Here is a 144,179-nt window from a genome sequence, read left to right on the forward strand (position 1 = left end):
TAGAATTGCATAACTACACACACAGACGTTTTATTAATGGTGGTTTTGTTGTCATTAGCATTTGTAAGTTTAAAAATTGGTTGGTGAAAGGTAGTATAGTCATTCATCAGTGGTCAGGGGGATGGGAAGAAGAGGTGTGGTAAAGGAAGAAGAAAGTCTTGGTAATAAGTTGTGAATCGTGTCAAATGAATCGTATCAAGTGCTTCTTTTTGATAGTTTCATAAGTGTGGGAGAAAGGAACTTTGACCATCTGCTGCCTGAGAGCAGCAGCCTGGACTAAAACCCAGTCCTCACAGGCTGAGAAGGTTGTGAGAAGCAGACGATAGAAGTCAGCACTTACAGATGTACATTTTTCTTTGGGGATTAAAGGGCAGAACCGAGATAATGATTTTAGGGAGTATCGGGGCTGTCTGTTGTGGACCACTCTTGTGCTTGGGGCTAGCATGCTTCTTCTTGGCTTTTGTCATGGTGTGAATAGGTCTGAGAATGTCTGAAGATGAAGACAGGAGTTTCCAGTAATGCAGATCTATGGCTAAGGACAAGAATGTTGGAATCAAACGTTTTAGTCTGTTTTCTGTTGCTATTATAAAATACCTGAGGTGGTGATTCATTAATAGAAGACTATTATCTTCTAATTATCTAATTATCTGGTGGCCATCATAACATGGTAGAGGGTGCCATATATTGAGCAATGCAGTAGTACCAGCTCAGGTCTCTCTCTTCCTGTATAGCTGCTAATACCATCCTAGGAGAGCACTCCCATCTCATCAACTCCTAATTACCTCCTGAAAGTCCTGCCTTCAGCATGTGAATCTGAGATTGTTTCCAACACATATGAAGTCACCACAGGAAGAGGGAATCTTACAGACCCTGTATGGAGCATTGGAAGCAGGCCTCTCTCCTCGATGGTGGGCGAAGAGGAGGATGGCAGACCTAGATAGTGTGAGCAAAGAAGGTGAGAGATTCAGGGCACACACTAGTGATGGGTTGTACTTTCTTTATAATGTGGAGGAACAGGCAACTACTCTGTATGGAAGACAAGAAGATGCTTAGAATTTTATTTAAAGCAATGGTAGGTTTAAAAAGGGGGGCCAAAGATTCATATGGGGATCAATAAGAAAATGATATGCAATCCTACCAAATAGTCTCTTGCCAAGAAAATTGATTATGTCATATTCATGTACAAAATGATTGACTTGTGACTTTTGTATACATGTGTAGCACATATGTACAGGTATGTCATGTACTATGGTTGATTGTAGTCACCCTCCCTCATTTCTAGTCTGATAAACTTCCTTGTTGTGACTCGCACGGAACCTTTCCAGTAAACGTTGATAATAAAAAGTAGAAGTAATCAGAAGGGATTCGACGCGTGTCAGAACTGCGCATGTGAGTGACAGCCCAGTCCTCCTAACACAGAGGAGCAGGTACGGAGCGAAGTGAAGGGAGAGCTGAGGGCTTGTTTAACTACCCGCACAGCTGTGCACCTTGAGCCTTTTCTTTCCTGAAACCTTAGATTCCTGGTGGAGAATAGGAATTGAGCTTCCTACTTTATAAAATTATTAAGAACATTAAATGAGATAATCTGTGAGAAAGAGCCCAATATATGCCGGGGTGCTTTCGTGTTTTTAGGGGAGAAATGTGAGTCAGGGTCTTGCTACACAGCCCAGGCTGGCCTCAAACTGATGATTCACCTGCTTCTGCCTCCCAAGTGTAGGATTACAGGTGTGTGACTCCATAGCAGTTAGGGTGCTTGATTTTGATAAAAAAATAAAACAAATACCCCACAGACTATGAATTGTTGTGGATCCTGCCATTTGAATGAAAGTCATTGTTGATTTGACTTTGTAATCTGTCTCTTCAAAACTAGATAACTCTTGTGCTCCAGATGCATGGATTCCAGTAATTTCTACCAGGTGGGGGTCATAATGTGTATGCAATATAGCCTGGTGTTTAAAACAAGTGTTTTAAAAGGAAGTAAACAGTACAGCACAGTATCCTGAATGGGAAGCCACCAAAGACATTGGCACTCACATACTGTGGGGCTAATGAAGCCTCGTTCCTACACTCGACGGTGTCCACACTTCACCAGTGGGACCTTCCTGGGGACTGTCGTTTGAAGATTTGAGAGTCTACCTGCTTCTTGCTTACTGTGCAGTTTTGGAACAGACACTTTGTCTTCTGGTACCTTGAAGGGAAATGAGACCGTAGCCTGCATTTCACAGAAGGTTCTAGAACAGACTGGAGAAAGTGTGCCATGTCCTGAGCGATGCTTGGAGTCAGCCCTTTATGGAACATTAAACGTGTCACTCATGTGAGTGACAGGTGGCAAGGGCTGTGGCCAGATAACAAGGCAGAAGATGATGGGCCCCGGGAAGCCTCCTTTAGCAAGACTTCAGTAGACGTTTGAAGACACTGATTAACGATACCTCCTGTCCCCCGTGAGCCAAAGAGCAGGAGCACAGGTGTGCTGAGAGATGGAAACCCAGAGGGAGGGAGACTCAGGGCACATCCATCAGGGAATGGCAGGAGAGCAGGCTTGAACAATCCTCAGTGTCCCAGGGTCACTCCCAGATGTCTCCCCAAAGGCTCAAAATCACTTTTCCAGGCTGAAGCTGGAAATCATGAAACCTCCATGGTCCAAAGACACGCTTATTGTCTCACGGCTGTTGGAATCACTGCTCATGTTTATTGGAAAAGCAGAACATAACGCATCTTGGCCTCCACATTTCTCTGAGTCGTGGCTCTGCCACCTCTAAGCCTGCCATTCTCTTGGGAGGTAACAAAACCACTCTAATGAAATGTTCCCAGGGAGAATTAACGAGAAGGCACATCTATGTAGCAAATTATGAATAGCACTGCTAAAGGGACTGTGGAGGAAAATTGGTCCCCAAATAGAAGTTCCCATCATCCCCAGTGCAGCCAAGGGCATAATACTCATACAATACAAGGTACTTCTCAGAGAGGTGCCTGGACTTCCTAAAAGCAGAAAGGTAGCAGTGTGACAGTAACAGCCATTTTATCAGCCTCATGTGTCTGGAGTGGACTTTGGGAGGTTGACATTGTAGAGCCAAAGGATTCTTTCTCGAGGGGACAACATGGAAGGGCATTTGGTCTAAAGGGCGGGCAACAGGGGAGATGAAGTACAGTCGCACAGCTGACTTCTGAATGCTACAGCTGAGGCGTGATCAACCTTGGCAGTGGTAAGGACAGTGAGAGCGCTCTATTGAACTGCCTTGAAGTTTTCTTTCCAAAGAAAACTTTTTGTTAAAGAATTGATTAAACGAAAGTACACTGTTATGCAAATATTTCTATCAGGCTATGCACAGATTTTTTTGTGGGGAACCTGGGCAGAGAGCATGTGTGTGTTTCTGGGATAGGGGCTTGGGGTATGTGTAGAAGCTTGGGTTGGAATACCTGGACAAAGCCCTTTCTGAATCCCACCAGGCAGGGAGATGTATTTGCAGAGCAGGCCATCTCAGTGTGTTGGGGTCATTGACCTTGAACTCGAAGATGTGGCAGGCTGAGCAAACAGAGTTAAGACTCCACAGAGTCTGAGCTAAACTCCAATTTGGGAACAAGGGCTGAAAACATCTTGAAATGTCTGTCAAAAGAGATCTGGGTCCGAAGTACAGAGGGGCTGAGAATGCAGTCCAGCGGTAGAGACTTGCCAAGCAAGCAGGAGATGCTAGTGCGACTCTCAGCATCATGAAACATGGTGTGTCCACCAAAACAATTACTCTCTAGATTAAAACAGCCTGTGAGTATCATGTCAGCCCTGGGGAGCTGGGGTTGGAAACCTGATATAATTTATCTTTACCAATTACCAGCTGCTCAGCTCCCTGCTCAGTTCCCTTACCTGTGATGAACTCATTAAGCCTTAACATGCTTTGGCTGTGAGGGAAATACTGACTTGACTACGGGTGCCCTGCACACTCGCATGTAGGCGCCCTGCTTCTAAAACCATGGGCAAACGCAGCGGAACATTCCAGAATGTTCTCTAGAACAGCGGCTCTCCAGAATGCCTGCTTGTGCCAGTTCTGGTTGCTGAGACTCACGCTGACTCTCTTCTGAAATTAAAAACAGAGTCCCGTCATATCTTCGTGTATGTTCTTTTCTAGAATGATCTCTCCACAATGAAGAGATTCCCTAGAGGCTGAAGGCCAGACCCGGGATGGGCCAGAACCTGGGGATCCCACTGCCTCTGAGCTGTAAGGTATTTGGGTGGCACCAGGACAGAAAAAGGGCATGCCACACGTAGGGTCTGAAGCCGAGTGGCCAGTAAGAGCAGCACCCGATGGGAAATAAACTAAGACTTGCCGTTTTACCCTGTTAGATGCTACCAAATGTCTAACGGGTATCTCCTATAAAGTTTGAAGTAAGTGCATGTTACAGAACCGGCCTTTATTCTCTCCTCCGCTGGTTCGGGCAAGGCAGGCCGGCATCCGCCTGCACCTGCTACCCGTGCAGGTAGGGGGCGCGCGCGGGCTCCCGGCCCAGGGCATTGATGTGCTGTTGAACACCTGCGTCCACCAGCTTCTCATTGAGTTTTTGGTTCACCAGCTCCAGGTGGCGGCTGTTCTTCCGCGCCTGCCTCAGAGACCTCTTGACCTTCTTCACCCGCTCACGGAGCTGCCTGTTGCGCTTCTCCAGGGTGGCCACCTTCTGCTGCAGCTTCTTGACGTGGTCCTCCTCCTCAAACAGGGCCTTCTGCACCGAGGAGCACATGAGCTGGGGGCAGAAACACCGCAGAGGGAGAAGCAGGTGAGTCTCAGAAGCTACAACACAGGCAGTGGCCTTCACCATGACCTTCTCCCTTCACCCGCGAGTCCCACCTGACCTCAGATACAAAGAGAAGCCTCACTTGGCTCTTCCTTGTAAGATTTTGCATTTAAAATATATTCTAAATATTTGTCACTGGCGGCAGGAAGGAATGAACTTCCTGTAGTGAAGATAAAAGCAGTTTAAAGCCACGGCAGGTTATTATTTTCTACAGACTGGCAGATGGTAGGGAAAAGTAAAGATTAGACCTAGGGCCTCAGGCATATGGGCAAGTGTTCTGCCTTCAAGCTGCATCCTCACCCGCCCCCCCCACCCGCCTCCCTTTTCACATATTAGACTGAGTCAGGATTTGGGGTAACAAGACTCTACTGGACAATGTGCAGGCCCTGGTGAAGAGCAGTTGGACTCTCTCAAAATAAAAACTGTGTATCCTTTGGCCTAGCAATTCTGAGACTTCATGTCACAGCAATGCACTCACATGTGCAAACTGATAGGTATACGAACATATTCTAGCATTGCTTGTATTTATTTCCTTTTGGGGGTGTTGAGAATTAAACTCAATTGCCTCAGAACATGCTAAATGTGTGCTTGGCCACTGAGCTATAGCCCGTCATTTGCTGTTTAAAAAGAGCTGGGCAGAGTAACGCAAGCCTGTGATCCCCGCATTTGGGAGGCTGAAACAGGAGGGTTATCATCAGTCTGAGGCAAGACTGGGCCTATACAAGAGACTTTGTCTCCAAAATGTATTTTTTAAAATGTAGAATCAAATAAAAGCTTTTTTAAGGGTTGAAGACATCTTTAAATGTTTATCAAAAGAGATCTGATTCAAAAGTATAGTAGGGTTCAGAGTACAACTTAATGATACTTGACTAGCAAGGTAAGATACTCAGTCTGATTCCCAGTGTTATGAAAGAGAACAAAAAGGTAAGTCATTATATGATGGAAAAGCTTTGTATCTTCTGTCTTTAAGGGAATAATGTGGCTCCATAGGAACATTGTTGAGGCAAGGTCTAAGCCATGGTGTTAATATAGAAAGCACAGTGCAGAATGATGTGGACATTGTGATAATGAGAGCCATAGGATCTGGTCTCCATGTGTACCTATGCTTACATACGTGTGTGCTCTCTCTGGGGTGACAATGGCTATGTTCTGGGAGCAGAGGGGACAGGAGATGGAGCTTTCTCTTTCTGCGTACTTCTTGAGTCTTGTGCTCTAAGCAGGATTCCACTCTTACAAGGAAACAAGAGGTCTTCTCGCCACCCTGAGCTGTCTGCTCCCCCTGTTCTCCATTATCAAGAGCTGTGCTAGCAAGCAAAGGTTTGAACATTGCTGTCCTCTGCTTAGAAACAGCCTCCCGTATCTGTGTCTGTGGGTTCCCCCATCAGATTCAAGCAACCATGTATCAAAAATTGAAAAAAAAAATCCAGAAAGTTCCCAGAATAAAAATTTGCATTTGCCGCATGCTAAGCACTCCCCTGGATCCACACGGATGGGGATAAGCTTCCCCAGTTGTAGCCTGACACCGTCTCTCAGACCCTTAGTCTGTCTCTGACAGCTGTCATGTGAGACGTGTTCCCCTTGCTCCATTTGTGTGCTTCGTAAGGAGACTTCTGTAGGTGCTGCTGGGCTGGAGCACGTACAGACTGTTTATCTGCAGTCATTCTGAAACCAATGGAGTACAGCAACTACCTATACCTGTTGTGTTCGGTATTCTACACACTCCAGATGTGGTCATATGCAAATACTGTGGCCACATGCAGACTACTGTGTCACTTTCCATTATACATAAGGAATTTGAGCATCCGTAGATTTGGGGATCTGAGGAAGGATCTCAGGACCAGTGTCCTTTACATGCTGAGGGGGGACTGTGTTCATCTAGCACCAGTCACCTGTACTGCAGTTCATCAGTACAGTTAAATGCAGTCTTATGGCCAGCTGCCCTAGTTTCTAACCTTGCCTTTTCTGCCTCTAAATGCTCTCACATCAGGCAGGCAAGCGTCTTGAACTCAGTGTAGTGGACTCTGCATTGCACCAGCCACCCTGGCTTTGGGACTGGAAGGCCTATGCCCAGCTTCTTGGAGGGTTACAAGTGGACAGTCCTCAGCTGAGTTTTCTGGAACCTGCCCTGGTTTACCTCCCCTTGGCTGAGACATTTGTAGTTAATGACTAGGCATGACCCAGGATTAGGAAATCCAGGGACCTTCATCCTATCTTGGAACATCTCCGGAGGGACATCTTAGCTTCATAGTGTCCCATGAGCAAGACTAGAGCCCCAGTGAAGTTGGAATTACAGTCAATTTCACCTTTTGCCTGTCCCTCCGTCCCCTCTGGCCCTCATGTGCCTAGGTATGCCTCTAATGCCAGGAGCATTCTCTGAAAATTCTCTCATCTGCTCATCTCCTCTCAGAGTCCCCCTCTCAGGAAGCCTGACTGGCTACATACAGTTTCCTCATATGTAATGTAAGATTGACCACAGGGTGGGAAAACATAATGAGTTCTGTCCAGACAGTTCTTAGACTCATACTTAATACATAGTAAAAGCTCATCGACAGCCAGTAGTGCATGGTCAGAGCCACCCCGTGTACATCTCCAGTCTCGCTCAGTTTATGCACCACAGGCTTGATCACAAAGTATGCTGGCTCCTGGCTCTTCCTCCAGCATGTTTCTCTCCTCCTCATCTCAGAGTCTGTGCCATTCTCTCACAGCTCTCTCTGGACTTTTTTTTTTAAAGACAGGTATCGAAAGCTGGCTTCAAATGTACAATGTAGCCCAGGCTAGCCTTGCATTCCTTACCTGCTGCCTCAGTGCCTGGGATTCTGAGCATGTGTCACCATGTCCAGCTGTCTGGCAGCCTCACCAGCCTTCTGTGGGTCCACTTTCGTGTTGCTAGCTATACCACACTCTCCTGTGGTTATTTATACATGGGGCGATGGGTTTGAGTGCCCTTGGCAGATCACAAATTCTTCAAGACCTAACCCAACATTGGCCTTTGGCATTCTTGTTGCCTGGCAATTTTGAACATATAAAAAAAAAAAAAAGAAATTGAACCAATGTCCAAAAATTACTTGTCATAGTTTGGGGCTCCTGGAATGTCACTGTTTGTTGGAGACCACATATGCCACACTGCCCTCTTCTGGCCAAAATGAGACAGACAGACAGACAGACACACACACACACAGACACACACACACACATACACACACACACACACACACACACACACATACACAAGACAAAGTGGGTAGAGGAACTCATTATTTCTATCATATATGTGTGAGTAAGTAAGATGTATGTATTTTAAAATTCCATGTGTTCAAGTAGCTAGAATAAGCACTTTCGATCCACTCTCCATAAATCACAGTCTATGAGTTATGTTAGATTCTTCAAGAACAGAATAAAAGAAGATAAGCAACATATACCAAAACAAGAGACCCAAGTCTTTCCATTTAAATGGAATCCATTGGTATTTGCTTGACTATCACATCAAAAGGAGTTGTAGGAAAGGGGGTATGAACAATCACCATGGACAAAGCTTTTCCCAGGTCACCAACATTCCTGGTAGGCATCCCTCTGACCAAAGAGCAACGAACTCCCTATTCAAACTCCCTATTCTGGAGAATTCAGGGCAAGAGATACAGCTCTAGCAAAAATACCATAGCCTGCCACAAATGCCTTGACAATGACCTGAAGAAACCGAGATGAGACCAAGAGGCACCAAGATGTGTCTGGGGGCGTGGTGTATTGTGAAGATAGAAACGGTAAATTCCAAAGCAAGGTTAAATGGGCTCCTTAGTGAGTGCATCACTGTGGTCCTCACAGCTTCTCCTTCCCCTGATAGGAGCAAAGAAAGACATCAAGGGACTCGCAGAACTTGTCCGGTGTCACCGGTCACAAAGCCATAATCCAAGACTACTATCACACAGGTCTCTCCTCTTCGGCAAAGATGCCATGTGCATCAGGACAGTACCATGAAACAATGAAGCTACTGCCCATAAAACCTAAAGTGGGCCTTCTGGATTCCGGCTATCAACCCCCCCCACACACACACACACATACACACACACACACACAAAAAAAAAGTGGTGCTTTCTTTCCCCCATTAAGAAGTGAGAACTCCTATGCTTTTCAAACACATGTTTCTTTAAGAAACTTCTGTTTGGGAAATGCTTTCCAAATGAAATCAATCTCTTAAAATCTGCTGGAAAAAAAAAAAAGCCAAGCCATGCCATTTGCTCATTTAGCTTTGAGGTATTTTTCAGTAATCTGAGCTGCAGAGGGGAAAGGCTGGCTGGGCTGCAGCAGGTACTGCACATTCTCTTGGAAGAACTAGAAAGAAGGCTCTTAGGAGGAGCCCCGAAGCCACAGATTCCCCGGATCATCCTTGCAGAACTCCTGCACCTCCCCCAGGCTAACCTGGAGAAATGACTCTTTGGATGATGCCTAAGCACCTCCGTTTGCCTGCAGCAGAGTTTTATCTGGAAGTTTCCATGTACCAGAGAGGATGCCTGCTTCGGGCAAATGAGAAAACTGCCATGAGATAGAGACTGCTTTCTTATGTTTATAAGTCAGGCTGAGGTACCCATGCTTCCTTATCTTTTAAGATGTCATTTTCTAAAGCTAAAGAAGCAACGAGCTGATTGTAGATCAAGTTTTTTAAAGATAAGCAAGGGACCAAGCCTGGGCAGATGGCTTAGTTGGCACCTCTCAAGCATGAGGACCTGAGTTCAGCTCCTTAGACCCCAAGTAAAAACCTAGGGGCAAGCACACCTATAACCTTGTCACTGGAGAGCCAGAGAAAAGATCATCCCTGAGTCTTGCTAGCCAGCTAGCCCAGTCTAATTGGCAAGCCCCAGGTCCCAAAAAAGGCATCAGCAGGTAAAGGTACCTGCCACCATAAGCCTGGCAACCTGAGTTCAATCTCCAGGACCCACACTGTAGAAGCAGAGAATTGATCCTGCATGTTGTCCTCTGAGCACTACATGTGCACACGGGTGTGCACACTGTGCACATACACACATTATACAAATGTAAGAAATACAGAAAATACAGTAAGACGGAGAATAACTGAGAAAGGCACCTAATGTTGATCTCTGACCTCCACACACATGTACACATTTGTGTACATGCCTCCCTCACAAAACATGTATACATATATACTCACACACACAGAGGAATAAAAATGTGGAACATTTCAATTATGTGTAATTGCATATAGAGCTAGCTACTGTTGACATTTTACTGTATGTATTCCTAGGGTCAGGTTTATGGGTCTAGGTAAGCACATACAGATTTTAAACAAAATTGAAATCATGCTGTTATTAGACTGTCTATTGTAATTTTTCCCCTGGAATTTTATCAGGAGTATTTTGCAGAGATTGGTCTGGATACTTTTTTCATTGAGCACCTCAACAGAAACCCACGTAGGGAGCATCACAAGGTCCCCAGGAACGAGTCAGGGACCCTTTCTCCTTCTAACCACAGGCTGAGCAGAGGGTGATGCGATTGCTGCTGTTACATCCTTGAGGCCATGTGACCTTAATGTGGCCATTTGGGTCACCAGCCACCATTGACAGGGCAAACACAGGAGGCTCCTTGTCTGTACCTTGGTCGGGTATCTTCCTGTCTGATTGCCTCTCCCCCAGGAAACTCAGGTTCTGCGAGAAGGTTTCATAGCCAAGATCTTGAGAGGTTAAGGAAATATAGTCATGTTACAGTCTAGAAGCACCCATCATTTCCAAAGTTGTTCACCTTAATTACATTCTTTCTTCTTCCCTCTACTTCCCTCTCTCCCCCAGCTCCCCCCCCCTTTCTTCTGTCTTTCCCTCCCTCACCTCTTTCTTTTTTTCTCTCCGGACAAAACCACTTGCCATTCTGTGCCTGGGTAGAGCCAGGGGTAGAACGTTTTCTAAGTTACTTGGCAGCGCACCGGTAAGCTTTATGTCTAGCTAAACAAAAATAGCATATTTAAAAATCACTACTTCATGCTAGTGGGCATAACAAATGTGCCCCGAGAGTTCTTTTCTTCACAGCTGCTTTCAATTTAAATAACCACCTACAAGGACAAGACAACATGTACTTTCTGAAGTATAAAAAAACAAGAGCGCTGTCCAAAAGTAACAAGACAAATAGCTTGCCTTTTTAACACCTCATTCATATTCTTGGGACTCAAAATGAAAAGGAAGCGGGGGAGGAAAAAACAAAATGGAGAGTAGTGGTAATCCAACTATGGCCTATCACAAAATCTGGCCCCACATCAATAAAGTTTTATTAGCACACAGCTACAATTGTATGTTTGCATATTAACAGTGGCATTTGTTGTGTTACAATGACAAAGTTGAGTGGTTGCCACAAAGACCTTATAGTCCACAGGCTTAAGATGTTTACTATCTGACTCTTCATAAGGCAGGTTGCAGGGGACATCTGAAACCTGACCTCAGGAGTGACTCAAGACAAATGGAGGTGAAAATGTGATAGTTAACCACTGGATGGGGTTGGAGGGAAGGTGGTCTACAGCCAAGGCACGAGGGAAGGACAAAGAATAGATGAACATCTGACTCAGAGCCTGCCAAAGACCCTGTATGCCCACACCTCACCTCACAATCATTTTCATCCTGCTCTGGAATACTGATGCAAGGTATCAGCAGTCTTTGTCAAAAAGGCCATTTCATTCCATCCCAACGGATTGTGGCCAATTTTCAAAGTCCAGATGGAAAAGTAAACTTTATACGACTTTAAACTGTAGAAGGTCTAGAAACAGTAGACAGTAAAGGCCAGGATTGCTTCGCCATGTGTGATCCAGGGGCTCAGCTGCCTCAGCCCAAATGCCCACAGTTCTCTTTGGCCCTTTGGAAATTCAGTTGGAAATTTAGCCTTGCTGCAGGGTCATTCAACTCCCTTTAGAAAGAGAGAGAGAGATGTGTGTGGAGGCAGGCAGGAAAGTGACATTAATACAGAGTGGTCCCCAAGCTGGGTGAGCCCACAGCTACTGGGGAAACACCCAAACCTCAGAAGCGGGGGCAGTTCTTACGAGGACTCTCTGGAGGGAGAACCTGAGATGCCAATGGAAGCATTTGACTTGGCAATGAGTCCTTTGCTCTTTTTCTGGTCGCCCCCTCCCCGTTTTACTTGGCTGGATTATTTTGTACATCCTCGTGTCAGATCCTATAGAAGTGGAGCATGTTGGAAATGAGAAAAGTGTTTTGGTGGAAGATGCTGGATTGCACAAGACTCAGTGTACTAGTTAGCTTCAGCAGGCAACTTGACATATACAGGGTCTTCTGAAGGAGCCTTCCATTGAGGAACTGGCCAGATCATATTGGCTTCTGGCCATGTCTGTGAAGGGTCATCTTGACTGATGATTGATGTGGAAGGGTCCAGTCCACCGTGTGAGGCACCATCCCTAGGCATCTCTAGGGCTTGCTCTGTATAAGGAAGCTAGCTGAGCGTGAGTGAGCAAGTGAACAAGTGAGTTAGTAAACAGCATCCCTCCATGGTTCCTGCTTGACTTCCTGCCTCGATTTCCCTCAATGGTGGACTGTAATCTGGAAGTATGAGCTGAAATAAACCCTTTCCTCCATTATGTTGCTTTTGGGCACAGTGTTTATCACAGCAACAGAAATCAAGCCATTCAGGATCATGCTGGGGAAGATAGGGCCTATGGCCAGCCCTGCCATGAGCTGGGCAGCAGGGGTGCCTGGGAATGAAGAGGATGGGGACAGACCCTTAAATGGCCAGGGCTTGAACGCAGAATTGCTAAGAAGAGGAGGGGCTGGGCTGCCATGGGTGAATTCTCTGTCAGAAGAAGCACAGGTCTACTAGCTATGGCAGTTGCAGGGATGTTACAGCAGTGTCTTTGCTCATAGAAATCCACTCTGAAGTGTTTCCCAAAACGGGGTCCGCAGAATCCTCATGGGGAGGCTGCATGGTCAAATACAGTCCAGGCATGACACATGCCACGCCTTCCTCTCTGATACAATAGTTATGCACTATCTGTAGCTTTGTTTTATGACAAGGGTAAGCAACCTTCTACGTGTTCCCCAGAGAGATGAGCATATTTTCTCTTGGCTGTGATACATAGAGGACTGGGAAGTCCTGGGTTGTGGAATGCTGCTTCTTACCCCAGTTGCTTTTCTAGACCCAGAAGGGGAAGGAAGTGCTGAAATCACAGTTCTTGGGAAAGAAGGCCAATGGGCTCTTGGTGCTGACCCCTTTCCACTGTGAGTGCAGAGAAGGCTGAACTGAGAAGGGGAGGGGCGTGTTTTACATTGTTAATGGCTTTCCAAGAATTCACTCCAAAAATTGAGCATCACAGTAGAAGGGACATGAATTTAGTTGCAGGAAGCCATCTAGATGATGGCCTTAGGCATTTGTGGTCTTCTCAGTGACAGTTTGAGAAAGACACCTTCCAACGCTTGTTGCCTCCTGAAGTATCATAACCCACCAGTAGCCAGTCATGACAGCTAATGCTCCTTTCCGTGGCAGCTACAGAGGGTGCTCTGTGCTACAGACTGGCTGATTTGGTGCACCCTTGAGAGGGATAGTGTCATCCGTGGCCCTGGAATCTCAGGTTTGTAAAGACCTGACGGTTGATCTGGTGTGTGTGTGTGCGCGCGTGTGTGCATGTGTGCTCGCACTATGCGACCTAGCATTGCATGGGTGAATGGATGTGATGTAGCTTCTTTAAGACCACCAGATGACCTTGCGGCTATTGAGGTAAGAGGGTCTTGGTTCATTCCTGCCCTGAACTTTGGTGTACTGACCCTGCATGAATACACAACACTGAACCACCAGTGGACTCTTTAAGCACCACATCTTGGACCGCTGTTGATGTCCAAAATAATGCTCATGCTCTGATCTCAGTGCAGGAAACGCTCATGGCAGACCTCCCTGATGCCAGAGTGTAGCAACAAGGCTATGGAGGGAGTCAGGCCAGCTACAGACCAAGTGTCTGTGGCACCAGCTCCACTGAGGAGGAGGTCCCTGGGGCAGAACCACTTCTCCTGTTCTGTCCCACTGGTGCCATTGATTGACATCAATGATCTGACACTGGTAGCTAGCTTTCAGTCTCCAGCTCTTCCACGGAGCGAGGCAGCAGGCTCTGCTTTTCCTCCTGTGGCTCCTGTATTTGCCTGGCATCCTCCTGGCTGGCTGGAAACCCCAAGAGCTCCTGCCACCCTCCCTACTGGGGAATGTGATGGGAATGTATGAGCTAAGAGCCCGCTTGTGTTTACTTCTCAGAGAACAGTGACTTTGTCCACATGGCCACATCCAGGGCCAGACTCAGCTGAGACTGTTTATCTGGGAGAATTTATCAACTCAGATGCAAGTTTTTATGCTCCTGAATTAAGACAGGTGGCCCTGGAGCTGAAAGGGGCAAAGAGCTATGTCTGCTTAGGTTGGAAAGGGCAGGGGGTGGAATTTGTAAGACTTAGCTTCAAATGTCGCTTGGATGCTTGCTGACTTCCTTAGCATTCTTCCTTTTCCTCTTTCCTCTTCTCCCCTCCCCTTCTGTTTTCCCTTCCCTTCCCTTCTCCCCTCCTTCCCCCTCCCTTTCCTCCTACCTCTCTCTAGCATATGCATGCATTTTGAGGGGTGCGTATTTCCCCATATGTGGGCATATCGACGTCAAAGGTCAGTATTGCTCTCCACCTTACACTGGAGACAGGCTCTCTCACTGGACTGAAGCTCAGTGATTCAGCTGGACTGGCTGCCAGCAAATCTCAGAGATCCTCCTGTCTTCAGCTCCCTAGTGCTAGGTGTCTTCATGCCTGCTCAACAGTTTACATATGGAGTTAGTACTCAGCCTTCCCTGCCTTTCTTAAATCTGAGACTGTTTGGGGGGGGGGGGGGGGGGGAGCAGAGCTGCGTCTGGAGGCCTCAAGGTCACTACATGTTGATGTGGCGATTGTAACACACTGCCAGATTCAGTCAATAATTTTATATCCCAGAATGAAGTCGCAGTTGATAATTTATTTAGTAAAAATGTGATTGGAAAAGTTACAAATAACAGATGACTGAGCGAGAGTGATAAATACTGCTGCCAATTCAAGGGTTGTCTTTCCTGGCATGTGTTAGAGTCAGTCTTGGTAAATTGGAAAGCTTTAATAACGGGGCAAATTTTCCATGTGGAAAGCATTAGATAAAAGGATTTTATACCCGGTGCACAGCTTTGGACAGATCCTATGATGTGTAAAAAGGGGATATTGTCTGTCAGAGAAAAGTTAAAATGTAAGTAAGTTTTAAAATGCCTTAGTTCACCTTCCTTTACATAAAAATTCCAAGTTATTCCGTGTCCGTCTTTAAGTTGCTGTTGTATCTTCCTTACTGGATAAAAAGATCAATTATCAAAGTATTGGAGACTACTAGAAAACAGGGGGAATAACTAACCTCACCATTCAAAGACACCTTTCATTTCTCTTTTAGTGTGATTTTTTTTAAAAACCTGGTTATAAATCAATTAGTATTTATTTTTTTTTAAATGGTGCAGGGATATATCTCAGTCATAAATAACTTGCCCAGCATATGAAAAACCCTGGGTATGATCCCCAGCACTGCCAAAAAAAAACTTTTATTACCAAACAAAACCATAAATATTTATGAATATTTGAAATATGTATATATTATAGAATGGCTATTGAGTTAATTAATATGCACGATCTCACTTAATTTTAGTAATGATACCATAAAACTTTGCAGCAATTTTTTCTTTAAAGATTTCTTCCGGTTGTTTTCAATTATGTGTATATATGTGGGTATGTGACCATGAGTGCAGATGCCCACGGAAGCATCAGACTGACTTGGAGCTAGAGTTATGGGTGGTTGTGAGCCACCCAATGTGGGTTCTGGGAAACAAACTCAGATCCTCTGGAAGAGCAGTAGAAGGTCTCACTTTTAACTTCTGATTCCAGTCCCACTTGTAGCAATTTTCAAATATTTAATAAACATTTATAACTTATATAACACATATGGTATATTGTGATTAGGCATATTATATAATGTTCAATAGAATCACTGAACATATTCTTCCTATATAGCTGAAATTTTGTATCCTCTGAGCAAAGATCCCACCTTCGGCCCCTGGCACACACCATCCTAGTCTCATCCATGAGATCGCTCTTTTTTATTTTATTTGCCACAGGGTCTCTCCACATAGCCCTGGCTGTCCTGGGACTTACCATGTAGATCAGACTCACCTTGAACTCACAGAGATTCACCCACCTCTGCCTCCCTTCCACGTGCTGGAATTAAAGGCATATGCCACCACATCCAGTAAGATTATTCTTTTTAGATTTTCCTTATAAGTAGGGTCACATGCCTGTTTTATTTCACTTTACATACTGTCCTTGGGCACTTAGCTTGATTTCATAGCTTGGTGATTATAACTAATGGATCGGTGAACAGATCCTCACGGATACATTTATTCCACATCTTTCACACTCATACCCACCTCATTTCAGATATTTTTCTTTCTTTCCTATTTATTATTTTTTAACCTTGACACAGGTTTTCTACAACCTCTATTAATTTATAGCTAATTCTCACTAAGGATACAAGGGCAGTTCTTAATCTTCATTATTAACTTGACTGAGTTTAAAATTCTCTAGGAGACACACTTGTGACTTTGTCTGTAAGGGCACGTCCAGAGCCAGAGGGTATTAACTGACGAAGGAAGATTCCCTTGCTTCCCCTCTCCTGCTACCCGCTAACTGGAATTAGCACCAGCCCATGGGATGGAGGCTCAGCCTAAAACAAAGGAGCAAGCCAGGTGAGTGATAGCATCCCTAGTTCTGATTCCTGATCCATCCAGATGTGAGCAAGTGGACTTTCACTCCTGCTCTCCCTAACCACCATGACTTATGCACCATGGTGTACTGTACCCCCAAACTATCAGCCAAAATAAACTTTCCCTCCCTTAACTTGCTTCCTGTTGGGTATTTGGTCATAATAATGAGAAAGTGACTAATAAACTTATCTTTCACCTTCTTTCAAATTATAGACATTCTAGGAGGTACAAGGTAATACAATCATGGTGGCTTTAATTGGCATTTCTCTGATGACTAGTGATGAGGAGGATTTTTTTTTTTTTTTTTTTTTTTTTTTTGAGAATGAGAGAGGTGCCTCAGCTTTTACCAATCTTTCCCTCATTCCCTTGGGATAGAATTTCCATTCCTGTAGAAACGATTACTTGAATTTTGCTAAAGCTTGCCTTGAATCTGCAGGTCATCTCAGGTTGTGGAAACATTTTAATGGTGTCCTTTCTTTTACTATATGAACCTGGGATATCTCTATTTGCCTGCACCATCTTTAATTTCTTTTATCAGTGCTGTAAGTAGTTTTCATAGTAGAGATCTTTACCTCTTTGGTAAATTTATTCCTCAGAATTTTATTATTTCTTGTAGCTTTTGTAAATGGGGTTATTTTTTCAATTTATTTTCAGGTAAGTTGTTGGTGTATAGAGACACTACTGATTTATATAGAGTGACTTCAGGCCCTCCAGCTTCACTGAATTTACCTATTAGTTCAAATGGACTTTTTTTTTTTTTTTTTTTTGGTGTCTCCAGGGCTTTGTATATCTGAATGTCATCGCAAACACAGACAATTTAACGATCTCCTTTCCAGTGACTTTTATTTCTTCTTTTGCCTGACTGTTGTAGCTGTGACTTCAGTTCTATGCTGAATAGAAGTGGTGAGAATTATTTTTGTTCAACTTTATTGGTCTCGAAGGAAAAGCTTTGACCATTTCACCAATGAGTATTTGATGTTAGCTGTGGGTATGTTACACACACACACACACACACACACACACACACACACACACACGTTTGTATGTAATGTATTGTAGCATGCAAAATAGTAGGTTTCCTTAGATTATTTTCAAACACAGTTGTTTTGGCTGACTCTTCCCACCCCCACATAAATACATATGTAAAAATTAGAAGCTATGATACCCATATACAAGAGAGAAACATGCCATGTTTGTCTTTCTGAGCCTATGTTAACTCACTGAATGTTTTCTAGTTCCATCCATTTTTTCTGCAAATTGCATAGTTTCATTTTTCTTTATAATTAAATAAAATTTCATTGTATCTATATACAACATTTTCATTCTCCATTTGTTGATGGACATCTAGGCTGATTCCATTTCTTTGCTATAGTATGTGACCTTTTTTGTGTTGGGGTATGTTCTTTCTTTGCCTGATTTGTTGAAAATTTTCATCATGAAAAGATATCGATCTTGTCAAATTCCTTTCTTACCTACTGAGATGACCACATGAGTTTTGCCTTTCACTGTTTTAATGTGCTACATCTTGTTTATGGATTTTTATATAATACCTGGTGTGCTGGACATAGCTGGGACCCAAGTCCATCGAGGTGGATCCTCTAACCATGGAGACTGTCATAGAGCCTGAGTCTTCAGGGATAGACTTGGAGCTTGAATCCACAGGAATCAACCAGTGGGGCCTGCCAGAACGTCTGGTACTTGAATCTATGAAGTGGGCTTGGACTGTGGGTATACTGCATCCACATCCATAAAGATTGGCTTGGCACCTACAGCCTAAGGCCTTAAGGGAAGGCCTAGTGGTGGGACATTCTAGTGTGAGTCACTTCCTGACCGCTGTAGCAGAACACCTGACAGAACCGCCAGGGGAGGAAGGCTTTATTTGGCTCACAGTTTCGAGAACACAGTCCATCGTGGCAGGACTATCTTGTGACAGGAGTGACAGGGGGTTGGGGGTGGCCGGTGTAGCACCAGAGCAGCCAGGAGATGAGTCCGGCCTTTAACTCTTGAGATGTGTTGCACAGCCTCCTGAAACACCACCAGCAGCTGGGGACCAAGCATTCAAACACACACCTGTGGGAGACATTTCACATTCGAATCAGCACAACTTGGATGAGCCGAGGTACGGTGGACGTGGCAGTAGGCACCCCTTCCCAGTGTTTTCAAGTGTCACACTGCACTAGGGCAGGCCTGACGCCTGGGGCTGTGTGGGCTGAACCTCAGGTCTGATGTGAAACTTGAGGGAGGGTCCCAAGGACTGGCAAACTTGGAGGCTGAATTTGCAGGTGATAGCTACTGGTAACACAACAGTGGGCCTGGGCCTGGCAATAAGACATTTCCCTGCCGCCTTGAATTGCCTCCTTCTTTAGGATTTTCATGTTCCTACTAAGGCCTGATTGGACCTACTTTGTCCTGTGTAGCTATGGGGTCATCCTGCCAACACCATGTGGCTTTTATTAGTTATATAATATAACATGTGATAGGAATTTCCGAAAGTTTTTTGGCAAAAAAACTTTAAATACAGAAGGATTCTATAAAGATCTTAAAATATAATATGAAACTTATATGGTTCCACACATATTTTGAATGATATGGTTCCACACATATTTTGAATGTATGAAAAAACCCACAGACTAATATTTGACTAGTACAAACTTCTGCTCGGGAATTTAATTCACAGTATATGCAACCTCCACTCAGTCCCCCGATCATAATGTTTTCCTAAATATACTTTTGATTCAGTCTTCCTCTTAACACCAGTTAGGGACTAAAGGCATGGCATTTTATGTTCCATTGTGGATTTAATCTATTGATGTTGTAGTTTTACTCTTCTCATTATCTTTATAGAAAATATGCACAGATGTTTATAAAAAGTGATAGTCAAGGATGAGCCCTGCAAAAGGGAAAACTTTAATGTAAAAACTTGAATTCTCATCATAGATAAATCATATGCACCAGGCTGCATAATACCTTGTTCAGTTTGAAAGATGAAGGAGAAAATGGCTCCATGTGTCTTACCAAGTGGAAAAAAAAAAAGCCCTTATCAACCTTCAGAATCATTCATGCGATATGCCGTTCATAAAAGTAAAATACATATGTAACTATATTGGGGTGAGTGGGTGTGGATGTCCAGAGAGATGTAGTAAGTTCTTTCCTTTCAACATGGCTCTCTCAGTGGAGGGGACCCGGACCGCAGGAGAAACTCTTGGTCTCGGAGCTAACAACGCTGTGATTTCACTTGTAAAGTTTACATCTTAATATTCATGGTATGTTCACACCGGCATCACTCGTGTAAGTAGAAATGAGTGTTACTTTCCGAGTTGCGGTCTTGTGAGGGGTGCTGTCTCTTGCATTACACTTCTGTTGCATTCACCCACATGCCTTAGTGCCTCTGGGTTCCTTAAGCGCGTGCACAGGAAAGACTCGCCGCTCCTGCATTGTGCCAGTGCACACGCATGAGACAGCGTTCAGCCCAGAGGGACAGGCACTGTGACTAAGACCCCACCCAGCAGGGATAACGAACTTTGCAGTTTGCCATTTGTTGTTAGAAAAGCCATGCTCAAGTAAGAGAGGAGGCTGGACCAGAAATGGACAGTGACTGAGTGCCTGGTCATGAGTGAGGTCCAGGTTTCCTAACCACAAGTCACAAGTTCTAGCCAGCAGGTTAGGATGGGTCCAGAACAGTATGTCTTATCAAGTGATAAAGGATCATTCTGCTAAGCAAGCTGAGACTTCGGGACATCAAATGCACACAGTTCAAAGCCAGCTGGAGAAGTAGGAGGATGTATTAATAGTTATTGAGAACTGGCAAGATGAATTGGTGCTTAAGAGAGCATCCTGCTCTTGTGAAGGATCCAGGTTCAATTCCTAGCAGCACATTGGGCAGCTCACAACTACTTGTAACTCCAGATCCAGGGGTTCTGACCACCTCTTCTAGATCCCTTAGCCACTTACACACACACACACACACACACACACACACACACACACACACACACACACAATCTTTAAAAACAAACAAGCAAACAAAGTTACTGGCCTGGGACAGGAAGCTACCCAGACTTGGGGTTTTCTCTTCACAACCTTCTAATGCCAGAGATGTAATTTAATGAACATAAACTATGCCCCGGGCACTGTGCAAAGAGTTTGGGTAATATTTTTTTATTAAATTTTGACATCAAACCACACCACAGTTTGGGCTATGTTTCCTCCTTTTATGGGTTAGACAGATACAGCTCTGAGAGCTTCTGGCACTTACAGAGTGGGGTCCTGGGATGCGAGAGGGGCCTTGAACTCAGACCATCTGTCGTAGAAAGGCTGTGTCCTCACACTTGTAAACTCCACAGTAGGCTGACTATCTGCGAATACTCAGGATAATAAATACAATTTCATTTATAGACCAGGGACGGGGGAAGGGGCAGCCGTGGTGACCTCAGCACTCTCTGGCTCTCAGCAGTGCACACAAACATTCTCCTTGGGAACCAACTCCCCTTCCAACTGCTCTCAAGAAAAACACTCGGAAACTACACATTGTGATCTTGGCCGGGGACGTAGTGGTTTTACTCTCCCAACATAAAAAACTGAAGACCATCATTCCAGATGACTGACTTCTCATCTCTTTGTGTAATCCCACTTGCAAGCAGTCTGGGCATTCAGTTTAAAATGAATTAAGGAAGCAACTTCAGTGTGGAAGGATGTCAGTCGAGCTTTTAAAATCTCAGAGTTAATGAACATCAAATTCCACTGCGGTCTGACTGAGGGTGACCTTTTGACTCCAAAATGTGTATGTCCTCTGGGCTGGGGCTGCCTCTGTGTTGTGTTTCTGCCCCCAAGGTTGCCTGAGCATGACTGCAGGAACTTGAACCAGGAAGCCCTGCCCACAGCCAGGCTCCACTGACTGATGGAAAAGCCTGAGTTTATCCTTTTGTTGTTACTATTGTTGGTTGTTTTTATCATGAGAAAGCATCCATAACAGAAAGTTTATCTTCTTAAGCTTATAGTGTTAAATACATCCATCCTGCTTGTATAACTGACCTCTGGCACTCTCTTCACCTTGCAAACCTTCACTGATTTTTATGTGGTAAAATAAGCAGGCCAGAAAGTGGACTGCCTTAACCATGCTTAAGTGGACAATTAAATGCCATTCAGGACACTGTGCTGTCTGTCACACAGCCATAGTTGCCATCCACCTCCCAGGCCTTTGTTTTTACTTCCCGGGTATTGACACACTGCTCTAACGACTCCTGGCGCCTGCTCAGCTTCTCCTTTCTTACAAACTGCCTTTTTCCTCCCGACTTGCTTTCTTATAAAAGTGCTGGGTTGTCCAATGGAGTTCAGTTTGGCCTCTGTCCATGGAGCAAGCATAGGCTCCCAAGCTGCCTCAGTTCCCCCGGCCTCCTTTGAGACTTGGATGAGATCTTCCTCCCCAGCAGGATCATGAACTACCCACCCATGCTGGCTAGCAAGCCTCTTCCTACCTCTGATTTCTTAGTGCCAGGACCCCATGCCAGGGTTAGAACTCCCTTTGTACCCTTCTTAGCAGCTGTGTGTCCTTGGGCAGCTGACTCCCTAAAGCCTATTCTGTTAGCCACAGAATGGAGTCACCAATGATCTTTAGTGCGACTGCAAAAACCAAATAATTTGTGGACTGCAGAGATGGTTCAGTGGGTAAGCATTTGCCTCACAAGCATGAGGACTCTTGTTCTGACCCCCAGAACCCATGCAAAAAGCCAGGCAAGTTAGGAGGCAAGACAGAGGGACCTCTGGAGTTCACAGGCCAGTTAGCAAAGTTCAGGCCAATAAGAGACCCTGTTATGGCAGAAGGCACCTGAGAACCCATACTGGACATTGTACTGTGACCTCCACATTTACCCATACCCACATGTATACACACAAATGAACATGAACGCGCACGCGCGCGCGCACACACACACGCATATACACGTAGGCACACAATGGTTTGCAAAACCATTGCTCCGTATTTTGGAAGGTGTTCTGACCTGAGGCCCTCCCTGCGAGATCCTTATCTTCTCAGTTCCTTTTCTCACCAGTGCCCTCTCCTACCCTTCCCCAGCCCCTGTAAGCATTGCCTTCGGTGGGAAACCGGAATGTTTAAGTTATCCCAGGATGTGGTACGAAGCCGGAGCCAGGCTCGCTGCTGTCTGAATCCTAATGAGCTTTGGTGTCTACCCTCTTCCCTGTGGCTGGATCTGGCAGAAAGTGCTGACTTCGCTGTCGTGTCTCATAGTTTGGAATGTGCAGAAGATGCTTCCCCAAATGCCAGTTTACGGGATGGAAAGCAGCCTGGGGCCTTCGGGACTTGGGAAAACAGTCTCTTGCTCAAAGATTTGCCAAGTAAGTCAGTTTACAAACTTACAACAACAGCCTTTTCCTTCCCTCTCCACTTGTGTGTGATTAAAAAAAAAAAAAAAAGGACAACCCCTTGATGGATTTGAAGAATAAGTCCCTCATTTTCAAAAGCTGGTGGTCAGGGAGGGAAGCGGGCCATCTGTATGCTCTGAAAGCCTCACAACACAGGAAAGCAGCTGGGTAGACAAAACCAAGCTGGGATAACCTTCTCCAGACTCCCCATGGGCTTACCGTCTGTAAGTTTAACGTTCCGGAAGAGAAAAGTGTCTCCATGATGCTCCCTGCTTGGGAACACATGCCAATATCCTCACATGACGTCATGTCTCTGTCAGATGTCCTCAAAGGGAATGGAAGATGTCCCCCACTTTGCTCTGTCACTTCTGGGTCATCACTTTGTCCCAAGCACCTCAGTTACAGCCAGACCCAACTGTTGTCACATTCCAGCACGTCTGCCTCTTTATTCGGATGCTTCTCCCTAGCATGTCTTCCTCACTACCATTAGCCAAGTGATCCCCTCTCTAAGGCCAGCACAATGCCACCTTCATATAGCCGTTCCTAGATCTCTTGATGGCATGTGACACACCACCTCTAGCCTCCGCTACCCCACTCCATGGTACATAGACCCTCCTTTCTTGAATCTATCCAACAGGAGGAAAATGAAAACCACCTGTGTTATATTTTGCTTTAGGCCACATATGGGGTTCCCTTTGGGATGTGCACTGTGGCCATTGACATCTTGTTTTCACCTCCATGTACCACCAACAGTTCTGTGAAGGCAGCAACCATGAGTGATGGCCATCATTAGCACCTTACCTCTATGTCTGAAGCTTTCTGGGTACTCAATGAACTTAGTTTGTGCTTTACAAGCCAACAGTGCTATTCCAAGCATACAGACTTTGGATGGACATCACCACCCCTGCTCTATCCCCACGAAAGTTGACTTCAGTTCAGTAATCCTCCAGAAAGATAACTTCAGTTCAATAATCCTCCAACCTCTGCTCTGTGCAGTAGATGCACTTGGCAGTAATTCCAGGAGGAAAAGAATTAGTGAACCATCAGGGTGAACATTTATGCACTCAATTTTACACATTGAAAGACACGGTTTGGGTGCTTAGGATCACCATGGCCTCTATTTATGCGTTAAGCACTAGTATCATTAGCATAAGCTATATATATGCAACCTTGTAGTTGAAGCCCTGAGATGTTAAAGTTTTGAATTTCCTGGAAAGTTGTAAAGATAAAGAACAGGACATTTCACATTCCCAAGCCTGTCTTTACCCTGCCACATGGCATGGTTTAAGACCCACAGTGCATGGTGCTGGTATGCATGAACTTGCTATATTCTTCTATTTGGTTCTGGGAAACGCTATGCCCCTGCAGTGAAGGAAAAATCCTAGAAAGCTCTGACGTGAAAACTCACTGCCAGAACAGAATTTATAACTGTGTTGCTACAGCAACCAATCTGTCACTTTTCACTTATCCTAAGAATATCAGAACACTGGTGATTCTGAGAATAGCCAAAGTGGAGGAACCAGGTGCAGACTCCACAAGGGGCCTGGGTTTACACTCTTTGTCAGCTCCTGAGCCACTGCCTGTCTGTGGAGCTCCAAATCTCCAACTTCTCCTTCTGGGAGCATGGGCTTTCATACGATAGCACCCACACCACAGCTTCTGCTGGGCAAGAATGTGTAGTCAGTGCTCCAGAATACGCGGTCATTACAAGTCTAAGAGCTATAGGGATGGTGAAGACTTTGAGAGACCAACATGAGAGCAGCTGGAATTTTTCAGTGATGACTTGTAGTGCTTCAGTGGTGAGCAGCCCTTGGGTCATAAAGGTGAAGTTAGTCTAAAGTTCTAGAAATATCTTTGTGCTGAGGAGAGGGACTGCAGTTGCTATTCATGGGTAAACACAGCTTTGTAAGGCAGAGGGATTCTAAGTGAAGCACAAGGTACCAGGAGAATCCAGGTGGAGACAGAAAGCCTGGGTATTTTAGGGAGGAATGTGAAGCAAAGAACCTTAAAAAATAAGGTTCTAGCCAATAAGTCTCTGATTTTCTTGTATTTAGCAATTCTAGTCAAAACCACACAAGGGCTGGGGAGCTAGCTCAGCTGGTAAAATGCATGTCCTGCAAGCATGTGGGCCTGAGTTTGCATCCCTAACCCTCCTGTGGAAAGCTGGGCATGGCAGCACCATTGCTGGTAATCCCAGCACTGGGGAGGCAGAGACAAGAAGATCTCCAGGGGCTCACTGAGCAGCTGGAGTAGCGGAAATGGGGAGCCGCTGGCCCCAGTGAAGGACCATGACTCAAAAAGTAAGGTTAGTCACTGGCTTCTACATACACATGAACCCACATGCTTGCACAGATGTGTGACTACACAAAAATAAAAACAAAACATAGTGAAGATCTCTTTTTCCCCTTTTCCAGACTTGTGGTCCATTATTAAGAGCAATTTCAAACTCAGAACATCGGACTTCATTCAACCTTGTGGGAATTAGCATGATAAACAGAACAGTCACCATACCCAAACAATACCTATCGTGTGAAATGGGTATTGTATGATTTTTAGAAGCTACCACAACTGGCAAACCAAACTAGTGGGAGCTCATGAACATTGGATCAATGGCTGTGGAGCCTGCATGGGACTGGACTAGGCCCTCTGCATGGCGAGACAACTGTGTAGTTTGATCTTTTGGAGGGGGCCCCATGGCAGTAGAATCAGAATCCATCCCTGGTGCATGAGGGGGCATTTTGGAGCCCACTACCTATGATGGGACACCTTGTGCAGCCTTGAGGTGGGGGCGGGTTTGGACTTGCCTCTACTGGATCTGCCTCCCCATGGGAGCCCTTGCCTTCTTGGAGGGAGGCTTGGAGGTAGGAAGAGGGGGATCTTTGATTAGTGTGTAAAATTAATGAAAAATTTTTCTTTAAAAAAAAGATTTTTAGAAGCAAAGAATCCACAAGGTTCTATTGCTCATATCAGCAGATATGAGATTTTTCTCAGTCCTGTTTTCTACTTTGACCAAGAAAATTAGTCTCTCATTTGTTTGTTTGCTTAGTGTGTGTGCATGTACCCATGGTGCACATGTGGAGATCAAAATATAGTTTCCAGAATTGGTTCTGTCTTTCTAACCACATGGGTCCCAGGAATACACTCAGATGGGCACCAAGTGCCCTTACCCATTGAGCCTTCTTGCTGGCCCAGGTGGACTCTTTACAAAAATCTCGCAAGTTAGTAAAATGAACTTCTTATAGCCACCACTGTGTATCTTCAAGAACTCTCAGCAGTTTGCCTTTCTTGCTTTGTCTAACAACTAGTTTATTTATTTATTTATTTATTTGCTATGGTATTTCCAAGGAAATCCCAGCTATCATCTGTAAATACTTTATTATGCATCTCTAGGTAATGCATTTTTAAGACATAACCACCATACTGCTATCACATTCAAATTAATAATCACTCAATATTAGCTAATACCCAAACAGTTGTTCCACAGATGTTTTAATACAGTTACCCTTTGGAATCCCTTGGTTCTGAACCAGTCCCCTATAGATGCCTAAGTCTGCAGATGTTCAAATCCCTTATGTAAAATGTTGGAGTATTTGCATATAACCTATGTACATCCTCATGTGTCCAGTCATCTCTACATCACTTATGATACAATGGCACACATAAGTGCTATGTAAATAGTGGTGGTGTTTAGGGAATCACAAATATAATCAAAAGAGCCTGTCCATGTTCGGTCCAGACTGGGTATTATATTTCTGACCTGTGAGGGATGAATCTGCAGATATGTAGCCCTGTCGTCATGGTATGGGTCCTGCACATGGTTTATTGAAATCATGACTGAAGCCATGCCGTGGCTTGCACTCATACCTCAGCTCCCAAGTCTCCTTCTTCCTTTTTTAAAAATTCAACTGACTGCTTAAGAGAAACTGGGGCTTTCCTGCTACAAGATGACAAAAAAAGAGAGCCTGTTTGTGACTCAGAACGGATCTCTCCACAAATGATTATAACCAGCACACAAGTAAAGAACAATAACTTGGAAGCTTAGGAGTGGATTCTCTAATACACACACTTTGTTTCAAAAACACTCCGGAGGGATTCAAAATCACTTTGAAGGGATTGCATCTCATTTTCTAATGAATACATGGAACCTGTTCGGGCCAACTTGAACCACACAGAACCCATGGGGCCTGTTAGAATCATCTGGAGCAGAAACTTTTTTCTTTTTCAATTTCAAGTGAAATTCAATCTACATTTCAAAAGCACTAAAAAGATATGTAGGTTTTATCCATCTCAGACTGCAGGGCCCAATCCACAAAATCTAACTACAACGGAGAAGGGACTTCAGAGCCCCTCCCTAGGTCTCTGAGAGATGAACATTGCCAAGTCATAAGCAACTCATCCAACTTTCTTCTAACCTGGAGGCATGTTGGGGCATATGGGAGATGTCAAGGAATGCAGGTGTGTGCACGCAGGGCTTGGGTGTGTTGAGACACAGCCAAGTAGATGGCATAGCAACATTGTCCAAACAAAAGTGAATGTAGACGTGCTGCGTGTTTTGAGAAGGTACTTGTGACAGCTGTGGCCGAGGACTCGGGAGGCTAGTCAGATGGCAGCACACGGAACTCTTGATAAGAAACACAAACTCTGATCTCTCAGAGCTTAGAAGGCCAAAGCTGTGGAAAGGGAAAGTCCACACGGGCCCAGGCCCAGGAGAGATCACCACAGAGAGGGTGAACCAAGCGAAGCAAGCATGGGGTGCTTTTTCTTAGTAGCTTTCTATTAAGTCCTTCCCAGCCCCCTTCCTGAATTGTAGCTCTTGACATCTTGAGGTGTACCTCAGAGTGTGGTCCTAGTTTGCTTTCTGTTGCTGTGAGAAACACCACACCTGAAAGCAGTCTGGGGTAGCAAGGTTTATTTGGCTTACAGGTTACAGTCCAGCATTGAAGGAAGTCAGGGCAGGAACCCGGAGACAGGAATTGAAGCCGAGACTGGTGCTGGATGCTGCTTACTGGCTTGTTCTCAGGCTCATGTTCAGCTGCCTTCTTAAAGAGGCCAGGCCTACCTTCCTAGGGATAGTACCATCTAAAGTAGGTTTGGCATCAATCAACGATGAAGAAATGCCCCCCACCAGACATGCCCCAGGCCAGTCTGATGGTCCTCTTTCCAGGTGTTCTAGTTTGATAACCAAGATTAGCTATCACGTGAACTGAAGGAGTGAACATAAACCAGTTCATCACTAGTGAGCCATCCTGTCCCTTGACAGGGCTGCATTCAGCGATTAAAGCCATGATCTCAGGAACCCCCTTTCTATGACTTTCCGTAGAGATGACTATTCAGCATCTAAGTTGTCACCTGTACCCAGGTGCCAGCCTCACAGAGACCTTGCAACGATAGGGTTTTGCAGAGGCCTCCGTTGAAGTAAGATGTGAAGTACCCAGGCCTTCTGTTCTCATTATACCATCCCTCAGCAACTGTGAAGTGCTGGAGGGGTCACTTTGCCAAGACGATCTTGTCCCATGGAAGACACACAGTCTTCCAGGACCCACAGTGATGGGACAATAGATTTCCACCCCATGACCACCACTGTGAAAGGGGACTTCCAGGGGAGTATATCTCTGCCAGTCCCTGGAGGAGAAGATCGAAGCCCATTGGGACCGTCTGGCAGAAAGACGATTCTGAAGGACAATGGCAGATTTGGCTTTCTGCTGAATTTTACTTTTGTCCCTGACATGTTAGCACCTGTGCTCTGACAGCCTGCCTCTGGCTTTTCCTTAAGGTCAAAACGACCTTAAAGAGCCGAGGACTGCTGTCTCTGAGGAGCTATGGGGATTCTGTAACACTCGCGGTGAAGCCAGGTCCTGACATTGATGGATGGCAACACTCTTTGGGGACCAGAGTCCATTCTGCCCCCTCTCTGCATAGATTTTCTTTTACTCTCAGCCATACGTTATTGATCCCCAATGTGGCTCCCTAGAGCCAGTTTTTTATGCCTTCTCCAGTGGTCCATCAGGGTCCAAGTTGACTTAAGGTTAAGTCCTTATAAAATAACCTGACACTATTGGGTCCCGAGGAATCCTTAACTTCTTGGTCATGCTTCTTATATTTATATGCAGTGATGTCAGTCTAATAGAATGAGAATATTATATGTGGAAATGTAAAGGGCAGGCCTTTGAAACTTGTAAAATGCCGTGAAAGTAAACAAAGGAGCTGTGCTATGGCTGTGCCGTAAAGAACACTTGCTGCTCTTACAAAGGACCCAGCTGCAGTTCCCAGTTCCCACATGGCAGCTCACAGCCACCAGCAACTACACCTTCAGGGGATCTGACATCATCTTCCGCCTTCCTCAGGCATGCCCTCACAGACACTCCTACATACACATGAGTAAAATTAAATTAGAAATGAGGACGTTAAAGTGGCTGTGGGGAGAGGTAGTATTCTCAGGGGCACAATGAGAAAGAGGTTTCTAGTTTTGAAGTGGACAATGGAAAAAAAATAGAATCAGGGTCTCAGATTCCACTCTAGGTTTCCCAGAGCAAGCCTCAAGCTCTCTATGTAGCTGAAGATGATCATGACCTTGAACGTCTGATCCTCCTGCCTCTACCTCTCCAGTTATTGGATATTGAGCATATGTCACAGTGCCCAGGGCTAGGAATGGAACCCCGGGTGTTGACATGCTACACAGGCACTCTACCAACCGAGCTACATTCCCAGCTCTGAAATTCCTGTGGCTGGATGAACACACATGAGAGAGCAGTTCGCAAGCAGAATGTGGGAAATGACATTATTTGAGCTCTATATGAGCTAATTTGAGACATATATGAGCTAATACAATAATAGAAGAGAACTTCAGATTTTCCCAGTTTCCCCTGGTAGCAGGAGTCGAGTCTGATGTCAGCCAGTCCTCACACTACACTCAATTTCAGCCAACCCATTCTTACCAGGTCCATCTCTAATTGTTTTAGAAAGCGGCTCAGGGCAAGAAATTACAAGGGTTTTCTGTGGAATGGTGTAACATTTTCTTTTCTATTTGGTGATAAGAGGTCATTGACTTTCAGTGGATGTTGCTCAGAAATCTCACATGTGTCTCCTAAGAGCAATTTGTAGGCATTTAACAGAGTAATGAGTACAATCACATAGCGTTTTTTAGGGGAAGTGTTATCTGATTTCTGTTGAGAAACATTGTAAACTCTGAGAAATGCTCTTCTCTGATCACTGGCATGAGAGTTCTCTGGTAACGGTCCTCTGCATTAGTAGTAGGAGGCTAATATGGCATTTGGGGATGGGATGGGATGGTGTGCGATTGACGCCTTTCTTGTACATTTGACAACTGCCATGGCAGAGGGTGGTTGCTACTGCTCAACTCATACTATGTGCTAGAGCAATGGCTCCCAGTTGGTGGATTCTGTTTCCCAGGGGACATCTGACAGTCCTGGGGTTGCTAGTCATGTCTTGGAGATTATGTTCCTGGCATCAGAAGGTAGAGGTGTTGTTTACCTTCTGAAGTGCCAGGCAGCCTCCGACAACAAAGAATCCTCCATCCTGAGATCTTACTAGTTTTTCTTTTTCTTTTGAGCTAGTGTCTCATGTAAGCCAGGCTACTCTGCACCTTGATTTGTAGCCAAGACTGGCCTTTAATTCTTAGTCCTCCTGCCTCTACCTTGCAGTACCAGGATTACATCTACTAGTGAAGTGGGCTTCAGTATCTTTCTTGAGATATCAATAATCCTGAGGGCGAGAAACCCATTCTAGAGAACAAAGCAAGGCAGAGAGAGGCCTTGAGGATGATGCATGCCTCAGTAACAGGACTTGTGTGAGATATGTCTAGCTCATTCATGGAGAGTCATAAACCCACACTCTAAGAGTTAGATCCTATGTAAGTGTTTTCTCTCTGCAAGAATCCTTAATATGGAATCTTTACCACCCAAGAGATTTGTAGACAGCTTTCAGAGGCTGTTATTGAGCTACTATACTTTTTAAAAAAATATCAGTAAACTTTCTTTTCTAGAGCAGTTTCTGGGTTCATAGCAAAACTGAACAAAAAAAGTAGAGACAATTCTCACATATGTCCTCTGTATGTATGCACAAAGTCCCCTCCATAGACCTCCACTGACACAGCATCACCCAACATCCATCGCCTGTGTTTGGGTTCACTCTGGGTTTTGTATGTTATGTGGGCTTTGGCAGATGTATAGGGATGGCTACCTAACCATTGAGGATCATGCTGCATATTTTTACTGACCTGCAAATCCTGCACATGCTACCTATTCATCCCTCCTCCCCACTAATCCTGGAAACTAACCACCTTTGGTCTTTTCTAGAGTGTCAAATAGGATGGCTCAGGTTTTAACAGTTATGAATATTAGATGCCAAGGAGCATGTTGCCAGATCACCTGTCAAGAGAATGTTGATTTTTTTTATAATTAACAGCTGCCAAAGCAGTTGTACCATTTTGTATTCTCACCAACAATCATTTAGAGTTAGTGTTGCTCGATACCTTCACCAGCTGTCCATGACAACAAGATGCTGACTGTCTTTATACAGGCTTATTGTCTCTGGCATGTTTTCTTGCTATGTTGTACTCTCAGATCTTCTATTTTTAAATCAGGTCATTTTCTTGTTAATGTTTCGAGGGTTGTGTCTTCTAGATAATTCTTTCTCAGGTATGTGGTGCGAGTATTTCTGCCAGTTTGTGGCTCCTCTTGTTTTCTTGACATCTTTTGCAAATAAGTTATTTTAATTTTAAAGAAGTCCAGCTTATCAACTGTTCCTTTCATGAATCACATATCTGTGTATCTTTTATTTCCTTTTCTTATGGCATCAGCTAGCCCTTTATTATTTTAGGGTATATCATGGTGCAAAATAATGGGTTTCATTTTAACCCAGTACTGTGTATCTTTATCCTGTCTCCTGTTATACCATCACACTGGTCCTGTTTTTCCTTCCTCTGATCTTTAAGTCTTACCTTTTTAAAGGGTTGATTCCACATATGAGGGGAAACACATTGTTTGTTATTATGAGCCTGACTTAATTGATTTAACATGATGATCTGTTATCCTATCCATTTCCTGAAAATGGATGAGAAATACCTTGTGTTTATATATATATATTTCACTCATATGTATGAGAAATAACAAGGTATTTCTCATCCATAAATATATATACACATACACCATATATATGTGTATATATATACCTATACATATATGTATATACCTATACGTATATATATACCATATTTTCTTTATTTGTCTTTTAATGATATCCATTGGTTAATTCAAAACTTGCCTACTATGGGAAACTGCTACAATAAATATGGATGTACATCTGGTGTGTGCTGCCTAGGTTCCTTCAGACATATAGGGATGTCATGGCTACACCAGTTTGTTTTTACTAGCAGTGTGTAAAGGTTCTTCCCTATCATGCAGTACTCCCACATGCTTGTGAACATTTGTTGTTGTTTTCTTGATGATTTCTTGGTGCTCATCATTCATTCTGACTGGGATAAGATGTAATTTTGATTTACAATTATTTCTTTGATGGCTAAGGACACTGAACATTTTCATATGTTTATTGGCCATATGTATTTTCAGTAACTGCCTGATTCATTTGCCTACTTATTGATAAGATTATTTGGAGGCTGCAGTGTTTTGACTAGAAATGGCTCTCATAGGCTCATAGACTTGAACGTTTGGTCATTAGGGAGTGGTACTACTTGACAGGGATTCAGAGGTGTGGCCTTACTGGAGTGTGTCACTGGATGTGGGCTTTGAGGTTTCAGAAGCCCAAGTCAGGCCCAGTGTCACTCTCTCTGCCCATGGCTCCAAATTCGGAACTCTCAGCTACCTCTCCAGCACCATGTCTGCTGCACGCCACATGCTTCCTGCCATCATGACAATGGACTAAACCTCTAAACTGTAAGCGAGCCCTAATTAAGTGTTTTCCTTTCTAAGAGTTGCCATGGCCATGGTGTCCCTTCATAGCAATAGAAACCCTAACTAAGACACAGGGACTGGAATTAAAGACATCTACCAGCACGCCAGGTCCTATGTGTTACTTCCATTCTTGGTCCTATTTTGTTTTTTTATTTCATACTTTTTGTGAGCTTAATCTGAGCATGTCATATGAGTTCATTTTCTTTCTTAACATGTCAATTTTAAGTTCACAGGTAGGAGGACATCAGAGCAAAATAATGCTTAGATTCATCTCTTGTATTATTGCCATTATTAATTTCACTATATATAGCGTGTGTGTGTGTGTGTGTGTGTGTGTGTGTGTGTGTGTGTGTCCATGTAACAAGTACGTTAAGAATAGGACCAAAGCTTTTATTTTACCTCCACTTACTTGTTCTCTGATATGTGTCCTTACTTCATCAAGATACAAGTTTCTTCCCTGTGTATTCTGAGAAAGCCCATTTTTCCTTCATTTTTGAAGGCTAATTCCACAAGGTAGATAATTCTTACTTGGTTATTTCTTTCATCTCTTTAACATTTCACCCCACCCTCTTCTTCCTTGCTCCAATATTGATAAGGCAATGTCCTTTGTGGGGAGAGAGAAAGTCTGGCTAACTTTAAGATATCTTACTTAATTTTCTAAAATTTTAATATAATATGTCCAGGTGTGGTATTTTAGCATTCATCCAATCTGATGTTGCCTACACTTCCTGTGTCTGTGACTTGTGGCTAATTTGGTAAATTCTCTGTGGCAATTGCTTCAACTATTTCTCTGGATTCCTTCTGGTGCCCCCCTTGCTTACGTTACACATCTTGTTCATGGGGACTGTGCTTCTCCTACAACCTCCAGTCTCTTTTCTCTTTGCTTTTGGAAGAACCTATTGTCTTCTGTCCTTATTTGTGAACAGTCTACCAATGAATCCATAAAAGACATCCTTCATTTCCACTGGTGATCTTCATCTCTTTCATTCTGAGACAGGTTGCAATCTGTGCCTCTAGCTGGCCTGGAGCTCACAGCACTCCTACCTCACCCTGGGAACACGCTTCACCTGCCTTGGTCGCTTACAATTTATTTCAGATTCTTTAATGTTTCCACTCCTCTCTTTACATTATTAATCTATTCTTATGTACCATCTGATTTTCCACTAAAGCATATTAATTATGGTTATTAAAAATTCCTGGTCTAAAGTCAACGTTCCTGTTATATCAGATCCCCATTGTGATGTATGCTGACCTTTTCAAATTGTATTTTTTTTTTTTAGTTTTGTTATGCTAGGCAGGTTTTTGTTGAAAGACTGGCATAAGTTAAAGAAACCGTGGCACTACATTGGCCTTAGTAATGACTAGAGCAGGTCAAGTGACACTTTATGAGAAGCAATATTGGGCCTCAGTCCTTTAGAGAGCTTGTGACCTTCACACATACTCCTTAGTGTGTCCTTCCCCTTAGATGGACCAGGATGGCTTGAGTGAAATAGAATTAGATATTTTATGTAGAATATTATAGCCCCATGGATTTTTCTTTTCTCCTAGGTTGACTAGGCTCTGGTTATATCGTTTCTCCTGATTGAAGAAATTCTGGTCTTTTTCAAAATGTTTCCTTTGGGGTTGGAGATATGGCTGAGTGGTTAAGAGTTCTTATTGCTCTCCCAGAGGGCCAAGATTGTTTCCAAGCATCTATGTGGAGCAGCTCATAACAGCCTGTAATTCCAATTCCAGGGGACCAGATACCTTTTTTTGGCCTCCATATCCATACACACATATACACATATATTTTCCAGAAAAACAAAATGAGAGGGAACATATTCAATATACAGTGTATACCTGTAAGACATAAAATGATACCTTTTTTTAAAATTCCCTGTGTCAGAAACACAGGGATCTTTATTTTCAATATTCACTCTGAGGACCTAAAGGCAAAATCACCAGTGGGAAAGTGCCCTGTAATGGCCCCTGGAACTTTTTTGTCTCTTAGATTTGTGTGTTCTGAATCCATGGCATTTTGCCAACCAGAGTGCAGTCATTCTGACCCCAGTGCTGGCTTCTGTGGACATCTGTGCTCTAGTGAGTTATGAATCTTGCACCCAGGTTATCTCTTTGCCCAACTGGAGATGCAATAGTTTGGCCTGTGATCTTCTCAGGCAGATCTCAGAGAGTTCTTGAATTTAAGGCTTTTTTTCCCAGTCCGTTATTTGTTGTTTGAATAGAATTGAGACTTCTATGTAAAGATGCATGGTAACTAAGTGTGGGATACATCCCAATTAAACTCTTATGTTAAAGATATATTTAATGTGTTTTATAGACATACTAGAATGCTCACATCACCTTCGGAGACATTTTCTCATTTGAGATTCCCTCTTCTCAGCTGACTTTAGATTGGGTCAAGTTGACATAAAATTAGCCAGCACATAATCTATGATTATTCTGAAAAGGGACCCAGAGTTTCACCAGACTCTGGAAGAGCTCCAGTGTAGAGAAAATGGTAAAAAGCCAATGTGATGGGGACAGACCATGGTACCCATCTGACAGGGGGCCCCCATGTTGAGGGAGGACATGTTTATTTTCCTCATGCACATGGAAGACCACCTTTGTCCCCTTGGATTGGGTACCTTTCTGATGTCCTTGCAACTTTGCCTCCAGGGAAGCTGTATCATCAGCAGTTCATCATCCTTGGACATTATTCACATGGTTGCTCCTGCTGCTGTTCATCCTTTTCCTTCCCTCCCATCCAGATGTTCTCTTATGTTCTCATACTTTTACTCAGTCTCCCCAAATTCCTGGAACTCTGCACTATACAAAGTGAGTCTCCAAACATCTTCAACTTCAACTTCATGTGGCGCATGCTCCTTCCATCTACCTCCTTGAGGTATGCCTGGCTCTTTGCCAAGAACAAAGCTTTTCAACCCATCAGGATTGGGGCTGGCAGGAAGAGTTAACAGTTTCCTTCTCCACCAACAGCATTTTCACTTCAATCCTCCTCCACCCACATAAGCTTGAGCTTTGGGACCTAGTCCGTCTGCTTGCGTGACAAGCTGCACCTCTTCATGTTGTCACGTACTGGCTTTCTGATTAGCAGCCCACACTTGTGAATGTTTTTTATCACCCAGGACCCACGTTTTACCCCCAAGCCTTTTCGTCCTGCTGACCCTGACACAGCAACCGTATGGATGGTGTTCCCAGAAATCTCATCTCCAGTGACCTCCATCCACATCTTGCTTTAGGTCCTTTCTTCAGATTATACCAGTACTGTTTAAGATGGAGTAGCCGTAGGCAATTAAACATTTCATCCATCCTGCCCGTGGCCTTCTAGAAGCAGTGTGGTATAAAATGAAGGGCTGGGGTAATGATGCCAGAACACTTAGGTACAAAAATCCAAGCTCTATCATGGACCAGCTGGGAACCATGGATAGGTTTACTTGGTTGTTCTATGCCCCTAAACTTCGAGTCTCAACATTGTCATAAGAGTTGAGCTGATATATGCAAAGCATCCAGCATAGTGTTTGAACATAAAGCTAGTCAATATTCCAATATCATCTTTCTATATAACTTATCCATCACTTTCATTGCTTCATTAACTTCTGATGATTCTAGTCTCCTGATAGGTTTTCTCTAGAAGTCTCCTTGTGCCCATGTCTTCACCTCCTGTGTTCAGCCAAAATGTCTTTTATGGTATTTGTTAGGAGAATGAATCAATGATATGTTTTCAATTACTCTGTCTTCTTGCCTTCTTGTCCTGCTAATATGCCAGGCCATCCCTAACTAGAGCTCGATCTCCGCCCTACCACTCAGGTGTTCACTGCTGCCACTACACTCAGCATTTCTGGTGTTACCTCTGCCCAGCCATCCCTTTGCTTATCTCAAGTCAATTCTGCATCCCCTTCCTTACAACAATAGTGTCCGCCCTTTAACATACCCCTCTCCTACTTCCATCTTTCTTGCAAGGTGACCTTGATTCTTATACAAAAATAAAGAGGCTCCCGAGTAGAAATGTCCAACTTCACTTTCTGTTCCTGAGATAGATCTGCACTCTGGTGGAAAAGAAGCCCCTCTTTTGAGTTAGGTAGATCCTTGCTCTGGGTTCTGACTTAAATCCAACTTGAAGCTGCATGAAAAGGAAGCCCTGTGTTTTGTAACAGGTATTGTATTTAATAATTGGTAGAGGTGGGTTGAGTTTGCCTAGATGTCAGCTGACCTGTCTGATTAAAGGAGGTACTCTGAGAAGGTCAGTCCCACTCCCATGAGGACCAGACAGAAACAGGGCACAGTGATTCTGATACAGTCATCATAACATCTTAAAGGGTGATGAAGTCAAAGCCTAGTGAGTCCTCTCAAGAAAAAACAAACCACCCAAGCCTGCTGATGCATGCCTTAACCCCAGCTCTAGAGTGGCTGAAGCAGGATACCTGCTGTGAGTTCAAAGCTAGCCTCAGCTACATAGCAAGAGCCTCATTTTTTATAACCAAGTATTTACTAGAAATAATAATTTCTTGACTAGTTCTAAAATTTCCTAGACATAAAATTGTTAAGTATGTATTCATCAAGGTGGTTAGAGGACTGTAAAGGAGGCACAGCTGGTCAGATGGTTGGATGAAATGCCCACTCTAGGGCCTTTACCATTCCTAATTTGATTCCTGTGTTAATAGATCTGAATGCCTGAGACAGGCTGATTTTCCTGACAAAGCACAGAAAGCTGACAGTGGATATTTTAGAAAAGAAATTAGATCTAAGAACATCAGACTATTCCAATATGGAGTCATACCCCCCCACACACACACACACCAACCCTCAAAAAGAAAAGATATCTAGAAAAGGATAGTTGAAATGGGACTTTTTCTTTTCTGCCAAGTTTCCCTTTTCTCCTGGGAATGTGACTTTATCAATGGGAAATGCAATGAGGGGATGGCTGCTGCAGGAGTCTACAATGGGAGGATCTGGAAGGATGTCCATGTCATGACCCTGTGAGAGTTACCTTAGTAAAGATCATACCATGGAAGAGCTTAGATATTGCACCAGTGAAATCCGGTGATGAAGGAGTTGTCTATAAGAAGCTGCCTTGGGCCGGGCGGTGGTGGCACACGCCTTTAATCCCAGCACTCGGGAGGCAGAGGCAGGCGGATCTCTGTGAGTTCGAGGCCAGCCTGGGCTACCAAGTGAGTTCCAGGAAAGGCGCAAAGCTACACAGAGAAACCCTGTCTCGAAAAACCAAAAAAAAAAAAAAAAGCTGCCTTGGGTTACAACGTCCCCCTAGTCAAAGGGAAATGAGGGTGGGTCTCTGATAGAAACTCAGATGTCACATCTGTTGCCTCAACTGTGAACTAGTTACATGACTGCCTAGTCTCTTAACCTCATAGAGCCTTGCCTTTAAGTGCAGCCAGATTCCCTTTCTGTATTGGTTATAAGGAATGTGTTAAATAATAAAAGGTGAGCTGTTTCCCTTGCCTTCTGCCCATAAGACTTTCAAAGACATTAACAGGTTCTCTCATTGAAACAATTGACCATAGTAACTAGGTTTTTATGGCTTAAGGAAACTGAGCCCTCTCTATTAAAGATCTAAGTTTTTCTACAACTAAATAACTGAGTGTATTTGCCTGTGAACTTTATCACTCAGATTAAGTATTGTCTCGCAGTGACCAGTGACCCTATTTTAATCAAATGTCTAAAAGCATTCAGCACTTTGACAACTTCCCCAAATCAAACTCCAGATCCAAACCTTTTAAGCTCATTGTTAGCTCTCAGAGTTTCTCAATGGTCTTCTATAGTATTTAAATGATTATGTTCTTTTTTTTTTTTTTATAAGTGACACATGTCTATAATCTTAGCACTTGGGAGGCGGTAACTGGAGAATCAGGAGTTCAAGTTTATTCTTGGCTAAACAAAGTTGGAGGCTAGGCTGGGGCACATCAGACTTTGTCTCAAAAAAAAAAAAAACGAAATAAGGTTGTTAAATTAATTAAGCTTTTCAAACTTTAATAGTAAGATTAGTGAACTTTAAGTCATTATATGAGCATGTTATTGATGTCTTCTGTAAACTACATAAAATTCCTGGAGTAATGCTAACACTCATGGTTTAATTATTGTCTTATTAGAGTTTCAGCTGCTGTGATAAAACACCATGACCAAAAGCAACTAGAGAAGGGAAGGGCTTGTTTCAGCTTACAGCTTGTAGTCTAACATACAGGGCAGTCGAGGAAAGAACTGGTACAGAGCAGAGGAATGCTGCTTACCAGCTTGCTCAGCCTGCCTTTTTTCCAATACCCAGGACCACCAGCCCAAGGCTGGCACTGCCAGTGGTGAGCTGGACCCTCCTACATCCATCAAGAAAATGTACCATAGGCTTGCCCAAAAGCCAGTATGGTGGAGACATTTTCTCAGTTTCCTAAAAATACTGTCTTACAAATAATGAGATTTCCATTTCACTTGCATTAGAATGGTTTTTCTAAATGCAATTTTAAATGCCATCTTTCACTCTTGTGCTTTTCTGACAGATACTACATGCAATCATACAGCACACACATGATGTTCATAGGAGGGACTATTAAAAATACAAGCTACTGGGGACTTGAAGATCAGACCACTGGACTATTTCCAGAACTCTAATGAAGAATACCAGTACAATAAATGACTCTGAGCATGTTATCCTAAGCCAGCTGGCGATAAACCCATTTTATAATCAACCCTGTGCACCTGGTTTAGAGCAGCGAAATGACACTTAGCCTGGCCTAATCGCCATGGTGAGCATAGGCTCATGAAGGGCCACCAACTGATGACCGCCAGCCATTTTGTGACATTGAACCTGGAGGTCGGGTCTCTTAGAAACCAGAGAAAGATGGTCCCTTCCAGCAGAGTTTAAAGGGGCCCATACCAAATTCTTCATACCACCTACACTGATGCAAAGCTTCAGAAAAGCTTTAAGTCCTGAGGGAGCCTCATCTCTCAAGAAAGTCCTGTCCAGATCCTTGGAAGCATGCCTCCATTGGAGGATTCAAGGTAAAGCTGAGGAGGAGGGAGATTCCCCAGAATAAACATCATCCTATCTCACCTGAAACACTGAGTCTGGCACTTCCCACTGCGCTGTACTTTTGCTTATGTGTGGCAAGATAATGGCATTGTTAGGATTCCTAACTAGCATTCAGTTGGGTTTCCTTAGAAGTTGTGTTACACTTAAATCTTAACTACGGGTCTTGAACACATAGGTTGCCACATAACTGAATGAGGGAAGTGTGAAAACTTGTGCAGGCAAATTCTGAAAACACAGTGAATCCAAGGGGTTCTCACAGTACTGGCCCATGCTGCATTATCTGACTTGGCTGCAGCCATGCACATGTGGCACTGTGTGCTGTGACAACATGAATGAACACTGCTACAACACGTTGGCTCAGATTTGAGACTACCGTACAGTTTGAGGCATAATTTAACTTAGTGTTTTTAATATACAATTTTTCTATTCTTATACAAGCATAATGGTTGGATTATGGGAAAGAAAGACCAATGGTTTCCTGTAGTCATTCCCGTAGGATGTAAGGATCAAAGTGGTTTACCTGTAGTTTGTATTATTTTAGGATGTTTAAGTTTAAAAACTGCTACTTGAGTTTTACAAACAAAAACTGTTCACTGAATTTTGGCTCAGGATTAGGAAAAAATTCCCAGTGGTTTCAGAAATGGCCCCAAACATACTTCTGCCATTTTGTACTACACATTTTATATAAAGTGCATTGATGGTTAGAAAATCAACATTTTGACCAACCCTGAAAAGTGTTGAAGAGTCTGCACATCCAGCAAGTACAACCATCTTGTTAGTATAAAAATGGCTTTCATCTTTAACAAATGGTAAAATCTACATGTATGCCAAAGAATTGGGTATTAGTGGGTTATTTGTTTTGAGACATGGTCTCACTCTATAGTCCTGGCTTACCTGGAACTTGTGCAGATCTGCCTGCCTCCACCTCTTGAGTGCTGGAATTAAATAACTGTCTTAAAAGAAATTTCTCTGTGGGTGGGTTTAAGGAAATGTCTGATTTGTGCCCATCTTTATATATCTATATATTCAGGGTCATAATAAGAAAAATGCAAGAAGGCCTACCACTTATTTCACTGATAGTCCAAGTGTGACTCAAATTCCTCATCTGTCTCTTTACGGAGTCAGTCTTCTGGATTTATACACTGATTCCTTGTTTAAATTTAACAGTAGCAAAAGCTATACTGAAGACTTTAGAGTTAAATTGTGCTCCAAACTGAAGAAGAAAACAGTGGAAAAAGTAATTCAGCAGTCTGTAGACAGATTCATTATCTTCCATCTCTGCTGTCCATAGCCTCCAGCCATGCAATAATTTGATAGTGAACATTGGGTAGATACTTATTGGGTTGCCTTACTGGTGGCTTCTAACATATAAAGCCTCCCAACGAGATTGTTTATAGTGCCCATCTAGGATACACTTTTATCTAGGCAGGATTTATCAACCAACCATCCATGCTGGCAACTCTTTCTCAGTAAATGAGGGGGAAAGAGGTCAGTGTGGATGAAGGATTGTAATGGCATTAACCCTCCTCCTAGCAGCCCTTGGAATAATCTCCCTGCTGCATCATCTGTTCTCACATGTCTCCAGGGCTTGTGCACAGGCATTCACTGTGCACCAAATGCTATTAGAAAACACAAGAGAAGACTGTCAGATCATTCAGCTGATTGTATCATGACTTGTAGGATCTGTACTGAAATCAAACAAGTTCATTAGGATGGGGATGGAGAAGCCCTGATGGCCAAGATCTCAGTCAATCTCTCAAGATGGAGAGAGATACCAAAAGACTTTCACCAGTCACTGCATTTTAAGTTCTTAAGTAACAAACTATAGACTTTGGAAGAGTAAAAACTTAGTGGCAAATAGGTTAGTTTCAGCCAACCAATCACATGATGCCCAAATAAGCCAAATGCCTAACAGCAGCCAGTCGGGTGACTTTCTACTTTGCTTGCTGCTCTGTTAAAGCTCACTGCTGACATCTGAGTGGAGGGCTGTCGACCCCCTCTGGTCCTGAGTGCTGCCCTAATCAGCAGTCGTTCCTTACTCAAGTCAACTTGCTCAATTTGTGTACAGCTTTTCTTTCAATAAGTATTACACATCACCATGGCCTCAAGACTCAGTCTCCCTCTGTTATGCGAGGAGGGTGAGCTTTTCCCTCTACCATTCTGCCAGCCTCTTTTCCCTCAGCATACGCACTGCCTGGGCTGGATCAACTTACTTCATCTAACACTGCCACAAAGCTCCACTTTCCAGCAGTCCATGTATCGCCATCACCCCATCACTACATTCCTCCACCACCCCCTCTTCACCCATTAGATAAGAGGACAGAAGCCATAGAAAGCCCAACAGAAAACCAAAGCTAGAGGCCACGTCTCTTGTGTTGATTCCCTTCTGATTTCTACTCCAACGCCTTTTTTGTTTGTTTGTTTGTTTTTGTTTTTTGTTTGCTTGTTTGTTTTTTGTTTTTCGAGACAGGGTTTCTCTGTGTAGCTTTGCGCCTTTCCTGGAACTCGCAGAGATCCGCCTGCCTCTGCCTCCCAAGTGCTGGGATTAAAGGCGTGCACCACCACCGCCTGGCTCCAATGCCTATTTTTGATCAACCAGAAATTCTGCCTCTTGTCCAAGTTTCTGAAAGGCAAATTCTGTCTCCTGTCTGGTTTTTGGTGTGCCTGATGTAAGGTTTACGACATGCCACATTTCAGGTGTTTGGAGGGACTGTATAGCTTGTGAAAGTAGTTTATCAAGCGTTTGGTAAATAGAATTTAGAATCGTCTCCAATATACAGATTGTATGATGCTCTGCCTCAAGTTTATGCTTGTGCTGGCCACATTATTTCTCATCTGCTTGTACCTCTACAATAAACATTCTACGAACACCTGCCACTGGATGCTAGAAATCCACAGGGCGCCCTGTCTGACATCAGTATCCTCCTCTATAACGTAGCACATCACCTAGCCTTATCGCCTATGCTATCTTATGTTCTCAAATAAACTAAATATAATGTCCTCATGAGCAAGAGCCCCAGTTTGTGATTTCACTATGAGATTGGCAAAGAACTCAGAACATGACTGAGCAGGTTATTAAGACTCAAGTTTATGGATAAATAATTAATTACCTCTTGTTTGAAGAAGTAGGAGGAAAGTATGGCTTGTATATTTATAATATTGTTTGTTTGGTTTTGAAACAGGATCTTGCAATATAGCAAAGGCTGGCCTTGAATTTAAAATTCTCCTACCTCGGCTATCTGAGTCCTGGATTACAGCCGAGTGCCTCATGCCACCAAATCGGGCAATAATGACTAAATCTCTAGCGTTCCTACTAGAATCCAGGCGTTGTGCTAGGACAGCTTCCGGACAGCACTGTAGTGTGCCTGCTGTGACTGCTGCTGTCCCCACTACCTCCATTCACTAGATGAGGAAACACAGTATTAGAAGACAGAGTTAAGCTGTTCTAGCTACAAAGTGGCAGATCCAGCACAGGAACCCATTCATTCTGCTTCAGGGCCCAACTTTCGGACACTAGGCTATACTGGTACTTTGGACTTGGGGTAGACCAGGGCCTTACATGCATGAGAGATTCCACAGATAGATGTGCCCTATAGGGGGAAAAAAGACAATACATATGCATCATAGGAAGGGGCTCTGTTTAATTCCACAATACCTTCTCCTACTCTCAAGACTCCTAGAGCAATGTGTCTTTACCACCATTGTGAGCATCACTGTCGGGTAGGTCTTTGTCCTTCTTGGACCCTGGGTCTGATGCCTTAAGTTCCCAGAACACTGACCAACCAACTAGTGACCACGTGAAGCCCAAAAGGAATAAAAATATAGGTCCTTGCTCTTTCTGGTTTCCTCTGGCAATGCTGGGGATTGAAGCTAGGGCATCATACATGTGAGGCAGGTGCTCTACCACTGAGCTACACCCCAGCCCTTAAGTCCTTGCTCTTAAGCTGTAGGGATAACTGCAAAGCATCTAACATGTTAGTGGATTGTGGTGAAATTGTGTTCCCCAAAATATCGTGCACCCTAATAAACTTATCTGGGGTCAGAGAACAGAACAGCCACTAGATACAGAGACCAGAAAATGGTGGCATACACACCTTTTATCCTAGTATTCCAAAGGAAGAGATCCATCCAGATCTCTGTGAGTTCAAAGCTACACTGGAAGCAGACAGGCATGGTGACTCATGCTTCTAATCCCAAAAAGTGAGCCTTTAATCCCAGGAAGTGATGGCAGAAAGCAGAAAGGTATTTAAGGCATGAGGACCAGGAACTAGAGCCTGGTTAAGCTTTTAGGCTTTTGAGCAGCAGTTCAGCTGAGATTCATTCTGGATGAGGACTCAGAGGCTTCCAGTCTGAGGAAACAGGATCAGCTGAAGAATTGGTGAGGTGAGGTGGCCGTGGCTTGTTCTGCTTCTCTGATCTTCCAGTTCACCCCAATACCTGGCTTCAGGTTTGTTTTTATATTAATAAGACCTTTTAAGATTTGTCCTACAATGGATCTTAGCTCCTAAGGAGTACTGCTTAGCTAAATTACTAAAAAGTCTAAGTCTTTGCTCTTATGGGAAGCATTTAGCATATGAATGGATCTTAGCTAAATAACTAAAAAGCCTAACACACTGCCTGTGATACCTGAATGAGCTCTCCCCTGTTTCTCAGGGCAATCCCAAGAGAGCTAGGTAACAACATGGCTGCCAAGAGTAAAGACCTGCCTCGAGGAAGATGGCCATGGATGTTATGGCCAGAGGACATAAAGCAGAAGTAGCATGGGTAGCTTCTGGGAAGTGCTTCATAAATGGAAAGTGCAGGCTGGGGATATGGCCCGTGGTGGAGCGTGAGGCCCTGGGTTCAACACCAGCATGATAAAATTAAAATTAGAACAAATGAGTGTGCCAGAATGAGATAAGACCAAAAAACATACAAGCTTGTGTGGGTCTCCTCGAGCATTCTGTGTCATCAAAAAATGAACTGCCACAAGTATCTAGAGGGCAACCAGCTGGAGTGTGAGCTCAGAAGGAAGGCAGTGTGTTTGCCCCAGTGTTCCTTTTTCAGTTTCTAGAATATTCTGTCAGAAAGTAGGTCCTCATTAAAGATTAAATGAATAACTGTATAAAGGAAAGAATCAGGATAACCCTCACTTCAAAAAATAATTATTTCTTGCATTGTTTAACAAAAGATGATACATTCTGAGAAATGCATTCTTAGACAATTTCACTGTGGTGTCAACATTATAGAGAAGGCTTATTCAAGGCTAGAAGAGCTAGCCTTCTCTACAGCAGGCTATATGGTATATAACATCAAACCTGTGATCCTTCATGGACCACGGTATCATTATGTAGCATATGACCTTATTTACAGACAAGGACAAGATAGCTAACCCTACAGAGAAATCCCATTTCATCAAGGTGAAGTGCATGTGTTCACCAAAACTTACAGAACTAGTTACAAATGAGATTAAGAATGCATTTATCTCTAGCTGGAAATGTTTTAATGGTATATCATCTAGCGAGTTGTCTTAGTTAGGGTTTCTATTGCTGCAACAAAACACCATGACCCAAAAGCAAGTTGGGGAGGAAAGGATTTGTTTGGCTTACACTTCACAGCATTGCTGTTCATCACTGAAGAAAGTCAGGACAGGAACTCAAACAAGGCAGAATCCTGGAGACAGGAGCTGATGTACAGGCCATGGAGGGGTATTGCTTATTGGCTTGCTTCCCATGGCTTGGTCAGCCTGCTTTCTTATGGAACCCAGGACCAGCATCCCAGGGATGGCACCTCCCACCATGGGCTGGGCCCTCCCTCATTGGTCACTAAATGAGAAAATGTTTTACAATGGGATCTTATCAAGGCATTTCCTCAATTGAGGCTCCTTCATCTGATGACTCTAACTTGTGTCAAGTTGACACACAAAACCAGCCAGTGCAGGAGTAAATGCTGGACAGGTCTAGGACATCTTTCCCTATCCGAGTTCCCTCCTTCCCTTCCACCAATACTTTCCTCTTCATTCTCACATTTCCAGTTTGTTGGTCTCAGTCTGGCCTCAGACTCACTATGTAGCTGAGACTGGCCTTGTTTCTTAACCCTTTTGTCTCTATCTGCAAATACTGGAATTCTAATGGAATACAACTTAGATTCCTGTTAAGATTGTCTGTTAAGTTTTAATATGAAATGTCTGGCCCGGGCTCACTTATTAAATGCTTGCCCTCCTTCTGATAGCAATGAAGTTCTGCAAACTTTAGTATGTGGGACCAAGTTGAAGGGAGAAGGCCATGTAGTGAGTGGAGGAGTCCATGTGGATACCTTGACCCTGGCCCCTTCCTGTTCTGTCCTCTGCTTCCTGTCCTCCATAAAGTTAACAGCTGTTCTTGGCCATCTGCTCCCACAGCTATCATAGGGTTAGGGCCAAGTGAGCCTGAACGGAACCCTTCAAAACCATAAACCAGTGACTCAGCCCCTTAAGCCATGTCAGGTATTTTGTTACAGAAACAGGAAAAGTGACTAGCACACTCTCAGAAAATGTACCTGCCCAAGGCAAAGACCAGTTACTTCCTAGCTTCTCACCATGATGATAGGACAGGTTGTAGGACGTAAGGAGTAGGCAAGTTCAAAGTGAGTGTTCGCATTTGTGTGTGTGTAACCACATCCCAGATGCATTCACTTCCCCCATGCTTCAGGGACTCAAGACCAACTGTCATGCATTTTTGACAAACCACCATCTCCACAGTCAAAAAAAAAGACGAAACAAAACCAAAAGAACCTTTCATAGCCCATCACTGATACCTTTCCAAATACACCGGATGGTTGCTAAGGCAGCTAAACATAAACCCTTCCCACCTCTTCTACGGATCAGGAATATGATTCAGATGAAAGTTAAAGACTTCTTTCAATCCCACAGGGGAAGGTGTACACAGAGCCCAGTCGTCAACCCCAATGGCCACTCCAGGCCATAGAACTTTGACTTTGTTTTCTCAGATGGAAATGGAGTGGGGCTAGACTAGAGAAAGAGAGAGAGGACTCGTGCTCATGAGAGGCCCTTCCCCACCTCCAAGATAAGAATGTGGTTCATCTAAGGTTAAACTGTATGCTAAAATAGAACTGCTATTTCTTTTGCCAGCATCAACTCCCATAGGACCAGAGTTCCTCTTGGCCTCAGTTCCAGCAAAGACTCACTGGCCTGGCTCAGGTCTCTACCACGTTAGAACCCTACTCGCCATGGCCAGGGAGTGTGAGAAGTTCTAACTGGCCAGGCCTGGATTCCAGGGGTGCAATTAACCCAATAAGAAGGCCCCCCCAAAAAAGAGTGCCACTGAGAAAGAGTGATCTAAGAAAGGTCAGGGGACCATAGCCAAAAACACAAGGTGGACAAAAAGCAGCCAGCGTTCCTAAGTGAGGGAAAGAATTAAATCTTAGGCTGAGACCTTAACCACTGGATTACTGCAGCTGTCTTCATCACTGGGTTAGAGCAAGCCATTCCTCCTCATCCTCACCCTCCATTATTTCACAAGACACTAGAGTAGGAAAATGGGCTGGCAAAGTGGCTAGCCTGGTAAAAGGGCTTGCCACGCAACCCTGGCAACCTGAGTTCAATCCCAAGAAGCCGCAGTGGAGGGGAGAGGCAACCAGTGAAACTTAAGTTGTCTTCTGACCTTCACACAGGCGCCATGGTACATGCAAAAACACAAAAGTACAGTCTTTAAATGGGAGGACTATGCCTTCTTATTCCTCAGCACAGAGCCTGACTTAGAGTTGACCCGATACTAATTAGCAAATGTTCCACCAATTCTTGCAGACAGGGTCATGGCCAGCCAAACGAGATAATAGATGGAGCAGAGTCCCAAGATCATAAAGAGCTCTGTAAACACAAGGGCATCGTCGTAACCTTGGGCTTTCCTTCCCTTGCAGCCTGGGCTGGGATTCTTAATGTATAAAATCTTTTACAGTGGGTGAGAAAGGAGGCAAGAGGTAGAACAGATGTACCTAACAATGGGCAAGATGCCTGGAAAGACTCCCTTAGCAACCTGGGCATCCTTGGAAGCGCTTGCAGAACACTTCTATCCAGAAATATCTCTACACACAACTGCTTTAGGAATGAACTTAGGAATCTCACAGATTCCAACCCAGACTCAGCCTGATCTTGGACAAGTTGCTCAACCTATACCAAGCCTCAGTTTCCTTATCTATGAGGTGAGAATGCTAATAGCATGTATACCACAGGCTCCTGAGAAGATCTCACATCTCAAGGCACCATTGCCTGCTACCAGATGGGCACTTCCCAAGTCTTCTGGGAAAGGAAAAAGCAGGTGGACTAGCTGATTACCCAACACCAGTAATTTTTTCTAAAACCAAATAAAAATGGGATCCAAATAGCCTGAAAGTGAACAAGAAAACAACTCCATCAGTCTCACTGTATTCTAGCCACAGTGTAAGGTTGCCCAAGTATTTATAGAAATAGTCATCAAGCATCTTAAAAATGATTTTGCATGAACACTTTAGAGTATTTTTTTCTGTGCCTTATTCCCTGGGGCCATTGACCACTGTACAAATGAATCCTATCTCTATGTGTATTCAGCCTGGAGAAGTGGGGACAGTGAGATCTCTCAAGACTGGTTTCCAAAGGAAGGCTTTGCAAGTAAGAGAAAGTCAGCAGAGCTCAGGCCCGTCTGGGGGAACCAGAAAGGAACAGCCATGCTTAAGTAATAAGATGAAATAGGCACTTCCCATCCACCCCAATCCTTCTTTGCCAGTTCAGGTTTGTGATCATCAACTGCTTCATGAAGCTTCCAAATAGCCTGCTGCAATCTGAACTTCAAAGAAAACTCTGGAAATGTCAGGAAATCCCCTTTGAGCCTTTCCCCAAAGGGTATGAGTGGGAGAAAATCTAAACCTCAGATAAAGAGATCAGTATTTAGATGTGTGTATCCCAGGGGCCAAACAGATTGATACATGTTAAGTTTTATAAGGGTGGTTATAAATAACAGAACATCACCCTAAGAAGATGCAAAGTCAAACTTGGGCAACAACAGTAACAACAAAAATGCCAAATGGCTTGAGGGCTGTCTCAAAGGTTAAGAGCACTTGCTACTCTTTCAAGGGGCCCAAGTTCAGTTCCCAGAACCCACATCAGGTGGTCGGTGGCTTCCAACTTCTTGGAACTCCAATTCCAGGAAATCTGACACCCTCTTCTGTCCTCCATGGCCTCTGCACACACAGAGACATCTACACATAACATAGATCTTTTAAAAAGACAGAGAAAGTAGGCCACGAATGATGGAAAGAGAAGCTGCTGTTTTCGCTGCCAGGGTGAGAGCGTCACTATTTCTCCATTCCTTCTTTGGTTTCCCCCAACTGGGAAGACTTCATATAACAAATTCCACCCTCAAATGTGCAGCCTCCTGTGAGAGCAAATCTTTAAAAAACACATAGAAATCAGGAATCCCCAGAAGTCTCTTTGGCTGATACATTCCTGTGAAATGGCTTTTTGCTTAGAACTGCAATTCCTTCTTTTCTTTCGAGGACCTAAATGCTACTGATTTTAAGATGCAACATGAAACGGCCAAGACAAAAAAAAAAATCTAAATCCCAACTTTATAAAAATAAAAATCAGCTACTACAGGAACTCACTTCAAGAGTCAGACAGTGAGAAAAACTCGAAATTCATTCACGATTTACCGTGCACGGTTTCTCTTGAGTACCAGACACAGACTAGGAAGGTTATTTTTAGTTGAAGTTAAAAGCTTTTAAAAAGCCAACCTTCATCTTTTCCTTTTATGGCTGGGACTGCTGCTACCCTTGTGTGGTTTCTGACAAGTGTTATGTGAGTACTTTGCATGAAGACACACGGTAAGGAACAAACCTGTCCACAGCACGCTGTTTCCCATCCCTTTCTTCCCTAGCCCAAAGTCATAGACTCTAAACTTTGCATTGGATTAAAAGACTTTGGCTGCTTTACAAATGACCTCTGCAACCAATCACTGCTTTTAGCTAGTGGGAGAAAATGGCTAAGAGAAAGCAGAGGCCCCTGGGTAGTCATCCCTTCTCTTTCCTTCCTGTGTATGCAGGGATACATATGTACACACATGCTTATGGAAGCCAGAAGACAACTGCAGATGTCACTCCTCAAATGTCACCTCTTTTTTGGGTTTTTCTGAGACTGGGTCTTTAATAAGGTGGCAGCCAGGCAGCTACCTGTCTCCACCTCCTCTGGGGCAGGGATGACAGGTGCCTGCCACCTGGCTCAGATTTTTCACATGGGTTCTGGGGATCCAGATCCCATCCTTTGCTTTCAGGGCAATCTGTTTACCAATTGAGGCACCTTCACAACCTTTCTTTTAACCTAGCTAGGAACTCAGCATGCTAGGTAAGAGCCCCTCCTGGATTTCACCGGGCAGTTCCATTTCCCATCTGCTTAGGCTGACCTGAGTATCTCTCATGTAAGTAGGATGCCCAAACACAGGCCAGCTGTTCACTCCATCCTCCCTGTCTGAGCACCAACCAGATTTTCTCCTTTGTTTTACCTTTAACATCCATCTTTCTTCCTCTTGTGTCTAATCAAGTTGCCCTAACCAGATTGTTTCCTTTGTGTTGGCTACTGAGACTCACCACACCCACCTTTAGTCTTGATGATAAACAATAGCTTATAACAGCAAACACACCTACCCAGCACTTCCCAAGCCTTAAGTGCTGTTGAAGGGTTATGTGAGCGAACTCATTAACTTATGCTTTATGTCATCTACCCATCAAATAGTCAGTCCTATGGGGCTTAATATGTTGGTGGTGACTGATCCCAAATTGAGTTTCACCCTCTTAAGGCTGTTACTTGCAAATGGGCTATCTTTGCAAATGGGTCTTTACTGGCTTAAGAAAACCAAGAAGCATCTTTAGGGTCAAAGACAATAACAGATTTTTAGAAGGGCTACAGTTTATGAAAAGACAGGTTGTTCAAGGGGAGTTTTCACTTGTTGTTTTCCATAAAAGTTACAAAGAAGAGAGAATGCCGTTCTTCTTCGGGTCTTGTTGAGTGTAGAGTCGATGGCTGGAACTGTGACAGCCCTTTTGCAACCATGAGGAAAGCTGGCTTGAAGACAAAACCCCTTAGGGAACACCAAGCCAAGTGGGGCAGCAGTCAGTTGTCTCTCAAGGCCCGAGTCTCCTAGACTGGAACTGCTGGGATTTTGTTTTCTTTTCTCATGTGATGTTTCACTCCCCAGTTGTTCTAAATTAACTGATCTCGGATCTCTCTACTTGCTGGTAAGAGCATCTTCAATAATTCAATTAGCTCATCGCTAAGAAGAAAAGGCCTTTTAACTGGATCTCTCCAGATTCCCTTCTTAGTCCTGCAGCATGCCTGCAGGAGCCGCTCTTCCCAACCCCCCAGCTCTCTCCCCTCTCAGCCTTCCTATCTCCATTCCTCTGTGTCATCTGCTGGTCCTGCAAAAACATTTTCTACTAGGCTGAGACATGGGTCTGTGCCTCCCTCAACCCTTATCAGAGAAGCTGCTTCTTGCACTAGATGGGAATTAACAGACCCACGACTGGACTAAGTGCAGAGAGGGAGAGATTTTGGAGCACTCAGTCCTAAATGGGATGTCAAACCCCTCCACATAAGTATCTAAGCAGAAGAGGCAGAAAGATTGTAAGAGCCTGAGGTGATGGATGACTCCAAGGAGAGACTGTCTTCTGGACACAATAGGAATGATGTACATATGAACACAGAGCCTGTGGCAGGATGCACAGGGCCTGCACAAGTTCAAGGTAGACTGGGTCCCAGCACTGAGAGGAGGAAATAGTACCAACCCTAACCAAGAAGCTATTGCAATTGTTATCTGTTGGCAAAGGGAAAATCTATTCTCTTCAATGGAGAATCAACCACATTCCCGGGCAGGCTCTATAACCAGGAATAGTTGGCCAACACAAAACAAACAGTGATATTTTGAAAAACTTTTTGGTTTTCATTTTGTTTTGTTTGGGAATATTTTTGTCTTATTGGTCTTTTGCTTGTTTGTTTTGATTTTCATTTTTATGGGGTTTGTTTTTTGGTTCTGTTTGTTTTGAAAGAGAAAGAAAGAACAAAGTTACATGGGTATGAAAGAATTTGGGAGGTGTTGGGGAAGGGAATAACATGATCAAAATATATTGTATGAGAAAAATTAAATACAAAATATTCTGAATCAAAAAAATAGCTAGTTGGTGGCACATGCCTTTAATCCCAACACTTGGAGGCAGAGGCAAGCAGATCTCTGTGAGTTCGAAGCCAGCCTGGTCTACAGAGTGAGTTCTAGGACAGCCAAGTCTACACAAAGAAACCCTATCTTGAAAAAAAAATGAAATCAATTAATAAACAAATGATTCTTTGATAACCAAAGAGAAAAACAAAGATGAAGAAGAGTTTAAAAGGGCAAGTAGCTTATTTAAAATCCTCCCAGTTCACCAGGAAGCATAGAGAGACAGAGAGATCACGCCAACATGACGGACTAACGTTTCACACAAAACTATAGAAGTGGGTAAGGAAGGACAGGATACCCCATCAGACCCACAGATAAGCTAGTTTGGTGTACTGGTCACTCCAGGCCAAAAGCACTTGAAAAGCACCCATGGGCATTCTCTAGCTCTGCTTTATGAGTGTAAGAACCCAGCCTCACAAAGGCCCACCATGGTCAGTTCCCCCTAGGGGCTGGAAACTACGGCCAGTTTGCTCTTAGGAAGACACTAGAAGTTGAACTCCAGGGGGGTATTCGTTTGTTCCTCCTGTGATGCCCCATGCATGTGACATGTTTGCAAAGCTTCTCTCCTGTTAATTTGCATGGTGTGGCTTTATTTAATAGACCCAATTACTGAACCTCAGAAGGGAGAAGGAAAATCTCCCCCTCACCCAACCAGCAGCTCCTAAAACAAACATGTACATACACACACCCACACACACACACCACATGCACACATACTCTCATACACACATATGCACACATACCACACACACATACACTGCGATGTAATGGCTTTTGTTTTATCTTCTTATATTTTATTTTGTTTTGTTTTATTGTATTGTTTGTATTTATTGTATTGTTTTGTTTAACTTAGAAGCCTGTTCTTTTCTAATGAGAGACAGAAAGGGAATGGATTTGGATGGGAGAGGAGGTGGGGAGGAACTGGGAGGAGTCGAGGGAGGGAAAACTGTAATGAGGCTATATTGTATGAGAAAATAACCTATTTTCAACAAAAGGGGGATAAAAAAAGACATGGGCCCAACATCTTAGCTCCTGAATATATAAAGCAACTGTTTAGAGATCTGAAGGTAAAGAGACTACACTATAATCATTGTCCTCTTTCAACCATGGATAACCAAAGGGACAGAACCATATTTCAAACCAAATGCACCTGAGAGACAAATGCAGAATATTTCTTCCAACAGCATCGTTAAATAATGGTGTAATTAAGCTGTGGAGGTGACTTGATGGTAAATCATTTGCCACAGAAGCATGAGAACCTAGACCCCACATCAAGCCTGTCATTGTAATAGGCACCAGTAATCCAAGTGTTCCTCTGGACAAAGTAGGAGGAGAGAACCCTCAAGGTCCCGGGCCACCTTCCACAGCAGCAAGGACCAAGAGCGTCTGTGTAAAGGCAGAAGGCAAGGACCAACACCTGAGCTTGTTCTCTGACCTTCACACACACACACACACACACACACACTTAAAAATTTTTGTCCACATGAAGAAAAGTAAAACTAGACCTGCCTACTATTTTTAAATTAAAATCAACTCAAGATTTGTTACAACCTTGAGCATAAGACCTGAAATTGTGGACTTCAGATGAAGCTCTGTAGTAGAGTACCCACCTAGTACATGCAAGATCTACACCACAAAAACAAAAGATGTAAAATGGTAAAACAAACAGATAAAAAACCTACTAGCAGAAAACATAACAGGAGTTTTCAACACTGGTCCAGGCAATAATTGGTTAGATATGTCTCCACCAGTACAGACAACAGAAGAAATAGACCAATGGGATTCCATCCAACTAAAGAGCTTCCACAGAACAGAGAGAGGTATTCAACAGCATCAAGAGGCACCTCACAGGAGAGAATTTACAAGCCATGCACCTAAAGCAAGGGTAATCTTTAAATTATGTAACAAGAGAGTTAGCAAGACCTGAACAACCATCTGCTGTGGGATGTTCTGTATGTCCTATGGGAGCCCGTTCTCGGGTTCCTCGTGGCTTTACCCAGCAGGTCCGCATAGAGGATGATTAGGACCACAGGCCTGAGTGCAGGTATCTGAGATGGTCTGCACTTGGCTGTGCTGTGGAATGGTCTGTATGTCAAGTTGCTCTGATTGGTCAATAAATAAAACCTGATTGGCCAGTGGCTAGGCAGGAAGTATAGGCAGGACTAACAGAGAGGAGAAATAAAAGAACAGGAAGGCAGAAGGAGTCACTGCCAGCCGCCACCCTGACAAGCAGCATGAAAAGATGCCGGTGAGCCACGAGGCAGGGTATAGATTTGTGGAAATGGATTAATTTAAGCTATAAGAACAGTTAGTAAGAAGCCTGCCACGGCCATACAGTTTGTAAGCAATATAAGTCTCTGTGTTTACTTGGTTGGGTCTGAGCGGCTGTGGGACTGGCGGGTGACAAAGATTTGTCCTGACTGTGGGCAAGGCAGGAAAACTCTAGCTACAACCATCTCTCAGTGGAAAACACAGACATGGGCAACATTTAAGAAAAAATTGCTCCCCATCACTAATCATGAAGGGAATGGAATTAAACTAATATGAGAGCTCTCCTCACACTTGGTTGTTACCAAGAAGACAGGAGGTACATGTGCCAATGGGGGAAAAGGGAACCTGTGTACACTTTAGGATAGTAACCCTGATGATGGCAGTGACTTGTGGCAACGTGATGTACTTAGAGGACAATATGTTAAGTAAAATAAGCCAGTCAGAAAGAGACAAATGCCACATGATCACAGTTACATGGAATATAAGAAGTAGAATTCACTGAAACAGACTAGAATAGCAGCAATCAAAGACAGAGTTACAGAGACCGAGCGTACGCTGTTCAATAGCCATGAAATTCAGTTAGAAAAGGATAGTCTATGGTACACCACAGTGACTACAGTTCATCACAATATATTATACATTTGAAAATTTTCAGAAAGAGGCCAGCCACAGTGGTGCACACCATTAACCTCAGCACTTAGGAGGCAAAGGCAGGCAGATCTCTGAGTTTGAGGCCAGCCTGGTGTACAGAGCAAGTTCCAGGACAGGCAGAGCTACACAGAGAAACCCTGTCTTGAAAAAAAAAACTACCAAAAAAATTGCAGAAAGAATAGGTTTTAAGTGTTCTCACCACAAAAAGGAATGCAAGGCAATATATATTAATTACTGATTTAGATATTCCACTATATATACATATATGAAGATAAGTTATAAACAATAAATATAAATTTTAGTAGTCAATTCAATTACAAAGCCATCTATTAACAAACAACTAACCCAAACAATTCTGTAGCACTTGGCGAAGTCAAGGCTATCATTAAAACCATTGTGCATCTAATTGTCCATCATTTACTGGGGCATCTGTCTGCTTACAGGTAAAATGTCAAGGCTAACTACTACATAAGCTACAGGATTACAGAATTTCAAAGGGCAGAAGAGTGGTTTTCCACACGCTGTCTGGTGTGGTGGTTCATGACTGTGATTGCAATGCTCAGGAGGCTGAGGCAAGAACATCACATGTATGAGGTCAGCCCGGGCTTCATAGCAGGATGCTGTCCCAGAAAAACAGAGGCGGGAGGGGTGGAGAGAGGCAGAGGTGAAGGCGGGAAACAGAATGGAAAGAAGAGAGGCAGGGAGGACCCAAGAGACAAAATTGCTGTCCTAACAGTACTGTCCCTAGTCACGTGTTCATGTGTCTTGGTACGGCACCAGCAGCAGTCTGAGCCACAGGGTAAGTCACAAGGGTGAATGGAGGAGGCAGCTGCTGTTCAGAAACGTCACCCAATGGGAGAAGGTCTAAGCAATGGGAAAAGACCAGACAACGTACTCTGGTTAGCCCTGAACAGCTGCGTTAGGAATGGCACTGGTAGAGGTCCTGTGTGTTCAGAGAAATGTGAGTCAACTATGTTCTTCCAATATGGAGGCCTCCAATATGACTAGGGCAGGGTCGGTTCCCAGGATCACCAGGCGGTGTTATTTTCTCCATATTCATGACAAGGAGTAAGTTTCCTTTGCTCACTATACATGTTTCCCAGTTTCTAGTTGGCTTGGGCTTTCAGAGAACCCTGACCAAGGTCTCATATCCCCAAGGCCTATTACCCTCTAGCTCCATACTCCCCGCCCCCGAGTTGTGTGATATGGTACAAAGGGCACTAAAGTATGGAATCTCTGTGACTGAGTGGGTAAATGAGGAACATGGCCTCTATGGTGGTGTCGGCAGGCTAAGAAAGAAAATCAAAGAACCCCAGAAAGTAGAGAGTGTTTTGGGAAGATGGCCAAGTGTGATTAATAGCCCCCTTAGTGGTAGTAGATAAGGGTGATGGCCAGAGCATCAACTAAAATAGTCAAGCTACCACAACGAAGAGTTCATCCCAGACCAACAATACAGCTCAGGAAAAGGTGCTTACTGCCAAGGCTGGTGAGCTGAGTTCAATCCCCAGGATCCATGTGGTAGAATGATCTTCACGTGTGCACCATGGCATGTGACCCCATGCCCACCCCCGCCCTGCTAAATAAACAAACAAACAAATAAATGAAAAACCATATCTTTTTTTTTTCCAAGCTCATCCCATTAAGAACACAGGACCAGAGTCTCAAGCTTCCTGTCTGGAGTTTCCATTTATAAGACTGGGCTCTTCTGAGCCCAGTCCAGCTGGTTGGCACATCCCAAGTGAGGCATAACTCATAGAGCAGAACACGGGTCAGAGGTTTCCACTGCCCTGCTGGCAGGGGCTCCCCTCCTGTTTTTCCTCTTAGAATGTTTTCACTGTTGTTATCTCCAGGAGCAGAAGGGATGGAGCCAACTGAAGGTAGGCTGACCTAGGTGGAATGTGGAAATCATACATGGGGCTGTTTTCTCCACCTAAATTCAGCCTCACAGCACCCGTCAAAAGGCAGGGGCCGGGTGAGGCGGCATGGAAAGAGAATTACTCCACAGTGGGAACATGAGGTACTGGGAAGCTGAGGGTGTGGATCAGAGGTCTGGTGGAGTTCATGGTATGAGTCACAGTGGAGACAGGAGCTGAGCTCACATCCGGGAAGACCCAGATGCACCCCCAGGCCCAAATGACACCCTGTTCTTTGACAGAGAAGGAAGGGATGGGAGAATCAAGTCCTGAATCTAGAAAAGGGAATAAACACAGTGATTTGCAACTGTTCTCCATAGCAGCCCAGCAAGGCCCGTGCATGCCAACTACATCCTTGTCCCAGGTGTCCATCACTTAAGGTCCAAGGAGGACATTCTGTTGCCTGCTGCTGAAATGGTAGGGCTATTCTTAGGGAGCGAGATCTGATTTCTGCCCAGCATGTGCCCCATTCAATACATCGGTATCAAGGTGAGTGGGTGGACAAGGGTTGGGTGAATACAGCTCCATCCTGTCCTCTCCTTGCCTCTTGGAGGGGTGGAAGAGGAGGATGGCAGAGTAGAGCAGAAAAGGTTCACCAGTGGATAAGTAAAGAAAACGTGGTCTGTATATTCTGTGATTAGTCAGCCTTACAAAAGGAAATCTTGTCACCTGTAATACACAGGTGGATCTTGCAGACATATGCTAAGTGACATAAGTCAATCAATCACAAAAGACAACAAAGACAACGGCTGGGTGGTGGTGGCACATTCCTTTAATCCCAGCCAGGTAGATCTTTGTGAGTTCGCAGCCAGCCTGGTCTACAGAGCAAGAACCAGGACAGGCACCAAAACTACACAGAGAAACCCTGTCTCAAAAAACCAAAAAACAAAAACAAAAAACAAAAAAGACTGGGTTGGTGAGCTGGTTTGGTGGGAAAAGGCCCTTTCTGCCAAGACTAAGGACCTGAGTTTGGTCCCTAAAATTCACACACCATCTCATGAAGTCACAACCTCTTAGAAACAGTGTTACTGCCTTGCATGTCCTGAAACAAATGAGTCTGAGGTACCTGAGATGGAGGAATCTCCAGAAGTCAGAAACCTGGCAGGGCCAGGTACATCAGTTAACACACTGAAGATAAGCTGGGGGGGGGGGTACCAAAATGTGTCACTGTCACCTTAAGGAATAAAAACAAAGCAACTTCTTCTTGGATTAGTTTGAACAAAAGCAAACAGATTTAAATTCTCCATTTCTCTCCCTGTGCCTTCTGCCTACCTTTAGGTTGTGGTTACTACCCTGTCTATATCCTCTGTTTCTAATGTGCCTGTGTCTTGTGCCTGATGCCTGGTGTGTGTGTGTGTGTGTGTGTGTGTGTGTGTGTGTGTGTGATGCCTGTACCTAACAAAGGGCTTTGCTCAGTATTTTTTAAACAATACAGAACATGGGATTGAAAAGAAATAAAGATTCTTAGAAGTCTTTAACAGAGTTTTATGAGGGAAGACATTACTTTGCTGACTTGGAAAGCAAACAAAACCACAATCAGATGCTATTATCCTGTATCCACATGTTGCATCCACCACATATGGGATCGTTACTGTATAAGGTGTCTTTTAACTTGTTGACCGTTTCAGCAAATACAACACACATATACACACGTGCATTGTTCTGACAAGGGCATGGAAGAGTACATAATTTAAGATGGAAGCTATGCCTTTAGCTTAAGGTGTAAAAGCAGACAGAACACATGGGAAATCCACGGCATAACAAGGTTCACTACATTGTTCTCTTAAAAGTAGGCTGAACTTAAACATGAGAAGTTCACCATCTTAAGTGATCTCCAGACATGTTACTAACTTAGTTGCAAAATCTGGGGAAAGTTTAGTCTCTTTAGAGTCAAGAGGTATTTTCAGGAAACTATCACCACAGCCAAGACCTCTTTGTGGGCTCTTTCTCCATTGCTGTGTGTTTGTGTGTGTGTGTGTGTGTGTGTGTGTGTGTGTGTGTGTGTGTGCGCGCGCGCGCGCGCGCGCGCATGCTGGGGGTGGAGGTGAGGGAGTACTCTAGTCAGTTCCTCTCCTAAGTTTGCATTAGGGTGGTAAGTTTAGGTTAAAAACGCTCATCCTTTCTTCCCAGGGCCCCTGATCCAATAGCAAGCAAGGGTCACTCCCTCTAACAAATGTTCTCCCAACAGGGTCTTCTCAACCTCTTTCCATCTCAGAGGACATAAGGAAGGCACCCTTACCATGCACTGCACCTCACCCCTCACCCTTCCCAAAAGCACACCTCAGGCCTACACACTATTCTCCCATGAAAATGAGCCCAAGGTTCATCTCCAGGCTTGCCCCAAGCCCAAGCTCTAAATGGACAGAACCTTCTAGAGTTCTGTTCAGCCCTACCTCTACCTGCCAGGTATTAATTTAGCCTCATGAGTTTCAGAAGTCCTCTAGGAAAGGGGATTTTCAAAAACAGAAACCAATCCACCCCTGCTGATTTTCCAGCTAGAGGAGGGACAGAAGAATCAACATGGAGCCAATCCTTCTATGGCCTCGGAACTGGCAAGCTCCCCTTCCCACAGATGGGCAAGCTTGCAGAAATGGCCCTCAGTAGTCTAGTGTCCAGCAGCCAGGAATCAAGTGGATGAGTCCTGCTAACAGTTTCTCTTATCTGGGAAACCCTTCCCACACATTAGCATAGAAGCGTGCCACAGAAGCATATACAGTATGCAATTAACTAGTAATTTTGACAGAAAGGGCTCAATGCATATAACTTTTACCACCCTTCAGCCATGTTATAAAGAATGGGCTAACCCACTGCCAATTTGTAGGTGTAAGATCTAGTTTCAATGAGTTAGAACTAACGAGGCTAGGAATTAGGTCACGGCTCAGGCACCCAAGGTATCCCCTCTCAGTCCATCACATGGTCTTCAGGACAGGAGTGGCCAATCCCAGCAGTTACATGTTTGTATGTGACCTCTAACTTCTGTGACTCCTTGGATCAGAATCATATACTTGGGCAATGTCAGTTTGTCCTGCTCCCAGCTGGAGCTCGGCACAGCAGCCTAGGTATGGCAGGAAGCAACCTCTGCATCTTGGGGCATCTGGCTTCTGCAGTATTTGCCCTGGAGTAGGTGGGTAGGGAGTGGGCGGGGGCGGCAGCAGACACAGGGAAGGTCAGCCTGTGGACAGATAATCCTCAGACAGCAAGAACGAACCAAAGCAGATTTTCAGGAGCTAGGCGGGCATGGAGTATTCACTCATTCACAGAGCATTTACTAAGTACTTACTATGTGCACGTCTCATGGGAAAACAAGCATGAAAAAGAGAGGTTATTTTCTTTCAAAGGGCACAGCAGTCAGGCCTGGCAAGATGGCTCTGCAGGTAAAGGAACTTGCTGCCAAGCCCAGTGACCTGAGTTTGATCCAGAACCCACATGGTAGGAGAGAACTGAGTCCCACAAGTTGTCCTAATATCCGAGTAGCACGTGCACGCGCACACTCTCACACACAAAGTAAATGTAGCAAAGTCTTTACAAGGAGCACTGGAGTCATGGAGGAGAGCGTGGGCTGGCAAAGGAAAAGGCTGGTATGGGGAGTGGGATGGTCCAGAATTCTAAGGCGCAGAATTCAATTGCAGGAGATTTATCAAAGCAAAAATCCAGTCACCAGGGACATCATCTGGTGGAGTGTGTTCTCTACATCTGTTCCCTGGGTTTGCATTCCTTCATAGAATTATAACACAAATAGACAAATAGTCCTGTCTCATAGGCAAAATAATTCAATCCTTGCTGAAAACAAGACTAGAGAGGAGAGGGAATGAATCAGTGGGACAAAGAGATGCTTAGGGCAGAGGGACTGTTCTGAAAGACACAGTAATTGTAGATACTGTACTGATACAAGCCATTCTGTGCTTGCTCCACACAAAACAACACCAAATATGAACCCTAATGTAAGGTATGGAGCCTGAGTGATAATGGTATGTGTGAGTGTAGGCTAACAGATCCTAAACCAATGTCTCACCCTGGTGGGGATGTTGACAGTCAGGGAGGCTGGCCATATGTAAAGAAAGGAGGCATGTGGGAATTGCCTATATCTCTATTGCATTTCACCATGCTATAATAAGCAAAAATCTATTTTTTAGTGTGGTGTATGTGTATGTGCAGGTGTGCTTGCAAGTGTGTGCAGGTGCCTGTGGAGGGTAGAGGTCAATGTCTGATGTTTTCTTTAATTGTTCTTCAGTTTGGTTTTGTTAGAGGCACACAGGCATACACACACACACACACACACACACACACACCTCCTACCCCCCAGCCTGAAACTCACCGGTTTGGCTAAACTGGTGAGTTTCAGGGATCCTCTCATCTCCACCTGCTCAGCAGTGGGATTAAGAGAGCACACCACCACATCCGGCTTTTTACATGGGTCATAGGGTCCTTCTCAGGTTCTGAAGGGAATAAGCAGAAGCACCTTGGCCAGAGTACTGCCATTTTGACTTCAGACTCCATTTACCTGCAGGGTGAAATCAAGTTCAGGTTCCCAAGCTCTAGAGGAGCTGAGAACTTTCCAGTGGCTAATGAATCTCCTCCCTGAAGCCATAGAAATAGCTGTTATAACATCTTAAGTTCTCTAGAAACGTTATGGCTGTTCCTAAGAGCAGAAGGAACGAATGAACCTGATTGGCTGGACTGGAAGGCTTGCACTGTATGCTGGTTGACAATGATTGAACATACAAGGAAAGTTCCTAATCTGTGACTCCTGATTGGTGAAAATTTTAACTGTAACTTGGCAACAAATATTGCGATTTTTATATTTATAACCCCCACTTCTGCCCCTGCTTGGGGCTGTCAGGAGAAACAAGGCTCCCAAGTCTTGTTCTGCAGCCCTGATTGATCAGTGACCTGCTTATGTGGTGATTTATTAAAATCATTGGAACCCATAAGTCTCTCTCTCCTTCCTCACACAACAGCCAGTTTCAACAGCTCCATGGTCAGCACATCACTAAGCCCTTGACTGAGCCATCTCCCCAGCCCCAAATCTAATCCCCTCCCCTTTTTTTGAGACAGTGTCTCATGTAGCCCAGGCTGGCCTCAGATTGCTATATAGCTAAGGATGACCTTGAACTTCTGGACCTCTCAAGTGCTAATTGTGTAGCTCCGTCATCAGTTTATGCAGCTCTGGGGCTCAGACTCAGAGCCTTGATCATGCTAAGCAAGCACTTGACCAACCCAGATGCATCCTCAGCCCCTAAATCTATCGTTTACAAACTCACCGATACCACTCAACCACAGAATGAGTAAGAGATGTGGGCTCTGAGTCAGCCACTCACCCCATACCCTCCCTGCACCAAAGCGTCTCCACAGCAGCAATCATTCCCATGCTCTGACCTGGACAAAGACTCTCTCACACCAACCCAGGTCACTGCACAGCGTGACAGATTTTTGAGGCCCCATGCCTACCACTGTCTGGGTCCATGCTTTGAAGGGGCATCCACTTAGAAGTTCAAATTCTGCCCTCAGCAAGCTCTATCTCATTCTGCAATGGTAGGTAAGGCCATAAGGCAGGCCATTTGGTACTCACCAAACCCAAGAGCCCCTTTACTTCTGTGGGCAACTTCCTCTTCTGTGTGTCAATGTCTAGGTAAAGGTCTGTATGGAAATCTCACTTAGGTCTCAAAACTCAGAAAAGGGCTCATTGTTGTAGCCGATAGCTAAAGTTAAGGCTCAGCGAAGCTGAAGGACATGAGCACATTTGCAGAGTTCACAACGAACGGAGGTAAGATGCCATCCCCAGTCTGTCCCAGTCTAATACTTGAGATGACATCCACCTTGAGGGAATAAGGAGCTGTCACTTCTGAATGTTTCCTTGGTGTCCCTGATGCTCACTGACACTGGTATAATAAAGATCTCTTTATTGTTTATAGTGTGTGTGTGTGTGTGTGTGTGTGTGTGTGTGTACATGCATATGCATGTGTGGGAGTACACACATGCCACAGCATGCATGTGAAGGTCAGGTGATAACTTGTCAGAACCTGTTCTCTCATTCCACCATGGGAATCCAACTCCGGTCATCAGGCTGTCTTGCCAGGCAGCCATACAGATCTTAAAGGAAGAGCGCAGACCGCCACCACTGCCAGACCTGGACACTGTCTGTGATACTGGCAACCAGGGCATCGAAAGCCACTTTCGTCAGCAAGTCCCTCCAGGAAGTGCTACGCCCCGGGCAAGAGAGAAATCCATTTGTAACATAGAGCGTCTAGAGGCTCAAGAAGTGACCTCCACCGAAGGCTCCAATTAATTAGTGTTTCTTATGACATAAACTCCAACTCCCCCGGGGGCTCTCCAGTAAGAAGACTTCCCAAGCAGTTTTTAAACACTGGACAGAGTGTTGCTGCCTCCCTCCGCAGTGCTAATATTTCATCATAAACAGATACACATTAAGTGCCTAATGTTCACCAACAGAATTGGATGGACAAAGATAAAAGTCTCGTTCGTTAGCCACTTCAGATAACTACTCATTGGAGACATGCCTGAAATAAATATGGGTTTAGTCTTCTTCTGAAGCCACAGTGCAGATGAACCAGTTAGGACCCGGGCTTCTGCATAGTGGGGTCTGGATGGTGTCAACTATAAGTTTTAAGGAACCCAATACATCATCCGGACAAAAGCCAGCCCCAGCTTCTTGCCCAAAATGCACATCCCACTCTCAACTCAAGATGAAAGGTTCGAGGTTTTAAAATTATGTTCAGGGAAGCAATGGATTTTTTCACTACTTCCCTCTAACACATACCTTGAATGATTCTATACGAGCAGCTGTGTGGCCGAGCCTCGGGTAATGCGGCAGTAAGGATGAGGCAGTGACGGGACAGAAGGAAACGGTAGGGTCTGGCCAGGGTGGGGCGGGTGTGTGTTTTAGTCAGTGTTCTGCTGCTGTGAAGAGACACCATGACCGCAGCAACTCTTATAAAGGAAAGCATTTAACTGGGGCTGGCTTACAGTTTCAGAGGTTTAGCCCATTGTCATCATGGTGGGAAGCATGGCAGCTCACAGGCAGACAAGGCATGTGAAAAGTAGCTTGAGAGCCCTGTATCCAGAGCCACAGGCAGCAGGCCGAAAGAAACACTGGGCCTGGCTTGAGCATTTGAAAACCCCAAAACCCACCCCCAGTGACCGGCTACTCCAACAAGGCCACACCTCCTAATCCCTTCAAGTAGCTCCATTCCCTAACGACCAAGCATTCAAATCTGTGAGCCTGTGTGGACCACTCTTATTCAAGCCACCACAGGGGAGCAACATGCAAGGAGCAGGAGATACTAGTGAGGAGAGAGAGAAAGCCTGTCCACAGAAAGGGAGGAATACTGAGAGCCAGGGCAAGCAACCTGCGGTCTGAGGGAGGGAAAGAATGAATGGAGGGAGGGAGGGAGGGAGGGAGGGAGGGAGGGAGGGAGGGAGGGAGGGAGGGAAAGAATGAATGGATGGAGGGATGGAGGGGAGACAGAAGGGAGGGGGAGGTAGAGAGAACCAAGAAGTCGCATGGTACTTGATCTCTGGGCCCACTGCAGCCATTTCCCTGAAAACTAGAAACCCATGCTTCTCTCCCACTCTCTCTCCAGCCTGAGGGCCAGGGCAGGGAAGGGAGGCCTTTCCCAGAGCAGCCGGAAACGACTTGGAGCACATCGACCGTTCCCATCTCATCTTGCACCATTTAAGGTGTGTTTTGGTTCACTGCTCTTTGTTACCTGTATATAGACATGTCCGTGTGTGCGCTTGTCTGTGGGGGGGCGGGGTAAAGGGGCACGTAGGCTCCTCACTCGGGTGCCATACCCCTTGGTATTTTTCGTTTGTTTATTTGTTTGGTTTGAGAAAAGGTCTCTCACTGACCTGAGACTCATAAAATCGGCTGGGCTAGCTGGCCATTGGGCCCCAGGCATTCACCAGTCTCTGCCTCCTCAGCATTCGGCTTACAAGTCTGTATCACCCACCACCGGCCTGCTCGGAGGTGGCTCCTGGAGTTCAAACCCTGGTCATCGGGTTGGGAGGTAAGCGCCTTGTCTACTGAGCCACTTCCCCAGTGACTTTCAACAGGACTGTTTTGCTTGGTTACAAAGCCATGTCAAAAACAAACAAGCAAACAACAACAAAACCTTTTACACTTTGGAAACTCCGTGGCAGTCTCTGTGGATGCTGCTTACAGTCAACACAGCTAGGCCACGTGCCAACGGTGTAGCTGCAGAGTGAGTCGTTGTCTTGGGTCCTACCTTCCTGTCTTCCCTGACCATCCTTCTCTTTGTCTCTCTCCTCACAGAATCCTTTTGTGATGTTATATGATGGAGCTGGGACAGACAGCTGTCTGTCCCAGGCAGTCTTCATGCCACATCTGTGCAAAATTAGTAGACTGGCCTCAAGAGTTCCAGGTCATTGCTGGGGCTCTGAGGCCCTGGAACATGCCTGCCAACAGCATCTAGGCTTGGTTTAGCCCCCTCCCCTCCCAGGGGGATGCATGGCTTTGCCGGGTGTCACAGCTGATTTAACTAAAAGCAAGACGAGACACAGCCAGGGGGTCTGAAGCCTGGCAGCATCCCAGAGAGTCTGGCCAGCCAGAGCCAAGACTGCCTGGGGGGACAGAAGGCGATCCCCCTGAGCACCAGGTTCACAGACAGCATTTGTAACCACTGTCATCCAGCTACCTCAGAAATGTCCCTGCAGACCTATATGATAAAAGCCATGTATGCCGGGAAAGCAGAATGCCCTGGGTAAAATGGTGTCAGCTCAAAAACACCTCCAAGGAGGAAGGGACCTGGAAGAAAGATAAAATCATGACCTTGAGCCAGAAAGGTGTTTCAGTGGGTTAAACACACTCACCATCCAGCAATGGAAGCCTGGAGACCCTAATTTGATCCCTGAAACCCATAAAGTAGCAGGAGAGCAGTGAAGCCACAGAGCTGTCCTCTGGCCTCCACTTACACACTAGTAATAATTGCTTTGAAATCTTTAAAGAAGGTCCTTGGGGCTGGAGGGATGACTCCGTTTATAGTCAAGAGTGTGTACCACTACTCTTCCAGAGGACCAGAGTGAGGCTCCCAGCACCCACAAAGTACCCTTGGCTCATGCTAGGGCCTGGAACTCCAGCTCCAAGCACTGTGACACCTTCTTCTGGTCACACTGGACACCTGCACTTATGTGCACACACACATAGAGAAACGTGTGTGTGTGTGTGTGTGTGTGTGTGTGTGTGTGTGTGTGTGTACACGCACGTGTGCACATTGGGTTTTGTCAACCTGACACAAACATAGACATATCTTGAAAGAGGGAATCTTAATTAAGGAATTGCCTCCATCAGATTGGCCTGTAGGCAAGTCCTTGGGGCATTTTCTTGATTGATGATTGATGAGGGCCCTGCTCACTGTAGGTGATGCCACCCTTGGGCAGGTGATCCTGTATCGAAGAAGAAAACAGGCTGGACAAGTCATGGAGAGCAATCCAATCGGCAGCATTCCTCGTGGTCCCCACTTCCATTCCTGCCTCCAAGTTTCCACCTTGACTACAAACCCTTGCCTCCCCATGTTGCTTCTGGTCATGATGTTTTATCATAGCAATAGAAAGCAAACTAAGACAGCATATTAAAAATAAAATAATAAACAAACAAACAAATACAAGTCCTTGTCCCTGTCCCCAGAGAAACTAGCTAAGCCAAGACATCTCCAGGAGGGCTCAGATTTTGACCTATTTTCTGCTCCCCAAACAGAGCACAGATCAAGCATTATTTCTTATTTAAAAACAGAGCTGTTATTGTCTGAGACTTGCATTGTCCCTGTACAGCCCCAGAGGAGATAATCGACACATCCAGCACCTTTGTCCCTGCGGGGATGATGAACACTGAGAGAGAGCTGAATCACATGCCGGGGAAGGAGACTTTGGACAGACAGACGGAATTTCTATTCCAAGCCTACAAGACTCCGGGACCGTTTCTGTCAACCCGCCTTTGCTTCTACGGCCTTAGCACATTTCCACAGGAGTGATTTCAGAGTGTGGTGCTTAGGGCGGAAGTACACGGGACCCCGGCTTGAGGAGTACCTGTCCGGAGGAAAGTCCTTCATGGAGGACTACACTTCTCTCTGATTCCCTCCCCTTCCATCCAAGTATGTCATGAACAGACGTACTCAGAAAGCCTTGGGGGATTGAAGAGTCAACTTCATCATTCAACAACAGAAAGAAAACCGAAGGAAGAAATGGGGCCACTTGGGGGTGTCTCTTCAGCCACCCAGAGTGGGAGCATCTCTTGGGACTCCTTAGAATGCATACCATTTGTCAGAACGGAGGGCATCTCTAGGACTAGATGACTTTTTTAAAAAATATATCTCATTTTCCCCAAGGTTATGATCTACTATTAACTATTTTGCTGATGGAGAAACTGAGTCAGGCAAGAATGCCAAATGACACACAGATACACATAAGTAAACACTTTAAACAAATCTTGCTAGGTGGGGTAGCATATGCCTTAAATCCCAGCAATCAGGAGACTGAGGTAGGCAGAGCCCTGAGTTTGAGAATGGCCTGGTCTACATAGTGAGCTCCAGACCAACCAAAGCTACATAGTGAAATAATAGTAATTAATAATAATTAACAATAATAAGTATTCTTTAAAAAACTGACTATTCATAGCAGCTGCAATTCTAATAGCTGAAACTAGCTATTGCACAATTGTCCTGTAGTTCACAGGTTAAACAAAGTGACGCATCCATACCTTGGGATACCACTTAGCAATGAAGAAACCTAACAACTTGGATAAATCTCTAGGTTAATGTAAGGCTGAGTAAACAGACATAATGCCTCAAAGTGTGTACTACCTGCACCATCTGACATAGACCTATAGGCACGAGGGGTGGGTTAGGTGGCTTGGTAGGTCAGAGTGCTTGTTCTGCATGCGTGAGGACCTAAATTCAAATCCCCAGAACCCATGTCAAAATCCAGGTATGGTGCTGGGTGAAGGAGAAGGTGTGGGTAGCATGAAGAAGTGTGTAGAAATAGATATTTCCACATTTTGATTGTGATGGTGGTGCAGTGGGAGCTACATGTGTGACAAAATTAAGCACACATGCGCACACCTATGTAATTAGGAACATGTGACTAAGCTCTGTGGATGTGACCAATGTCATTACTAGGCTTGATAGTGTATTACCATGACACTAAAACAGTAGAGCAAGTGTGAGGGGCACCCAGAACCTGTCTTTGCAACTGCCTCTGAATCTATACTTACTTAAAAAAAATTTTTTGAAGTAATTAGCAAAAGCATTAGTCAGTACTTAGAAGTCATAGCTGTATTTCAATAAAACACTGAAGGTGAAGGAGAAAGGGGAGGGTGGGGGATGGAGGTACAGTGGGCTACGGATGGGACTCAGTGGTAGAGCACTTCCCTAATATATGTGAGGTCCTGGATTCCATCGCCAGCACCACAGGGGGAAAAGAAAGAAAAAAAGAGGGAAGAGGGAGGAGAGCCTACTCAATGCAGTGACTTACCCTCACCTCTGCATGCCGGAGGCCACGCCCATTTTAGTGTAAACTAGCTCTCCCTCCATGCAGGCCCACTCACCTGGATTACACTCCCCAGCAGCAGGCAGCTCTCCCATCCCTCCATGTGCACTGGGGCTCTCTACCTGCATTCATGCTCCTCTCTGTCCTAATTCTTCACCAACGCCTTCCCATCTCACAAGGCTCTGCAAAACTCGCCCTCTGTCCATATGGAACTCCGTCCATACAGAACGCTTGTACTACTCGAATTCAGAGACCAGACTCTAACCCCTCTACTGTATTTTCTAAATACCTGACACCGTAGGGAAGTACTCAAAATTCTTCGTGGGTAGACTGAAGGCCTGGCTGCCCCGAAGTGAGTCGTTAATATCCATAAGTGATTCTATCAGAACCATGACCTACTGTTTCACACATAACCAGTACAGATAGCCCTCGATGACAGCTCAATTTTATGGTGGCACATAGGTGATATGAAACCACACTTTGGTTTTTGGTTTTGGTTTTGGCTTTTTTCCCATTCCCATATTAGTGCCACACTGTCTGATAATCTCTTCTTACAATGTCAGCCACAGCTGGCCGCCAGCTGCAGCTCCCAGCCAGTCACATGATCACAAGGGGCACAGCCTATACTCCACAGCATACTAAGCTATGATGTCAGGCTGGTGTGCTGGCTAGTTTTTATGTCAACTTGACATAAGCTAGGGTCTTCGAGGAAAAAGGAATCTTAATTGAGAAAGTGCCTCCACAGGATTGGCCTGTAGATGAGTCTATGGGCATTTTCTCAATTGTTGATTAATGTGGGAGGGCATAGCTCACTATGGGTGGTACCATCCCTGGGCAGATGATCCTGGATGATATAAGAAAGCAGGCTGAGCAAGTCATGAGGAGCAAGCCAGTAAGCAGCATTCATCTACTGCTTCTGCTTCAGGTCCTGCCTCTCGGTTCCTGCCTTGACTTCCTTCAGTGACGGACTGTCATATGAAACTGTAAGCATGAAATACATCCTTTCTACCCCAAGCTGATTTTGGTCATAGTTATTTATCACAACAATAGAAACCCTAACTAAGACTGTTGGTTAGATATTTTTCAAGATTTATTGGAATGCTGGTGCCCATGGAAGTTAAAAATATCCAATTCCCTGCAAACTGGAGGTACAGACAGTGTGAATGGCCAGGAACCAAACCCCAGTCCTCTGCAAGGGCAGCATCCATACTTAACTACTGAGCCATCTTTCCAGCCCCTAAATGCATTATGATTAAAGATATTTTCAACTTGATGAGTTAATTGTAGTGAAACCACATCATAAAGTGAGAAGCATTTGATCTCAAACGTTTTAATCTGTTACCTTATATTAGACCCATTTTATAGTCTAAAAACTGAGTCCAGGGGATTAAGTACTATCTCAAATACAAAGTTAGTGATAAGTCAAAATTAGAAGCCATAATTCTACTATAAAGCCTAATCTGGATACAAATTGCTGCCCTTAAAACCTTATTGTCAACAAAGCAATTTATGAAAATCATAACCCCCCCCCAAAAAAAAAGTGTAATGGTTTGTAGCACAATATGTGATGTTGGCCAGTACCCTAAGGGTACCTGAGGCCCTACAGGAATATCTGAATATCTCATAAAGTGGGAGCAAAGACTGGAAGAGGGTGAAAGGTAACTCAGGAGAGCAGGGGCTCCCAGAAATCATTCCTCCTTCAAATCCTTCTTCTCGGATGTTTGTCATGGTGATGGAAAAACACACAGCGCCAAGCTGTTTTTATCCCGGCAACAGTTACCATGGCCTTTTCTTCTCTCTGAGTTTCTTTTCTGCCTAATTTTTGTATGACTGGCCATGAGTCACTCAGATTTCAATTTTCGATTTGTGTGGGGGCGAATGGGCACCCCCCACAGCCTGTGCGGAGGTCAGAAGACAACTTGTAGGAGTTGGTTCTTTTCTACCATGTGGGTTCCAGGAATCAAGGCTTGACAGCTAGCACCTTTACTTGCTGTCAGCACTCAGGAGGCTGAGGCAGGAGGATGGATACAAGTGTGAGGCCACCCTGGGCTACGTAGTGAGTTCCCAGCCACCCTGGGTTACAGAGTTAGACTCTGACTCAAAATGACAAAAACCATGTGTCAGGTGAAAAACAAAAATAAAGGAAATAGAAACCTCCTAAGCACAAGATAAGCAGGTGGATCTCCACGTAGAACTGGCAAGAGTTTGTTGAAAGGATCTCAGATCTCATACTGAACAGAACTTTGTATTTTAGAAAGAAAAATCTATTTTCTAAATAATACCAACGTATCATTTGCCTTTTTCACTGTGTTGGCTTTTTAGGATTTATTTTTATTGCTTGAATGAGTGAGTGAGAGAGAGAGAGAGAGAGAGAGAGAGAGAGAGAGAGAGAATGAATGGTGTCAATGTGTGTGTGTCTGTGTGCCACATATACAAGTACAGATACCCAAGGACCCCTGGAGAGGGCATCATGTCCTCTGCAGCTGGAGCTACAAGGGACTGTGACCAGACATGGGTACTGGGAACCAAACTTTGATCCCCAGGAACCACAGCACTCTTAACCACTGAGCCACCCCTCCAGGCCCTACATAGCGGCTTCTGAGCACTGGTCCACGGCACCGGTGAGTCAAACTCTGTCCCACTGAGTCCAAATCAAGGAAGTCACACCAAGTTCTGCTAATGGTCTTTGTATTCTCCACCACACTGGGATAGCAGGAAAGTGAGCCGGTTTGACTTCAAGTCCTTGACAAAAGACTGAAAACTGCTAATTTTTCTAAAGACCTGACTACACTTTTTTAGTATTGTGTGAAGAAGTAGAATTTACACACTGCCCCTCTGCCGCTTCTCGACACAGTGTTGTCTCAAGATGAAGGGCTCCCGTGATGACGTTTGGAGCCAAGGCAGAGACTTTGTTTCATAAAGCACTCTTTACTTGAAAGAGTGAGTGACAAACTATATTTGCTCCACTAAAAGACATCTCCTTAAAGAATGAATGGAGTAAGCCTGCCACTGAAAAGAAAACAATGACTGTATTTGTTGCCGCCAGTAATAACATCTGAGCTGTCCACCAAAACCCAGAATTTTAAGAATACTGCCACTGTAAGCTTGAGGGCATCCCAACACTTATGACTTGCCAGATGAAACTGGCAATGGTAATTAACAAATAGTTTCTTAAATAGTGTGATCAAGTATCTGTGAATCAATGCAGGTCTGACCTAATACTTTCTGCATGTCACGTTACAAATTCATATATAGCTTGTTTTAAAAAAAAATTCTAGGGCTGGGGAGATGGCTCACTGAGTCTGAGCATTTGATATACAAGCATGAGGACCTGAGTTTGAATCCTTAGCGCTCACATAAAAATCTGGGTGTGGCCACACATGCATCTGTAACTCTACCATTGAGATCGCTGGGGCCTGCTGGCTGCCACTTGGTTCCTGAGTCAGCGAGAGACCTTGTCATGAGGGAATAAGGTAGCAAGTGACAGAACAAAACACTTAGTATCCTCCTCTGGCCTCCAAGTGCTCTAAAGGACACACGCACACAGGACACAAAAGAAAGAGAGCAAGGAGGGGTGGAGAGAAAGAAAGAGAAGAAAAGTATCTCCAACACAAGATAAACTGATGACTTTTTCATATAAAAGTAGTAAAAGTTCATTAAAAATACCTCAGGTTTTTTTAGGGAGTTTGCTGGGAGACTGTCTCCTAGCAATGTCAGAAGCTATACAACAGATACACCAAAGTGATGGTGAAAGCCTAGGAGGTCTCCACTCAATACAGAGAACTACAGGTCACTTAGGAATGCTGAGAACGGGAGAAATAGTCTGCCCCAGGGAAGAGCACACCAATTGGTTAGCCAATCCCAAATGGTCAGTCCTGAAAGCATACATACAAGTAACTTTATATGGACTGGACAAGTCATATTTAGAAATACATATGCATATACACATATGCATGCAATAACAATTAGTTAACAAAGAGGCCATGAGTTAGAAAGAGAGGAAGGAGGGAAGATTTGGAGGAAAGAAAAGGAAGAGAGATATGATATATTATTGTATTAAAATCTCAAATTTTATTAAGTATAAATATATATGAAGTATATATATTAAATAAATTTACATTTATATATAATATATTAAGTGTATATATTAAATATTTTTACATTTAATAAAATTTGAGATTATAAAACATCATGAGAAAGAACAAGAAAACATCTCAGATGTCACATTGAAAAATACCTTTTAGGTAGACCAGTCGCCAGCAAACCTTCCCCATACTCTTGGTTCATCAGGCAGAAACCTCCTACCAGCCACAGGCCACACTGCCAGAAGACCAGATTAGCTGCCCACATGGAGACCTCCTCCACTCTCTCAGTGGTTCCCCCTCCAACACTATCCCCAATCCTCCTCCCCTCATCCTCTGCCAAATCCCAGCCCCCAACTCAGGCAGAGACTCCCTGCTGAACCAGAGGCCACACTGGCCACCAGAACTCCTGGTAGACTGCCTGCCCATAGACCTCCTCCACTCTCTCAGTGCCCCTCCCCCATCTCCAACACTATCCCCAATCCCACCTCCCATCCTCATTGCTGTGTACCAGACTCTGCTGGATCACAGGTCAGGCAGGCTGCCAGAACTCTAGGTAGGCTGCCCCCACATACACTCTCAGTGGCCCCCACACATCCCTAGTGCCCCCTCTTCTTTGCCATTTCCCAACCCCCTACTCAGGTAGAGACCCCTTTATTGACAAGAGAATACACTGGCTACCCAAAGTCCAGACCCCAACTCAGATGGAGACTTCTGCTCGACCACAGGTCACACAGGCCGGAAGACCAGAGAGGAAACAAACCAAGGAACGAAACACTTATACAACAAAGACAAACCCAAAAATCAGCACCTAGACCTATAATCACCCCAAACCCAGATACCTAGATGCCAGTGTAAGAACACAATCGACAACAGCCAGGGCCATATGTCACCACAGAGCCCAGCTATCCTACTACAGCAGGACCTGAATATTCCCACACAACTGAAGCACAAGAAAAAGACCTTAAAACCAACTTAAGGGAGACGATAGAGGTCCTTAAAGAAGTAGTGAATAAATCCCTTAAAGAAATCAAGGAAAAGACAAAAAAAAAATTAGAGGAAATTGATAAATCTCTTTAAGAAAGCCAGGAAAAAACAGACAGTTGAAGGAAGCCATAAAATTCTTTAAGACCAGAAAATGGAAGTAGAAGAAATAAAGAAAATACAAACTGGGGGAATTCTGGAAATGGAAAGTCTAGGTAAGTGAGCAGGAACTACAGAGGCAAGCATCATCAACAGAATATAAGAGATGGGAGAGAGAATCTCAGCTGTTGAAGACACAATAGAAGAAACATATATTGGTCAAAGAATATATTAGATCTAAAAAATTCCTGACACAAAACATCCATGAAATATGGGATGCTATGGAAAGACCAACCCTAAGAATAATAGGAATAGAAGGAGGAGAAGAATCCCAGCTCAAAGACCCAGAAAATATTTTCAACAAAATCATAGAAGAAAATTTCCCTAACCTACGGAAGGACATGCCTATAAAGGTACAAGATACACACAGAACAGCAAATAGATTGGACTAGAAAATAAAGTCCCCTTGTCACATACTAATCAAAACACTAAACATACAGAAAAAAGCAAGAATATTAAAAGCTGCAAGGAAACAAGTAGCATATAAAGGTAGACCTATTAGAATTACACCTGACTTCTCAATAGCTACTCTAAAAGCCAGAAGGGCCTGGACAGATATTCTGCAGACTCTAAGAGACTACAAGTGTCAGCCCAGATTACTATAGCCAGCAAAACTTTCAATCACCATAGATGGAGAAGACAAGATATTCCACAATAAAGTCAAATTCAAACAGTATCTATCTACAAATCCAACCCTATAGAAGATACTAGAAAGAAAACACCAACCCAAGGAGGTTAACTATGCTTGAAAACACAGAAAATAAATAATTTCACACCAGAAAAACCAAAAGAATGGAAACATGTACATGTGCGTGCACGCACACGCGCACACACACATACCATCATTAACAACAACAACAAAATAGTAGGAATTAACAATCATTGGTGATTGATATCTCTCAAAGTCAATGAACTCAATTCCTCAGTAAAAAGACACAGATTAACAGAATGGATCAAAAAACAGGATTCATTTTTCTGCAGCATACAAGAAACATTAAAGATAGACATTACCTCAGAGTAAAAGGTTGGAAAAAGGTTTTCCAAGAAAATGGGTCTAAGAAGCAACCTGGTATAGCCATTCTAGTGTCTCACAAAATAGACCTCAAACCAAAATTAATTTTAAAAAAATGGGGAAGGACACTCCATACTCAAAGAAAAGGCTACCAAGCTTACGTTTAAATTCTTAATATCTATGCCCTGAACACAAGGGCACCCACATTTGTGAAAGAAACATTATGAAAGCTTAAATCACACATTGGTAGTGGGAGACTTCAGTACCCAACTCTCACCACTGGACAGGTCATCCAGACAAAAACTAAACAGAGAAATACTGGAGCTAACAGATGTTATGAACCAAATGGACCTAACAGATATCAACAGAACGTTTCACCCAAACACAAAAGAATACCTTCTTCAGTATTTCATGGAACTTTCTCCAAAATTGACCACACATTTGATCACAAAGCAAGTCTCAACAGATACAAGAAAATTGAAATAACCCCTTGAATCCCATCAAACCACCACAGATTAAAACTGGATATCAATAACAACAGAAAGTTTACGAACTCATGGAAACTGAACAACTCTCTACTGAATGAATACTGGATCAAGACAGAAATAAAGAAAGAAATTCAAGACTTCCTAGAATTCAATGAAAATGAATGCACAGCATACCCAAACTTATGGGACACAATGAAAGTGGTACTAATAGAAAAGGTCAGAGCACTGAATGCCTAAAGAAACTGGAAAAATCTCAAGCTAGCAACTTAAGATCACTCCTGAAAGCTCTAGAACAAAAAGGAGCAAGCACACCCAAGAGGAGTAGATGGCAGGAAATAAACTGAGGAATAAAGTAAAAACAAAGAGAACAATACAAGGAATCAATGAAACAAAGAGTTGGTTCTTTGAGAAAAATCAACAAGATAGACAAATCCTTATCTAAACTAAGTAAAAGACAGAGCATATCTAAATTAACAAAATCAGAAATGAAAAGGGAGACATAACAACAGACACTGAGGACATCCAAAGAATCTTTATGTCGTATTTATAAAATATAAAAGAAATGGAAATTTTTCTTGATATATACCACTTACCAAAATTAAATTAAGATCAGATAAACAACTTAGGATTGCTAACCTCTAGAATGTGAAAAATAAATTTCTCTTATTTAAACCACCTAGACACCAGTGCTTTGCTGCAGCAAAGCAGATGTGATAGTTTAAAAGAAAATGGCCCCCATAGGGAGTGGTGCTATTAGGAGGTGTGGTCTTGTTGGAGTAGGTGAGGCCTTATTGAAAGAATCGTGTCACTAGGGGTAGGTTTTGAGTTCTCATATACACTCAAGCTATACCCAGTACACAGATTCCTTCTACTGCCTGCTGATCAAGATGTAGAACTCACAGCTCCTTCTCCAGCACCATGTCTACCTGCACACCACCATGTCCTACCAAGACGATAATGGACTAAGCTTGTGAAACTCTAAGCCATCAATTAAAGGTTTTCCTTTATAAGAGCTGCTGTAGTCATGGTGTCTCTTCACAGCAATAAAAACCCTAAGAAAGCAGATGAATGCATATGCTTCTAATGAGGAGTAAATTTCCAATTCTACGCAATCTCACCCAGAAAATCAAAGAGGAAGAAATACTTTCTAACCATTTTGTGAGGCAATGCTACTCTGATATTCTTTCTTAATTATAAGGAAATAAATCTATGGACCAGATTCCTTAGATAAATAGCAGTAAAAATAAGTGGATGGATACAGCTCAGTGATAGTAAGCAAGCTTGAGGTCCTTGACTCTATCCTCAGCTTATACGCGCGCACACACACACACACACACACACACACACACACACAGTCCCCAACAGAATGTTAGTGAACTAAATCAAGCAATATATAAAAACCATGCCTTATTCTGTGAGTGTGTGCGTTAGCATTTACTTTATGAACAAGCTAAAGGGAATGAATCTCATAACCCGTAAGTAGATGCTGAGAGGACATCTGACAAAATTCAACACATTGTTACAACTCTCACCAACTATATATACCTCGTGGAATTCCCTTAGCCATAACGAAGAATAAAATTATGTTATTTGCAGGAAAATGAGTGCAACTAGAGATTATGCTGTTAAATGAATTAAGCCAGTCTCAGGAAGACAAATATGTTTTCTTTTATTTGTGGTTCCCAGATTTTTATAGAGATGTATACAATTATGTATGTATGTGTGTGTGTGTATGACAAGAAAGTAGAAATGAAACTGTCTGGGGAAAGGGGAGACAAATGGAAGAGGAAAGTGTGGAGAGATGGGAGGCAGACAACAGATGGGTACAAATGTGCTCAACAATGTGCTTATGGGTGTCCTTATATAACCCAGTTTTCATGCACAATGCATATATGCAAAGTGAATATATTTCTAAGGATATTTTCAAAACTGTCCACAAGCTAATAGAAGCTAACTTCTCTAATCTGATCAAGGGAATCTACAAAACTGCAGTTGACATATTTAAAATATACTATCCATTCTCATCATTCCCATGCATGCTTATACTGGAGGTCTTAGTTGGTACAGTAAGACAATAAAAAGAAGTAAAAGGCATATAGTTTGACAGGAAAATTAAAACTGTACTCCACTGACAACATGATCATACTTTAAAAAGGCATGGAATCTACAAAATCTTTTAGAACTAGGTGTATTCAATGTGTTGTCAGTTATAAGATTAATACATAAAACTGAGTTGTCTTCCTATAGGTTATCAATAAAAGTTTAAAATGGTACCTGTCTTAGTTGGGTTTCTATTGCTGTAAGGAGACACCATGACCATGGCAACTCTTATCAATGAAAACATTTAATTGTGGTGGCTCACTTACAGTTTCAGAGGTTCAGTCCATTATCATCACGACAGGGAGTATGGTGGTGTGCAGGCAGACATGGTCCTGAAGAAGCTAAGAGTCCTACAGCTTGCAGGTGACAGGAAGTCACATTGAGGGAAGCTTGAACAAAAGAGACATCAAAGCCCATTCCCACAGTGATACACTTCCTCCAACAAAGCCACAGCTCCTAATGGTGCCATTCCCTATAAGATTGTGAGGGCAATTACATTCAAACTACCACAGCATCTCTTGGGCTGATCAGATGGCTCAGTGGATAAGGCACATGCATACATGCCTGAGGACCTGAATTGTAATCCTCAGAATCCACATCAAGCCAAATGGTACTGTGTACTTGTGATCCCTGTGCCCCTACAGTGAGAAAGGCAGAAACAGAAGAACCGATAGGAACTCATGAGCCAGCCTGGTGTTCATGATGGTAAACAACAAAGAAACCCTGTCTCAAACAAGATGGACTGTGAGGACTGACACTCAAGGTTGTCCACATGTGTGCCACAAACATGATCATGTGCACATGTGTATGTGCACTGTGCACACACACAATCATGTGTATACATGCATATGTGCACATGGTTGTGCATGTGTGACTGCACATACACACATACACACACACACACACACACACACACACACACACACACACACACACGATTTTTAAAGGTACCTCTTCTTGCTGTGGTGATGCACACCTGTAACCCCAGTACATGGGAGGAAGAAGCAGAAGGACTGTGGGTTTGAACCCAGCCCAGACTACACAGAAAAACTGTCTGAAAACAAAACAAAGCAAAAATGGTCCGTATTATGGTTTGTATGTGAAAAGTGATTGAACATTTGTTGCCCAGATCAGGAGGAGGGGGTTGTAGGAGATGTAAAACCTTGTCTGTTTGTCTCCTATTGCCCTTTCCTTCAAAGGGTCAAAGGCTACTGGACAAAGTCTGGATCCTCCTAGGGTCTAACAAGCCCCGCATGGTCCAGCTCCTGCCAGAACTCAGGCCTCATCCTCCTCACCCACATCCTTCACTGCTCCACAAGTCTCTTCTTCACCTGTATGTCCTGCTGCCACAGGGCTGTTGCACAGCTTCTGTCTCTGAACTGCTGGCACCCACTTTAACTTGAATGCCTCTTTACACACTAGACCTTATCTCAGTATCAGTTCACTTGAGAAGGGTTTCTTCCCTTTCAAGTCTGGGTAAGGACTGTTAGTTGCTTAGTTTCTTAAGTTGGAACAATCATTTCCATTTTAAATCATGCAATGATCTTTTGATTGTGACATTTTGATCATTGTGATCTTTTGATTGCCTCTGTTGCCGATTAAGGCTTAATGACAATCAGGGCCTTTGAAGTTTGCTAAATATTGAAACTGTAGCATCTCACACAGGAGCTGAGGTACCCAAATATTTGCTAAGAATTAAACACAGTAATGAGTTTTGTAACTTAGTTATATATATATATAAAATGATGTCAGCACCATTTGTAATGATGTTGGGTTAGAAATGACCCAAAAACCCAACAGCAGGACACACCATTAAATGTGATATATCATGATACTTCCGTACAATGGAATATTGTGCAGCTGTTTAAGGCATCTTCGGAGTCATTGATATGGAAAGAGTCTCGATGTCTATATGTGAAAAGCACAGCACAGCTGAGTGTACACAGTACTCCATCACTCTATCAAAGGCAACAGTAAATAACACATGTTAAACTGTATTTGCAGTATCAACATACTTGTTGAATGTTTGTACAAGAAACCAATAACTGTAGCTGTCTGGGGTAGGTAGGGACAGGGAAATGAATGGTGAAGGGAAAGATTTTCTACTGGCACCACTGTCTACTTTCAGATTTGGACTTACAAGAACATGTTATCTGCTTACAGTTCAGTTAATATACTTTTTCAAAGTGCTCCTGCCCGGAAGTTATTAAATACTGCTAAATGGAAGAAAATGCACACAGTCGCTTCCCCTTTATCATTCCCATCACCAATGTGCTTCCCTTTGACTGTTCTGACCAATCAAGGGAGCTGGGTGGGATTAGCAGTCACCAATCCCAGCAGGCTTTAGGAGTTACAGTTCCCTGGGGAAGTAACAGAAAGCTTTTTTTTAGTTATATGTATGTGTGTGTTGGAGGGGGGATATGAACATGAGCACAGGTGCCCATGAAGGCTAGAAGGCGGCACTGAATCCCCTGGAGCTGGAGTTACAGGTGGTTGTGAGCCACCTGACCTGGATGCTGGGAAATGAGCTCTGGCCCTCTGAAAAAGATGTGCTTTTAACCACTGAGCCATCTCCCCAGCCCCAGAAAGTTTGTTTATTAATTTGTTTAAAAAAATGCCATGTTTGAAGACTTTGAAATGACTACAGTCATAATGGACCTCTGTTCTTCATTGTTTACAAAGTGCATCAGATGCACACTCTAGTGCAGCAGCCTTAGTTTCTGTGGGCCTCATTTTCTACATGAGCAAACTTCAGCCATGAGAAATGAAAGGACCTGCCCAAGGCCAATCCTCCCGACACAGCTGAGCCATACAGATCTGATGAGTTTACATTCCTTCTGAAGCAGCTAAGAGTGAGACAGCTCCTTCCCAACTCCAAACAAGGAAAGGAGACCATGGGGGCAGCCTGACCTTCACAGATTTTATTTTAATCCCATGACATTTGATGACAGACATCAGTAAGTCGGGTCAGGCTAGGTCTTGGTCCTAGGGGATAGAACTGGCAGAGAAGAGAAAATATCCAACTTCTGTTTTGACTGTTACACTCGCCTAAGCAGGAGAAAAAAGGAAAATGTTCTTGGCTGGAGTGCAGAGAATCCTGCCAGTAAAGACTCTGATTGCCAAAGACGTCCCCTCAAGCCCCATTAGCACCATGTCACCAATGGGGAGGTGCCGAACACCCAGTGTCACTACTGATGTCTTGGCAACTTTTGAAAGCAAGACTGTGTTTCTATGAACTAAAGAGTGGGTGGGATATCTAAAAGCAGAGTACTGGAAAGGAACCAGAGTGTGGGAGGGTTTTGCTCCCATGGATTGAGTTGAATGGCACCCTGGGTGTGCCGCACAAAAGCATCCCCATGTAAGATTTTCCTACTGTCCCAGCCCTTAGCCTCCAGATCACCTCTCCAAGTCAAATGACACTCCAAGAAAAAGACCCATTGGTGAAGAGGATGAAGGATATCCTTCACGGATGGAATCTAGGTCGTATGTCCAGGCCGCAAGGAAGCATGGCAAAAAACAGTATCAACAACAAAAGCATAAGAGCTTGCTACACACCTGCAAGATTCGTTCCCTAAGACACTGTGAGAAAAGCGAAGTCCAGGGCCATGAACAACTTCTCTGGGAACCCAGGAGGGAGGGATTAGTGAATTCTCATTAACAAAAGCCTCCCCAGCCCTCCCCACCCCAGTCAGCACTTATTCCTACTTGGGGGAAAGTGACCTGAACAGCAAATTGAACCTTCATTCGGTTGAGGGGAAACGGGTAATGTTTCTGAGATCATAGGTATGCTTATCCTGGGAGGAAGGCCTGCCCAGAGAAAAAGGTGGGTATTGTAGCTTGTTTTCTTGTCTGTTTGTTTTTGTTGTTTGTTTTGGATGGTTTTTGAAGAAGGATGGAAGGAATTGCCAATAGGTCTTCCTGTAACTCTTTGTCTGCACACAACCATTTGAATCACTCCACATTACAGACAAAACTGCAAGGTTTACAACAGAATTATTCAAAGTAAATATAGTCAGTTTTAAGTTGAATTTGTGTGTGTGTGTGTGTGTGTGTGTGTGTGTGTGTGTGTGTGTGTGTATGTGTTACAGTATGCTTATGGAGGTCTGAAGATGAAAGTCGTGGGATAATTGTATACTGTGTGAAGACATGTCGCTGTGATTAGTTTAATAAAGAACTAAATGGTCAATAGCTAGGCAGTAAGAGGTTAGGTGGGGACAGAGAGGACTCTAGGAAAAAGAAAGGCAGAGTCACCAACTAGACATGGAGAGGAAACAGGAGGTGCAAGATGGAAAAGAGTTAATGCCACATGGCAGAATGTAGATAAATATAAATGAGTTAATTTAAGTTATAAGAGCTAGTTAGGAACAAGCCTAAGCTACAGGCTGAGCTTTCATAATTAATAAGAAGTCTTTGTGTCATTATTTGGGAGCTGGCTAGTGAACTTGTTACATGTGGCATTCAGTATGGAGGCTTGAATATCCATATAGGGCCTGAGAAAGCAGTTTCTCAAGTAGGTTCAGCCTATAGAGGCACTGCTCTTTTAAGAGACCCTGTTGTGCCAGGCGGTGGTGGCACATGCCTTTAATCCCAGCACTTGGGAGGCAGAGCCAGGAGAATCTCTGTGAATTCGAGGCCAGCCTGATCTACAGAGCGAGAGCCAGTACAGGTTCCAAAGCTACACAGAGAAATCCTGTCTCGAAAAACTGAAAAAGAAAAAAAAGGGGGGGACCCTGTTGTACAGCTGAGCACTTGAGCAGCAGGCACTAGGTACAAACTCCTGCTTCAGGCAGACACAACAGATTCCCAGAGCTGGGGTGGGTAAATGTGGCTCCAGGTTGGTGCCCACCAACATGAGATAGGCTGTCATGGAATCAAGAAGAGCAGAGCCATATGGCACCAGCATGCCATATGCTAAGCAGAGCCATGCAGCAGTAGCCTATTGGTTTAAAATTTGTTCACATGCTCAGAGGAGGCTGCAGATTTGAAAAAAAAAAAAAAAAGTCAGGTCCAGGTGGACAAAATCTCTGAACAGGTTACAGTGTGTTTTAAAATGTACTTAGATGCTAAATAAAGAAAAAGAAAATGGGTGTAGATAGTCATAGAAAAAAACAGTTTAAAAATAATAGAGTCTTTAAAGAAAAGTAATACAAAAATTAAGCCATGTATAGATGGGAAGTACACAGGGCATCTGGAAACTGTATGGTGTTTTATTGACTTTGAATTTTTTGAATGCTGATGAGCCAATGGCAGCTGCTGAGATGCATTGCATTATGAAAGGCACTGCTGAATTAAACCAGCCTATATACTTTAGAGATGTCTTGGCTTCAAAATGGAAGCTGGGAAATGTGTTGCATTGGGGGAGAGGTTATGCCTTTGTTTTCACAGAAAACAAACTCCTTCAAAGTTAAAATAGGTCAGATTTGACCAGGGGAGACCTCCTGAGGATCTTGACTACAGACTTGAGGGAAGAAAACAGGAAAGCTACAAGACAAGTGATGTACATGCTGATCCCCCTGCATGGGAACAGCTCTGAGACTGATTGAGACAATATAAATCTTGTTGGCCACAGAGTCCCCATGGCTTATCATTATCATCCTTTTATATGGCATGGATAGAGGTTTGGTTATACAGTCCAAGTGGACTTATAAAATTGACAGATGCCTTTTATCTGCTCAAATATAAAACAGAAAAATCATCTTTAGCTAACTTGTACACTCTGCACATTCCATACTTACGTTAATACAGATATATATGTTACCTTTAAAAGTTTCATGTGTTTTCAGAAAAGGACCAGAAACCAATGAAGACAAAAAGTCCAGGTAATCCAGCCTCTCAGAGTGCCTCTATTGCAGTTTCCTCAAAATTCTGCATTTAGAACAACTTCAAAGCTGCTAGCTGAGATGGTCCAGCTTCATAGACTACTCCAGCTAAGACTTCAGATAAGCTCTATACTTTCCCATCACACAGAGATTAAACAAGAAACAATACAGCTAACTCTCCCAAGACCTGATCATTATCCCAATTTTCTCAGGGTCCCCTAAAGATGTCATTGCCCCCAGATAACAGGAATCAGTCTAGCGAACATGATGCCCACATTCTCAAGAGGTGGGATGGGTGGTTTTGGTCATTCAGTGGATTATGGATGTTTGTCATCATTTGGGGCGGGGGCGGGGTTGGTTGCAAGTTGTTATTGGTCATAGTCAAGGATGAAACTAACAAAGGAAATTAGATTCAAGGATCTCAATACAAAAAGAAAAAGGGATAATACTGAATGATGGAATGAAAGCGTGGACAGTTGAGTCTACTTTTCAACAACTACTAGTCTCAAATATTTTACATTGGTATGGATTTTTATATATTGATACAAACTTAAGGTTATTTTTGTTAGAACATATTATACATACATTTCTACTCTTGTTTAAGGTATTGTACCTATGCAGCTTATTTAAAAATGTAATCTTAAAGTTCTAGTCATTAAAGCTATTATTATAAACCATTTAGTATAATTAAGAAATGAAAGTTAGTAATTAGTTATCTATAATAGTCAAACTTGTAGTCATGTTAGGTATGTTTTTAAGGTCATACAGAAATATATTTTAGATAAATAGTCTTCAAACACTTTAAAGAACTACAGAATATGGCACTTAAAATGTTTTAATAATGTAAGGTTTTCAAGACAATGAGGCACGTCTGCTCCTGGCAGCACCAATTTACTTCAAAAAAGGATGATGGGCATCAAAGAACCTCCATATGGAGTTTGCTTTCAATATGGCAAATCTAGCCATTTGGGCAAGAAACTACCCTTACCTCAACTGCTGACAGTAAGCAGTCCAAACTAGACAAGCAGGACACAAAAGAAGGCAACTGCTGAACTTTGCCAAGATAATGTAGGACAGTCCTTTTTAATTCCTGCTTCACAGAAAAGTCTGTCAGATATTCTAGGCCTGTAAGATGAAGAGTGATGCCCCGATGCTGTAGAGGAACCAGCTGTCTTTGTAGTTTCTACAGTTTGGGAAGTTGTTTGCTCTGCACTTCCTGTTTACTTAGGTAATATTATGTCCTTCTTGGGTCTCTGATGGGGTTGAAGATGAGATAGTTATAGTTACAGTTTTCCTTGTTACAAAATTCAGAAAAAAAACTCACAAAAAAGGTATAAAGTGTATAAGGTTGGGAAAAATAAAAGCTTAAATCATTTATCTAAGAAAATGTTTTGAGGTCTAAATAGGTAGTTTTAGGATGGTAATACAAGTTAGGATATAAAGTGAACTAGGTATAAAACTTTGAACTCATCAAGATAAGATAGGTAATAATTTCTCCAAATTTGCCAAATACAAATGGACAGGACATTGTGAATGTAATTCTTACTTGATAATTGCTCTTATTGTATATAATTTGACTGTATTAGAGTTAAAACCTTTCCTTTTTATTGAGACAAAAAGGAGGGAATGCTGTGGAATATTCCTTTACACTGTGTGAAGATGTGTCACTGTGACTGGTTTAATAAAGAGTTGAATGGCCAATAGCTAGGCAGGAAGAAGTTAGGCAGGACTTGTGAGGACTCTGGGAAAAAGAACAGTAGAGTCACCAGACAGACATGGAAAGGAAATAGGAGGTGCAAGATGGAAGAGAGATAATACCACCTGTCAGAACATAGATTAATATAAATGGGCTAATTTAAGTTATAACAGCTACTTAGAAACAAGCCTAAGATATAGGCCACGCTTTCATAATAAATAAGCAGTCTCTGTGTCATTATTTGGGAGCTGGCTAGAGGGACAGAAAAAGAACTTCAGATGTCATTTCTCCCCTCCCACTGTGTTTGAGACAGGATCTATCTGCACTGAGTAGGCAGACTAGCTGACGGAAGAGTCTGTAAAGATTCTCCTGTCTCTGCCTCCCATTTCCCAGTAGGAGTGTGATGGGTTTGCAGATACCTGACCTACTATATCCAGCTTGTATGCAGGTTCTGGGGATCCCAACTCAGGTCATCAGGTTTCTATGATACTGAGATGAGGCTATGCCCTACTCTAAGTCACTCCATGTGATACAAAACAGGGGTTTATCAATCTGTGTGTTGCCCTAAGAGACTCCATTGTCAAGCAGATTTTTACTCTATTTTGAGAAAGGATGACTGCAACCCCTGTTAGACTCATTAAACCATACATCTGCCAGGTACCACCCACCCAACACTGACTGATAAATGACTGGATGTATAGGGGGAGCCACCCTATGTGCTTATTGGAGTGAGTTCAGAGTGTGGAGGCACATGAATGTATTAAAATCCTATCAGGGAAAACAGACCTAAGACCTTATTAAACACATCAGACAAAACCAGAAAGTTATACCAGAGTATAACTCCCTTGAATGAATGCCATAAAATGGTGAACACCTAACATTTTGATTGTGTGTTGTCACACCAACCTATCACCTGATGACTAGTATATACCTGGAGGATCAACAAGCAGAGAACTCCCCAACTGTCCCTGGAGCTTCAGCTCCACTAGGGTCCCCTCTGCTGACTCAGCCCACTCAACTGCCTGCCCAGCCACCCATGAGAACATGGACCTGAAACAGCCCATGCTGGCGTTTGTCAACTTGCCACAAATTAGAGTCTTTTAGGTAGAAGGAGCCTTCATTGAGAATATGCCACAACAGATGACCTGCAGGCAGGTCTGTGGGGTGTTCTCTTGATTAGCGATTGATGAAGGAGGGCCCAGCCCACTGTGGGGGGAAGCCACACTGGAGCAGGTTGTCTTAAGTGGTAAAAGAAATCAGGCTGAGAAAGCCATGTGGAAAACAACAGTGAACAGTGTTCCTCCTCTGTGTCCCCTGCTACATTTCCTGCCTCTGGGTTCTTGCCCTGACTTCTTTTCACGATGAACTGCAAGCTATAAGATGAGGTAAATCCTTCCATCTCCATGTTGCTTTTGGTCATAGTCTTTGCCACAGCAATGGAAACCAAATTACAAATTAGGATACTGTGGTTTCCCACTCTTGGACCCGGGTTCAGGCTTTTACCACACAGCTGCACTCTGTAGCCTTGCCCTCAAACCTGGACTTCAACCACCTCCCAGCACGGATCTGGCTTGCATCTTATCGATATAGACTCTCCCAGCCTACTTCTGAAACTTTTTGTACTCTCCTGCAGCCTTTTTAATTGTATTCTTTCTGTAAACTACATCTATGCATATATACTTACTATGTGTGATGTGTGGTATGAGAGTTAATTTAGATAGAATAAAAGAACTTACATTTGCCTCAGCCAGATTGGATAATCTTTCAAATTCCTGTCATTGAAACCTCTGGGCCTTGAGAATGTATTGCTCTTCAATAGACTGTGATATTGTAGAAAGACACAAACATGTTCCTCTGTGTCTCTGGCTACATGCTCACAACATGCAGCAAGTGCTTTTACCCACACAGTCATCTCCCCAGCCTTTAACTTAAATGTTAAAAGAATTAGCTGCTAGGGATGGTGGCACATGCTTCAACTCCAGCACTTAGGAGGCTGACCTGGGAGGAGTGAGAATTTGAGACTAGCCTGGGCTATTCAGCAAGTTCAAGACCAGCGAGGAGATCCACATCATGAGATCTTGGTGCTTGCGCGCATGCACATGCGTGCGCACACGATAATTAGATGGATGGATGGATGGATGGATGGGTGGGTGGGTGGGTGGGTGGGTGGGTGGGTGGGTGGGTGGGTGGATGGATGGATGGGTGGGTGGGTGGGTGGGTGGATGGATAGGTAGGTAGGTAGGTAGGTAGGTAGGTAGGTAGGTAGGTAGGTAGGTAGATAAAGTACTTTCACTGAGTTCTGATGGGATCCCTTTCCCAGAAGGCAGGGAGTGAGAATGGAATGAAGGAAAGAAAGGGTCTGTGTAGAAGTAACCGTCTTATTCAATAAGAAACACAGAACCAATGCAAAGATGAAAGCCCAAGAGATCAGAGCTAAGAGCCTTACCCTTCCTCTGCAGCTGTCCTCTTCAGCCAAGCGAACTACTTCCTGTGTGTTTGTCTTTATAAAGACTTTCTGTTCTGCCTTCTTGTTGGTTGTAAACCCAACCACATGACTGCCTGTCTGTACAGACCTCCCCATCTTCTTTGGTTGGTATTGAGATTAAAGGCATGTGTCTCCATGCTGGCTGTATCCTTGAACACACAGAGATCTACCTAGCTCTGCCTACCAAGTGCTGGATTAAAGGCATGCGCCACCACCACCCAGCTTCTGCGATGGCTTGCTATTAGCTCTGACCCCTGGGCAACTTCATTTATTAACATACAAATAAAATCACATTTCAGTACAAATAAAATATCACCATAGGTCTGGGAAACTGACAGTGGCCCCAGTCAAACCTTTAAGTTTATTGCCCATCAGAACAGCATCCTGGAATGATTATCACCCCTGACTTCAGATTTTGACACTTCATCCATGTGTCCAGTACTCCCACACTCCATTATCCAAGACACCAGGGTGACTAAAGGGGAAAAGCAGTCTCCCCAAGATCCACAGAAATAGGCCTGCCTCCACGCTGAAACTATTCCCCATGGTCCTATTGTTCTAGTCTCTGCCTTTTCTAATGTTGGAAAATCTAATTCCAAACAAATGTGAGCAAAAGACTAATAAGTTATGCAGCTGCAGGGTTTTAGGACTAAGCCCCTTAAGCTTTTTTTGGAGTAATATTTGATCTCTTGACATAAATCTATTGCTATTGTGGGTTATATACATATGCAAAGCTCCCACAAAATAAGCCAAAACTAAACTGATTACATTCCCGGTAGACTAGATGTGACTCGGTTTTGGATTCTGAGGCTTTGATGTAGTGCCTCCAATGCAGTGTGGAGTACTGAACAATAAAGATAAGGAGGGAGAAACGGGGGCTGGGCCATGGCTTCATGGGTAAAAGAGCTTGTTGCACAGGCATGAAGACCTGATCTCGATTACCAGTGTGAGAAGCTAAGTGGGGTCATGCAAATCCATAACTCCCAGTGCTGTGGGAGGCAGATATAGAAACATCATTCAGGCTTGCTGGCTGCCAGTCTCATTCCAAGTTCAATGAGAGATGCTGTCTCAAGTGAATAATGCAGAGGACAAAGCAAGACATTCAAGCGTACATGCATACACATGCATACACACGCACTCATGCACACACAGGAAAACAGGACTAGAGAGAAGTCAGTTGGTAAAGTGTTTATGAACTCAGGAAGACCTGAATTTGATCCCCTAGAGGCCACATTTTAAAAGCTAGGCATGGTGGCACACCCCTCTAATCCCAGCACAGCAGAGGCAGAGATGGCAGGAACCCCTGGGGCTGAATGGCCAGCCAGCCTGGCCTGCTGGGTGAGTTCCAGTCAATAAAACACTCTTGGTGCCTGCAGTTGCCTAAATGAGAATGATTCCCCACAGGCTCACGTGCTTGAATACTTGGTTCCCAGCTGGTGGAAATGTTTAAAAAGGATTAAGAGGTGTGGCTTTGTTGGAGGGAGTGTATCACTAGGGGTGAGCTTTGAGGACTCAAAAGACTGGCACCATTTCCAGTTCTTTTGGCCTCCTGCTTTTGCATCAAGATAACTATCAGCTGTTCTTCCCGCCATGCCTTTGCTTCACCGTCATGGACTCTAACCATTGGGAAACTTCAGCTGAAGTAAAAGCTTTCTTTTGTAAGTTGCCTCGGTCATGGTGTTTTGTCACAGCAATAGAAACCTAATACTGGGCCTGAGGAACAAAACCAGAAGTCTTCTGACCTTCACATAGCAGCATAAATGCATCATCACACACATGTATCTGCACACACAGACAGGGAGGAGGGGAAGAGGACGAAGCCGGTTCTCAGTACAGTGATGTAACAAAACACAGGACAAAGTCTCAGAAAGCGGGGCAGCCGGGCAAGGAGACCTGAGACTGCTGTCAGCGGGGTAGATCTAAGGCAGGAAGCTCTTGACGTGAAAGAACAAATGAATAACTTCTTTTGTCTGGACAGCCTAGCCCATCACAGGAGCAGCTTCTCTGTGAGAGTAAAAGAAAGGTCCTGGGGGCCAGGGGTCCCGGGGCTGAAGATGATGACGTTTATAGAACAAGGCAGCTACCCTAGACTAAGCCACCAGCAAAGACAAGTGACAGAAAGGACGGAGCCACCAGATACAACCAGGGTGATTCTTTAGACCACAAAATAGGGTCATTACTTGATTTGATATCCACTTCAGACCTGTCTCCGTAAGTCGGTCACTTAACTTCAAATCTATTTTGGGTAGAAAGTGACGGGCCAGCACCTGGTCTGACTTACTCTCCAGTGTCCTCGTGACACTGCCATTGTTTGGGGAAACTGACGACCCCTAAAATTTCTCCCTAACAGGCATGTGACTCGGATTGGAAGATTTCTTTATATTTCCACACTCGCAGTCATCTTAGCCTTTCCTACAGCCGCTTGGTCTACCCTGCAAGTTTTAAGAAGAGTATCACTTTAAAAATCATGGAATGGGGGCTGGAGAGGCAGCTCAGCAGGCAAGAGCCCTTGCTGCTCTTCCAGAAGACCTGGGTTTGATCCCCAGGACCCACATGGCAGCTCGCAACCATCTATAACTCCAGTTCCTGGGGAATCAAATCCCTCTCCTAACTTCCCCAGGCATGCACATGGTGTACATACATACATGCAGGCAAAAAAAAAAAAAAAATCCACACACATAAAATAAATCTAAAAGAAAAATTTAGACATGGAATGCTAGCTCTGAGAGTTCTCGTACTTCACTTCCCTTTCTTCCAAGACAATTCCTTAGAGCAGTGTTTCTCAACTTCCCTTTAGTACATACAGTTCCTCATGTTGTGGTGACCCCCTCCCCGAACCATAAAATTATTTCATTACTCCTCCATAACTGTAATTTTTCTACCACTATGAATCACAATGTAAATATCTGATATATAGGATATCTGATATGCGACCCCCATAGGGGTCATGACCCACAGGTTGACTACCACTGCCTTAGAGCCATAATGGCTTACTGGCATTAAACACTCTGAGCACTGTGCCAAGAAACTTACATATTTAAATCAAAGGATGCAATATGGGTGTGACTTTCATCTCCCTTTTGCAGAAGGGGAACCTGAGACATGTTTACCTTCCTCCCATCGTGCTCCTACTTTGTGAAGAACTCCTTATCAAACACTAAATCTCAGGCATCCAAAGTCTATGAGCGGCATTCTCTCTCAGCTGGGAGGGAGATGGGAGGATACATAATTTGGAAGAGGATTCTTGACACCTTTGATCATAACGTTCCTGGAAGACATGGCTACACTCCTGTATTGCCAAGGCACAGGCTCTAGCCAGCTCTTACCCTGTTGTCCTCCTGGATCTCCCAGTCACTCGAGAAGGTCATCAGCTGCTGCCCTTGGGAACAGTTAGCAAACTGGAAGAGGCTGGAAAACATCCTTCTGTTTTCTTGTGTGTCTGGAAAGATGGCATCTTGGAAATTGACTCCATGGGGCAAGAGATTGTAATTTTCATCCATCCTAAGGGGGAGGGGTCAAAGCAGAGATGTAGGTGAGGTTATTGGAGGTGGGCCAGCTTTAGTCTAGCTTACAAAGGATGGAGATGGTCTTGCTAACTTCATCATGAAGTCTGCAGTGGTCTCAGGAAGAGACCCCTACTTCTTTTGTTTTCCAGTTTACACTACTTGAGGCTAACCTTAAGGTTTTCTTAAGAACGGAGTCTAGACAAGGGGGAAGGAAGATGTGCGCACACACACCTGTCTGTCTATTTACTTCCTAGTGAGAAGGCAGCCAGTTGTAATGTGACCTGGATTCAAGTCTCACTACAACATTCAAGTCTCAAAGTTTCTTCTCTAAGCACCGCCGTCTTCCAGTCTGCTACTAGAGGGTTATAGTAGAACCAACTTTCTTAGTATTATCATGGGGACTGCATTCGAAAAATATAATGGGTAAGGGCACTTCCTGATCAAGTGTGAGGACCCAAATTTGAATTCCTAGCACTCACATTAAAAAGCCAGCTGTGCATGCCGGTAACACCAGCAATGGAGGGCAGAGACAGATCCTGAAAGCCTGCTGGCCCAGTCTGGCCCAAACAGTGAGCTTCCAGGTCAATGAGAGGCCCTGTCTCCAGGCAATAAAGTGGAGGGCGATAGAGGAAGACACCAACATCTTCCTCTGGCCTCTGCATGTGCACACACTCCTATGCATGCACCACATACACATATATACCCATCCAACACATACAAATATAACAAAGCACTTGACACAGAGTGAATGCAAGTATACACATATTAGTGAACATTTTTACATGCTCTGGTGTAAAGAGCTTATTAGAAATAGAAGTCAGAAAAAAAGAGGTGAGAATTTTAAACCAAGTGTTCCAGTTTGAATTTGGAATGTTCCCCCTCCTCTCAGCTTCATGGCCTCAACCTTGGTACCCAACTAGGGTGGGAAGCTGTCAAAGTTTCAGAAGGTCAGACCTAGCTAGAGGAAATAAGTCACTGGGAGTATGCCTTTGGGTCTATATCCTGCCATGGCCCCTTCCTGTATTCCTTCTCTGCTTCCTGTTTGCCATGAGGTGAACAGTGTCTGCCCAATGCACCACCATAATCATCTGCCCAAGTGTGCAGAGCCACACAGCCATGGAATGAGTCCTCTGAAATGGGCCGAAATAAACCCTGCCCTCCTTTCCATGTATCAGTCACAGTGAGTGAGCAAGAGATAGGGGAAGAAGCCAGAAGAACAGAGAAGGAATGTGGTGTATGCAGTTATTAACCTACTTCAAGGCAAAGCAGCCCTATGAAAAGACAACCTGTCACAGTATCGTGGGACTGTTTGTCTTAACTTTCCATAATTATGTCATCGCAAAAGATGAAAACATTGGCTGACCACTGCACAGTCACTGGACCATTTTGTGATTAAGAAAGAAAAAAGCAAAAATCCAACACTGTCTGCCCAGATCTTGAGCTTTTTATCCAGTGGAAAATAAAGCACTGTCAAGTTGTTTTATAGCTGGGCTCTCAGTGTTTTCCCTAAATAAAAACATGAAAAGGCTGAGTTAGATTCTCTGTATCAAGAAAGGCACTCTCACAGTCCAGCTGACTTTATTTAGAAAACCATACTTTCCAGACAATTAAAAAAAAAATCAACCTAATCTGGCTAAGCCACTCAAGCCAACACAAAGCAGAACATGCATTCTAAAGTTAGCCTGCCTTCAATATGGAAAGCACATGTGGCCCTGAGCTTCGGGACGCCCCTCTGCGGAACTTACTGTTTTCATTCTCAGAGATTCCAAAACGAATCTGCAGCCCCTGCTCAGAGTCATTCCCAAGAGCCTTGGTGCTGTTTTACAGTTGGTAAGACTGGCACTAGTGATGACCATAAAGCTTTGGATTAAATCACTGACTGTTTTAAACCCTGGCTAAGATTCTATGTCCATGTGTCTCCCTCGCCGTTGTTCTGTATCCATCTTAATTGAATAAGAAACAACCTACAAACCTGAGGAACCACCTGCTGTTTTCTACCTGTGGTTTGGGTAGAATTCAGTAGTCAACAAAAATGAACGGAATTTGGGGACAGATACATTTCCCGCTGATCATAGGCCAACCTCCGTGGAAGTTCACAAGATCGATATTGTCTACCAGAGACCACCGGTCTGACCAGCAGTGACCTGCCTGGACTTTTTACCTCTCCCCCAAACCTCTGCTAATTGGAATTACCTGGCAGCTGGTATGAGAGAGTGGGGACAAGCAGATAGCTGGGCTGCTTTCTGGCACTGAAATGGGTAGGGAGAGAGAGTGAACGCACGTTAAACAGCGGGGCTTTCCCAGGTGCTTCTCGTGTTCTTATCCGTATTTGCTTCTCACTTTTAGCCAGACGGGAATTGGTGGAGGGGAGAGGTGTGAGAGTGGGACTCTGAGAGAAGCAATTGGCTCAAACCTTACACTTGAGAAGTTCAAAGCCAGAATCCCAACAACGGATTCCAAAGGTCGTCTCTCTCAGGACATCAAATGGGTGGTTGGAAAGCGCTTTGATATCTGCAATTGGTCGCATGAGCCTGTAATTGCAGCACTCAGAGGCTGAAGCAGGAGGATCGCCCGGGGAAAACAGCAAAACCTGGCCTCATAAGCAAAAGCACCTTAACGTAAAAAGGCCTGTAACACCCTTCTGTGCGCACGACTCCAAAAATCATGTCTGTATCTTATTCTCAGCCAAGGGTGGTCGGGATCTTCATAGAGAACAGAGCAAGAGAGAATGCAAAGAGCCTAAGGCATGTTCTACTTTGGAAAAAAAACAAAAAAACGGGCCCCCGGCGCTCCTGACCTGCTGCAGGTAGCCCGCAGAGGGGCCAGGCTCACCTGACAAAGAAGAAATAAGAGTAGTCCTGGACCACCGTGTGGGAGTGACAGGAGAAGTAGCCCAGACCCGTAAGATTGAGCCGGGAACCGGCGGGCACCTCCAGCATGCTGCCCCACGCCTGGTCACACAGCATCTCCACCTCGGCAGAATAGAAGAGCCCTCCCTCTCCAGCTTGGTACTGCCAAGGCAGGTAGTTGTAGAGGCCCGGCACCTCGGGGTGCAGCGCCAGAACCTTGGCATACACGATGGTCTCGGCCAGCTCTGCGCGGCAGCCCTCGCTCAGGGGTCGCCACTCCGAGGGCAGCTGGCAGGCGTGCGCGGGCGCCGGGCGGGCGGCGAGGCAGAGCGCGGCGAGCAGCAGCGGGAGCAGCATGCCGGCGGCTACGCTCTAGCCCCAGTGCATGGCCCGCCCGGGTGCCGGGGAAGGCGGGGAACCCAGGATCCCGCCCGGGAACCACAGCCTGGGCGCTCGGCGGCGCGAGCTCCGGGGCGCTGGGTTGCGCGGCTAGCTCTGTGGCCAGGATCACCATGGCCCGGCCTTCGCCCCTCCACGCTTAAGAAGGGTCGCGAGGACGCGACGGGACGGGCGGGGACTGGGGCGTGGACGGCGGCAGGGGCGGGGAGTCCGCTTGGCAGCCCGGCCTTGCAAGGCTCCTGGAGGAAGGAACCGGCCTGGGCGCCCTGGGACTCCCGGGTGAACTGAGCCTTGACAGTGCAACCTAGTCGGTTTGAAGTGCACCGCTACACGGCTAGATCAGAGCTTGCCGGGTGCGGGTGTAAAGAGTTGTTCCCTGCGCAGGTATCCCAAAGTTACTGTTCTCAATTTGCATGATGAGGTACTCTGCGTTAAGGCTTCATGTTTCCTCTGCTAGTGATTTAGAATCAAACTACTTAGAAATCAAATCTGATTTTGACTTCCCCAAACTTCGTGTGGAATAGTATCTCCACCTCTCTCCTCTTTCTCTGCCTCCCCACTCCCTTCCTCTCCTCCCATCTCCCCTCATCTCCCCATCCTCTCTTCCCCCCTCCTTCTCTCTCTCCTCTTCTCTACTCTCCTCATACACACACACACACACACACACACACACACACACACACACACACGCACGCACGCGCGCGCGCGCTAATTTTCTGTAACAATGGTATTCAAAGAGTCCCCATAAAGATTTGAAAAGCCATTGTTCCAGGATTATTTTTTAAGTTAACTGATTTATACAGCCCCAGATTCTGAAAGTCCTACACCTGGGAAGCAAATTCATCAGTAAATTGAAAACAACTTTTCACTAGTTAGTGGGTGAAATGGAAGAGAACAAACCCCTCAAAAACTCTCAATCTCCATTGCCATTACTGTTCTTAGTGTAATAAAAATAAATCACAAAAGGGCTAAGTGTATAGCTCAGTTAGAAAAGTGCTTGCTGGGCATGCCTCATGTCCTGGGTTTGAATTCCCAGCACCTCATTAATTGGGCATGGTGACACACGCTCAGTAGCTGGGAGGTGGAGGCAGGAGGATCAAGAGTTCAGAGCTGTTCAGGGGGCTTCCTACGGAATTTGAGTCCAGCACGGGCTAAAGAAACTGTCTCAAAAGAAAAGAAATAAGAATACCTATTTGCAAATCAACATGATCATATAGTCATTTTATGGATGTTATCCATATAGCATTATTAAAATATTCACATTGTATCTAATGTGTTTTAAGAACAGACATAAGCAAAACTGCCATGATAATGGAAGACTGTGAGTAGCACCTCATTTGGGGGTTTGCAGGTTTGGAGGCAGGAACCTAGCTGATCAAGGACCTATCGAGAAGAGAGTTCCCAAGAAAATCTAGAATAGAGTGTACAGATTGGGAAAGAAAAGTTAAAGGCTGGACCTCACCTTGCTAGGCCCCCAGGTCGTCCAGGGAGTCCTGAAAGTTTGGCTGGATGGTTTCTTTTGTGAATGCTTGCAATGGATACAGGTTTTGGCAGGCAGCTCTTACAAACAAACCCAACCCGTGTAGAAGGTGCTTAAAAGGAAGAAATCTGAGGGAGGGATTTGGGCATTTCCAGACAATAAAAGGGACTCCAGGCATCATTATCTAGCTGAAGGACTTGGAGGGCTTCAGATGACATGAGGGTCACATTAGCTCAGAGTCCTGTCTGTGAGCCAATCGGGCTTGATTTTCACAAACCTCACGTGGAGCCCCAAAGCAGAAGGAAGTGTAAGAAAGAGGCCCTTCACAGGCTGTGGATGTTCATGTGTCAAGTATTCAGCCTGAGACCTCAACCAATTTCCATTTTTGAGAAAGAGAAAGAGGGAGAAAATCTTGCCATGTAGCCCTCAAATGCCTTCAGGCAAGAATTTCAAGTGTGTGCCACTATGCTCAGTGAGACCTCAACAAATTCTGCAGGAAAACCTTACAGTCAAAGTAAATCTAGAGGACATCAGTGCCCAGTATACAGATGGTGACAAATGACTCTCCTCCACAGTCACCTGCTGTGGGAAGCACCAGACCTTCACACAGTGAGCAGAGGAAGTGATGTCATGCCTGATATCAGAGGTTGCTTATCAGTGCGGCCCCATTGTCTCTCCTTGGACATTTAAACTATGAACTTTCACAGGGTTACTGTAAGAACCTGCTCCAACTGTCATAATGAAATACCACAGGCTGGAGGCCTACCCAGTGGAGATTTATTTCTCCTAGTTCTGGAAGCTGAAAGTTCAGTGTCCAGATGCCAAGACTGGTGTCTGGCAAGACCTTTGTCCCTGAGGTGCATGTGAATGGCCATCTTGTATTCTTACAGCAAAGGTGGCCTTTTCTTTGTGTTCTTCTATCTTCCTCTTGCAAGTCCAGTAGCCTGGGACCCCACCTTTATCAACTCATCTAGTCTTAGTTACCCCCATAAAGGCCTTGTTTCTGAATACAGCCACCCAGAGGGGAGGGATAGAGCTCTGATATATGAATATTGAGTGGGGAGGGAAACAGATAATGTAGACACAACAGTTGTTCAGCAGGTGCTCGGCAGGTTTGCTTGAGAAAGAAGGAGAGTGTGACATGATTTATATTCCTGGCAAACGGAGCAAGCATTGTCAGATCACAGTGTTAAGAGTCGCTAACTATGAGACAAGTACTGTTGGACAGGGTTTGCATATTTTATCTTAACTCAATTGTCAGACGACATTCCAGAATAGATATTACTATTGTTGTCCTCATTTTAAAAAATCTTTGTGTGTATGTGATTGTATGTATATTGTCTGTGTGTGTGCACGTGTGCGCACGCACGTGCATGGGTGCTGTCCTGCACATGTGAGCATGGGATTATGAGCACAAGTGCTATCATGGATGCCCATGTTGAGGTCATAGAACAGCTTTGGGTGTTGGTCCTCACCTTCCACCTTGTTTAAGACAGGTCCTTTTGCTGTTGGTCACTATGTTTACCAGGCTAGCTGGCCCATGAGCTCCCAGGATTCTCCTGTCCACATCCCATCTCACCACAGGACCATTGGGATTACAGGTTTGATGTGGGTCCTGGGATCCAAACTCAAGTTCACACATTTGTACAGCAAGTGCTTTTCTCACTGAGCCACCTCCCTAGACCTGCTGTCTTTCTTTTTTATAGATAAGGATATTTAGACATGGGGAGGTTAATTGACTTAGCAAATACATAAGAGCAGGAAACTGACTGAGCCAGGAGTCAAACCCTGCGAATCAGTCTCCTGAAGTCTACTCACTTAAAGTTAACACTAGAATAGGGGCAAAAACAGAAGGTGATTTCAAGGCACGAGGTGGTCCTTTACTTAGCATCTTTGTCAAGTATATGGTTATTGCTATGGCTTGAATATGAAACGCCCCCCACAAGCTCATGTGTTGACTGCTTTGTCCCCAGCCAGCAGTGCCACTTGGGGAGGTTATAGAAACCTTAGGAGGTAAGACCTCCCTGGAGAAAGTAGGATCCTGTGCGGGGGAAGGCACGTGCCTTGGGGATGCATTTCATCCTAGGCCCATTCCTGTATCCCTCTCTCTGTTTCCTGCCCACCATGAGGTAAACAGCCCCTCTACCATAACGTCTACCACCATGATGCTCTGCCACACCACGGACTGTAGGCTGCAATCTCTAAAACCATGAGCCAGAACAGTTCTTCCTGCAAGTCACTTTTCTGGGGCTTTGGACACAGCTACTCAGAAGCATTGGTAGAGTTAGGAAGAACTCAACATCAATCCCAGGAAGGATTTGTTGAGTGTGACACTGGCCTAGCATTCATGCCGTTCAGCCCTGAAGCCCCATTCTATTTTAATCCTATGTCATAACTTACACAGACATGATAATTTTAAAGGTTTTTCATTTAAATTTCATTGTCCAGTGCCTCTGGGGCCTGGCTGGAAAAGATTTGTCTGCTTCTACTAACCTTAGAGCCTCGACTTTTCTGTCCATTTCAACAAGTCAGTAAACAAGCAGCCGGAACCTGGCTATTTCCTCTCTTCTCATAGAAGCTTCACAGAATCAAAGCTTTTCCATTATTACCCGAAACGGATTTTCCGGAAGCCCCTTCCAGAGGTTGTCCTTCTCGTGGGTTCTCCAGGCAGGTCAGTTACAATTTTTTTTCTTCTCTATAGGATCTGGCAGAGAGCCTCACTCATTTGGTTTCCCTTCCTGGAGCAGCCTCTGGTATGTTCCCTGATGATCTGCTAGAAAACAAATGCCTCAAAATAAGCAGAGATCAAGATAATTAGAAAGAAACAAAATTCCATGAATTATTGGGTTTCATAGTGAGGCAAGCCACCTTTGCCTATTGGTTCCAAAACCCATCGACTGGGGCTCTGGGGCAAAGACAACACTACACCATTTCAGGGTCTTGACTGCCAACTGACCCGAGAACTGAGTCTTTCTTAGTCCATCCCACCTTTCAGATATGCCCGGTGCTTCAAGGTAACGGCATACATGGTAAGACCAGTTGACTTTGTGGCCATGGCCCCATTACTATGAAGGGAGCTATAGGACTCACTGATCCAAACTGGTGCTCTGGGAAATGCCATGATAACAGACAGGATGTTGTGGAAGGCCATTGATGGTGTTGCTGGCAGAAACATAGGGAAAGCAAATTCATATCTCATCTACTGAAAACTAATCTCTGTCCCTTCTAAGATGGAAAAAGTTCAGTATAATCAGCCAGGTGGCTGACTGGTTCCCCAGGTGAACGATGCATAATCACGGGGGTCAGTATTGGTCTCCTTTTGACGTATTAAGTTCTCAGCAGTCGATGAGAGTGCTGAGCCAATAAATAGCCTGCCTCCTATCTATGTGTCCACTCTGTCCGTGGGCTCATGAGCAAGCACTAGGTAAAGAAACTAAATGACATCTCTAGAGGAGGTTTGCCCATCTACTTGTGAGGATTCCCTTCTGGATCATCATCACTTACATGAGAAATAGAAGCCCTCACAATCTGGGACCATTCTGAGACATCCATTCATCTCTCTTCCCCGGTTATCCTTCTTACCTGTTTTCTGACGCTATTCTTTCAAGTCCCCCCACATCCAAACAAACAACTAGTCACTGCTCATGAATTCATGTCATTTGAACTAATGGCCACCTCAGGGTTCATTTCAGCCTACACCTCTCAGGCCACACTCCATCACTGAGGGAAGTCAAAATAGGAATTCAAAGCAGGAATCTGAAGGCAGGAAGTGAAGCAGAGGCCATGGAGGAACACTGCTTACTGGCTTGCTCAGCCTGCTTTCTTGTATCATCCAGGGCCATCTACCCAAGGGTGGCACCATCCCCAGTGAGCTGGACCCACCTATATCAACAATTAATCAAGAAAATGCACTATAGTCTGGCCTACAGGCAGATCTTATGGTGACCTTTTCTCAGTTGAGTGTCCCTCTTCCCAAATGACTCTGGCTTGTGTCAGGTTGTCAGAAAAGTAGCCAGCACATTGCCTTTTCACATTTAAAAAATATATTGTCTAGATACAACACTCAAAACTGTGGTGATTGTGAAAACTCATCAGCCAAGTCAGGAGAACAAAATAGACATTTAGTCAAGAACTTAAACTTAATATATAGTACGCAAGAACTCCAATTGCCATAATTAGGGAGTGGTATATAAGTTGCTATACACTTGTGTGTTTGAAAAGCATTTCACATATTCAAATATTCTAAATGACATCTGTGAAGGAAGAATATGGATAATCTGGAAGCATATAGGAGACTGAAGCGTTCGATGCCATGATCTTGGAGATAGTTACATGGTTATTCATTTTGTTTCATAAATATATTTTTACATATTTTCTTCATATAGTTACAATAAAAGATCTTTAAAGGATATAGGCTCTTTGTCACACTGGATTATAGTCAATAGATCAATCTGGCAAGTAGGTTCAGGTCTGTCACTTTCTCAGACAGATGAGGAGCCAAGTGCAGAAGGGTTACATCATTGCTCTCCAGAATATCACCCATGGCAAAGCTCAGTGCACTGGTGTCAGCACTGCCCTGGGTCCCCCCAGGTAGTGATAGAGGAACTAAAGGCATTATAGTAGTCACTGAGATTGGCATGCCCCATGAGCAGAACAATATATGTGCATCACTTCTGGAACAAACACAATAGCCCTGCAGCTGTGCTCCTGCCCCTGTGGTTCAGTAAAGGAAAGAAACCACAACTAGTAAAGAATGGAGCTAAAATTTGTTTCATTCTGTGCATGTATGTGTATGTTTATATGCATGTGTATGTGGTTGCACATGCATACATGCTTGTGTGAATGCATGTGGAAACCAGGGGACAATCTCAGGTGTCATTTACCCTTTGTGAGTGTGTGTGTGTGTGTGTGTGTGTGTGTGTGTGTGTGTGTGTGTGTGTTAGGGTTTCTCACTGGCCTGGGATTCACCTAATAGCCTAGGCTTGTGGGCTAGCCAGCTCCAAGGATCTGCGTGTCTCTGCTTCCTCCCCAGCACTGGGATTACAAGTGTACACTGCCACATCCAGCTTTTTACATTTTGACGTGGGAACTGAGGTGCTCGTGCTTGTGAGGCAAGCACCTTACTGACTGAGCTCTCTCTCCAGTCCCATAGCTGCAACTGTGATCTGAGTCCATTCATTCGTTAAATAGACCAAACTCAGTAGCACTGTGGATCCGTCCTCAGAAAGACACTGATGATGTAATGACCCATCCAGCACCATCCCTGCCCTACAGAACCTTTTCATCCTGATGATAAACTCCAACTTCAGACCACTCCCACTCTGCCTCCTGCTGTTTTCAACACAGAGGTCTATCTGCTACTATCTAAATACAGAGCAGAGCCACAGACTTTTCCTGGTAGCAACCAAGTTGTCTGCATTCAAATCCCCTCCCCTCAGAGTGAACAAGAGAACACATAAATAAAACCCAGTAGTTATGAGTGAGAATTATCCTACCTGATCTAAGCTCAGAACATTCTTTTCTGTTTTTCTGCTATCTTAATCTGTGTACAGAATGGTGGCTCATAGAGCCTAAATAGAGATAAACAACCCAAAATGAGGGACATTCTTCCTATTTCATTGAATCATATTTCCTAGCCCTGCAGGGCCTTTCTGGAAGGCTCCCTATACACACTGTAAACCTCCACTCATTCTTCCTTCTGGTATCCTTGGGAGGCAGGAAGCCAGAGTTATTTCACAGATAAAGAAGCTGGAATCCCCAGAGGTCCAATGCCTGCCTGGGTCACATAACTGTAGGCAGTGGGGATGCTGGGAACGGGACTTGAGGTTAGGACTCCCTGCCTGAGGTCTCCCAGCTCCCAAATGGGGCCTCCTTCCTAAGGAGGTAACTTCATATGTGAAGCTTCCAAAGGAGTCTTGTTCTCCAAAAGGAATGTTATGGGAATGTAGAGCAACCCATGCATATTTCTTCCCCTGCATATTATGAATACATTTTTCAGGAGGTGGTTACGTGCATATAATGATTGTCTGTTGTCATTACAAATTCATCTAATGGTTAAGTGCACATCCACTGCTGAGTCCACAAGTCTGTACTTTCAAGAGAGGAATACAAAGACAAAAATATCTTGGATAACATCATCTTATTTTTCCTTTTTTTTTTAACGGGACTAAGGATTGAGCCTGCAGCCTTATTCATGCCAGGCAAGCACTGTACCACTGAACTATAGCTCCAGCCACCAATACCAAAAATTTTTGCCATTTAAGCATCTGCATTTGAGACAAAGAATGATCAATGTTTGGGCTTGACAAGCACCTGGTAACTGTTCTGTCAGCCACTGTCAGCACTTTGGAGTTTACACTCACCAGTCAGGATAACAATATTGTCAAAACATTTTCACATTGGCAAATAGAAACAAGAATGGCTGGTTTTTCCAGGAGGTGACATGAAGAATGCCTGCTATCATTTTTAAGTCCATCAAACCAAATTCCTAACATCTCCTTGTTCAAAGTTTTAAATACCAAATGGAATCAGTTGGCACAGGCTGAACACTTGGACCCTCCCATTCATCATTCAACATTTCTATTTCAAACAAATAACTTTTAGTTTTTATCTCTCAACTTGTAGATGCAGGGCTTGGTTCCAGGCCCTGGAGATACAATTAAGAAAAATATAGAGATGCTTTCCTCATTAGTCAAACTGCTATGGCTAAAAAAATTAGGCTATGAAACCTTAACCTTTACTTGGTAATGTCTTGAAAAACTGATCAATAGCCTCTGATAATGCAGTCATTGAAATGGCTGCACAACTGGACAAAGGGACCCCTTGGGTGCTGCTAATGGGAAAGTGACCCAGCCAAGCCACTATGGAAGCCAATACAGAGTTTCCGGAGGAAAAACAAAAACTAAAATACATCTGCCATATGACCCAGCTCACTACTCTTGGGTACTTATGTGAGGGACTCCAAATCACTCTATCACAGAGACACTTGCACATCAGTGCTTACTACAGGACTGTTCAAAGGAGCTAAGCTATGGAACCAGCCTAGGTATCCATCAACAGAGGTCTGGATAACAAAAATGTGAGATAGATAGAAAGATGATAGATAGATAGATAGATAGATAGATAGATAGATAGATAGACAGATAGACAGATAGATAGACAGATAGATAGGACAGACTTTTTCAACCTCAAAGAACAAAGTTATATCATTTTCAGAAAAATGGTTATAACTGGGGATCATCATGTTAAGCAAATTAAGTCATTATCAAAAAGACAAATATCATGTGTTTCCTCCCATTTGTAGTTCCTAGATTTTGTATGGGCTCATGCAATCATATGTATATATGACATGAAAGTAGAAGCAAAACAGTCTGGGACTAACAAGGGGAACGGGCGGGGGGTGGGGGGAGACCTGAAGTAGATGATACACTTGCATTAAAATGTCCTTATATGCCAGGTGGTGGTGGCGCATGCCTTTAATCCCAGCACTCGGGAGGCAGAGCCAGGTGGATCTCTGTGAGTTAGAGCCCAGCCTGGTCTACAGAGCAAGATCCAGGACAGGCACAAAAACTACACAGAGAAACCCCATCTTGAAAAAAACAACCAAAACAAAAAAGTCCTCATATAACCCAGTATCATGTACAATGAGTATTTGCCAATGAAAAGAATTTCAGAGAAAATTCATGTGGTTGGGTTTACAACCAATGAGAAGGCAGAATAGAAAGTCAATAAAAAGGACAAACACACAGGATGTAGGTCTCTTGCTGAAGAGGACAGCAGCAGCAGTGAAGGGTAAGGTTTTTAGCTCTTAGCTCTGACCTCTTGGGCTTTCATCTCTGCATTGGCTCTGTGTTTCTTACTTAACAAGACAGTTACATCTACAGAAAATAATAGTTTTAAAAAAAAAGGATAATTGATTAGTGCGACTCTCAATCCTAACCAGAAGAGCTTCTCTCTGAAGTGGGCAACAGTTAATGCAGAGTCATAAGTGGTCAAAGTGCTGACAATATGTGACTTTTGGGTAAGCCCTAAATGGGACATTTATATCAACTTCCTCCCCAGACCTAGGGACTATTATGGAAAAGGAGACAGAATAAAATGTAAGAAGATAGAGATGGGTGCTACAAAATGCTGTCTTCTGCCTTCTGCACATGGTGGGACCAACGCACTCATGAAGTCACTGCAATTATGGTTACCTGCACACGATAAAGTCAGCCGACTAGTCAGGGTTCCAGCAGCGGCAGTAATGGGGTTACCAAAAAGAAACAGGAAAAAGGAGAAAAGAAAGCCAGATGCAGCGGCGGCACAAGCCTTTATCCAGCACTCAGGAAGTAGAAGCACGTAGCTCTCTGAGTTTGGGGCCAGCCTTGTCTACACAGTGAATTCCAGGACAGCCAGGGCGACATGATGAGACCCTGCCTTTCAAAAACCTGCCCACATAACTGACAAAGCTAAAGGCAAGCAGGCAAGGGTTGCAGCCAGGTCTCTGGGAAGGGGACTTCCCTAGTAAGAGCATAAACAAACCCTCGAGCCCAGAGGGAGGTGAGTCTCATTAACCTTGTCACATCCTGATCCTTGCAATGCAATGAAAAAGGAAGTTAAGGTTCAAGAGGGCTGGAGAGGGGAGCCCATGGTTATCACAGGGCTGCTCTGCCAGACGTGTCGTCCATGAAGGTCTCTTTCCCATAGGAAGTAGAGTCTCCTGGGGGATCTGGCAGGGGCCGAGGCCAGTGGAAGAGAAAGGGGAAGTTCTCAAACTGGTACTGTCTTCCTCCTTGAGGGACGATCCCCCCCCTGGGACCACTTAGCCTACTGTCGATACACGAACTGCTTGGGAGACAGTGTACACCCCTGACGGCTGCCTCCCGGCTCAGCATCAGGGTCAAGCTGCTCAGGAAGTGGGTGAGGCTGGCAGCAGGAACAGCACACAGAACGTTTCCAAAGACTGAGCAAGGCCTCCACCAACTGCTTCCCTCTTATTTTCCCAGCTGTACAAGGACTTAAGAGCTGCGGAAAAGCTTAATGGAGGGAGTTTCTCATGTTGTAGAAAGGATCGCAGGGATTATCAGCTTAGTAGGATGTGAGAAATTCATAGAAATGAATAGGAAACTAATTAATTAATTAATTAATTAATTAATTAAAAGGGCTGCTGAGATGGCTCAGTTGGTAAAGGTGCTTCCCACCAAGCCTGACTACCTGAGTTCAATGCCTGGAACACACATGGTATAAATAGAGAACCAACTCTGAAAGTTGTCTTCTGACTTCCATACATATGCTTTGGCACACATACACCACCACTACCCCCTTTACACACACACACACACACACACACAAATGTAAAAAGTAAATTAAAGAATGAAGTGAAGTGTGTAAGAAGCTTGGGTATCCCTACGTTCAATGCATTAAAAGGGTTAATAAAGATTTCACCGGTACATAAATAAAACTAAACGTTGCTTTTTCTTTTTTTCTTAAATAGAGAAAAAGTCTAACTAGTTCCTTCATCACAAAGCCCCAAAGGGATCATAATTAAAGTGACTCTTTTCCCTAAGTGACTTTTCTCTTTCATTCTGCATTTACTGGCCTCTCCATCTGTATTCAAATTGCAACGATGTCACATGATAAGGATTTCTGCAAGTTCTACACTTACAGGAAATTAATTTGTAGAAGACTACCTAGTTCTTGCAAAAATGTTATTACATAGATTTGTCTGTTTACAAATAAAGCTGAGCGTAGTGGCGCACGCCTTTAATCCCAGTACTCAAGACGCAGATGCAGGCAGATCTCTGTAAGTTCAAAGCCAGCCTGGTCTACATAATGAGTTCCAGGTGAGCCAGGACTACATTGTATGAGCGGGTAAAACACCCATACACATAAAATAAAAATTAATTTCTAAGTAGACTTGCTTTCGTGTTCCCTTAAGATTAACCAATTTCAAGAAGCATCTTTTTACACATTGCAGATTAATTTACACTTTACAAATGAATCTCTGTTGTCGGGGCAGAGAGCCCAGGGCCTCAGGCATGCTCAGCTGGTGCTCCACCACTGGCCTTCACTTCCAGTTGTCACAGCTCCTGTTGCCCTGAGCTCCCCATCTTCACATCAGGCTTTTCTCACAGCTTCAGTCCTCTCTGGCAGTCAAACCTCTCTTCCTTTCAGACTTGGAGGGAGCTTAGCTTCATAGAATCTTGCAGCTTCTTTGTTCTGATTTTTGTGACCCAATGGGCCCCACCAGGACCTCCCTCGTGGGAACTCACCAGTGGCTACATCACTGAAGACAATGGTTTCCCCTCCCCAGCAACCCTAGATTGACATCAGCTCCCCTGGGTAGCCCTGGGCCCCATGAGCCCCTCACCCATCAATGATGGAAGTTCGAAGAGTCTTAGCTCAGACCCAAGCTCGCCCCTCTTCTCTGCTTTTCTTCATCTGATGCTAACGCAGTTAGCATCAAGGGCTTGGCTAGTTTGTGCTCTGTTTCTTCCTTCCCAGAGGGTGGAATGAAGAGAGAAATGTGGAATGGTCTGCCCTTGGGGCTCAGGGTGGAGGTGGGGGTGAAGGAGGTGTCTCTCCCAGCCTCCCACCTGCAGGGGGTAAGTTCTTTGCAGTAAGACAGGGATGGTAGAGGCATGGAGCTAGCCAGCCTTCTTGGGTGTGATGCTGCCTGTTTTCTATTTTTCCTAGGGTGGGTTCGGTTTGGTAGCATTTCCTTTGTTCCGTTTTGCAGGATTGTTTTGGTTTTGGAACAGTGTCTCCTGTAGCACAGACTGTCTTCAAATTCACCGTGTAGCTGAAGATAACCTTGAACTTCCTATCTTCCTGTCTCCGCCTTTCCATGTGCTGAGATTACAGGTGTGCCCTTCGAGGGGACCCTGTTTTATGTGGGGCTGGGGACTGAAACCAGGGCTTCATGTATGCTCGGCAAGTGCTCTGCCAACGACACTCGAGACATTCACTCGGTCACATCGCCACTGGACAGGCTCACTGGGCCAGAAACAATGCAGGCAGGCCATCCTCCCTGCAGCCTGCCCCTACAGACGGTGCAGTAGCTGGGGTGGGGCCATCCTCCCTGCAGCCTGCCCCCTACAGACCGTGCAGTAGCTGCGGTGGGGCCATCCTCCCTGCAGCCTGCCCCCTACAGACGGGGCAGTAGCTGGGGTGAGGCCATCCTCCCTGCAGCCTGCCCCTACAGACCGTGCAGTAGCACAGGGGTCGCAGAGGGGTTTTAGCAGTGGGTGGCAGCACAGCCATCTTCTCTCTCTTTTTCACCCTTGACACACCTACAGCGGCATGCCGAAACTGGCCAGGACCAGATCTAAGAATTCAGACTTCTCTCGGACTCCTTCCTTCAAATACAGAGCTGAAGAGGCTGGTACTGAGGGTTACAGAGTGGAAAACAGGAAGTCTGTCTCTCTTAGACTAAGACCCTAAGTCACTTGCTTCAACCCAGCTCTTGCTGGAAAGCCTGGCGCCAGCTGGTATTGAGACTGCTCAGCAGAAACCAAGTGCTGTCTTTTCAGAAACGGACCCTTCTAAATTCGTCAAATCCCCTGCCTCTCAGAACCATCTCAACGATAATAAAGTTATCGTTGATAATAAAGTTCCCGACAGAGAAGCCTGCTGCTGCACGAGACTTCAGGTACTGGGAAAGACTCAAGCGTTTATGACGTTGACACAATCGTAGAAGTGTGTGGAATATATACCACAGCGTTAAGAAGTAAGGTCACACTTGACTAGCTAACTGAGGAGAGCAACAAGAATACAGCAGGAAACATCCTTAAACAGAAAGCAGTCCCAGGATCTAAGGATTCACAAAGCACAGAGGAAAAATTCAATGAAATCCTTAAATACTTTCTGTTAAAAAAAAAAAAAAAAAAAAAAAAGGTAGCTTTGCCAGAGCTGGAGAGATGGCCTAACAGACAAGAGCACTTACTGCTCTTCCAGAGGACCTAGGTTCCATTCCCCAGCACCCACATATGGGTTCATAGCCAATTTTAACTCCAGTTTGGAGTATCTGATGCCCTCTACTGGTCTCTGATCACATCACTGCATGCTCATGGTGCACATATATACATGACATAAAATACATTAAAAAAACAAAACAGTCTGAGACATCAAAATGGCCCAGCAAGTAAAGGCTCGTGCTACCAAGTCTGACAGCATCAGTTTGATAGCCGTGGTATCAGGAAAGAACAAAGCCCAGCAGCTGCCCTCTAACCTCCATATGCGCCCCACTTACCACACACAACAGATGAATAAAATGTAGTAAAAGTTTTAAATAGCCTTTTGTGTCTGTATTTGAACATTCAGATGCAACACAAAACATTTTATCCTCATGGCACATACCCACCCACACATATACACTTTCTCTTTCTCACATGCATACAGACAAAAATAAATATAATCTTTTTAAAATAGTTAAGCCCATCCTGTCTAGGAGAGATGAAACTCGGGGTAAATACTCTTAAGATCCTTATAAGTCTTTTGCCCAAGAGGATCTTGATACAGTCCTTGAGTCTTCATTATATCTTAACAGAGATTTTGACACTGGAGCTACATTTTGCTGCCAGCATCCTGATCTATCTACTGGTCAATCAATCAACTGATTCATCAATCCACTATTTGTGGTGCTGGGGACAGAACTCCAGGCCTTGTGAATGCTCAGCAAACGCTCTGCCACTGAGCCACACCCCCAGCCTATCAGTACTCTGATTCCATTTTCAAACCAGAGTCATTTATCTTTTTGTTGTTATTGTTTGGGGTTTTTTGTTTGTTTATTTTTGTTTGCTTGCTTGAGGTTTTGGAGGTCTTGTTGCTGCTGCTGCTGCTGCTGTTTTTGAGAAAGAGCCCTACTGCATAGCCCTGGCTGGCCTGAACTGTATATGTAGATCAGGCTGCCCTCCAACTCACAGAGATCTGCCTGCCTCTGTCTACCAAGGGCTGGGATTAAAAGAGCATGCCCTTGGTAGATCTCAAATGATCTCAAAGTCATTTCTAATTTTGCAAATATTTTCTTAAAAGACTGAACACTTTAGCTCCTTCTTAGTTTTAAATTCTCTTTGAAGTGTAAACAGTTCTGACTTGAGCTTACTTGTTTCTTCTCTATCTTTCCAACGCGTTTCCCCATCCTGCTGGGAGATCTCCTGATCTCCACATTCACTGAGCTTTTCTGTTCCCATGGGAGCAAAGGGACAGTTGTGCAAACTGTGTTAATGCACAGCTTTGGTTCTTTCTCCAGCTGCCAGTGGAATCTCCTGGTTGCTCCCTAAAACAGTCCCTTCCTATTCCTCTAAGCTATCTCTCTGCCACACACAAAGCCAATGCCACATCCTATGGGAGGATGCTACTCTTTTCTATTGCTGCATAAGCTTAACTTCTAACAATTAATTGCCTCCTACATCCCTGTGGGTTGGTCGATAGGTTATGGTACTTCACATACTGTTTGTTGACTTAAAGTTGGGATATCTAGACTGTCCCAAATGGGCTCACATGCATGACTGGACATTAAGGTATGTTGATAAAGAGGAATTTGGTTCTTCTCCAAGTAGGATTCTCTACATGGTTTACTGAGCTTTCTCATAACATGGAAGACAGTTTCCCTAAAGAACCATTCTGAGTCAGACATCAGGCATGCATCTGTAATCAAAGCACTTGGGAAGCTAAGGATAAAGGACCTTGAATTCAAGGCCAGCCTAGGATACATAGCAAGACTATATTGAAGGAGAAAGAAAAGTATAAGAGGAAGGAGTTAAAGACAGAATGAAGAGGAGGAATCTGGGTGTGGTAGTATACTCTTTTTAATCCCAGCACTCAGAAAACAGGAGCAGGATGATCTCTAGGATCAAAGCCAGCCTAGTCTACATAGTGAGTTCCAGGCCAGCCAGGACTGCATAGTGAGACTCCATCTCCAACAACAACAGAAAGACAAAGAGGAGGAGGAGAAGGCTGAACATGAGGAGGAAGGGGGAGGAGGAGGAAAAGAAAAGCATTTCCAGAAGAGAAGCCTCATCAAGCCTGTACAAGCATCATTGGAATTCCTGTTCTCCTGTCAATGTTAGCCACATGGCCCAGCCCAGGGTCAGAATGTGGAAGGCCCCCCAGGTGCCCATACCAAGGAGTAAGGTTCACTGAGGACCACCAGAGGTTTCCATGTCCTTCAAAAAAAGCCTGATTTTTTTTTTGTACAAATGATCTAGAATACAACTGGCATTTTAAAAACTCTTTTGTTGGGACTGAAGAAATGGTTCAGCAGTTAAGAGTGCTTGCTGCCCAGTTCCCAGCATCTTAGAGCCACCTGTAACTCCGGGTGTAGAGGATCCAACATGGTCTTCTGGATTCTGTAGGCATCCACATACCAGAGCTCATATACACATACATACATGTACACAAAATTAAAAATAAATAAAAGATTTTTGTTAACAATAAAAAGAGTAATAAATTCATTTACTTTTTTTCATTTTGGCATCCAGAAACTATACCTATCAAATGTGTTTTATTTTGTTTACCATGACATGTTGATCTCACATTGAGTGGATTCCAAATGAGTGGTCTTTTCCTAGTATCAATTATCTTCAGGACCGAGGAGATCAGAGCTCTGTTTTCTGCTCTGTTTTGCACTCTGAGTCTTGCTGTCGGGTCAAGAGCCCTTTGCAGAGGAGGAATGAGTCATAAAATAGAATTTGGGCTCGGCTAGTTACTGGAAACAACACCATCATAATAACCCTGAGCACTAACCCATCTTGATTGCTATTACATTTTGTTTTATTCTGCTCTTAGTCTTCAAGAGGAATTAAGGTCACTCTCACACCAGCTCTGTAACTAGACAGTGACAACTAGGTGTGTCTTGAAATTATATACAATAGCACTTTCCTTGTCAAGCCTTAATAACCTACGCTTTTACAAATTGCTTTTTGCCAGAGTTTTTACAGAAATTAATTCTAAAGGCCTGTAGTCCCTACCCAGAACATTTTGAACAAAAGCGTGGTTTTCAGATAGAGTTTAATTTTGTTCTCTGCCACATGTTTAAGCTTTAAATCAGTGTTAAGGAATAAAGGGGCTTCGGCTTGGGGTTTGTGCTGTGGTTGGATACCTGGTGTTTTTCAATAGCAAGAGGGGGACATAAACATGAACTGACTAAGTTCTCTAAAAGTTAGAAAACACTCTACATTCTGACCTAATCCTTGATGAAACTGCAGGTAATACATTTAAAGGGATTTAAAATGGAGCCAAGAAGTATATACACTGACCATTCTGTGTACCCTGCCCCCGCCCGGAGGCCTGGTTTAATCTCTTAATACTCGCTGTAACCTGAGCTTTAACCCTGACTCCAGCAGGAATCTGACAGTCCTGTTCATTAAACTCTATCGTCAAAATGCATCCAAAGAGCCTTTGATTGCAGCAGGGCTGTTTGGGGTCCTCCCCTCCTGGGTGTCATTCTGAGCCTTCTATTTCCTCTTTGTGAACAGATCTCTCATGTTCCCAGACCTGAAATTTCCTTTCCACTCACATATCTTCATCAGCAATTAAGCAAAGGACATCTCCTCCGGGCTCTACCGCTTCCCCGTTTGTTTCCATGGCAATCTGGGCGATTTATAAGGAACTTACAAAGGCTACTTTGGTATTAGCTGTACTTCTGGCAGACTTGGAAATGAAGCTGCTGGAAGACAGTGACCAGTGACTAGTGTAGCATGGAGCTGGAAGGCAATGGTGGGGGTGGGGTGGGAGGTACCAGGGATGACCTTAGGAGAAGGCTCAGTGTCTATGTCCATCAATTCCTATGCCAGTAGACATTTCCCAGAACCCAACATGCACTTCCGGAGGCGATCCCTCCGCAGCAAACTCTTCCAACAAGCAGGCGCTGTCACATTCTGAAGAGTCTAATTAGAACCAGACTCAACCATCAGGAATAGTTTCCATGTGTCATGATTTATCAGGATTTTCTGTGCAAACTTCAACATTGGGGCATCTTCCATTGTGTCCCTTTCTCTGTGTCTCCTCATTGCCTTAAGATCCTAAGATACTAATCATGCATTCATTGGTAGCTAGCCTTCCCCCAGCAATCGCCAGTATCCTTTGTACAGCAGCAGCCTCTCCCTGAGCTCATTTAAACACCGCAGTCCTCCAAGGGAGCTGGTACTGGCCCCGTTTTACTGAAAAGGAGCTAAGTGTCCCCATGCCAAAGGTCAGAGATAACTGAGAACAGAGTCTAGTGTGAGTGAACCAGAGCATTTGGGGAGCTGAGCAACCTCACTGCAGCTTGTAGTTCGCTTCCCCAACTCTCTAACCACAGGGAAAGCTGTTTCCACAGGGCTTTAGGGATGTTTCCTTTTACCCAGTTCAGTTAGAGAAACTACCCAGGGGAGATCTACAAAATTCAGCTTGGAGTCTGGGGAGACAGCTTAATTGACAAAGAGCTTGCCTTGCGACCATGAGGACCTGAGCTTGATCTCAAGAGTCCATGTATGTTGCTGTTTTTTGTTTTTTGTTTTTTTGCTTTAAGCCAGAATCAGGTATGGTGGCACATACTTGTAATCCTGAACTGGGGAAGCAGAGACAGGGGGGATCTCTGGGACTCACTTGCCAGGCAGCATGGTCCACTTGGCAAGTTCTAGTTTAATGAGTGACATTGTCTCAAAAAGAAGGTGGGGCCAGTAAGATGGGGAAAGGCACTTGCCTCCAACTCTGATGACCTAAATTCAATCCCTGGGCTCCTCTGACCTCTACACATGTGTGCATTTGCACACTCAGGCACGTGCGCCTCCCCCCCACCCCCCGCAAACACACTAAATATAGATAAGCAAATTAATAATTTTTAAAATGTAATGACAAAAGAAAGTGATTGACACCTGAGACTGCCCTCTGGCCTATAGAGGGCGCTGTCCGTCTCCTCCTCTCCCCGATGCACGCACGCGGCAGTGTTCCAGACAGAGGCTTTGGGCAGAAGTGACCTCTTCCGAGCCTCACTGCAATTTTCTGCTGCCTTTGCTCTCACATGTCTTACATTATTTTTCTTACTAACTTCCTGAAAGCAACACAAAAGAACTCTGCTTTTTTGGTGTCATGATGATGACAGGTCTTACAGCGCAGCGGTTATATAATAGATATCAGGTCACAAACCTAAATAAAGAAATAAGTCTCAACTTGATTCTGAACTCAGTGACAAAGTGCTACCATCCTTCAGGAACATTCTACCATCTCTCCCACCCTTTGTGACCCTTTCAAAACTTTCTGTGGCCCCACCTAGCCTTTTTAGCTAAATCCATGAGCCAATTAAAGTCAGGAACCACGCCATGCTTATACATGTTCCACTGAACCAAGCATGTTCTGCTTGGTTGATTTGTATTAGAGAAAAAAATATATATTACCCCAAGTTATTTTTTCTAATGTCAAGAAGATCCAGGTTTTTATGGGCACCATTCATATAACAATTCATGATTCCTTGACCTTAAGGTTCCTGGGGTAGGTGCCACTCAGAAGGACGTTGCAGAAAAATGACCTGTCCCACCATTAAGAAGAACAAAAGCATGTTGCTTGTTTGCAGGAAGATGGATGGAACTGGAGATCTTCATACTAAACAAAATATGTCAGACTCAGAAAGACATGTGTCACATGTTTGTGTCATATGTAGACTCCAAAAATAATATAAAAAGACATGAAGTAGAAGAAGAAACAGCAGGAGGTGGTGGGGATGTGTGGCGGTGGTGATTATGGCCAGCGCATCTTATATGCATGTATTAGCATGTTGTGTTGTACTCTTTTGTACAACATAGCCTAATAAAAAAAGAAAGGTAGGTAAACACTGAGAGACGGAGAATGAGCCAGGCATGGTGGCACTTGCCTATAATCCCAGAACTCAGGAAGCTGAGGCAAAAGGATCATAAGTCTGAGGCCAGGATGGATTACACGGTGAGACCCTGTCTGTGGCAGGGGGAAAAGGACCTGACTACAGGCAGACCATTTTCTTCTAATGTAAGAAGCTGGGAAGAGCTGGGGTGTCTAATAACACAAAAAAGTAATTGTTCACCACCTATAATAAGAAAGGGGGAACATGGAAGAAATAACTACTTTGTCAGTAAGAGATATTGTAATTCTCCCTCCCCACCCCCAACCCCCATATATGTGTGTGTGTGTGTGTGTGTGTGTGTTGCACGAGTGTGTGTCTGTGCCTGTGTGTGTGTATTGTGTGTCTGGGTGTATCTATATGTGTGTCTATGTGTGTGTCTATGTGTGTCTGTGTTTGTGTCTGTGTGTGTCTATGTGTGTGTCTGTGTTTGTGTGTCTGTGTCTCTGTGTGTGTCTATGTGTGTCTGTGTCTTGTGTGTGTGTGTGTGTGTTACATCCATGTGAGTAAGCATGTGCAGATGCCCATGCACATCAATCACATGTACACAGAGGGCAAAGGAAGACATCAGTTGTCTTCTCTCACTCCTCACGGTGGGACCAGGTCTCTCTCTGAAGTAGAAGCCTGTCACTTCCGCTGGGCTGGCTGACCAGCAAGCTTCTAAGCACTGCCTGTCTCCAGCCTCAGATGCTGGGGTTGCACAAACAGCCATGCCCAGCTTTCTACATGGGTGCTTTGGATTTGACCTCGGGTCCTTGTGCTTGCAAAATGGGTGCTCTTATTCACTGGACCATCTCCCCAGCCCTTAGCTATTTTAAATCTTTCCCATCTCTTTTAGCTTGCTGGTATCACTGCAGTTAGAGATTTTTTTTCAAGACCTTTTAAAAGTTCCTAAAACATACCTATTTTAAACTTCAGATAAAACATGCTGAACTTTGCAAATAGAAACTCCTTTCCAATAGACTAAATCAAATAACTCCAAGAAAACTGTTTTTGCTAGACTCTACAGAAAGCAAAGACCTTGTGTGCTCTGAGTACATTTATCACAAACTATTCCCCATGCCTTAAAATTAAAGTATATAGTTGTCTTCAATGTTAACTTTTTAAATAAAAGTTTCCAAATTCCCAAATATAGAGTACAACAAACCTTGAGAGACCAATTATCCAGGTTCAATAACCACCAACACTTTCCCACACCTTTTAATCTACATTCACATTTTTCAAGTTGGAATATTTTAAAACAATGAAGTCCCAAATCATTTTACCATTAAATACTTCATCAGGCATCTCAAAAGAAGGAACTAGCTTATTATTTAACCACAGTGACATCAAGACACCAACAGAATTAATCATCTGGTATCCAATGCTTCTGGAAAGTTCTCTAAGTATCTAAAATAATATTTTGCCATAGGTTTATTTGAAACATTAATGCCATTATTATGTTTCTTACATTTTCTTTATTTTTCTTTCACTCTAGAATTACAGGAACATTCCATTCACCCCTCCCTCCTTTCCATGTTACCAGATAGTTAAAGACCCTGAGTCTGTTTAGTGTTTGTTGTTGTTTGGGGTTTTGTTTTTATTGTTTATGGGGGACAAGATTTTATCCTATAGCCCAGGCTACTTTGAAGCTCATTATGTAACTCTGGCTTCCCTCAAACTTAGGATCCTCCAGCCTCATCCTCCCAAGTGTTAGGATTACAGGTTATGTGTCACCACAGCTAATTTTGAATCTGTTGATCTTGAAAAACTTGTCTACCATAGTTTGCTTGGTGTTTGTTTGTTTGTGTAGTGGTGTGGACAATATTTTTTCGTTGTATAGTCATGTTATTATATTATAATCTAGTTGTTTTCTATTGCTGTGATAAACACCATGAGCAAAAGCAACTTGGGGAGGAAAGGGTTTATTTGGCTTACAAGTTACAGCCAAGGCAGGCAGGAAAGCTTGCTCAGTTGCTTCCTTATACACCCCAGGACCACCTGCCTAGGGATGGCACCACCCACAGTGGCCTGGGTCCTCTCACATCCATCATCAATCAAGAAAATGTCCATACACATTCCCACAGGCCAATCTAAGGGAGCCAATTCCTCAACGGAGGCTCCCTCTTCCCAATGGCTCTAGTTTGTATCAAGTTGGAAAAAGAAAGGAGGAGGAGGAGGAGGAGGAGGAGGAGAAGAAGAAGAAGAGCACAGTCACACTGCAAAGCCCACCCTTACGCTGACACCCTCACCAACTGAGATTTCCAGAGCAGTGTCCTTCGACCTCGTGGAACTCTGCTCAGCCTCAGCTGTGAAAGCAGAGAGTGGACAGTCCGAGTGTGCACACTGCCCTGGTCTTTTTTGGGTCCACAGAGGAGGGATGAAGTAAGGACTCAGCCCTAAGAAATCACCTCTGCAGGGGAGTCCCAGGCAGAGTTCCAAGAAGATCTGGAGAGCCTAGATGTAGGCTCAGCAAAGAGCAGAAGGCCAGGGCTGTGACAGAGCTCTGCTGGGAAAGAACAAAAGCTGATTGTTTAAGGGAAAAGATCAAAATATCATTCACAGTTCCAGGAGAGGAAGCTCCTATCAGAGACACATCGGACTTGTCGAGGCTTAACTGCAGAGGTTTAGACCTTCTCCTCCGAAAGGCATGTAGCAAGAAACAGCCTGGGGTGCTCCCAGGCCCTGACTCCTTACTCCCCAGCCCCATTCCTTCCTTTGTGTTTACAGACAGAGAGCCCAGGATCTGCAGATTAGAAGCAATAATAAGGATGGTGTTTATGTAGTACCTTGTTCCAGGCAGCTCAGAGCACTTGGCAGGCAGTTTCGCTGGCACTGCCTGCACTCTTAGAGGGAGAGACTGTAGCTGGCAGGGGTCTCTCTCTATACCGATGAGCCCACTGGTACCTATCTATACCTATGCTCACAAGCTGCACACCTGATCGAGGTCATTACTCTCACTCCCATTACCCTCTAGATTTCTCCCCTTCCCTTCTTTTGCCTCCCTTTGTTTCTGTTGCAAGTTCTCCTATGTGACCCAGGCTGGCCTCATGATCTTCCTGCCTATTCCCCCACACACACACCCAGAAAGCTAGGAGTAACAGGCATATACTATCACTCCCGACTACTTTTGGAAATCCAACTGTCTACCTCAGTGCAGAAGACCCCTGTCCTGGTTTGCTTTCCATTGCTGTAATGACATCATAACCAAAACCAACCTGGAGAAGAAAGGGCTTATTTCATCTTACAACTTACAGTCCAATAAGAAAGCAAGTCCTGGCAGGAATTCAAGACAGGAACTGAAGAAGAGACCATGGAGGGATGCTTCTTACTGGCTTGCTCCCTGTAGCTTGCTCATCCTGCTTTCTTATAGACCCAGGACCACCTGCCCAGGGGCAGTACCAGCAACAGTGGTCTGGGCCCTTCCATATTCATTATCAGTGAAGAAAATGCCCCCATAGACTCGCCTAAAGGCAATCTGATGAAGGCATTTTCTCGATTGAGGTTCCCTCTTCCCAGATGACTCTAGGTTGCGTCAAGTTGACAAAAAGCTAAACCGAACAAACCCAAACTTGACGGAGTCACTGGAGTAGTTAAACGTGAAACTCCAAGGAAGGCCACTTGGAGAAATATATGAGATTGCTGCTCAAAGCCAGAGGGTACATGCTTCAGTTCTGAAGAGCGAACATTGGCTGGGACTGCTTGACACACAAAGAGAATACTGGTGCCCAGAAGCTTCCAGAAGGGGCACGGCTGTGTTATTCCAGCCATCCCTAATCCACCCTTTAAAAAAAGTATATCCAGGACTGGAGATGTAACTCAGTTGGCAGAGTACTTGTCTAGCATACATGAACCCTTTGATTCTATTTCTAGAATTGCATAGTATATCAGAGTGTACACTGTAAAGCCAGCACTGGGGTAGCAGAGGCAGAAAAATTAAACTTCAAGGAAGTCTTTGCCTATATCCATACCAAGTTCAAGGTCATCTTAGGAGTTCATGAGAGCTGTCCAAATAAAAGAAAGAAGGAAGAAAGGGAGGATGGGTAAGAGGGAGAAAGGGAGGGAGCAAGGGAGGGTGAAGAAAAAATGTCAAGAAAAAAGTAAAGGAAAGAACAGGGCAGTGGTGGTGCACATTTTTAATCCCAGCACTTGAGAGGCAGAGGCAGGAGGATCTCTGTGAGTTTGAGGCCAGCCTGGTCTACAGAGCGAGTTCCAGGATAGTCAGAGCTATACAGAGAAAACCCTGCTTTGGAAAAATAAACCAAAAACAGCAACAAAAAGAAAGAAGAAGAGAAGAAGAAAAAGAGGAAGAGGAGGAGGAAGAGGAGGAGGAAGAGAAGTCAGGACATCTCAAATTTGGCATGGTAGCTCACACCTATAATCCTAACACTTGAGAGGTTGAGGCAGGAGGTTTACCATGAGTTCAAGGCCAGTTTGAACCACAGAGTGAGACTCTGTCTCCAAAACAAAAATGGATTCAGATGGATTATACCTTAAGAATTGATCATCTACATTTATATTGATAGTGCCTTGAGTTTTCAACAAATATAAATAATTCAAGATGTTATTTGGTATCTTTTGTCTAAATCTTTAAAGCATTTTACAGATACTGGCTATGCACAATTAAATTTCCTGCTTTCCAGATGGAAGGAGCAGTCAGACTTCAGGGTGAAATTCTGACTTCATTGCCAATTTTCATAATGGCTTTGGGCAAGTAACTCTTCCTCCCTGGATCTGTTTCCCTGTTGTACACAACTGTCAGCTGAAAGTTTTAGAACCCTTCTCCCTCTCCCATAACTATCTTCCAGACAGGTGGATTCCAGTTGTCAAGGTAACTGTAGCAAATAGATGGCTGATAAATGGTAGCAAGAATGAGTATGCTGTTTTTCATGCACAGAAAAGCTTCTTGCTGACTGAGTGCCAGTGGCCTCCGTGACATTGGCAAAGGCCCCACATCATCTCCCTGCTTGACAGTCTAGGGATACCATCGTCTACAAGTCCAGGCAAAGCAAGTTCAAAGTTCAGGTTGTTTGGTCTATGGGTGACGGGTATAATGCGGATATTTCAGAACCATGGATGACCAGAGAGAAAGAGGACACAGTGAACCATTTGCCAGCTTTTCAGGACGCCCAGGTACTGCTTAGTTTCCTTCTGATCACCGTTTCCACCTAGATTTGGTTTTAAGTGCCATGTAGGATTTACTGTGGTTCTGTTTCGGTTTACAGTGCCATGACTTTACAGAGATGGAAAACTGGAATTTTGATCTTTTCCCAGGCTACATTTCACATTACAACCCTCTTGCTGCATGGGGCAGCTGCAGCACACCAGAGGCTGAGTCTCCACGGAGACATTAGCAGGATCAGCTGATGCTGCCCAGGGTGTTGCATTGCTAAGCCGTGCTGTCTAGTGAGTTGCACGATGATTTGAACACCAGGTCCCTAGCTCAGGACACTGTTTGGGGGTGTTATAGAACCTTTAGGAGGTAAACGAGTCACTGGCCTTGGGCCTTAGGGTTTGATAGCCTGGTCCCACTTCCTGTTCACTGTCTGTTCCTGGGTGTGTATGAAATGGGACCCACCAACCCCTCCTGCGGCTGTTGCTGTACCTTTCCTTATCTACTCCATCCCTTCCCCCTCACCACGGACTGTATCCCACTGGAACAGTGATCCAAAATAAATTCTGTCTCCCTTAGGTTGCTTTAGTGGGGTGTTGTTGTTGCTGTTAACGAGACAGGGTTTCTCTGTGTAACAGCCCTGGCTGTCCTGGAACTCACTTTGTAGGCCAGGCTGACCTCCAACTCATAGAGATCTGCCTGTCTCTGCCACCTGAGTGCTGGGATTATAGGCGTGCACCACCACCCAGCTAGTCAGAGTATTTTAACACAGCATGAGAAGAAAAATTAAGACACTTTGGGCATAGTAAACACATCTTTGACTTATGACATTTTCCACCAGTGATGGGTTCCTTGGGACATTAATCCATCATAACCCTAGGATTACATGTATTTATAATGCTTTTCTACTTATGAAAACATGTTCACTGCCCCAAGATAGACTCTGGTCCATGTAAGTGGGCCCTGACTATAAACAGAGACTGACTACCCAGCTATGTGAGGAAGCTTGGAAGTAAATAACCAGAGCCAACCACTGAGAGCATGGGAGGTAAGTTCCAGGTCACTAAGCTCCTGGCCATCTCCAACCCCAAACATCAGAACTCTCTCAGGGTGACTTTGCTGTACACACTGCTGCTGTCCATTCTATCATACGTTATTTCCTGTATTACTAACTGTATGGAACTCGATTACTATGAACCTTATCTACAGAGTTATTCCCCTAAAGCTTAGAAAACCCATCTTTTTTTGAAATCGCAATTGACTTTGTAATGTTCTCAAGGACCCACTCTCAAATGATACATACCTCACACTTGGGAACAAAACTCAAAGCCCCAAAGACCAAGAAATTATTTTTCCCATTTGTATGTTTTGTAGCCTTTAAAAAATTCAAATTTTTCAAAATATAACACATAAATCATATAGTCAAGTTGCTCAGCCATAAACACCTATTCATTTGAACCCTTCAAACTGAGTTAAAACAGTTTTCAAAAGTTGTTCTTAGGCTGGGGTGGTGTTCAATAAGAGGGCTTGCTCAGCATGCATGAGGTCCTGAGTTCCATCCTCAGTCACACACAGACACACAGACACACAGACACACACACACACAGACACACGGGCACACGGGCACACACACAGACACACGGGCACACACATGGGCACACACACACACACACACACGCACGCACACGCACGCACACGGGCACACGGGCACACCCGTTCTAGAGAACATCAGGTGTCTTCACTCTTGGCCCTATTTCCTGGAGACAGGGTGTCTCACTGAACTTGAAGCTCACTGGTTCCGCTGGGCTGGCTAACAAATGATCTTCAGAGATCCACCTGTCTCCATCCCACAGCCACAGGGTTATGGACACACAAGGCCATGCCTGCTTTTATGTGGGTAGTGAGGATCTGAACTTAGATCCTCATATCTGTGCAGCAAGCACTCTTTCTTACCCACTGAGCCGTCCCCCCAGCCTGGCACTAAGGCCTTGTCTAGTTAAATACTAATACTAAAAATTAATACAAGATGAATGGTATTTTGACATCTGACCAAGTCTTAATTCTAATATAACTAACTACACAGACTAAAACACCACTCACGGCAGATCCTGCACATTTTTATGTGACTGTTTATTTATACTTTTCCTCTCTTGGCTCCACAGAATGATATCTTGTTCCACATTAAGTATCCTTGTATGTTTATTTCTCTTTCACTGTCTGGGAGTCTATTCCAAGTGTCTGGCAGAAAACCTTGATAGAGAATTGCAGAGAGTGGTCTGGCCATCAGACAAAGAGACTAGGAACACCCGTCACCATCCCAGAGGCTGGGCTCACTAGGTGTTGAGTGGGCCACCCAGACTACAAGATTCTAGCTGGTTTCCTTAGGCTTTGGACTATAGCAGATTCCTTGGAAGCAAAGCAATGCTGTGGTTGAAGTGGAGTTTGACCACCAGTGACCTGGATCTGAACATTAACTCTGCCATTTCTTGTTGTGCAATTACAGGCAAATCACCTGCATTCCCTGAGCTCCAAGTTTTTCTCACCTCTCACATCAGGTTGAGGTGAGAAATGCATCCAATAAAAACTACAGTTTACAAGTCACTGCTCAAGGCGGTACATAGATTAGTGCTTGGGAACCAGGACTAACTGGGAGATTTCTACTAAAGCCTTCTAAGATTTGATGCAGGAAGTGGAGCCCAGGATCCTATCCTCGGGATAATTTCCAGGATGTGGTATGTTCAAATCAATTGTGCTCTGCTATAGCAAAATGCCTGAGGCTGAGTAACTTCCAATGTGTAGAAATGTGTCGGTTTGTAGTTCTAGAGACTGGGCAGTCCCAGGTCAGGGGGCTGCCACTCCAGTGACGGCACACTTGCTTGTTAAATCATCCTATGGCAGAAAAGCAAAGGATGGATGGGAGTGAGGAGGGAGCTAGCTCTTTCTTGGGGACATTGGTAGTCTGATACTTCTCATTAAGTCTCATCTCCATGTATTGTTGCATTGGGCTGAAGTTTCTAACACATGTTTTTGGGGGGCACATTCAAACCAGAAAACTGTCCCAGGGCTCAGTCCAAAAGGTTGATTATCAAATATGAAAGACATGTAAGAGCAACCCAATGCCTAACTGGGGTCAAACCTTGCAAACCTGACAGACCTCTGCTGTTTCCTGTCCTTACGTTTTGATTCTCCTTGCGTGCTGTTAGAGGCATACACCTTCAACTCCTTGTTTGGTTTCCTCTCAAAACCAAATTATATGGCTTTGCATATTCTTTTATGTTAATAACTAAAATATTGCTCCATGACTTTACATGGTTACCAAGGAGATAACTTCTAGTGAGCTGGAAACACACAATATTTAAAAATAAAACCCTCTGGGCTGGGGCAATGGCTCAGTGGGTAAAAATGACTGTCATATAAGCATGAAGGCTTGAGTTCAGATTTCCCAGGCCACATAATAATAATAATAATAATAATAATAATAATAATAATCCTACTGTGTCTGCAGTCCTACTGTGTCTGCAGTCTTACTGTGTCTGTAGTCCTACTGTGTGTCTGTAGTCCTACTGTGTCTGCAGTCCTACTGTGACTGCAGTCCTACTGTGTCTGTAATCCTGTCTGTAGTCCTACTGTGTCTGCAGTCCTACTGTGACTGCAGTCCTACTGTGTCTGTAATCCTGTGTCTGTAGTCCTACTGTGTCTGCAGTCCTACTGTGACTGCAGTCCTACTGTGTCTGCAGTCCTACTGTGTCTGCAGTCCTACTGTGTCCGTAGTCCTACTGTGACTGCAGTCCTACTGTGTCTGTAGTCCTACTGTGTCCGTAGTCCTACTGTGTCCATAGTCCTACTGTGTCTGCAGTCCTACTGTGTGTCTGCAGTCCTACTGTGTGTCTATAGTCTACTGTGTCTGTAATCCTACTGTGTCTGCAGTCCTACTGTGTCTATAGTCTACTGTGTCTGTAGTCCTACTGTGTCTGCAGTCCTACTGTGTCTGTAATCCTGTGTCTGTAGTCCTACTGTGTCTGCAGTCCTACCGTGTCTGTAGTCCTACTGTGTGTCTATAGTCTACTGTGTCTGTAGTCCTACCGTGTCTGTAGTCCTACTGTGTCTGTAGTCCTACTGTGTCCGTAGTCCTACTGTGCCTGTAACTGTACTACTTGGTAGGCAGAGAAACAAGGGTCCCTGGAGCATGCTAGCCAGCTAAACTTCTGCAGTTGGTAAGCTCAGAGTTCAGTGAAAGACCCTTCCTCAAAAGCTATGGTAAAGAGCAGTAAGCGAGACACCTGCTTTGACCTTTCTCCACTACATGCATGCACACACTCATTCACTACAGGCACAAATTCCTAAAAATAAATTAAATAAAGCAAATATAATTTTTCAAATGTTTCCTGTAAGAGCCAGGTGTGGTGGTAGTTGATTGGGAGATAGAGGCAGGAGGCTCGAGAGTTCAAGGTCACCCTCAATTATACCAGTCAAAGGCAGCCTAGGCTACATCATGAGATACTGTCTCAACTAAGTAAACAAATAAATATCTCCTTTGGAAATTAAACGCCATATCAATTTGATGTTAAGCCTAAGTCATTTATATATACTGACACAAGCTCATCTTTAACAGGCCAAAAATTATCCTGTTAACTTGACTTTTTTCCTCCTTTTTTGTTGTTGTTTTGTTTTTTGAGACAGGGTTTCTCTGTGTGGCCCTGCTGCTGCTGTCCTGGAACTCATTATGTAAACTACACTGGCCTCAACCTCACAGAGAGCTGATTGCCTCTGACTCCTAGGTGCTGGGATTAAAGGTGTGCACCCCCCTGAAATTCTTTTATTGGTCTCCCATAAGTAGCTAATAAAAATATGAATATAAATGGAATTAATATTTAATTTCCTATAGCCTCTAGGGTTGAAGGTGGCAAAGAAATATTTCTGGGCTGAATTGTTATGAGTTACTGTTAATAAGCAATTTCTCAAGACAACATAAAGACATAATTTTATAAGTAATCATTAAACTGAAAATGTAGACTCTTACCGGAGAAAAACACACCCCTAAGTCCTCTTCCCAAATAGACCGCTCCTTCATGACCCTCTCTCTACTTTGCAAATATTGCTGTCATCTCTGTTACGAGGACTAGGAGACCCTCTTCATGGAAATAAGCAAATTATAATGGCCAGGATCCCAGCATCGAAGCACTAATTACTCAAGCTACTTCTGATGAGGTAATCTATCATCAAAATTACTTAATGATCGAATTCTCTAGCAACTCAATTAAGTCTTTTCTCAATTTTCATGAAAGTGAAGAATCAGAAATCTCATGGGTTACAAAAAGATTTATTACTCCATCAATAGATCATTCATTTTCTTTATTTAAAAAAAAAAAAAAAAAGGTTTTGGTCTGGCTTCCCAGAGGGCTGGACTCCTGAGGCAATGCTGGCTAGTGAGATTAGGGATGGTGAGGGGTGTCCATGTCTAACACATTGTGTCTATGATATATTTATTAAAAGGGGACATCAGAAAGGAGAGCCCTCAGTTCAGCCTAGAAGCTCCCTGCCATCCAATGCTCAGGAGAACTATTTTAGGAAAAAGTAAAATTGTAACAATCAAATCCTTAAACCTGTGTGCCCTTAGAAGGTCATCATACAGTCCTAAGGATCCAGGTACCCAAACTGGAAGTCCCCTGCCTTGGAATCTATGCTAGGACCTGAGTCTCTGTGGAGTGAATGGCTGAACAGCTGGAGCTCCTTCAACATCTGCAAAGGGCATTCTCCAGGCCACACTATGGCCCTCACAGCACCCTTCCAAATGTCAGAGAGTCCCAGTACCAGGAACTCTCATAGCCAAGGGATTTGGAAGAACACCCTATTATTTTCCTTTCTTTTACAGGCTCACAGTAAATTTACATGTTTAAGGCTAAACATACCAACTTAGCTTTGCTTTATGCAAATGTCAAATTACCTCAATCCCTTCCTCCACTTTCCATGAAGAATACCTAGTTTCGCTTAGATGGGCATAGGTAATCTGCTGTGAAGCTCCAAGCTGAATCTCTTGTGCCTTGCATATAGGATTACTCATGGCAAGAGAGGCTGTCTCTCAGTTCCCAGAGGGACTAAGACCTGAGTGAGTTTGTCCCTTGGTCTTCTCTCTGTGGACTGTTACATTTCCAGACAGCTCTCCTTTCTGCTCCTGCTTTTCTGCTTCCATACCTTGTTGGAAGCACTAACAGATAAGGAGAGTTCCTGAACAACCATGAACATAAAGATGCTGCCTAAGTGTTTCTATTAATTCTCAAGTGCAAGGTCAACGTGGTGTTTCCCCGGCTATCCTTGGGCATATCCTTGCCATTTGCCAGTATAGCACCAACCAAGGGGGTAAAATTGAATTTGAAATACATATGAGTGGAATGTGCATATGTAGAGGGGTGTGTGTGTGTGTGTGTGTGAGAGAGAGAGAGAGAGAGAGAGAGAGAGAGAGAGAGAGAGAGAGATTGCATCTAAGAGTATACGCCTGTCTTTCATTACACCCATGGCTGCATGAATTTTGTAATCATCTGGTTTGAATTTTCCATTTTTCATTGCAAAACTCAAAGAGTTGGCTGCATAATAATGAAGATGAGCGTACAAATTTCAAATACCACAGTTGGGGAGCAAGGCCTCCTAAGCTATTTACTGCATGGGAATGAAGGTCAAGTCTCCTGAGTTGGTGTATGATGACAGACATCTTAGGCATCCTGTGATTTCTCTAATCCTCAGAAGATATGCAAAAAAATAAGGCCCTGCAGGTTAGAGGAATAGTTCAGCAGGTAATGTGCTTGCTGTACAAGTGTGGGGACCTGAGTTGGATCATCAAATCTCACATTAGAAAACCGGTCATTGTTGGGTGCAAACACCGGTAAACCCAGTGTTGAGTCCTAGGGGCTTGCTGGCCAGCAGGAATAGCCTACTGGGTCAATGGGGAGACCCTGCCTCAAGAAAACAAGGTGAATGGCACCCAAAGACCACCCAAGGTTAACCTACAGCCTCCACATCCATGTGCACAAACACACGCAACACATACATCTCACACATGTCAATGCACACACACACACACACACACACACACACACACACTCCTCTTCTTTCCCTTTATTCACCCACAAGACTGTAAGTTAGAAGTTAGCCAATTATTTAAACATTCTTCATGTACATTTTGATCAGCAAATAAATGAAATTAGACTCTCTATACATGGCTGGTACTTAAAATTCAGACAAATCAGTTGGTACCTGCTAGGGGAAAGGTTGGGGAGAGAGTCTGCAGGGGCCTTGTTTGTTTTGTTTGTTTGTTGGTTTGTTTGAATACAGAAAGCTTGAAGCATGGCTGCCTGGACCTCTCTTTCCACCTACTCAAAGCTAGAGAATTGACAGAGGCAAAGGCCTCTCTGTAGAAGCTTCTGTCCTCACCTGTGAAGTTAGAACATAACTAATGAATATTTATAAGCCTCCCCCAGCCAAGGCGGGCAAACAGAACAGTTGGAAGAGATAAGATAAAGAATCAAATCAAGATTTAAAAAAAAAAAAAAATAGTTGGGATGTCTCGGATACTGTTTTGTCATCCCTTTTGCAGGGGAAACCAAACCAGGGGAAAGGGAATGCAATGCAATTCAGTCCTTATAGTTGAAGAGGGAATTGAGCAGCTGAAATGTAACAGGGCCAGGCCCTTAGCACCCCAGGTCATGGAGAAAGCAGCCTAAAATCTATACCACAGACTCGGCAGAGCATCTGTTGGGAGAGCAGATGCATTAAAGCCGTGATTAAAAGTGATCCCAGGTGTGAAGAACAGCAAGCTGCAGATGATTTCCCAGCATGCCTCTGCTGATTGATGCCCTGGGAGAAAGAAGCCACGCTCTTCTCTCCTTGCTCTCTAAGGAGGAAGGAGTTGAGAGAAGCAGCCAGCAAGGCAAGCGTGGCCCGTGGGTATTTCTGATCCAGCCACATAGTGTTGCATAAATCTGTCCTGGGTGTTCCCCAGGGAAGCATCTGCAGCCCTGAGTAACGGAAATGCCTGGTGTTCGCCTGGGCTGGAGGTGCAGGGCGCCTCCTTTGTCACGGCCATAGGTGCAGATTTGCAGATTTCTAGTCTCCAGCCTGTGAATGCGGCTGTGTTGACGGAAGTCTTATGACTGCACAGCATAGGGAAGGAACCCCTTTTCCCTGTTAGTCTGTGAAGCTGTCAGGCTGCAGGAAATCAAGCGGTAGGGCAGTGGTTCTCAACCTCTGGGTCGCGACCATAGGAAAACACGTATTTCTGATAGTCTTATGAACCCCCAACCACAAATTTAGTTTCACTGCTACTTCATAACTGTAATTTTGCTACTGCGCTGATGTCTCAGACCTAACACCACTGGAAATATGTTTTCTGGATGGTCTCGACCCACAGGTTGAGAACCACTGCTGTAGGGGCAGAGCCCTGGTGCTTAAATGTTTAAATGGGCAATATATATGGAAGGACTGAATTTGGGGGTCATGACTGGGCTTTAAGAACAGTGACCACAGTAACCAGTGGATCTGACAACAAACTAGAATCAAATTTAGACATGTCCAGCCTGTGATCCATGGGCCACACGTGTCCCAGATGTTATGAATGTGACCCAGCACATTTATAGATAAAATATTACATTGCAATGTGAAAAGGTGAAATAGTACCGCAAGACGTTAGGGGTTTTTTGTTTTTTGTTATCATTCCGATTCTGCCTTAAGTGAGATCCAAGTCTTTCTTACTCTTATTTTCCTCTTTTTTGATATATTTTGATCACATCCTGGCTTGCTGTAGAGAAGGATTACGTCTCACCCAGCAGGGGCTTTTCAGGGATGACTTGGCATTGATGTACCTTTGGGCCCTGTGTGGTGTTAACAGTGGCTGGAGGGGTGGTCGAGGATGTAGCTCAGCTTGTAGAATGCTTGCCTAGCATACATGAAGCCCTGAGTTTGATGCCCAGCATCACACAGGCCAGCTGAGATGGCATGTGCCTGTCAGGCCAGCACTGGGGATGTAAAGGTAGGAGGATCAATAGTTGAAGATCATCCTTGTCTATATAGTAAATTCAAGGTCAACCTAGGTTACCTTGTGTGTGTTACCTTGTGTGTTACCTTGTGTGTGTTCATATGATCCTGCCTCAAAACAAACAAAAAGCAGGCAGGGGAGCAGCAGGGTGGGGCAGAAAGATCCAAGCACTCGTGGCTGGTGGGCCCTTGTGAGCAGTTCCCAGGTCAGGTATGGAACTTCAACCTTTAGTCTCAATTATCTTGCCTCTAAAATTGTACACTCACCTTACAAGACCACTGAGCACCTCTAACATAACACTGTAAAGTATGGGGCACACTGTGTTAGTCTTCCTTCAAAATCAGGGTAATGGTCATTTTGGGGGTGGGGACACTGGTCTGTAAGATGAACTTTTGATTTTCTGAAGCTCCTTTGTAGGGTGAGGGTGAGATAGTGATGAGAGGGAGATGGCCGGGAAGAGTGAGCAAACAGGAGGTATGGAGTGAGTGCCCCACACTTAGACGTGAAGGGACAAGGCCAGGAGGGTGGCAGATCGACCATGAATCTGAGAGTCAGTTCTCAATGGGAAAGGGAACTGACATCAGGACAGGTTAAAGTAGAGCGGTCTGGAATCAATATCTGTGCTGATCAGCAGGGAATGGGATGGGACTCGTGTCTCTGGATGCCTCCTGTGTGTATATGGAGCTGTTCCCCTAAGCATGAGGATCCCCTCTCCAAGGAGATCTCAGAGAGAGCCTGAAGATGCAGGCTACTGGAGCAATATAATCCTCAATTTTTATCGATGGCTTTCCTGACTAGATTGTGCCTTTCCCGTGTATCCATTCTTTGTTCTGGTGGTGGTTCTAGATATGAATCCCAAGGTCCTGAGTATGTACTGTACCACTGAGCTACATCTTTAGCATTGTGTGTGTTTATATATGGCTTACTTTTTGAACTGATAATATGCTAAGTGCAGCTTGGATTTAAAAACAAAAAGAGATCTGGGGTATGGCATTGTGCCTGTAGTTAATACTGCATTCTGCACTTAGAAATTTCTTGAGAATCTGCTGGACATGGTTGGCCGTGTCTGGAATCTCAGTGCTTGAGATGCTGAAGCAGGGGGATTACAAATTTGAGGCCAGTGAGACACTGCTGAGGAGGGGGGGGGGTTCTTACAGCTTCTTACTGAAAGTAAACAAGACACACACAAATGAAAGTTGATTTTTCCCCCTTTAGCCTTGCATTCAGGCATTCCTGATTTCTTAAATAGGATGCGGAGCTAGAGAAAAGGCTTTTTCCTCAAACCTCAAAGGGATAATAAAACTGGGGGCTGCATATTCAGGTTCATGATAGAGTACTTGCCTAGCAAGCTGGAGGCCCTGGGTTCAATTCCCACTGTATGTGTTGGGGAGGGAGGGTTAAAAGGCAATCAAACTCCTCTCTTTCTCTAACACGAGACATCGGAAAACAGTACCAGGCTAGTCACAGTTTTGTTATTTTTTTTAACTGATGTAAAAAAAATAAATAAATAAAAGATAAAAATCTTTATCCCAAGCTAGTTGTTTTATGCGGTTGTTTCCCCCTCAATAGAGTCTGGATAACCACATCTTTTAAACCAGTAAATAATGTTATCAAAATAATCATAATCTTTGAAATCACACAAAAATTTCTATTTTACAGTTTGCCCTGAATACCAAAGCTGCAAAAATAACATTTTATATATTCAAATGGTTTACAGCTGTACTCCCTCCCCTACCCTGAAAAGAAAAAGAAAACAAAATCACATGTGCTTGGTTAAGGGTTAAGTTATCCGAGGAGCCAAAAATAAAATAGCAAAATTGTTACCATTCGTGTAATACAATTACAACTTCGACAGTCGCTTTGTCCTTGACTAGGATTGTCAGGACACGAGGGTGAGTGCCCGAGGGCTGGTGGTAGCTGATCAGCAAACCAGTGTTTCCCTTCTCCATCTGCGCTGCCAGCCCCACTGTGCACTGCCAGCCCCACTGTGCACTGCCAGCCCCACTGTGCACTGCCAGCTCCCACTGTGCACTACCAGCTCCCACTGTGCACTGCCAGCTCCCACTGTACACTACCAGCTCTCACTGTGCACTGCCAGCTCCCACTGTGCACTGCCAGCTCCCACTGTGCACTGCCAGCTCCCACTGTGCACTGCCAGCTCTCACTGTGCACTGCCAGCTCCCACTGTGCACTGCCAGCTCCCACTGTGCACTGCCAGCTCCACTGTGCACTGCCAGCTCCACTGTACACTGCCAGCCCCACTGTGTACTGCCAGCCCCACTGTGCACTGCCAGCCCCACTGTGCACTGCCAGCTCCACTGTACACTGCCAGCCCCACTGTGCACTGCCAGCTCCACTGTGCACTGCCAGCTCCTACTGTGCACTGCCAGCTCCCACTGTACACTGCCAGCCCCACTGTGCACTGCCAGCTCCCACTGTGCACTGCCAGCTCCACTGTGTACTGCCAGCTCCCACTGTGCACTGCCAGCCCCACTGTGCACTGCCAGCCCCACTTGCACTGCCAGCTCCCACTGTGCACTGCCAGCTCCCACTGTGCACTGCCAGCTCCACTGTGTACTGCCAGCCTCACTGTGCACTGCCAGCTCCCACTGTGCACTGCCAGCCCCACTGTGCACTGCCAGCTCCCACTGTGCACTGCCAGCCCCTACTGTGTACTGCCAGCCCCACTGTGCACTGCCAGCTCCCACTGTGTACTGCCAGTCCCACTGTGCACTGCCAGCCCCACTGTGCACTGCCAGCTCCCACTGTGCACTGCCAGCCCCACTGTGTACTGCCAGCCCCACTGTGCACTGCCAGCTCCCACTGTGCACTGCCAGCCCCCACTGTGCACTGCCAGCCCCCACTGTGCACTGCCAGCCCCACTGTGCACTGCCAGCCCCACTGTGCACTGCCAGCCCCCACTGTGCACTGCCAGCCCCACTGTGCACTGCCAGCCCCCACTGTGCACTGCCAGCCCCACTGTGCACTGCCAGCCCCCACTGTGCACTGCCAGCCCCCACTGTGCACTGCCAGCCCCACTGTGCACTGCCAGCCCCACTGTGCACTGCCAGCCCCCACTGTGCACTGCCAGCCCCACTGTGCACTGCCAGCCCACTGTGCACTGCCAGCTCCCACTGTGCACTGCCAGCCCCACTGTGCACTGCCAGCCCCACTGTGCACTGCCAGCTCTCACTGTGCACTGCCAGCTCCCACTGTGCACTGCCAGCCCCACTGTGCACTGCCAGCTCCCACTGTGCACTGCCAGCTCCTACTGTGCAGTGCCAGCTCCCACTGCATACTGCCAGCCCCACTTGCACTGCCAGCTCCCACTGTGCACTGCCAGCTCCCACTATGCACTGCCAGCTCCACTGTGCACTGCCAGCCCCACTGTGCACTGCCAGCCCCACTGTGCACTGCCAGCTCCCACTGTGTACTGCCAGCCCCACTGTGCACTGCCAGCCCCCACTTGCACTGCCAGCCCCACTGTGTACTGCCAGCTCCCACTGTGCACTGCCAGCTCCACTGTGCACTGCCAGCTCCCACTATGCACTGCCAGCTCCCACTGTGCACTGCCAGCTCCCACTATGCACTGCCAGCTCCACTGTGCACTGCCAGCTCCACTGTGCACTGCCAGCCCCCACTTGCACTGCCAGCCCCACTGTGTACTGCCAGCCCCACTGTGCACTGCCAGCCCCCACTTGCACTGCCAGCCCCACTGTGCACTGCCAGCCCCACTGTGCACTGCCAGCCCCCACTTGCACTGCCAGTCCCACTGTGTACTGCCAGCCCCACTGTGCACTGCCAGCCCCCACTTGCACTGCCAGCCCCACTGTGCACTGCCAGCTCCCACTGTGCACTGCCAGCTCCCACTGTGCACTGCCAGCTCCACTGTGCACTGCCAGCTCCACTGTGCACTGCCAGCCCCACTTGCACTGCCAGCCCCACTGTGCACTGCCAGCTCTCACTGTGCACTGCCAGCCCCCGCTGTGCACTGCCAGCTCTCACTGTGCACTGCCAGCCCCACTGTGTACTGCCCCACATGTACTGGGTGTGTGTTTTCAAAATCCCAGGAAACTCACCTCTGTGTTTAGAGAATATGAAACTTGCTCCCTGAGGTGGCTTGAAGAAGAATGGCCTCCATTGGCTCATATGTTTGAATACTGCTTGAAAGAACCATTTGGGGAGGATTAAGAGGTATGGCCTTATTGGAGGAGGTGTGTCACTGAGAGTGAGCTTTGAGGTTTCAAAAGACTCTTGCCACCCACTCCCATGTACTCTCTCTCTGTCTCTCTGCATCTCTCTGTCTCTCTGTCTCTCTCTCTCTCTCTCTCTCTCTCTCTCTCTCTCTCTCTCTCTCTCTGCCTTCTACTTTCTGAACAAATGTGAGCTCTCAGCTGTGCCTGCTCCCATGCCTATGCTCCGCCATCATGGACTCTAACCCTCTGAAACTGTGAGCCCAATTACATGCTTTCTTTTATAAGATGCTTTGGTTGTGGTGTTTTGTCACAGCAGGAGAAAAGTAACTAACTTTTCTTTTCTTCTGTCTTTGAATACTTCATGAACAAGGGACATAATCATACCTCCAAAGAGAGATCAATCATCTGCCTTAAACATCCGGTTGGTCTTCCCCAGTATCTGCTGAATAGAGAGGAGTTGGTGGCTGTATGGGTAGGAGAGTCAAAGTTTGGAAATGGAAACTGTTGGCAATCATTGATTTATAGAATAATAGATGAATAGCTCAAATTAAAGCTTTTTGCAAAAGTCAGAAGTTATAAAAATGTGATGATTGCCACTTCTCCAAGTGAGAGATGCTGATTAGCCTGAAGGACACTTGGGGTTCATTTGTCACTTGCAAACCTAAATCTGATGACCCATTTGTACTCCACTCAGCCTAAAGCGACAGCTGCCTCTCTTGGTCCAGGTACAGCCAGCATGGGCAGTCATGAAATGAAGGTCACACAGCTCATAGTGTCATTCTGCATCGTGTGGTACAGAGCACTTCCAGGTGAGAAAGGGCTGTGTTGGGGACGGCTGCGGAGTTCTGCTGCTCTCTACCCAGCTCTTGCACTCTGCCTTGGATGGTCCACTCACCACCTTCCTTCTCAGAGGCCTACTTCCCTGCATGCTCTCCAGCCTCCAGGAAGGCATTCACTTCCTTCTCTGCAACCCCCCCAAGCTTTGAATCAAGCAATACTCATCTTGTGTGTACTGTGTAAGCATGCATATGATATGTTCACATGTGTGCACATGCTTGTAGAAGCCAGAGTTCAACATCTGCTATCTTCCTCAATCACTAACTATCACCACCTTTTTTATTTTTAAGCAACAGTCTCTTTGAGCCTGGAGCTCACCTCAGGGTAAGACGAGCGGGTTAGCAAGCCTCAGGGATCCTCCTGTCTGTACCTCCTCAGAGCGAGAAGTGTACACTTCATGCCCAGCTCTTCATTTGGGTCTGCATTTTTCCTCACTGAGCCATCTCCCCCTCCCCCTACTCAAAAACTCTTCTTCTGTCCTTTGTGTCTGCCATTCAGTAACAATTCCAGTAACGATTTGTTCTCCTTTCCATTTAAGATTTATTTGTAATTATGAATATGTGTCTGTATCTGTGGGGGTGATGTATGCATGTGACTACAGGTACCTGCAGAGACTAGAGGGGTGTTAGATCCCCTGGAGCTGGAGTTACAGGAGGTTGGGACTCACCTGGTGTGGGTTCTGGGAACTGAATTCAGGTCTTCCGGAAAGAGCAGGAAGTCCTTTGCCTTTGTTGCTAGAGTTTTCCTGCCTTGCCCACAATCAGGACAAATCTTTGTCACCCCCCAGTCCCACAGCCGCTCAGACCCAACCAAGTAAACACAGAGACTTATATTGCTTACAAATTGTATGGCCGTGGCAGGCTTCTTGCTAACTGTTCTTTTATCTTAAATTAATCCATTTCCATAAATCTATGCCTTGCCATGTGACTGGTGGCTTACCGGCATCTTCACATGCTGCTGATCATGGCGGCGGCTGCAGTGTCTCTCTGCCCCAGCCTTCTGCTTTCCTGTTCTTTTATATCTCCTCTCTGTTAGTCCCACCTATACATCCTGCCTAGCCACGACCAATCAGGTTTTATTTATTGACCAATCAAAGCAACTTGACATACAGACCATCCCCCAGCACAGCCAAGTGCAGACCATCTCAGACACCTGCACTCAGGCCCATGGTCCTAATCATCCTCCATGCAGACCTGCTGGGCAAAGCCACGAGGAACCCAAGAAGGGCTCCCACAGGACATACAGAACATCCCACAGCACGCCTTCCTCTGCCTTGCTTTGACTTCCGTGAGGGCAGGAACTTACCTCAATGATCCTTGAGTCTTCCCGGCTTAACGGACTGAGTTGAGGGAATTCAGTAATCTCCTATTGAACGATTCTCTGGTCTGGCCCACTGTCTGATGTCTCGTGGCCTGCCTCACCCTTGAGGCATCCCCATCTTGTTCAAAAGTACTTTCAAGCCATCCTGTTTCAGTTATCTTTTATTACAGGATGACCACAAAAAAATTCAATGGCTTTTTTGACACAGGGTCTCAGTGTAGCCCAGGCTGGCCTTGAATTTAATATGCAGCTGAGGGTGAACCTGAACTCCTGATCCTTCTCCCTCTCCCTCCCTATGCTGGGGTTACATGCATTGCCCCAGGCTTTCACAGTGCTGGGGATCAAGCCCAGGACCCCATGCACACAAGGCAAGCATCTACCCACTGAGCCACACGCACAGCCCTGTTTCAGCACTACGATTCTGTGGGTTAATTGGCCTTCGCTCACCAGTTGGTTCTTCTGGATTGTGGTCACAAACGCTGCTGGATTCTACTGGGAGCTCCGCTGGGCAGAACACCCACAGAGAATCACTCAGAAGACAAACAGCTGGTGTTAGCCTTTGCTTGGGCCTCTGGGTTCTCCCCCATCATGACCTCCGTCCTCCACAAACTAAACAGGCTTTCATGATGTGGCAGCTGGGCTCCAAAAGAGCAGAAGTTGTGTAGACACGGGATTCTGGTCACACACTGCCTCTGCCCTATTCTGTTGACCAATGCAAGTCATGAGAAGACCCCAGCTCCACGGAGGGAAATGGAACCCACCTGTCAGCAAAGAAACATGTACAGCAAAGGGAGAAATCATTGAGCCATTCGTGGTAGCTTATACCCACAATCTCAGCACCAGGAAACTGAGGTATGAGAACTGACAGAGTTTGAGACCAACTTGGGCACACTAGTGAGTTACAGGTCAGCAGGGGTGCCAGAGTGAGACCCTATCTCAAAAAAACAAAAAGGTAATTTCCCATTTTGCTAATTACAGTACTTTTGTTTTTGTTGAAGGATTCACTCTATTCTGAAACACTTGCCAGCTTATTGGCTTTCCTAATAAACAAACTTGATCACATGATTCTCTCTCTCTCTCTCTCTCTCTCTCTCTCTCTCTCTCTCTCTCTCTCTCTCTCTCTCGTATGTGTATGTGTCTTTATCCTGAGCTAATTTGCATTCTCCCTGTCAGCCTCCTGCCTTCTAATCTACAGATGGGTCTGTAGATCCAGCCCTTTGCCTGCTGGGCAACTGGGGAGATAAGGTCTTTAAAATCTGCCCTGACAGAGGACTGGGATGCAGCTAAGCAGTACAACACTTTCCCAGCATGCACAAGGCCTAGGTTCCAGCACTGCACAATGAATAAATAAAAATGAAACATCTTTTTAAAAGGAAATGGTGTGTAGTGTATAGCTCAACTGGTGACAAGTTCAAGGCCATTCAGGGCTACATAAACCCCTTTTTAAAATAAAAAACTAATGTATGGCACGCACCTGTAATCCCAGCACTCAGAGGACCGAGGCAAGAGGGCTGGAGTTAAGGCCAACTGAACTAAACAGAAAACTACTGTCTTGTAAAACAAACAAACACAACAAAAACCTTTTAAAATTCCTTGCCAGGGGTGGTCTCTTCTTGTGTAGAGTCTAATGTCAAATTCCCTGTCGCACCAAACTTGGGCATTTCTTACGAATGTCTCCAACAGACTCGCCCTGTGGGAAGTTATGAGAGTTTTATCAGCTAAGGTTTGTGTCCTTTAGGGTTGAGTAATTACTGTAACAAACCTTAAATTTTCAACCTAACATGTTGGGTGCTGTGGATATTGCTCTATATAAATAAAACACTGATGGCCAGTGACCAGGCAGGAAGTAGGTTGCCAGGCAGGAAGTAGGTGGGACAAGGAGAGGAGAATTCTGGGAAGCAGAAGGCTGAGGGGGGAGACACTGCAGCCACCGCCAGGACAAGCAGCATGTAAAGACGCCGGTAAGCCACCAGCCACGTGGCAAGGTATAGATTTATAGAAATGGGTTAATTTAAGATAAAAGAACAGTTAGCAAGAAGTCTGCCACGGCCATACAGTTTATAAGTGATATAAGTGTCTGAGTGATTATTTTATAAGTGGGTTGTGGGACTGCGGGGCTTGGGGAACCTGGAGAGAAGCCCTCCAGCAACAGTTGGGCTTTCATTTTTACATTTCTGACAGCCCAGTGTACATCCAAGTCAGTGTGGGCACTAGGCTCCAGGTGGCCTTCTAGGACTCAGGGTAGTGACATCTCCACCCTCTTCAGTATTTGACCTCCTTGTAAGGCTTATAGAGGATAAATAAACTGAGAATTCATTTTTTGGTTTTTGGGAGGTTGTTGTTGTTTTAAGGCCAAGTCTAGAAATTGCATATGTCACTTCTTTTTGCATTTCATGGCCACAACTTGGCCATGTATCCAAGTCTAACGTTGAAAACCCTGAAATATGCTCCAGTTCCATGATGACCCAGTGGCCTGTGCCACCATAAATTGCATACTGCGCCTGTTGCACACAGCTCAGGATCTTCAGAAGTCAGCCCTAGGAAGAGCTAGCTGGTGAGGGTGTGGGTGAGTTAGCCCATTTAGGCTTGTGCACAGCGCCATCTGCTGCTCAGAAAAAGGAACAGGCAGTGGGTTGCACGGGACCTGGGGGTTAGAAGACTCAGAAGGCAGTGGTTGTTGGTACTTTCAAATCTTAACTGGTTTGGTAACCACAGACATGCATACAGCTGCTTTTTTTTTTTTAACAGACACAGACTATTCTGGTTAGTTTTTGTCAACTTGAAACAAGGTAGAGTTATTTAGAAAGAGGAACCTCAAATAAGAAAATGCCTCCGTCAGATTGCCTGTAGACTAGTCTGTGGGGGCATTTTCTTAATTAACTGATTGATGTGGACAGGCCCAAGCCACAGAAGTGTGCCATCTCTGGGCAGGTGGTCCTGGATGGTAGAAGAAGAAGAAGGAGGAGGAGGAGGAGGAGGAGGAGGAGGAGGAGGAGGAGGAGGCTGAACAAGCCATAAGGAGCAAGCCAGTAAGCAGCACCCCTCTGTGGCGTCTGCTTCAGTTCCTGCCTCCAGGTTCCTAAACACTCCAGTTCCCGCCCTGATTTCCCTCAATAATGGACTGTCCCCTGGATGTATAAGGTAAAATAAATGCTTTCCTCTCCAAGTTGCTTTGGGTCTTGGTTTTATCATAGCAATAGAAACCCTAACTAAGACACCAACAAAATACCGAGAGGCTAGCAGACAGGAGTTGTTTGTTTATCTTTCTGTGAAACTAAACTAGAAAACAAACACAGGAATGAGATTCATATGTAAGAACACAGCTACATCACTCCATTAGATAACAGAATGCTTGACTAATGGGAAGATAGCCCTAGGTCACCTCAGTTTTAGGGTGAGGGAACAGGATGACTTTTCCAGATTTTTCCAGCTGTGAGTTGCAAACAAATCCTATATAACACATTTCTAGATGGCAGCTGAAGCCAAATGAACTTACTGGATCCCTCTGGTAATGTGTTTTGTTGATTTTTATTTGGTTTATATTCTTTTTTTTTTAATCCAAATCCCTATGTTATGATTTCCATATCTAAAACATCTGCCACTTAAAAGATTCTGAATATTCATGCACTCATTAATTAGAGACATAGATAGGACTTGCTAACTACTTGCAAATTGGTGGTGAGGGGAGAGAGTTGCTGACATAGCTGATAAAAAGTCCTACAATTAATCATAATCAATAGTTAATCAACTATTGAGTATCAGCTGTGAGTCAAGAAAATGCTAATCATGTATTATATCAATCATATGTTCTAAACATTTGTACTCCCACAAAAAAAAATTTAAACTGTGATACTATTAGGAGATAGGGCCTGCACCTTTAAAGATGATAAGGTTTTAAGTGTGGATCCCTCCTGAAAGGGATTAGTGTGTCAATAAGAGAGGATCAGAGGAGCTCTCTGCTCTTCACCATGTGAAGGCACAGTAAGAAGTCACCATCAGCTCACCAAGGTGCCTATGCCTTGATCCTGGGCTCCTCGGCCTCCAGAATTGAGAGAGATAAGTTACTGTTATTTATAAGCCATCCGGCCTATGGCATTTTGTTACAACTTCCCACACAAAGAAATCGATTTCCACACCCTCGCTGAAGAGCGCTATTGCTAGGTCATGTTACAGGACAGAGAATTGAGACACAGGAGAGGCCAACAGTAGAACAGTTAGAAGTGGGGAGGAAGGGAAAGTGTGCCAGACAAGGAACTGACCACCAGAGTTGGGGCTGCGCTCTGGCCCTAATGAGCAGACACACTGCTAGAACAAGACATTTCCCAGTGTGCAGTGACCACCAAAGTTGGGGCTGTGCTCTGGTCCCAACGAGCAGACACACTGCTAGAACAAGACATTTCCCAGTGTGCAGTGACCACCAAAGTTGGGGCTGTGCTCTGGTCCCAACGAGCAGACACACTGCTAGAACAAGACATTTCCCAGTGTGCAGTGACCACCTTAGCTGAGACCCTCCTCTCTGTTCTCTCCTCAGCTCATTTCTCCCGCCATCTGGGCGTTGGCATCAAGATAGCTTTGGAAGACAAATGTTGAAGGTGACAGGGCCTTCTGCAGTGTCGACCTTTGACTTTAAAAACTGTAAATACATTGTGTGTGTGTGTGTGTGTGTGTGTGTGTGTGTGTGTGTGTGTTTATGTATACATGAGCCAACTTGTAGCAGTGGATTCTTTCCTTCCATCATGTGGATCCTGGGATCAAACTCAAGTTGTCTGGCTTGGTGGCAAATGTCTTTTATCCACTGAGCCATCCCACTAGCCCAACCTTTGACTTTTTAAATATATCTGTACCCCAATTTACCTCCTACCTCCTGCCTCAGAACTCCTACTGTGAGCCAAAGTTACATTCTAAGTTTTAATTACTGTGCCTAGGAGATCCATGAAACAAAAATGCCTCTGATCTGCAAGCCCCTTGCCCAAGGACAGACAGTTCCCGAAATGCTGGGGACTATTGTTTATGGGAAATAAAAAAGCCTCAAGTTTTCACTCCCCTAAACAAGTTTGTTTGACCCATTTGTACCGGATGTGCTTGATCACATGTGGGCAGGAGGTACATAGGCAGGAAATGCATCAGGATGTATGCTTGCCCCTGGTTGGACCTGATGGGAAATGCAGTGAATTATGGGTTTTTCTTCTTAAACCCTTGCAAAACTTGATTCAGGGCCATTTTCTGGCACTAGGTATGGAACTGGCCAGAGCCCGTCCACCTGGTAAGTATTGAATTAAAGCTTTCTTCAAGTTGACTTTAAATTGTGGTAATGGTCTTATTCTCAACCGGTGGGATTAACACTACCCTGTACCATTATACAGGTGAGAAATGAATGTTTATGGGCTAAGTCCCTCAAATCTGAACAATTCTGTCACATCGATAGAACAGAGTGGAGAACTTTCTACATCTATTTAAAACTCTGGGAGCTGGTGTGGTGTGTATACTTGTAATTCCAGCTGAGACAGGAAGATCTCAGGTTCTAGGACAGCTTGGGCTATACAGAATGAAACCATCTTTTAAAAGGAGTGACTGTCTCATAGTTGGCTATGAGGATGAAATGTGATGAAGAAATCCCATTTGATAAAAAAAAAAAAAAACAATTAGAAAGGAAGAGAAGGTATGGTACTTTCCAGGCATTTGAAAACCTTCCTCTTTGTGAAGCAGAAAGCCAAGGTCTGAGCTACTCAGTCCCATCTCTCCATAGAACTAACTGCCTTTACTATGTGGATTTTGGGTGAGTGAGAAATATTACAGACAGTACTCTTGCAAATTCTGTAAGTTCATTTCCTAAAAAGAGGCTAAAGATATTGTTTAGTAATCATTCAGCCTCATCTCAGATGGTGTTCAGAAGTACTAATATGTGTTAATGTAATGGTCTTAACATATGGAATAATACTTCTCTTAAGCAATTGGCCTTTTTTAATCTAGTGAGCAAACAAGTCAGGTTTCCCTTTCTGCAATGGTTGCAGGAAGTCAACTGTGTGGCCTCCCCATTGGATGTACATAGGACACCACCCTATGCTCTGTGTCTTAGTTAGGGTTACAATTGCTGTAATGAAACACCATGACCAAAAGCAAGTTGGGGAGGAAAGAGTTTATTTGGCTTACACTTCCAGATCATAGTGCATCATTGGAGGAGGTCAGGACAGGAACTCAAGCAGGGCAAGAACCTGAAGGCAGGAGCTGATGCAGAGGCCATGCAGGAGTACGGTTTACTGGCTTGCTCAGTCTGCTTTCTTATAGAACCCAGCCCACTAGCCCACCCACGATGGGCTGGGCCATCAGTCACTAATTAAGAAAATGCCTTACAGTCTGATCTGCTGGAGGCATTTTCTCAAATGATATTCCCTCCTTTCAAATAACTCTAGTTTGTATGTCAAGTTGACATAAGACTAGCCAGCACACTGTGTGTGTGTGTGTGTGTGTGTGTGTGTGTGTGTGTGTGTGTGTGTGAGATGTATGTGTGTGTGTCTTTCTCAATTGCTCTCTACCTTGTTCATTGAGACAGGGTCTCTCATTGAACCTGGAGCTCATAGATTCTTCTATGCAGGTAGACCAGGGAGTTCCAAGGAGCCTCGCTCTCTCTGCCTGCCCCCACCATCCACCCACTGCTGGGTTATAGATATGCTACCACACTTGGCTTTTCTTGTGCCAAACTCGGGACCTTGTGGCTGCACAGTGAGCATTTTACTGACACTCATCTCCCCAGACCCAGCACTGTTACCAACTTCACCACTTCTTTTTTATGTCCTTTCTCTGGCTGGTCTTGTGCTTTAAATGTGCACAACATGGTTTTACATTACACATTCTTACAAAGAGCCTTAAACATTTTTTTGTTACAAAGAAAGAAAGGAGGATTCTTCTCAGCCCTATTTTATATTTGATTTTCAGGTATAGTTAATGAATCTCCAGTCTACCTGTATATTCCACTTAAATGAAATAGTCATGTCCTTGTGTGCCGCCGATCTTAGTCCAGACCAATCTAAATGGCTTACACCTATGAATGTGCATAGATTCATTCAGTCCTCATAATCCTCTCATGGCTACAGACAAGGAAACTAAAGTTTAAGTAGCTGCAGCAAAGATACAAAAGCAGTAAGACAGACCTGAGATTTTAAAAACCAGATTCGATTGCCAGACTCTAGAGTCTGCTCTACTCACTGGACTACACCATCTTTATGAAGCATGGTGGGGACGCTAGGACACACACTTCGTTAGGTATTCTAGTGTGGTTGCTCTGTAGGACAGTGACAGGGATGGGGTGGAGTCGGGAAGGAGGACAAGAGTCAAATTCTTTTACATAATGTGATGCTAAAAATCTTGATTGTCAACTTGATTGGACTCATAAACCCATAAGAGGTTAGTGAAATCTGCCTCTGGGTGTGTCTTTGAGGGCATTTTCAGAGACAGTCAGATTCTCAGGGTTCTGACCTAATCGTGGAAGGCGGTGAAAAGCAGGGGCGGGCCTCGTGGAAGAAATAGGTCCCTGAAGGTATGGCATCCTTGGAGGCTGATTTTGCCTTAGTCCCCCTGCTGTCCCTTTTCCTCTGTGTCCTGTTGTTCTCCTGCAACCTCTTTGCCATGCCTTCTCTGTCTTGGTAGACTGACCGCTCTGAAACTGAGGGCCAAAATTGAGCCTCTCCTTTTAACTTGTTTCTTTCAGGTATGTGGTCATAGGAACTAGAAAGTTAGCTAATATCCATCTAATAAAGTCAGCAAAATATAGGTAAGAAAAGCATCATGTCTAAGTGGAAGACTATAAATATAAATATAAATCTCTGTTAAAATAGGGGGTGATTTTTAATATGCTAATCCACCTCCCTTGATCTCAAGCAGTCCTAATTATCATCAATGGTTTTACCTGTTTAAACTCTGTGTGTGTTACTGTTAAATTTTCATCTTTTGGAAGTTACTGGAAAAAACAGATGTGATTCTACGATAAAGACAGAAGAACATAGACGTTCACCCCACCAAGGTCCCCTCCTAATAAGAAGTGTGTTTTATTTTGTGTATGTGGGAGTTTTGTCTGCACGTGTGTCTGTGCACTACCTGAGTGCCTGGTGTGCATGGAGAGCAGCAGGGAGTGTCAGAGCCTCTGAAGCCAGGGTACAGATGGTTGTGAGCCACCATGTGGGTGCTGAAAATTAGTCACAGAACCGTCTACTGAGCCCCCCAACTTTGCTTTTCAGTACTGACTCCAAATGGCCTCTTTTAATTTAAAGGAAAAGCATGGGGGCTGAAGAGATGGCTCCGCGGTTAACAGACACTCACTGCTCTCGTAGAGGACTCAGGCTCAGTCCCCAGAACCCACAGGACAACTTGCAGGCATCTGTAACTCTAGTTCCAAGGAACCCCATGCTCTCTTTGGACTCTATGGGCAGTGAGCACTCATATGGCACATTCATGCAGGCAAAATACTTATACATATAAAAAGAATGGTTTTCTTCAAAGCAAATTTGATTTTGCTGGGTCAGGCTTCTCATCCTTCATTTCTCCTCTGAAGGTGCTTACTGAGATTAGAGCTCTAATCCCTAGCCAGGCTTTGCGGCTCGGCTATCTTTAGTGTGGGCTCAAGGATATTAACCACGCTCCTGCTTCGGAAGTAGAACATAAAGCTGATTCTTCTCCATGGTCTCCGATGATTTACTGCTCACTACTCATCAGTCAGCCCAGACAACATCCCACTGCAGCCACAGACCAGCTACTCCTCCTTCAATCACGCTAGCCTGTGTTCACACGACTTCCTTCGAGTCTCTGCAGCATCTGGGCATGGTGGCACATTCTGAAACCCAGCACTTGGGAAGTAGAAGCAGGAGAATCAAGAGTTCAAAGTCATCCTCTCAGCTGCAGAGCAAGTCCTGAGGCCTTGTTGTCATGCACACACACAGGCATCTATATTGACCATTTATATGTACATAGAGTATAAATTGATCACATATAATGTGATCAATGTATATATATATATATGTGTGTGTGTGTGTGTGTGTGTGTGTGTGTGTGTGTTACACTCATGGGAGTTCCCTGTGCCAGGCTGTATAGGGGTGCTATTTTACTGAAGTATTTTCTGACCTCTGTTCCCATGATTCCACAATATTACCACATCCCAGGGAGGGAGGCCATTTCCTTGTCCGTTTTACTTTTATTTTGATACATATGTCCTATTAAAATGGAGCAAATTGAAAGGTCTTAAACTGACAATAAGAGCACGTTCCTTAAAATGCTGACCTTGCACAAGCTCATCATGGTTTTTCCGGAGAGGAATGCCACTTGGCTGCAGCCAATCATTTGGCGCCATCTGCTGGACATAGGCAGTCTGAACAAATCAGAGCTGAAGAGCCCGGAACCTGCACTGAGTGCCTGGAACTAACCTGAGCAACTTGTTTCCTGCTGAAACAAAGTTGGGTGTGGCTTTATCACAAATCTGCAACTTCCTGTGCAGGTCTCGAAATTACCTCTTCCCACCTTCTCTGAATTTCACAAAGCACCTTCTCTTTATAGACTGGGCCAAGTCCGCTTGCAACATCCAGCATAGGGTCTGGGACACAGTAAGAGCTGTCAGATGTGTTTCTTTTGGTCTTATGACTTTTGAATGGCATGGTGATCAAAAGGAAACATGATATGCAGCTAAGGGTGGACCTGAACTCCTGATCCTTCTCCCTCTCCCTCCCTATGCTGGGGTTACATGCATTGCCCCTGGCTTTTACAGTGCTGGGGATCAAACCCAGGACCCCATGCACACGAGGCAAGCATCTACCCACTGAGCCACACGCACAGCCCTGTTTCAGCACTACGATTCTGTGGGTTAACTGGCCTTCGCTCACCAGTTGGTTCTTCTGGATCGTGGTCACAAACGCTGCTGGATTCTACTGGGAACTCCGCTGGGCAGAACACCCACAGAGAATCACTCAGAAGACAAACAGCTGGTGTTAGCCTTTGCTTGGGCCTCTGGGTTCTCCCCATCCTGACCTCCGTCCTCCACAAACTAAACAGGCTTTCATGATGTGGCAGCTGGGCTCCAAGAGAGAAGTTATGAGAGATGATGAAGCACAGTTTTATTGTAATCAGACATGCCTGGCTATGGGTTAAGGTCTTACTGGAGAGAGAGCTTCCTTATGTAAATTCCAGCCCTCCAGTAGCTCAGACAGATAGGTTTGGTGGTATTGTGTTCCCCGAAATATTGTGCACCCTAGTAAACTTATCTGGGGTCAGAGAACAGAAGAGCCACAATGTTAAACACAGAGGTTAGGCAGTGGTGGCACACACCTTTAATCCTAGCATTCCAGAGGCAGAAATCCCTCTGG

At 44.6% G+C, this 144,179-nt stretch overlaps 1 protein-coding gene across 1 annotated transcript; it reads right to left on the minus strand.

The window, feature by feature from the left end:
* Window positions 1-1,044: 1,044 nt before the first annotated feature.
* On the minus strand, window positions 1,045-94,149 carry Ccdc3 (coiled-coil domain containing 3). Its single transcript, XM_028891838.2, has 3 exons — window positions 93,638-94,149; window positions 90,626-90,800; window positions 1,045-4,731 (listed from the first exon to the last, which is right to left on the minus strand). The coding sequence occupies exons 1-3, from the start codon at window positions 94,009-94,011 to the stop codon at window positions 4,459-4,461; spliced, it is 822 nt and encodes a 273-aa protein (XP_028747671.1). The 5' UTR covers window positions 94,012-94,149; the 3' UTR covers window positions 1,045-4,458.
* Window positions 94,150-144,179: the final 50,030 nt, after the last annotated feature.

The sequence above is a fragment of the Peromyscus leucopus genome, chromosome 5 (genome assembly GCF_004664715.2).
Source record: "Peromyscus leucopus breed LL Stock chromosome 5, UCI_PerLeu_2.1, whole genome shotgun sequence".
Classification (NCBI taxonomy): Eukaryota; Metazoa; Chordata; class Mammalia; order Rodentia; family Cricetidae; genus Peromyscus; species Peromyscus leucopus.

What these genes read in the sequence shown, in the direction of transcription:
- Ccdc3 (XM_028891838.2), bottom strand. Translation starts at nt 94,011, where the DNA reads ATGCTGCTCCCGCTGCTGCTCGCCGCGCTCTGCCTCGCCGCCCGCCCG. An exon ending in TCTTATTTCTTCTTTGTCAG is followed by an intron (nt 90,801 to 93,637) that starts GTGAGCCTGGCC and finishes CCTCCCCCTTAG; the next exon opens with GATGGATGAAAATTACAATC. An exon ending in AGATCCAGGAGGACAACAGG is followed by an intron (nt 4,732 to 90,625) that starts GTAAGAGCTGGC and finishes TTCTGCCCCCAG; the next exon opens with CTCATGTGCTCCTCGGTGCA.